The following is a 142,881-nucleotide window of genomic DNA, read 5'->3' as shown; positions in this document are numbered from 1 at the left end:
GAAATATGCTAACAAAGAGGCAGAGGGTGGTAAAGCTGAAATGCTGTGAGATAGCAAAGGAAACAGTCACCAGGATGGAGAGGCCACCTGCAAGACGAGAGAATATAGTTACAAATCACAGGCTAAACAAGGACCAAGATCTAAAACAAATACAAACCTCCAAAACCTCAGTAGAAAATATTAATAATACTAATAATGATAATAATGCAATTTTACTTTAAAGTTTTGCTGTTTATTTATTTTTATGTGTATGTGTGTTTTGGATGCATGTGTGTGAGCACCATGTGCTTGCAGTGTTCACAGAGGGCAGACAAGGGTTCAGATCCCCTTGGAGGTAGAGTTACAGATGGTTGTTAGCAGTCATGTGGGTGCTGGGAATCAAACCAGGGTCTTTTGGAAGAGCAGCCAGTACTTTTGACTACTGAGTCATCTCTGCACCCCTGTAATGATGCAATTTTAAAAGGGCAATAAACCTACCTGAGATTTTGAAACTCAAGGAAGGTGTGATGACTATTCTTGTCAACTTGATTACATCTGGAATTAAATGAAATCTCAAAATGGATTTCTGTGAGGGAAGTAGCTTGATCCACTTCGTTCATGGGTGCATGCGTGTGTGTGTGTGGGGGGGGGTGTTTTTCAAGACAAGGTTTCTTTGTGTAACATCCTTGGTTGTCTTGGAACTAGATTTATAGACCAGGTTAGTCTTGAACTCACAGAGATCCTCCTACCTCTGCTTCTTCTGGGACTAACAGCAATACCTGGTTGGTTGCACTTTTAATATGGATCTTTGAGATAAGAAGGTGTGCACCTTTAATCCTCCTTGCTTTATCTTAGCATTCAGCTCTAGCAGGCCTTCCCTGGGAACCCACAGGCCACTCATGTCAGGAAATAGGTAGAGTGTCTGCAAGTCTTCACCTCTCCCTTCCTCCCTCCGTCCCTCTGAGTCCAACCCCCAGTCTCATCTCCAGTTCTGTAGTAGTCTGTCTGCCACAGCCTCCACTTGCCCTCTGTCCTACCTCCAGTGGATCAGATGAATCTTCCTCTGTAACCTATTCTCTCAGTCTGTGGCAGATTATCCGTTGTGGCCTCTCCTCATTCTCTGTCCCCATTCACAGGGGACTAAGCAGATCCTGGTGGAACACCCTGTTTTCCTCCTTCCTGTGTACTCCCTCAGACTGACCCCTCTTAAACCCATCCTCATTCCTAAGTATCAGCACCCAATGCCTAGAAACATATTGTACCTGGAATCCCCAGTGGCCACACCTAGCAGGATTCCAGAAGTATTTTCTACCAGGCAACACACAGCTGCCACACTAATCTAAGACCCAGGCAGGGCAGTAGAACCAAGGAACAAAGCACCCATCCCACAAAGACAAGTCCAGATGTTGGCACTTAGAATTACAATCTTCCCAAAGTCAATCCGGATACCCAGATGCCAACATAAGAACACAACAGCCAGGACAATGTCTCTGCTAGAGCCCAGCAACCCTACCTCCATAGGCTCTGAGAACTGCAGCATACCTGAAGCGCAAGACAAAACCATAAACCAACTATATGAAGATCATAGAGGTACTTAGAAAGAAAATGAAAACAATACCTGAAAGAAATCTATAAAAACTCGAACACACAGTGGAGTGAAAATGAATAAAACAGTTCAAGACCGGAAAATGAAAATAAAACCAATAAAGAAAACCCAAACTGAGGGAAATCTGGAAATGAAAAAGTTAGGAACTTGAGCAGGAACCTCACTGGTGAAGGGGCAAGCTTCACCAATAGAATACGAAAGATACGAGACAAGCCAGGCAGCTGTGGTACATACCTTTAATCCAAGCACTTGGGAGGCAGAGGCAAAGGCAGGTAGATTCTATGAGTTTTTGGGGTTCCACTTGAGGTTTAATAATAAAGACATGGAAACATCTGTGAAGTCTAAAGCTGTTGGCTTGGCCTGTTGTCTGGGACAGTCTCTCAGCCAGCCTCTGACTTCTCTGCCATTACATCTCTCCCATGGCTCTCACTGCCTATCTCCCTGCTCTGTCCTGTTTCCCTTCTGTCTTCTTTCTGTGTCCGTCTGCCGGGACATTCAGCTGGTTCTTCCTTTCCCAGCTCTGGCTGCCAGTTCTTGATTATGGAAAAAGCCACACTCCTTACTCAGCCAGTTTGCGCTGGGGGCTCTGTGACTTTACCAAATGTCAGATGAGGGAGCAACATTTATAATATCCTGCTATCTGGGCGCCACTGGCTCCAATGAACAATTCAGAGCACAGGGATACCCTTTTCTATAGCCAGGAAGACAGTATTTGCTGGTCATCCCAACATCTCTCTCTTTTAGTTTGAGTAATGGCTTTATCTCTAATAACAGTAAATTATATACAATAAGAACAAAAATGAGAACTATCAGTATAAGAATTATGTCCACAATGTTCTGTAGCCGCCCGCGGCCACATGCGAACCGGGGACCTGGAAGAGAATTCTGGGGATGAACGGGAAGGGGATGAAAGAGAAATGAGTCAAGACTGACTTTACTATTATTTAGCCAATATATATAGTCTTTAGAAAACCACCCTGCCCCCCAAATGGCCGTGAATTCCCTGGTTCTTCTTTTCTGCGGGTTGCCTGCTTCCAGTCACGTTTCTGCTGGTCTCCAGGTGAGACTGCCCTGAGGCAGCCTTGGTAGTTAAGGTGAAAGTGGCTGTATTGTTCCCAACGGAACAAGGGCCGGAGATAACACCAGCAGAAGGGTGGAGGCTGCAGGCCAGGAATGTGGCAGCTTGAATAACACCAGCAGAAGGGTGGAGGCTGCCGGCCATGAAGGTCACAGCTAAAAGCTGTGAGGGAAGGGACAATGTTCCAACCATTTGTATTTTGCAACTTCGGAGAAAATATCTCAGTCTCTATCTGAAATATTTCATTCCTTTAACATATCTGAAATCATTTTATTATTACCATTTAGGTTTTCACATCCTACAACCTTCACAGTTCACATTTACCAACCTGAAACATCCTCTTAGACCCTAAAACACTTTTTTAAAATCCTTTACAACCTAAGTGTTTGTGTCTTTCAACCTTCATAAACTTTACACATCTTTTGTGAGTTTCATAAAGAAGTAGACTGGAAGACAGACAGATAGGTCTAGAAGAGAGAGGTCTGCAGCCTGAATTTTATACATGAAGATAACAGAGAAGGCAGCTCAAGCCTTGGTTGCTACTGATAAAATTATAAAACTATAACTATCTAGTCTTCAGCCTCACCTGAGACCTGAGAAGGATAAATCTTACCTGAGTAGACAGAATGTGCGTAATAAACAGTTTCCAAATCTGTAAAAATGTCAGAGACTTACTGGCTACTAGGACAGTCACCCAAGATTCCTGTGATGGTGGAGATGACCTCCAGGACCAGAAGATCTGACAGGCTTTTTTGTGAAGTGGACTGTTCAACCTTTTCTAGGCAAAGTTGGGCAAGCAACCTCTCAGTGTCCGGCTTAGCTGCAGTTTGGACAGCATGCTGTCAGCAGTTGAGATGAAGGTTAGCGGCCAGCTTTGCCACGTTTGAAGCGAGTTCCAGGTGGAAGCTCTTCTGTGCTCATCATCTTCTTCAGAGGAGACTGGGGATGCTGCCAGCAGCTGATGTGCCTGTTAGAGAGTCCTTTGTTATAATATCTTTAATGCCATGTTCTGCAGATCTCTAAAGCGTCTGAGAGCCATCTATCTAAAGTATAGCTAATTAGACAAACCTGGACCTGGCCTAACTACTGTATAGTTCTAAATGTGTTAAAGAATATGATTATTTATAGTTCTAAAAGTCCAGGCATCAGACTTGTATAAGACTGAATATAAGTTATAGATAATGGGTGTTCTCTGTTTCTTTTTTCTTTCTTTTTTCTTTTTTTCTTTTTCTTTCTTTCTTTTTTTTCTTTTTCTTTCTTTCTTTTTTTTTTCTTTTTCTTTCTTTCTTTCTTTTTTTTTTTTTGGATTTTTGGTTTTTTGGTTTTTTTGGATTTGGTTTTTTCGAGACAGGGTTTCTCTGTATAGCCCTGGCTGTCCTAGAATTCACAATATAGACCAAGCTGGCCTTAAATTCAGAAATCTGCCTGCCTCTGCTTCCCATAGTGCTGGGATTACAGCGGTATGCCACCACCACCTGGCTATGTTCTCTGTTTCAAATTACCTATTGTTGTATAAACAAAATTAATTCAGATTCATCTGGGATAAATTCATCAGTTTCTGTATGTAAACCAACTCTTTCTGCACACTGAGAGTCTGCACATATTAAGAGATTCTGGAACATCTAATAGAACCATGAAAATAGTTGAAGCATATGGCTTTGAATTACTTTAATTATTTTTCCGACATTTAACCGGCCATTCCTAATTTATTGGCATCTGTATAAAAGATAGGAGCTTTAGAAATTGGTGTTCCTCTTACTATATGAGGAAAAATCCAACTAGTTCTTTTTATAAACTGAAGTCACGTGCTTTGGGGCTATTTGTTGTTAATTTCTCTCCCCCCCAACAAAAAAAAAATCATTGCAAGCTCTTTGATTACCCATAATGAGGTAATTTTCTGATATGTATTTTTTTAAAAACAAATCTTTTTTTAGATTTATTTATTTTTATATGTAAGTACACTGTAGCTGTCTTCAGATACTCCAGAAGAGAGCATCAGATCTCTTTACAGATGGTTGTGAGCTACCATGTGGTTGCTGGGATTTGAACTCATGACCTTTGGAAGAGCAGTCAATGCTCTTAACTGCTAAGCCATCTCTCCAGCACCGATATGTAATTTTTGTGTCTGGATTTTCTGTAGACCTATCTTATATCCTAAATAGTTGATAGAATAAGTCAATCACTATACTAGGCCTTAGGTAAGAACAAATTTAAAGGACTCCAGGTTATAAGAAACCCATAGCTGAATTACCCTATTCATACTTTTTAAATTATTTTCCAGATTTCTTTTCAATGACAAATATAGGAGAATTCCAAGGGCTGGTGATTCTTCTATATGTTAAGCCTTCAGCTGCTCTTGGACCAGCTGTTCTAGGACCTATAACTTTTCATTATTTAAGAACCACTGATTTTCCCAAAAAGACCTATTAGTTAACCATTTTAATGGAAGGGCAGTTGGTACTTTATCAATAGTGGCCCACCTGCTACTGAACACTTACTGTTTAGGAAGTGTTTAGGAGGTGTTGGAGAGCCAACACCTGCTGTATCCAAGGCTATTTTATGGCTTATTCCTGAAGTTGAAGTCCTTGAATGTCAATCTATAACATATGGCTTGAATCTTCCTGTCTGACCCTCTGATCCTATATATTTAATCCATTTTAGACTTTCTTTGACCTGAGACAATGTCCCAATCCCTAGGAGCTGTGGCCATGTTGGATTCCATGAATCTTGTGAAATTGTTACATCTCCTTGGGTATCCACTAGACACATTGCAGACCGACTGTTGGCCACCTACAGACAAGGGCAGTCCTTGCCACCTCATTCCCTAAAGACCAATCAGTTTAAAAGTCATACTGTTCTGGCAATCACACTGTGCCCAGAGGCTGCTGCTCTGAAAACTGTATAAAAACTCATGGAATGGGCTGTGCAAGGTCGTTCTCTCCCTCCTTCATGTGCAGGGTGACCCCAATCCCTGGCTCTGCGCTGTTCACTTAGGGAGTCTCCGGTAAGTCCAGGCTCGCCAGAGTCTATGGCTGTCTATGCACATTTATAAAGCATTTCTACTTATTTCTCTTTTTTATTTTTAAAGAGTTTTTTTTTTTAATTTAATGTATATGAGTATACCTGAGTACACCTTCATATGGTTACAGATGGTTGTGAGCCACCATGTGGTTGCTGGGATTTGAACTCAGACCTCTGGAAGAGCAGTCAGTGTTCTTAACCACTGAGCCATCTCTCCAGCCCTACTTATTTCTCTTTTACTGATTTAAACTTACTACTTATTTCAGTACTTAAGCCTCTGTCCTCTGTCCTCTGTCCTCTGGAACTGCACATTCCAAGCATACATTGCCAACTCAGAGGTCTGAGACTTCAGCTTCTCCAACACCAGCTGTGGTCTCTGCTCCATGCCCCTGTGCCTGGATTCTCTCTTCTGGGTGTTGTGTTCATAAAAAGAGAAAGAGGTTTAGAGAATGGTATACTTGGCGGTGTGTGGGAAGGGGGTGCCTAGGCAGGGTCCAGGCATCCCTTTCCCTGAGGGACCAGACACACACAGACATGGTATAGAATAGAGTTTATTCAGGGCAGAGGATGGGAGTTAATGGGGTAGTGGAGGGGGAGAGAGAAAGCGAGAGAGAGAGAGAGAGAGAGAGAGAGAGAGAGAGAGAGAGAGAGAGAGAGAGAGAGAGAGAGAGAGAGAGAGAGAGAGAGAGAGAGAGAGAGAGAGAGAGAGAGAGAAGTGGAGGTTGGCCATGATCACACGGAGAGAAAGGGGAGGAGAGGAGAGCCCAAGAGGGCAGAGAGTAGAGAGGTGAGAGTGCCAAGAGGTAAGAGAGAGGAGGGGGCCCAGCACCCTCTTTTATAGGCCAGGCCTACCTGGCTGTTGCTAGGCAACTGTGAGGCGGGCCATACCTGGCTATTGCCAGGTAATTGTGGGGTGGAGCTCAGACAGAATCCTAATGCTGGGTCTAGCCTGGATCTCATGCTCCTTGTTTGTATGCCAGGGTTTCTGGGTCCCTCTTGAGGTTTAATAATAAAGACGAGGAGACATGGTATAGTTTAAAGCTGTTGTGCTGTTTTCTTTTTGTTTTTGTTTTTGGGTTTTTTTTTTTTTTTTTGGATTTGGTTTTTTTCGAGACAGGGTTTCTCTGTGTAGCCCTGGCTGGCCTGGAACTCACTCTGTAGACCAGGCTGGCCTCGAACTCAGAAATCCGCCTGCCTCTGCCTCCCAGAGTGCTGGGATTACAGCTGTGCGCCATCACCGCCCAGCTTGTTGTGCTGTTTTCTGGGCTGTCTCTCCATAGCTTCTAACCTACCCTGACCTCTCTCACACCCATTGCCTTGTGACCTTGTGGCTCTCACTGTCTACCTCCCTGCTCTGTCCTGTCTCCCTTCTGTTTTCCTTCTGTGTCTGTCTGCCCTTTAGGCCAGCTGGTTCTTCCTGCCCCAATTCAGGCTGCCAGTTATGCAAAAAGCCACATGGACTTAACCAGTTGGCTTTGGGGGCTATGTGTCCTTCCTCAAGGCTGCATGCCTTTTTTGTTTTTTGTTTGTTTGTTTGTTTGTTTTTTTGAACAGGTGAGGAAGTGAGCACCAACTAACAATTTACAACACTGAGACACACACACTTTAAAAAAAATAGCTAGCAATACAGTATTTGTGGGTCATCTCAACAGCAGATAATATGATAGTATGCATAAGTGACCCTAAAAATTCCACTGGGAAACTCCTACAGCTGATAAATACTTTCATCAAAGTATCTGGATACAAAATTAACTCACAAAAATCAGTAGCCTTCCTGTAAACAAATGACAAAGCAATTGAGACAGAAATCAGAGAAACAATCTTTTGCAATAGCCTCTAAGATCTCTTGGGCTAACTATAATCAAGCAAGTGAAAGACTTATATGATTGAAAACTTTAAGACTGTTCTGTTCCAAGAAATTCTTTTCCCCAAAGTTTGGCATTTAGATAAAAGCCAGGAATTCCCTCAGGGGATTCAGAAGATAGTTCCAACTTGCTAAAAGGCGTTTTATTCTCCGGGGGACTTCCCTTAATCTTTGCCTGAGGTGCCTATTAGCATATCAAGGTCTTTGTTAGCCTCTGGGCTCCCTCAGTCCCTACTCACAAGTGCCTGTAACAGAGTCATCCAGCCAGACAGACCCCATCTCTATCCGAATCTCACCAGTCCCTGAGTTTTGTTTCCTGTGCCACACCTTCTCTTCCCTATATAGCCCAGCCCTTTGGCAACGGGATCGATAGGTTCCCAAGTGCTCTTCAGTCTCTCCTCCCCTCTCTCTCCTCCCACAGCCTTTCTTTCTTTCTTTCTTTCTTTCTTTCTTTCTTTCTTTCTTTCTTTCTTTCTTTCTTTCTTTCTTTCTTTCTTTCTTTCTTTCATGTATGTGAGTACTCTGTTGCTCTCTTCAGACACACCAGAAGAAGGCATTGGATCCCATTACTGAGGGTTGTGAGCCACCATATGGTTTCTGGGAATTGAACTCAGGACCTCTGGAAGAGCAGTCAGTGCTCTTAACTGCTGAGCCATCTCTCCAGCCTGAGCATTTTCTTAATGACCCAACACTTCAGTGACCTACTGTTATCTTCTATGATTTTTGGAGTTTGCATGTTTTAATAATAATAATACAGCTTTGGGAGATCTTTGTTGGTTTGTTTGAAATGGTCAAAGGTGAGATGTGGCCCAGTGTTTTGGCCTTGAATTCATAGGCTGGGGAGGTTCTCCTGTGTTAGTTTTCTAAAAAGAGGACTACTGACTACCATGCTACAGAGAAATTCTGTTTCATGTGTATTTTTGTATCAGTTCCTTATTTAATACTACTGTAAGCTCCCAATAGTACTCAGTAGTTTCTATCATTGGTTAGATCCTTAACTTCAAAACCATCATTATCAACCTTAAGAAGTAAGGCACTCTTTAAAAACTGATTTCATGGGGTTGGAGAGATGGCTTAGTGGTTAAGAGCACTGACTGTTTTTCCAGAGGTTCTGAGTTCAATTCTCAGCAACCACATGGTGGCTCACAACCATCTGTAATGCGATCTGATGCCCTCTTCTGGTGTGTCTGAAGACAGTGACAGTGTGCTTACATATAATAATAAATAAATCTTTTTAAAAAATTGAAAAAAAACTGATTTCATTTCTAATTTAGTAAGGAAGCTATTAATATATGAGACCTGGGGCTGGAGAGATGGTTCACAGGTAAGCACTGCTACCTGGACATAGTGGTACGTTCATACCTTCAATCCCTGCACTAGGAAGCAGAGATAGGCAGTTCTCTGTGAGTTACAGGCAGCTTGATCTACAGAAAGTTCAGGATAACTAAGGAAAATCCTGTCTTAAAAAAAATGCCAGGGGATGGGAGCACATGTTGCTAATCCTAGCACTAGGGAGGCAGAGGCAGGTGGATCTCTAAATTCAAGGCCAGCCTGATCTACAGAGTGAATTTCAGGACAGCCAGGGCTACAGAGAAAAAAACAACAACAACACACTTGTTGCTCTTCCCAGGGACCCAGGTTGGATCCCCAATCCCCACATTAGAGCACAATCATCTGTAACTCTGCTTCCCCTCTCCTGGCACATGGTACATACCCTTATGTGCACACAGAACACACACATACAGCAAATAAATAAAAAATTTAAAATATCTCTATCAGCCGGGCACTGGTGGCACACGCCTGTAATCCCAGCACTTGGGAGGCAGAGGCAGGTGGATTTCTGAGTTTGAGGCCAGCCTTGTCTACAGAGTGAGTTCCAGGACAGCCAGGGCTACACAGAGAAACCCTGTCTCGAAAAAAAAAAACCAAAAAAACAAAACAAAACAAAACAAAACCTCTAACAAATCTAACTGTAGAGTAACATATACATTTGTACACCCTATATAAGTCTTCTAGTATGAACAGAGTTGTGTGGTTGTATGTTGCTCTATAATGGCATGGTCTGTTTTCAGAGGCAAATGTCATAGTGCACATCAGGACATCTGTGTTCACACCATCGGTTCTTTGAAACTATATCTGGATGTTCAAGCTATTAAAAGCTTCATGGACTGGGTGACCTTCCGGGCAGTATTTAGACGGGACGCTCCCATCGCTGCTGCCTGTTGCCGAGTGGGAAACAGCAGAAAATTTGGGATCTCAGCCTCCGCAGAGTATTCATCGTGCTGTGTTTTGTTTCCTTTCCTTTTCCTAAAGAAGATGAACCATGAAACCACAACCCTGATATCCTTGAAGGAAGCAATGAAAAGGTGGCGCAGGGCTCCAGGGAGGGAACAAGTCAGGTCTGCTGTTCTCAGAAGATGGGCACTGAATCATGAAGAACAGAACTAAGCAGAGAACAGCAGACACACTAATTAGAACCGTGTTTGCTAAAGTGCTTTGAGACTTGCAGGTTAAAAAATATATATATAGACTGGTAATTAAAAAAAAAAAAAAGCTGGGGGTTGGGATTTAGCTCAGTAGAATGCTTGTGTAGTTCAAAGGCCCTGGTTTTTAAATCCCCTATACCTGCATGTGCACGCGCGCACGCGCGCACACACACACACACACACACACACACACACACAAAGAATCAAGAAAAAAATCTGCTTTGAGATGCTATAACTCTGTTCAATTCATGATAGATTTACAAAAATAAGTAGAATGTGGCGTTTTCTCCCCGCAAGGAGTTCATAGCCTTTAAGAATGGTAGAAAAAAATTTTAATACAGTTTAAAGCTTAAAGTGACCTTATACTGATGATGTTCCAAAAAGACTAAAGGAACATGGCTATTTATAGAGGGATACTTTAGCTGGACCATAGTATCTGAGTGAGTTGATGAGGAAATAAATATGGGGAGGAATTTTAAAGTGAAGAAACTACATTTTAGCGTCATATAAGACTGAAGTTACAGATTAGCACCTAGAATGTGTGAGGAGGCTCACAACAGCATTATGCTTCTTGCTGAGGAGATCTGATTTGGCTCTAAAGTCTGGTTGCCAAAAAGATGCGTTTTTAGCTGAGTGAAATGATCACAGTAGTACTTTAGAGAAGTGTATGGAGGATGAGTTGGAGACAGAGGCAAGGGTCCAATGAGAGAGACTACTGTTGTCCTAGGACCAGCTGAAAGACGGTGGACTGGCTCGGTACAGGCGGAAGGCAGGAGATGGGCTAGGTCGAGATCAGCTGGAGGGGTGCTAAAATTATTCTTAGATTCTCAGTTCAAACAACTGAATAAACTGTGAAGCTTTTAAATGGACTAGGGTAGGAAACATTACACTCAGATTTATATTTTAAATTTAAAAGTTCTTTTTAGGATGGACAGAAGTGGCCATTAATCTCCTAGAATTTACACTTTATGGAAAGCAAAGTAAAATGAAAGAAGCCTGGGTGATCGAGGCAGGCCTGTGGAGGGCAAGGACTTCCCAGAGACTGGATCTAGGAAGACAGTGGGGAACTGGACATAGTTCAGATCTTTTGCCTAGAAGGTATGAGGCCTTAGGTTCAATCTCCAGTATCACCATTAACACACCCAGACACACACACACACACACACACACACACACACACACACACACGCAGAGAGAGAGAGAGAGAGAGAGAGAGAGAGAGAGTTTTCAAATGAAAAGAACCCTGTCAGCAATGTAACTACAGTGCCTGGGTAAACTTGGTAGGGGTTATAAATACCCCATTAGAGTTCTAGGTTTCCCTTGCCCTGAACTTCCTTTGATTCTTTAACCCTGTAGAGTAGACCTCAAGCTCCAAGCTCTAGACACACAGTTCAAAGAACTAGACATCACCAAGGATAATCTGACACGTCGATTTGAACACCATAGCAAGACTTTGTCAAGCCAAGCAGCCCAAGACGAGATGTGGGCAGCAGCTCTGGCCCTTGGGTGAGCAACGGTTAAGAAATCCCGGCTTTTGTGGCTTTGTGAAAACTTTCAGTGGCCATTTCGAAACTGAGCTTGACATGACCCCCAAGGCTTGGCTTATGCTTGGTTCCTCTGTTCAGAAGGCACTAATCTGAGCACCTGTGTATGTGCCAGGCACCGCAGTACACACCGAGTGAGTCTCTTACCAGCTGGTCTTACTGATGGGAAATGAGTATTGGGTTCCCTCTCCATGCAAAGCTTATCCTACGGGTGGCCTGAGATCTTGGCTATGCAGTTTGATGCAGGTCATACTTCTGAAATACACAGCTGTTTTTTTCTAGAGGGTTTACATTGAGCCAACCTAATCAAAAGCTTTTGTTTATACATAAAATGTTCCATTTAAGGAGCTTTGCACATTTTTCATAGGTTTACCTCAATGGAACTGAATATTTTATACAGCTATGTCATCGAGGTCCTTATTTGCTTGCACACTCGAGTGCTTCAGAAGCTTCCAGACCTGGTGAGAAGTCTCCCGACCTTAGCCTCAGTCCTTAGAAGAAAAGCCAAGAACAAGCACATTGGAATTGTGTGGGAGTCTGTCCTGGAAGAGTATGGGCTGCAAGAGAGAGATGTCACAGCGCTCTGCACTTTCTTTGTTGTCCATGGCAACAAAGGAGAGCACTATGCCTCGAGCGTAAGGCGGATGTACATCAAAGATGTTTCCTTCATGATCACCAACATGGTAAAGAACCAGGCTCTACAGGATGGTTTGCTTAGAGCAGTTCAGATCATCGAGAAGGGGAAAGCAGCACAGACCCCTGAAAACTCAAGGGCACCCCTCAAAGAGTTGATGCCCCCAGTTAAAGACTAACCTGTTACCTTCCACCCAGCAATTCCACTTTCAGTCATTTGCACTGTAAAAGCCCAAAATGGATAATTCAATTTCTACAGGCTTATTTTATAGAAAAAGTGGAGGGAATGTTAAAGAAATTATGACAAGTGGATACAATGAACATTGTGTATATAGCCACATTTTAAAAATAAGCAAACTCTTTTTTATAATGAAATAAAGTTTGGGGTGTAGCCCAGAATACATTTCTTTTGTATGTATGAGGCCCTGGGTTCAATCCCTGATTCCACCAAATACATAATAAAGAAATTTATAGGGAACCATTACTCAGATTTGGTGTTTTGTTTAAATACACACACACACACACACACACACACACACACACACTTTTTTGTTCATGACATAGTTTCTGTGTGTCCTGGAACTCATTATGTAGACTCAGCTGGCTTCAGACTTGAATGTCACCTGCCTCTGCTTTCTGAGTGCTGGGATCAAAGGTGTTTGCCATGACTGCCCCTCATAGCTATAATATTTTAAAAGGATACTGTGTATAAGTTTAGATTTATCTACTTCTGCTGTGATACTTAAGTGATATGGTTTTATGGGGGAAAAAAAACTAAGAATCTAAGAGTCAAAGGAAGAGAAATTATTTTCACTGGCTAGTGGAACTTCTCAAGACAGGATATGACACACTGTCCTGGAGCTGACATTTTGAACATTTTGAATTTTAAATACCTTTTAAAGGCCAATTAATCAATTGAAAGCATAACATATAGGGGTGGAGAGATGACTTGATGACTGAGAGCATGGAGAGTTCTTCCAGAGCACCAGAGTTCCATTCTGACACTATGTTAGTGTCTCAGCCATAGCTCCAGGACAGTCTTGCTACTTTCTACCAAGCTTGTGGGCCTTAAGTCTTTAGAGAGGAAGGCCAAAGACCTCAGAGGACTGCGTCACAGAAAGAAGTGTAAATGTCAAGTTGTCCTTCTTACAGATTTACAAGGGAATAGAACAAGAGTCTGTTAGACTGGGAGCTCACAATGTTGCCCAAATTGGACTCTGTCTTAGCTAGGGTTTTACTGCTGTGGACAGATACCATGACCAAGGCAACTCTTATAAGGATATTTAATCAGAGCTGGCTTACAGGTTCAGAGGTTCAGTCCATTATCAAGGCAGGAGCATGGCAGCATCCAGGCAGGCATGGTGCCGGAGGAGCTGAGAGTTCTACATCTTCATCTGAAGGCTGCTAGGAGAATGCTGGCTTCGAAGCAGCTATGATGAGGGTCTCAAAGCCCATACCCATAGTGACACACCTACTCCAACAAGGCCACAGCTACTCTAACCAGGCCGCACCTTCTAATAGTGCCACTCCCTGGGCTTAGCATATACAAACCTTAACAGACTCCAATTCCAGATCCTCCTGCTTCTGCCTCTGCCTTTGCTACCTAAATACTGGAATTACAAGACACATGACCATGCCTAGTTCAGAGATTTTTCTCTTTTTTTCTTTTTCTTTATATTTTTTGTTTTTTGTTTTTTGTTTTTCTCTGTGTAGCCCTGGCTGTCCTGGAATTCACTCTGTAGACCAGGCTGGCCTCCAACTCAGAAATCTACCTGCTACTGCCTCCCAGAGTGCTGGGATTACAGGCATGTGCCACCACCGCTCGGCTGTCTTTTCTTTTTCTTTCTTTTCTTCTTTTCCTTTCTTTTCTTTTCGAAACAGAGTCTCTTTAAGTAGTACTAAACTTACTGTATATATAGACCAGGCTGACCTCTAACTCACAGAGATCCTTCTGCTGAAGAGACCCCCACCCACTTTCGGAAAAGAAAGACTAGGTGACATTCCGCAGGCCTCCTGGGTGTGGGGGAGGTCTGGAGCAGGTAAACACATTTCGCAAGACAAACTGTACAAAGACTGACCAAACGGACTAGGTGGGGTCACCATTTCTCCTTCAGGTGCAGGACGACCCCAATAATAAATTCCTCTTGCTTTTTGCATGGATCCCGGCTCCATCTTGTTTACTCGGGGCGGGGGGGGGGGGGAATGGTCCCCAGAAAGCTAGGGCTCTCCGGAGTCTTACACTGCCTCTGCCCCAACACAACTGTAATGTGTTGGGATTAGAGGTGCACACCAGGCCATAGGTACTTTTCTAATGTTAAAGTTAGGCTATTGATGAGGATCCAGCTGTTGACTGACCTCGGCTGACCGATTGAGGAAGGGTCCCAGATAGCCCAGGCTGGCCTCGAACCAGTTATATAGCAAAGGCTAGTTTATAATTATCCTTTTGCGGCTACTTCCCAAGTGCTGGGATTACAGAAATGGGACTCTCTGTGGAGCTCTTCCAACTCAGCATACCAAACCCAATAGGCATTTACTCACGCTAAAGTTTGGGGTATAGGGCCCAAACCAAACGCCCCCAAATCCAGGAGGGAAAGCAGTAACAGCCAAATCTCTAAATCACCGAGTTTTAGCCAGTACCATAAGGATATCTCCACCACTTTATTTAACCTTTACAAGGATTCTTTGAAACCACCAGTGTAACTTTTTGTGGCTGTTTTCCTTGACCTTCACTTGTCTATAAAGCCAATATCTGCTGGTCATAAACCACATCCTATAAAATGCTAGTGTTGCAAATAAATGCTATCAAAAATCTTTAAGGACAATTTGTTGCAATTTCTTCCTTTAGCACTAAGAACTTTAGAAAGCTTGGTTAGGAGAAACCGAAGGGTAGCCTGAAGAATACTGAAAGAATAATTACAAAAATTACTGTTTGGATCTGGGTTTAGAGAGTTACTTTTTAGCCAGTGATTAACCAAGTTTCTGCAGCCTACAGCAGCTGAGTCACCAAAAGCAGGAGGAGTTGCTATTGGCGGGCCAGGCGCGACCTCACCCACAGCTCCCGGAAGTCCCGCCCAACTGGGCGGTCCCTCAGGGGGAAGACGCGCCGTTTTGGCGGGGAATTGTGGCGTCCGTAGAGCCTGGGTACCTGCTCCGGCCGCAGCTAATGGACCGACTGGCAGGATAGCGGGCGGCCGGGTCTCGGGACCCGAGGGAACCGCGAGGCGGCCACAAGCTGGAGCGTGGGCACTGGAGGGCTGCCTCCACCGCAACGGCGAGACGGAAGTCCAGCGGCGGCCCGAGCCCGGCTTCCGGGCGGTACCGGGTGCTCTGCGAGCCGTGGTCTCCGGGTTTCCGGCGCTGGCAGGTCCGGCAGCCTCGCACGTAGAGGCGGGTCCTCACCGGGTAAGAAGGGGAGCTGGATGAGGCCTTCTGTGGCGCGGGGAGACGGAACCACTGTCCGCCCCGAGGCCGCCGCGCTCCCGGAGGAGCGTTCTGTCATTCCTTTGCTGGACGCAGGGCATAACTGTTTACCTGACATCACAGCTCCTGTTTGCCTCGGGCCTGTTGAAACTCAGGCCGACTGGATTTCAGTACGCTGCTGTATGTGGGAATAAAACCACCGAACGGCTCGCTGATTTTCTCCCTACTGTGTGTGATTAGCGGAAAGACGACTTTTGCTCCTTTCAGGTGTTGAGGTTGGGTAGGTCTCATTAGCATATGAAGATGGCTGCACCTAAAAACTCCATCCCTTCCTTAGCCGAATGTCAGTGCGGGATCTGTATGGAAATCCTCCTAGAGCCTGTAACTCTGCCTTGCAACCACACGCTCTGTAATCCATGCTTTCAATCGACCGTTGAAAAGGCCAATCTATGCTGTCCCTTCTGTCGCCGCCGAGTCTCTTCGTGGACTCGGTACCATACCCGAAGAAATTCTCTGATCAATGCAGACCTCTGGGAAATTATTCAGAAACACTACGCAAAGGAATGCAAGCTTAGAATCTCTGGACAAGAATCAAAGGAAATCAGTAAGTAAAATTAAGCATGTTTATTGGGTAAAAAGACCCAAAATCGTTTAGAAAGAGAACTATTTTTGTTTTTGTTTCTCGAGACAGGTTTCCTCTGTGTAGCCCTGGCTGTCCATGAACTCACTATGTAGACCAGGCTGGCCTCGAACTCAGAGATTCACCTACCTGTGCCTCCTGAGTGCTGGAATTAAAGGGACCCGCCACTACACGGCTGGAACTATCTTCTAATTTAAAGAAAAGAAAAAGAATGCTAAATAATCCAGAATCGTGAGGATTTGTGGGGTTTTTTGTTTTTTTGTTTTGTTATGTTTTTTTGGATTTGGTTTTTTCGAGACAGGGTTTCTCTGTATAGCCTTGGAACTCACTCTGTAGACCAGGCTGGCTGGCCTCGAACTCAGAAATCCTCCTGCCTCTGCCTCCCAGAGTGCTGGGATTACAGGCATGCCCCACCACCAGCGTTTTGTTGTTTTATAAGCCCTGTCCACACATCAGTTAAAGTCAAGGACAGAGTTTTATCACGAGTAATAATGGTCAAATTGTGTTCATCTGCTGTGAAGTAAGTTTTTTTTTTTTTAGACATGTTTTGAGACAAGGTTGTATTACTGTGTAGCATGGGGTAGCCTTAGCCTCACAAATACTGGAGTTGCAGGTGTGTAAAAACACACCTGTCTTTTGTTATGTATTATTAGTGAAGGTTTCCGTAAAGGGCAGAATAGTATTTTGTGGACTATATAGTAGTGAGGTCTGCCACTCTTATAACAAAAGCTACCGGAGACAATACATTAATTTACATTGCCCTTTGTAAATGAAGATAGTGCCCATGTTTCCATAAAATTTTATCCTGCTTAAGAACAGTTCTTTATCTGTGGAGGTAGCAGAATGAAGTAATTGCAGATACTTAGGGAGGGAAGTATGTGGGTGCATGTGCATGCGGTGCAGCAGGTGCATGCGGTCCCTAGAACAGAGTGGCCCAGTTGTAGGCTGCCATGTGAGTACTTGGAACCAACCAAACCCAGGTCCTCTGGAACAACAGTAAGCATTCTTAACCCCTGAGCCATCTCTTCAACTCTCAGAAATTTCTTAACTTTAAAAGAAGTTCAGTTGATAAATAAAAATAGCCAAGATATCAAGAGTTCAAAAGAGTCTACAAAAATGGAAGAAAATATTCGCAAATCATAGATGGTAAGAAAACAATGCCTAAATATAAGCAAGAGGATCACTGTAAATTCTAGGCCAGGCAGGGCTATGTTGTGAGACCCTCTTAAAAAATAACTCACCAGGAAAATAACCCACTTTAGAAAAAAAATCTTAGAAGGGCATCTACATTAAGAGTTAGCCAAGAGCCAGGCACTTCAGTGTCTATCTGTATAAAGGAAAATAATTTAGTGCAAATGAAAGGGTTTTTTTGAGTGTATAGTTCTGTTTTCAGATGACTCAAATATGAAAAGGAAGGCCCTTCCTCTTAATTGTCTTGGTAATAATGAGAACATTAGTACAAACTTGTAAAACATACAAAAATAGCAGGACAAAAAGGTAGACGCGCTGAAGTGTCATCAACGGATGGATAAACTAAATGTACATATCTGTAGCAGAATATATTATTCTTTCATTAAATGGAATTGTTAAAGTTGTAATGTGGGGTGAAGGCTTTGTTTGAGCTGTCGTTACTCAGGTGATTATATATGGAGAGCATTAACTTCATCATTGGGTCAGTCCACTGATAAGTTCATCCCAACTGGGCTGTTAGGTGAGGCCTGTCTGGAGAAAATATATTGGTCATTGGAAATGCCTTTGACCAGTATACATTGTTCCTGGTTCCTCCCTGTGTTTCTTTGCTTCTTGACTGAAGTTGAAGTGGACACCTCTCCTCTGCCACGCCTTGTCACAGTCATGTTTCTGTCTTGTACAGGCATAAAACCATAAATGTAAACCTCTGAATGAACCAAACTAAATCTTTCCTCTCTTAAGTTATTTAGGTGAGGCACTTTGTCATAACAATCTTGGCTAACAGGAACAAAACTGACAGGTTCTAGATGGTGGATAAAGAGGTACAGCCCAGGCTAGACTGAACTCAACAATCTGCCTGCTGCTTTCTTCAAGCTAGGACTGGAGGTCTGTGCTGCATGCCTTCTCCACCTCATGACTCTTTGAACTATTTTCTTGGTACTATTGAACTTTAAAATCTTCATTAAATTTCTAGATTGTAGGACTGGGATATGGGTCAGTGGCAGAGTGCTTTGGATTGGGTCATACATATACACACATTAGTTTTTAAAAATTAGAGCCAGCCATGGCAGTGGCAGTGCACACTTTTAATCACAGCACTCAGGAGTATCAGTTTCCTAAAACCAGAATACAGAGTACTACAAACTATATGAAAAAAAATTAAAATTTCCTACTAATTGTGGAGGTCAGAAGTCAAACTGAAACCAGGGCCTTTGACATTCCACACTACTTTGTAGCGTTTGATCTCTTCTGTGTGTTGGTGCTATGCCTGATGTATGGTTGTGTGCTGTGTACATGCCTGGTGCCTGCCAAGGCCAGAAGAGGATGTTGGATCTCTTGGAGCTGGAGTTAGAGATGTTCGTGAGCCACCATGTGGGTGCTGAGAATCAAACTCTGTCCTTTGCAAGAGCAGCCAGTGCTCTTAACCATGAGCCTTCTCTCTGGTCCCGTCCCCGTCTCTGAATGTCTTGATACCATCTCCCATTTGTGCATGTTTGTCTTTGTGTCCAAATTTGTTCCATATTTACAAGATACTAATCATGATTAAGATTCACCCCCAATGACCATAGTTAATTTGATTACCTCTAAAGGATTCCATCTCCAAATAAAACCCTATTCTGAAGCACTGGAGGTTAGAATCGGAATACAGCTCAACAGGATAATCTAAGGCTTCCTCTTAGAAAAACTACAAAACATTAGATAAATGGAAAATTCAAAGACCTAGCTGGGCATGATGGTTTGTGGCTTGTACTTCAAATTACAACAGAGGAATCTGAGGCAGGAGGATCACAGGTTGGAGGCTAGACTTTGTCTCAGTCTTTAAAAATTAATTTGCTCACACCTCCTTTTCCTCCCCCTTCACTCCTCTTCCTTAATCTCTTAGTATATTTGTTTTGTTGTTGTTTTTTTTGTTGTTGTTGTTGTCGTCATTTTTTTAAAATTACTCCCTTGGTAGGTTTCTATAGCCCAGGGCCTGGCGCATGCTAGATATAAACTCTGCTATTGATTTTCATCCCTAGTTCTGCCTTTTACAGTTATTTTAATAGAAATTGTGTGTGTGTGTGTGTGTGTGTGTGTGTGTGTACTAAGTTTTAATGGAAGGCCAAAGTTAGTTATAAAGTTCTGTGTTGCCCTAATCCTATTTTTTTCATGAAAACAGTTGATGAGTACCAGCCAGTTCGTCTGCTCAGTAAACCTGGGGAGCTGAGGCGTGAATATGAAGAGGAGATAAGCAAGGTGGGTGTGAAGGAGCTCAGTTTCCGTTCCTTTGTTTTGTTGAAAATGCCTTTGCTGTGCTTTCAATCTCATAAATCCTAGATTTACATATAGTACATGTTTATATAACATGTACTAAAAGTTTAGTAATTTTAATATACCTTATACCTGCACTATCCTTTCCTCCTCCCTATTAAAAAGTGTTTCGTTGTGTTATGACATAATATCACAGAAATCCTGCCTCTGCCTCTCAAGTTCTGGGATTAAAAGAGTATGCCAACTAAACTAACTAGAGGTCCCATTTTTATTTATTTTTTATTTTTATCTTATTTTATGTGTATGGGTTTTGCCAGCATGTATGTCTATGTATGTCTATGTATGTACGAGGGCATAAAGAGGGCATAGGATTCCTAGAAACTGTAGCCACTATGTAGGTCCTGGGAATCAAACCTAGATCCTCTGGAAGAGCAAGCAACTGGTGCTCTGAACTAATCTAATGAGCCATCTTTCTGGCCCAAGGGTCGTTAAATATTCAACCACAACAACAATAAACTAGTGTTTATTACTTTTATATAATTAGTGATGGGTGCTTTTTCTTTTCAGAGAGAGGCTCGCTCTGTGGCAGTGGCTGCTTTAGTACTTACTGTATGTAGTTAGTGGTCCTAAGCATTTTAAGTATAAGTACTTCTTTGATTTCCCTAGGATTTTTACCTTAAAAAGGGTGATAAAGAAGTGGTGGGTGTGGTAAGGAAAAGTATCCAGGGCGACTGAAGAGCAGAGTGGGAAAAGGTTTCACTTACAGCGAAGCAGTTGAGCTTCACTAGGTCCTATGACCTAGTGAGATGGGATCTTGATCTATATCGCAGGCTATCCTAGAACCCACTGTGTGACCTAGCTGGGTTGCCCTCACCTTGGTGATCCTCTGCCTGAGCCTCCTCGTGCTGGTATTATAGGTGACTGGCTACAAGTGAATTAGTAATTTTGGTTTGAGGAGGAAGCAGGAAAGCGGAGTAGAAAGAGGAGCTTGTCCAGGGCAGAAGCCCGCCATGGTCCTGTGTAAGGGAACGGGTGCTGGGGAGCAGCCATAGTTGACATTTCCTCCACCAATAAAATAATTGATTCCTGTGTCGTGGAAGTTCCTTTAGAAGTTTGAAGCTAGGGACTTTATGACTAGTTGGGAAACAATGAGACCCAACAGGCAAAGTGCTAGGAAGAAAATAAACCAGATCAGTATTTCTGGGGCAGCATGCTCTCCTCAAAGCAGGCCTAGTGCTTCTTTTTGTTAAAGGCCAGTTTTCTGAATTTATTTATTTATTTATTTATTTATTCCTTCCTTCCTTTCTTTGTTTTCGAGACAGGGTTTCTCTATGTAGCCCTGGCTGTCCTGGAACTCACTCTTTGGACCAGGCTGGCCTTGAACTTAGAAATCCGCCTGCCTCTGCCTCCCAAGTGCTAGGATTAAAGGCGTGTGCCACCACCGCCCAGCTCTCCTGAATTTATTTCAAGGGAGTATCAGTAGGGGCTTCTTTTCTAACTGGAAGTCTGTTGTGATGATGTATACTACAGCGGAACGCCGGCAGCTGTCCTTGACTTCACACTAGAGACTGTTTTTTGTTTTTTAAATTTTTTTGCCAGCTGCAGAAGGGTGGGAACGGCAAGAGAGGTTAAGACTGGTCTAGCAGATAAAAGAGCTCTTGACTTCCTGGAAGCACGGTTGTATGTTATTCATGGAGACATTATCAAACACACAAATGAATGAAACGCTGTGCTCTTAGGTCAAATCTGCCACAGAATGAAGCAAAGTTCTCAAGTAAATTGTAGAGGAGTAGAAACAGGCCTTACTCTTCCACACAACCAACTGGGAATCTGTTATAGTCTTCTGGCTTGAACTAGCTGTAGCAGTTCAACACTTTCCTAAGTGTCAATAGAATCAAAACATTTTACTCACCGAATATGACTTCCCTAAAGAAGACTTGTAGGGAAAGGGGTAGGGGTTGGAGATAAGATCTTAAGACCTAACCCAGGTTAGCCTTGCCCAGTGCGTTAGCAGCCCTGTACCCGACTCTGTCTCTTAAGTGCTGAGATTACAGGTGTGTAGTACCACACCCAGCTGAAGTCAAATGTTTGGTTCTTTCTTATTATGTGTGTACCTTTGCGTCCATGAATTAAGTCCAGAAATTGGTATTGGGAGTCTTCCCTGAACTTTCTCCAGGGAAGAAGCCCTGTTCTTTGAACCTCAGTCTCGTGGAACTTTAGCTCATCAATTCAACGGGATGGGCTAGCCTGTGGACACCTACAGGTACTGGGGATCCACATGCGGTTCCCAGTTCCTTATGCTTGGGTAGATGCCCTTCCCACATGGAGCCAGCTCCCCACCACCTTAGCTTCTGTTGTTGGCTATAAAGACAGTGTGTGTGCACAGGGAGTTCCTGTCCCGGACAGTTCTCCATCCATTCCTTTTAGGCAAAAGGTCTCCTGAACCTGGGACTTGCTGCTGCTGCTGCTTTTTTTTCTCAGCTAGTCTGGAAGCCAGTAAGCCTCAGTGATTCTCCTGTTTTTACAAATAAACACACACAAGTAATATTTAAAAATAAACAAGCTAGGCATGGTGGTGCATGTCTTTATTCCCAACACATTGGAGGTGGAGGCAGGTAGATCTCTTTGAGTTCCAGGACACCCAGGATTTCATAAAGAAAAGACTCCATCTTTAAAAAAAAAAACAAAGTAGCAGCAGCTGGGTATAGGATGTGCCTGCCCTGCTCCACCCTTGGAGACCATTGGTCTTAGGCGGCTTTCCGTGAACTGAGGAAAACCCTTGCATGTCTGTGCCACTGTGGTGGGAACTGGTAAGGATTGAGGGCAAGAGGTTTGAGTCTTTGACTGGCATGGACTTCCTGAGGGTATGGCTTTGATCTGGCTGTATAGGAGTTTGCCTGTGGAAAATTGAATTCATTGGAGATACATTCTTACTAGTTTTCACTTTAATTCTGTTATAATTATTGTGAAGTATGAGTATTTTAAAATTTCAGAAAGGGGTGTCCTTCATTATTTTTAAGGTGGAGGCTGAGCGACAAGCCAGCAAGGAAGAAGAAAACAAAGCCAGTGAGGAATACATCCAGCGGTTGTTGGCTGAGGAGGAGGAGGAGGAGAAGAGACAGACAGAGAAAAGAAGAAGTGAGCTGGAGGAGCAACTGAGAGGCGACGAGGAGCTGGCCAGGAGGCTGAGCAACAGCTTTGTAAGTTTGGGCGGACATGTGTCCGCCATCGGCACACATGCATCCGCCATCGGCACACATGCGTCCGCCATCGGCACACATGCGTCCGGCGGCGGCGGCAGCAGAGGAAGGCACCACAACAATTGCAAGTTTGATAGGATATCTTTGTTCTACTAAAGGAAAAAAAAATTTTTTTTTAAATTTGTGAGTATATACCACATGTGTTTGGGTGTCCCCAGGGCCAGAAGGGCATCAGATCTACCTGAATTGTAGGCACTTGTGAGCCACCTGACAAAGTTGCTAGGAAGTGACTTGGGTCCTCTCAAGAGAAGTAGGTGATTTAAACCTCTGAGCCATCTCTCCAACTCCAAGATAAATAATAGTAATAATAACAACAGACTATTCTTTTGTTTTTTGTTGTCTGTCTGTCTGTAGTCCTGTGCAATCTAGGAACTTCTTGTGTAGATCTCACAGAGGTCACCTGCCTCTAACCTCTCTTTTGAGTGCTAGTATTAAAGGTCTGTACACCACTCCCAGCCCAACAAACTTTTATGACTGCAACATTTTTGTGTATTGTTGCATATTTACTGTAGTTGGGTACATACAGAGTCAGGGTTATGGATTAAATCCCAGCATAGGCAAATAAGTTATACCCTCAGCCCAGTCCTATTTTAACATTTACTTAGTGTGTGGGCACCACATGAGTGGCAGTCAGAGGGCAGATTGCAGGAGTTGGTTCTCTCCTCCTCCTGTGTGGGTTCTGGGCATCAAGCTTGGGTCTCCAGGTGTGCAGCAAGTGTATTTACCCCTTAGCTGGTTCACTGATATATTGAGCCTGGATTTTGTTATTTTACTATTAAATGATTGCTTATAAAGAAAAATGAGCCGGGCGGTGGTGGCTCAAGCCTATAATCCCAGCACTCTGGGAGGCAGAGGCAGGCGGATCTTGAGGCCAGCCTGATCTACAGAGTGAGTTCCAGGACAACCAGGGCTACACAGAGAAACCCTGTCTCGAAAAAAACCAAATCCAAAAAACCAAAAAAAAAAAAAAAAGAAAGGACAATGAAAGGCAAGGTGGTTGTCTTTGTCAGGGTTTCTATTCTTGCACTAACATCTTGACCAAGAAGCAAGTTGGGGAGGAAAGGATTTATTCAGCTTATACTTCCACGCTGCTGTTCATCACTAAAGGAAGTCAGGACTGGAACTCAAGCAGGTCAGGAAGCAGGAGCTGATGCAGAGGCCATGGAGGGATGTTTCTTACTGGCCTGCTTCCCCTGGCTTGCTCAGCCTGCTCTCTTATAGAACCCAAGAGCACCAGCCCAGGGATGGCACCACCCACAAGGGGCTCTCCCCACTTGATCACTAATTGAGAAAATGTCCCACAGCTGAGTCTCAGGGAGGCACTTCCCTAACTGAAGCTCCTTTCTCTTTGATAACTCCAGCCTGTGTCAAGTTGACACACAAAACCAGCCAGTACAATGGTAAAGCATATGTTAAACCCTAAGGATTTTAGGAGTTAGTGCCTTAAAAGAGCCTGGGAGATAGAATACAGAGCTGTTGCACATGCTGTAGTGGTGAGCTGTATACTTAGGTTTCTTTTTAAATACAATTCCTGGGGGGGAAGGGAATATAGTGATGTTTAACTCCACTACTTTTGAAAAACACACATGAGAATATATTTTATCAAAATGAAGTATACCTAGAATTGTCTTTCATGACTCTTACCATTTATAATGTCCTTAAGCTTTCTGATCTTGTCTCTTTTGCTGTATTGCCTTTCCTCAGTTCGGAGTTAAAATGTAGATAGATACACTATCAGGAAATTAAATTACCCAGCTATGGGTTAATCCTAGCACTTTGGGAGGCTGAGGTAAAAAGATCATTTCTATTTCAAGGCCATTGTGAGCTACGTAGCTGAAACCCTGTCTACAAACAAACATACACACCAGAAGGTGCTGGGGGAAGGGAGGAAAGGAAGAAAAGAGTGATCGTCAGGTATGATAGATAGTAAGTGGATGATGAGTGGAATCAAGGTGGAGACATGGAAAAAGGAATTTGGAGTCACTTGGACTTGCTAAGTCTAGTTTTCACATGAGATCAGAGTAGATTTATTGAAATTTTAGTATAATTGTTGATTTATTGTAAACTTTTAGAGATGGATGAACAATTATGACTTCTTTCTATGTATAACTTTTGCTCCAGATATATTCTTGGCTCTGTAAATAATATTGTCCACAGTAGAGTAAGGTAGCTACACTAAACAAGGCTGTTGGACTGGCTCAGTGGCAGAGTGCTGCTTACACTCACAAAGAACCTAGGTTTGATTCTTAGCACCTATACGTCAGCCTACAGCCATCTCTTACTCTGGGTCCAGGTGTCCAGCACCCTCTTCTACCTCCCCAGCTGTCAGACATGCATGTGCTGCACAGACATGTGCTGGTGAAATAGTCATACATATAAAAGAAGGAAGTCTGTTTTAAAAAACAAAAAGCGAAACCATGAAATTATTGGCTAGGAGCTTAATTAGTATCTTCATTTATTAGAGAGTGTATTTGTGTGTGTTGTTTCATTTTATGTATACACATATATTTATATATAAGATGACAGTATTTATACTAACAATTGTAATTTAGACAAACTTGAATAGGCTTAATTTTGTTTATATAGGTATACCTTGATATCAATTAATTTTGGGATCTCATGCGCGCGCGTGTGTGTATGTGTGATGTGTGTGTGCGCGCGCATGCACGAGAGAGAGAGAGAGAGAGAGAGAGAGAGAGAGAGATATCAGTAGACAACTTGTGAGAGTTGGTTCTCTGTTTCTATCTTATTCGCCTTGAGATGGGACTCAGGTTTTCAGACTTAGTGGTCAGCACCTTTAACTACTGAACCATCTTCCTTCCATGAATTTTAAGTCATTACTTACGATCTGTAATACAATGTAAATGCTATATGGATGCCTTTGGCAAGGTCGTCTTGGGAATGAAAATGAAGCATATACATAGTAGTCTTTAAAGAACTTACAGAATTTAATTTTCGAGAAATGGTAAGAATTTTGAGTTAGGGGCTAGAGTGATGTCTGCTCTTCCAGAAGACCCAAGGTTCAATTCCCAGCACCCACATGGCAGCTTACAATTGTCTCTAACTCTAGTTCCAGGAAATCCGACACCTACACACACACACACACACAAGCAAGCAAGCAAGCAGAACACCAATGTACATAAAATAAAAATAAATTATTTGTCTTAGTTGGTGTTTTACTGTGAAGAGACACCATGGCCAAGGCAACTCTTAGACGGACAACATGCAATTGGGGCTGGCTCAGAGGTTCTGTCCATTGTCATCAAGGCGGCAGCATGGCAGTGTCCAGGCAGGCATGGTGCAGGAGGAGCTGAGAGTTCTACATCTTGTTCCAAAGGAAACAGGAAAAGACTGGTTTCCAGGCAGCTAGGATGAGGGTCTTAAAGCCAGTGACACACTTCCTCCCACAAGGCCACACCTCCCAATAGTGCCACTCCCTGGGCCAAGCATGTTCAAACTACCACATTATTTTAAAAACTTTTTAGGCCAGGCAGTGGTGGTGCGCGCCTGTAATCCCAGCACTCTGGGAGGCAGAGGCAGGCAGATTTCTGAGTTCGAGGCCAGCCTGGTCTATAGAGTAAGTTCCAGGCCAGCCAGGGCTACACAGAGAAACCCTGTCTCAAAAAAACCAAACCCAAAACACAACAAAAAAAAAAACTTTTTAAATTAAAAAGAATTTTGAATTAACATAATTCAAAAGCATTTTATTTCATTGAGTTCTTAATAAAATATCTTTGTTTTTCTTATTACTGAAGAACAGTAACTACGAGAGAAATATCTTGGCTTCTCCTTTGAGTTCCAGAAAATCAGATCCAGTCACAAACAAGTCACAGAAGAAAAATATAAACAAACAAAAAAGCTTCGGAGATATTCAAAAGTAAGTGAACATGGCTGTCACTTGTCCTTTGATCTGTACTGTATGTATGCTTTGGGTTATGTTCATACTGACTACCAAGTCAAGGTTTGTCAGTGAGCTTTTGTATGTTAAAGGTTTACTTATTTACTTATTTTTTGTGTGTTTTAAGTGTTTTGCATGCATGTAAATGTATGGAATGTGTGCCTGGTGCCCTTAGATGCCAAGAGACGGCACTGGATTCCATAGTAGTGAGTTATGGATGTCTGTGATGCATAGAGTAGGCAGTGGGAGCTGACCCTGGCTCTGCATCAGACATGGCGGCAAGGACGTGTACCTGCTGGACCATCTACCACCAAGCTGTTTTCATTGAAATCTTGAGCCAGACGGTCAGTGGCAGCACATGCCTTTACTCCCAGTACTGCCGGGCGGTGGTGGCGCACGTCTGTAATCCCAGCACTCTGGGAGGCAGAGGCAGGTGGATTTCTGAGTTCGAGGACAGCCTGGTCTACGGAGTGAGTTCCAGGACAGCCAGGGCTATACAGAGAAACCCTGTCTTGAAAAAAACAAATCCAAACAAAACAAAGCAAAACAAAAAAATCCCAGTACTTAGGAGGCAGAGGCAGGCAGACCTCTGAGCATTGAAGGCCAACCTGGACTACAGAGCTAGTTCTAGAGTTGTTCTAGTTCTGTGTAGCCAAGGCGACACAGGGAAACCCTGTCTCGAAAAAAAACAAAACAAAAAAATTAAGAGCTAGAGAGATGGTTTAGTAGTTAAGAACACTTGTTGCTTTTTCAAAGGATCCAAGTTCAATTCTCAGACTTAAATCAGGTGCAGTAGCTCATAACCCACTCAGGGAATACCATGCACTTTTCTGGCCTCTACAGAAAATGAAGCATACAATCATACAAACATACATACATACATAAATGAAAATAAAATGAATCTTTAAAACATGTGGGGGTTGGAGAGATGGCTCAGAGATTAAGAGCACTGACTGCTCTTCCGAAGGTTCTGAGTTCAAATCCCAGCAACCACATGGTGGCTCACAACCATCTGTAACAAGATCTGATGCCCTCTTCTGGTGTGTCTGAAGACAATTACAGTGTACTTACTTACAATAAATAAATCTTTGAAAAACAAATGTGGGCTGAAACTGGGCATAGTACATATACATGTATGTTCCTTTAATCCCAGCATTTGGGAGGCAGAGGCAGGTGGATCTCTGGGCTCTAGGACAGCCAGGCTACACAGAGAAGACATGTCTTGAAAAAACAAACAAAATCTCCTATTTTGTTTTTTTGTTGGTTTGGTTGGTTTGGTTTTAGCTTTTTTTTTTTTTTTTCTTTTTTTCTTTTTTTTTTTTTTTTGTTTCTTTTTTTTGTTTGTTTTTGTTTTTGTTTTTTTGTTTTTTCGAGACAGGGTTTCTTTGTATAGCCCTGGCTGTCCTGGAATGGTTTTGGCTTTTCAAGATAGGGTTTCTTTGTGTAGGCTTGGCTGTCCTGGAATTGGCTCTGTAGACCAGGCTAACCTTGAACTTATAGAGATCCGCCTGCATCAGCCTCTTAAGTGCACCACCACTGCTGGGACAAGCCCCCACCCCTTTTATTTATTTATTTATTTATTTATTTATTTTAATTTATTTTTTATCTATCTATCTATATCTATCTATCTACCCCATCTATCTATCTATCTATCTATCTATCTATCTATCTATCTATCTATTTATTTATTTATTTATTTATTTATTTATTTTGAGGCTAGCCTGGTCTACAAAGTTAGTTTCAGGACAGTCAGAACTGTTACAAAGAGAAACTATGAAGAGAAAAAAACAAAAATAAAAGGAACTCTTTTTAAAGTAAGAAATGAGGACTGGCTAGCTAATGTACGTGTAGTCATGTGCCAAAAATCATCAAACCCATTATACATACACAATAATAGTAAGAGATGAGAAACTGAAGTCTGTATAAAGAGAGAGATGAAGAAGAGGCCCTATAGGGAGGGAACTTTATAACCAAACCTCCCCCCAACATACGCATTAAACCAAGTAGCATGTATGTGAAAGTGCATCAGTCTGAACCTATTTCGTAAGGGATTTCTGCATGTCAAAATAACCCTTTGGAGTAAGGACTAGACTGTGTGCACAAGTGCCAAATGGTGTGGCACATGAATCCCCACACTTATAAGACAGGCTCTGTAAATTTGAGGCCACCCGAGTCTACATGTGGATCTTCAGCACAGCCAAGGCCCTGTTTTGGAGACCTTTTATAGAACACTATCTCAATTAAAAAAAAAAAAGAGGAGGAAGAAAACCTCTTTCCAAACAGTCCCATATACCTTCTTGCTCTCTTTCAAATTCATGGCCTCTTTTTCATTAATTGTTATTACATGCATGTGTGTATGCTCACATACATATATATATATATTCCTGAGTATTATCTGATCAGTCGCTATACCGTTACTTGTAGGGTGTTTTCAGGGTTGACCAGTTGGCACTGGTGACTAATTGTTGGGCTCTCCCTGGGGCAGAGTGTGCTCTCCCCCTCTCAGGCTTGTTTGCCAGGGCAACACAGAGGGATGCTTCAGATTGCCAGGAGGGCCTTCTAGGGCTGCTTCATACAGAGTTCCAGAGGGGAAGCTAAGTTCCCAGAGGAGGATAATAAAATCCTCTCATAAATGTCAGGCTGTCAGAGGCCTCCGTGGTCTCATGCAGTTCAGAGAAGAGCGTATGAAATGTGTCAGCTCTGGGTTTGTACTAACTGTCACCAATAAACCTTTTTACCGTGGGAGAGAATTGGTTTAAAGTAATAACAAGTAGCTGTTAACATGCATGAGAACCTGGGTCCCTGCTGGAAGAAACAATAAAAGCCATTTCTCTCGCTCTTAATTAAAAAAAAAAAACGCCAAAATTTCTGGCAAGACATAATTGCCCTCTCTTAAAATAATGACTTGTTATTTTTGTTGTTGTTGTTATTTGGTTATTTTTTTGAGATAGAGTTTCTCTGTGTAGCCCTGGCTGTCTTGACCTCAGGAGTGCTCTGCCTCCTAAGGACTGGGATTAAAGATGTGCACCACCACTGCCTAGCCTAAAATGATGTTTGTGAATTTTGAGAAACTTTATGATCTTCCATTGTTTGATCATATTGACCTTTAAACCTTTTTCAAAATTTAGGAGATATTTAATACGACCTTTTCTTCCTTTTCTGTTTTTACACTAAAATACAGAACTGAATCACCCCTACCTCTGCCCCGTGCTGTGTTACATGGCAGGAAGCTTGGGCCTCCTGTGTGCTAGCCAGGAAGTCTTGCTGTCCTGGAATACTCGGGGTTTCAAATTTTATCTTAAAGTTGACCTGAGACCTGGAGAAGCTCCAGTAAGATAGCAAACATAACCTTTAGGCATAAGTGGTTCATCAACCTCTTACCATATTGAATGTTCAAAACATCAAAGTTTTAGTAAATATTAACCATGATTTTGTTTAAAGGTATTTGTCACCTAAGTCGAAGCCTGGGACGGCTTGGGCCTGTGATGCTGTGCTTGGAGGAGACAGCCGAGAGGCTAAGGTATGCTGGTGCTCCAATGGGGAGGGCCGTTGAGCTTGGCTCAGTTTTCTCTAATGGACCCAGGGTAGACACTTTGTCTCTGTTGTCTGAGGAGCTCTGCCTTGGCTCCCAGTGGATGCCTCCTTAAGAAATACACCAACAAGTGAGCTTCGCTGTGTCCAAGTAAAACTTTCTCTTTTAAGATTTTATTGATTTAATTTCAGAGATTTTGAATTTTTTTTCTTTCAAAAGAGAAAAAATTCTCTGTGTTGCCCTGGCTGTCCTGGATCTGGCCTTGTAAAACTGGCCTTTGTCTCCTAAGGGCTGGAGTTAAAGGCTCCAACTTGGTTTTATATGTGTTGGTACTCTGCCTGTGTGTGTATGTATGTATTCGGGTGTGGGTCCCTAGAACTGGAGTTAGAGACAGTTGTGAGCTGCCATGTGGTTGCTGAGAATGAAACCCAGGCCCTCTGGAAGAATGGCCAGTGCTTTTAACTGCTAAGCTATCTCCGTTCTTCCTACATGTGTAATTTGTACAACACATGTGGATGCCTGGGGCCCAAGAAGGTCAGAGAGAGCATTACCTTAGTACTGGAGTAAGGTTTTGAGCTGCCATGTGGGTGCTAGGAATCAAACCTGAATCCTCTGCAAGCGCAGCAACAAGTACTCTTAAGCATTGAGCCAGTCCCCCTGCCCAAAACTTTGTGTTCAGACATAGGCATAGGCCAGATTTGGCTTATGGGCCATGGTTTCTTTCTTGTTTGTTTGGTCTTGTTTTTTTCTGGACAGGGTTTGTCTGGGTGTTCCTTTGGCTATCCTGTAACTTACTCTGTAGACCAGGAAGGCCTCAAATTGACAAAAGATCTGACTGCCTCTGCATCCTGAGTGCTGGGATCAGAGGTGTGTACCACAACTGCTTGGCTGGGATGGGCCATAATTTTTAATCTCTGACTAACATAAAATTTACACAATTGAACTGGTTACCTGTGGCTCCTGTTTACCTAGAAGACTTTCAGATGCAAAGTAGTGCATTTTAGGAGGGCAATATTAGGCATATATGTTAAGGAGGAGTCCTCACAACTGAGACTCTAAGCACTGCCTAAAACATGATACCAAGCAAGAGTGTGATGTTCTCAAACCCCATGTCAGTGTCTTCTGGACAGGGTGGTGTGGACCTATAATCCTTTCACACAGGAGACTGTGGCCAGAAGATTATGAATTGAACTGTATAACAAGTTCCATGCTAGTCTAAACTACATAGTAAGACTGTTTTTTTAAAAAAGTCAATATTTCTGGTAAAATCCCAAGTGTACAGCTCCCAAGGGTCCTGGAAAGGAATAAACTTAGAGTTTTTTGGTTTTTTTTTTTAAAGTCACTTCAAGCTTTGACTTGAAAAAAATGTATTTTGCCTGTATGTCTGTGTGCTGGTACTTGTGGAGACCAGAAGAGGGCAACAGTTCCCTTGGAACTGGAATTAAAGATAGCTGTGAACTATCCTATGGGTGTTGGAAATTCAGTCTAGGTCCTCTGGTGTACAGCCAGTTTCTTAGCCACTGACTCATCTCTCCAGACCGGCAAATTAAGTTTTTTACCCTAAGAACTAGGTAAAAGAAAGTGTGTATTTTTGCTAACCTCTCATTTAGTATTTTAATGTTGAATGTAGGCAACAAACCACAGTACTAGTAATAGTACTTGACTCTGTCACTGAGAGAAAACACAGGTATTGTCTAGGAATGGTAGCACAGCCAGGACTTGGGAGAGCCTGGGAAGCAGAGTGGTGCTGGAAATGTAGGTCAGTAATCGTCTGCACAGAGTGAGCTCCATATTTGATCCCCGGCACCAAGGGAAGGAGAAGGGAGAGAGGAGGAGACATATTTGCTATGAATTTCTTGAGTGATTCTCTCTTCCTTAATATACGAATAATTCAACTTGCTACTATATCTTATTTATCAATAAAAACCTTTTGTGGTTTAAGAAATTAAACAAAAAACAACAACAATAAAAAGCTAGTATTGCCAGGCGGTGGTGGCGCACACTACCATTGCTACCATCAAGAAAGAGAGGAGAAGGTGAGGAAACAGTGATTGTGTCCAGTGACCATTCATCTAATATACCCGTGTAGCTGGCTTATGTTTTCCCTTTATTTACTCGGGAATTTTGTTTTCTACAGGAAACTGACAGTAGTGACATGAAGAGCCCTGTGTTGCAAGATGCGGAAATTGAAAACAGTATGCCAACACTTCCTCCTCGGATCTGCCTAGAAACTCAAGAACAAGGTTCAGAGTCTTCTGCAGAGTTACCTGTAGGAGACACTGAACAGTGCCTTGAGGGAAAAGTTGAAACAGTATCAACCAATCCTGATGATTTATTTATTGTAAATGATGATGGACCTAGAGCCACAGTTCCTTACTCTAATGAAGCTGCGGTTAACCTTTCTAGAAAAATAGAGAATGAAGAGTACTCTGTGTCAGGTGTCACCCAGTTAACTGGGGGCAGCAGAGCTCCAACGGAGAGTAGAGTGTATCACTTACCAGTAGAAAAAGAGATTTCCGAAAGCGAAAGCCAGGAGTCTGTGTTTGAAGAAGTATTGGATCCATGCTTTTCTGCAAAAAGAAGGAAAATACTCTTCAAATCTTCCTCAGGTGAAGAAGAAACAGAAGTGAATTTCACACAGAAACTGATAGATTTGGAGCACATGCTTTTTGAGAGACATAAGCAAGAAGAGCAGGACCGATTGTTAGCATTACAGCTGCAGAAAGAGGCAGACAGAGAGCAGATGATGCCTAACCGGCAGAAAGGCTCCCCAGATCAGTACCAGCTGCGCACATCTTCACCCCCAGACAGGCTGCTGGGTAGACAGAAGAAGAACGCCACAGATAGGAACTCCCTAAAGCAAACTAATGCAGAGCATTCAAAATCTAAGAAGAGCACAAAAGGTGAATATTGGGAACCCTTTAAAAATGCATGGAAGGATTCAGTTAATGGAACAAAGGTGCCAACTTGTACTAAAGATAATTGTAATGTATCTAAAAGTGCCTGTCCCCTACAGCGTAGAAATTCACAGAAAAGCATTCTTCAGATGTTTCAGAGCTAGCCAAGCAAAGCATGGGGAAAGAGATGTATATACAGTAAAGCCGTGCTGCAAAGCCAGCTCTTCTGTTGTAGCACCCTGAGCTGTGCCACTAGGTTCTGCTCAGCAAGCACACTCACTGTCTTTGAGGTGTGGTTACAACAAAGGAATGGACAAATGTGTTTCTGCAAAAGTCAGGGAGAAGGAAACATCCTTGAGAACTATTTCCATTGTCAATAACTGCTGTGTTCCAAGTGTGACATCTTTACAGGTATAAAAACACCGTGGTCAGGATCTTCAGTTGCCATTTCCCTTTCCAAAGCTTGTATGGCCTTTTTCTTTTTTAATGAATGGGTAAGGAATCCGCACAGGTATCTTCCATAACACTAATCAGTTCCCATCCTAGTTTTAATTCTAAGCATGTTATCATTTCCTTTGATTTAAAATGGCTTAGTATCAACATCAGTTACAGAAAAGCTGCTAGATTGTTAATGCAAGGGTTTAAGAGTGGGTGGGCTGAGTGGTGGATTGGTAGGTAGGGGAATCCCTGGACTGAACGGGCAATCAGAGACTGACTCCAGCTTGGGCACCAGGCTTCTTGTGGCCAAACATTCTCCTTAATCCCTTTAATTGGCAGAAAATATTTAGAGTTTACAGCTTTCACGCCATGGCATCTTGGTATGAAAGGGCAAATTGGTATATTTTTACTGATCTCTTCTAGAAAAAAAATAAATTATTGTAAGAAAATTATACTGTGCTCTGCTGTTGAACACCTGACATTACCAGCCTTATTGCTTACTGGTTTGTCTGTGCACAGAGGGAAAGTGGTGTGTGGGATTTGTCTTGGATTACTCTGGAATCCAGGCGCAACTGACATCATCTTGTGCAGTTGAGTTTCTGCTATCATCTTTTGTTAAGACAATTTAGCAAGCTGTAGTTTCAGTAGACTTTCCTATGGTGTCCTGGCTCCATTTATGTCCATGAACCTAAATAAACTGTCCTAATGCAGTGTTTGGCTTTATCCACATTTTTGTCATTTGAATTTTTTCTTCCGAGTTTTGAAACTTTTATGTTTATCCTGGCAAATTTTTTCTCTAAAAGCAGTTTAACTTAATGCTTTAAGAAGATAGTGTTGTGACTTCAAATTAGAAATTATCACATTGAATCTTTGTGCAAAAGTTCATGACCAAAAAAGGAATAAGAAGAACATTCTGCTATGATACAGTGAGAATTTATCTATTCATCATCAATTTGTCCATGGGGAAACTGTCCTGATTGAACTTGTTTTCAGGCTTTAGGTTCTCTGTTAGCCTTTTTGTTGTTCTTACTGTTGGTGCCTTAGGGTTAGAAAGCATTAGATTTTTTAAATTGGTCATTAGTGAACTTTTTCCTCATTTTTTCTGGAAAATATTTAATATCTCAGTATTATAGCTGTGCATTAAAATAAAAAAGGATGCCTGGCATAGTGGCACAGCCTAATTAATCCCAGTACTTCAGAGGCAGGGGGAATCTCTGAGTTCTTTTTAAAAAAAAATTAATTAAAAGAATGATTAATAAAAATTGACTCTCATGTTTATTTTACTACATGTTAATAAAAAATGGCTACAAACCAGGCATGGTTGTACGTGCCAACCCTATCAAGGCTAAGCTGGATTTTGGTGGCCAAGCAGGGCTGCGTTCTATCTGAGCCACATTCCCAGTCCAAGTGAGTGAAACTCAAAACCTAAAACAAAAATTGGTTACATAAAAATTAGACATGTATTATAACAAAATTCCATGAAACTTAACATAGTTGCTATGCATAGTGCCACACTCCCTTTATCCCCCACTCTTGTAAGGCGGGCGGGCGGGCAGGCAGACTGCTGAGGTAGAAGGAAGGCAGCCCTGGTGTACGCAGACCCTGTCTGCCTGCATTCATTTATTGTGAGGGTCAGCAGCTGTGTGTGGCAGCGCGTTTGAAGAGCTGGTCCTTCCAACATGAAGGTTGTGGGATTGTACTAGGGAGCCATCTTGCTGCTCCTAAGAGGCATTTCTAATGAAGTTTAAGGATTAAGAGAAGGAAAGGCACTTAAGAAAAACAGAGTCATCTCTTTAATACTTTGGAATTCTGAATCATGCTAAAAATATCTAGTAAAAGTAGCCTTAAATGTTCTTAAGATATTTCATGGTGTCCATAAAGCTCCGCATGTGATTTTGGTCTTGTTTGGCTTTTTAGTTTTTTTATGTTATATTATATTTTAATGGGTATTAAATTATGTCATTTTCATTCATACATGTATGTAGTGTGTTTTGATCCTACTCATACATCCCAGCTCCCCTCTTAACAGTATAGTATAACCTGGCCTTGAACTTCTGCTTTTCCAGCATCAGCCACCACAACCAGGTAATTTTTAGAATTTTAAATTAGAATTTTTCAGCATGGAAAAAAATAGAGCATTGAAATATTTTTTTTTGGATTATTTTGTTTTGATTATTTTTTTTCATTTGAAACAAAATTTGGTCTTTCAGGGTAGGATTGTGGCAGATCTACACAGTCCTGTTGTAAACAGGGAGAAAAACTGCATTGAAAACAATGCAAGGGGGCTGGAGAGATGGCTCAGTGGTTAAGAGCACCGGCTGCTCTTCCAGAGGTCGAGTTCAAATCCCAGCAGTTAATGACGCCCTCTTCTGGTGTCTGAAGAGAGCTATGGTGTACTTATATACATAAAAAAGGAAAGCAGGAATGGGGGGGAGGGGGGAAACAATGCAAGGGACACCGGTTTCACAACTTCGAATGGGCAGGAAGGTCAGGAGTTCTAGGCTACATGGAGTAAGCCAGCCTGAGATTTATAGCTTCTCTGCCCTGGAGTTTTTTCCCCAGCATCTCAAAAATACAAACTGAACAACCTCCCCACAGTTATATTGACAGTAACAACTGCTGAAGAGAGAAGAGCCTTTGGTGGAGCGACCTGCAGGTTGGACAGGAAGTTCACTGCATGCAGCTTTAGTAAGCTCATTCTGGAGTGAGCTTTTCAGTGTGGGAGTCAGCAGCTGCCTTGAGTCACCACGTGCCTATAAGCAACCTCTCCTCACCATGCTTCTGTAGGTAGCCTCAAAAACTACTGGTTAACAACAACAAAAAAAAAATGAAGGAAGCACAACCTACAACTGGGTCTATTACAAAAAAGAAAAAAAAAAAAAAAAGCCAGGCTGTGGTGGTACACACCTTTAATCCCAGCACTTGGGAGGCAGAGGCAGCGGGATTTCTGAGTTCGAGGCCAGCTTGGTCTACAGAGTGAGTTCCAGGACAGCCAGGGCTACACAGAGAAATTGTGACTTGAAAAAACAAACAAACAAACAAAAACCCCATGCATTTAATTCTAGTGTTCCTGAAGAACTCTCACAGAGTTCTAGGCCATCCTTATCTCCATAGAGGTTCCAAGCCCTCCAGGGCTGGAGATAGTGCTATATGAGATCTTGGTTTTTTGTTTTTCGTTTCTTTAAAGCAGGGACTGGACATAAAGGTCATCAATTATAAGAGCTGCTCTTCCAGAAGACCTGGATTCAGTTTTCAGCACTCAAATGGCAGCTCACAACTGTAACTCTTCTGGCCTTCCTGGGCACAGAAACACGTGCAGGCAAAACACAATTGGAAAAGAAGTAAAAATGAAACCACAACGAGTATTCAATCTCCTGGCTATCCAGGTGATGATGTTGGAGCCAAGGAGATTGTTCCGGCTTGGAGGGGAGGAGCTACCCAATGCATATTGAAGACCTGAGGGGAAAGTATCCTGGCTGTTGGAGGCAAGGAATACCACAAGTCACACCTCACAACAAACCTCAGACATGTTGGGAGAGACACTAGGGCGACTGCCTCTGCCTGAGCAAAACACAGCAGGGAACTAAGAAAACAGACTTATGTAGAGTTTCTGTGTGTGTGTGTGCACACGTGCACACATGCGCGTGCATGCACACAAGTGCATGAACACACATTTTTCCTGGGTTGGATATTGGTGGAATTTCAACTCTAGCTTTTTGGTATGCCCAACCAGGGGTTTATGTTTTTGTTGTTGTTAGCTCCATAATTGGTAGGTTTTAAAAAACCAGGACGTGAGCTTGGATTTTGTACCCCATAGGAGAACACTGAAACTAATAGAGGAGGTAATTTTTTGCGTCCTAAGTTATCAGCTCAGGTTGTGGGAGAGGATAGATCCTGCAGGCCTCTGAGGAGGAAGTGCTTCCACTCTTGTATCTCTGAGATGGCCCCATTAGTCTACTGGCTGAGCTCGAGGGCTCCAGCTGGAGGCTGGAGTCAGACTGGCACTACTGTGACAATGATAAGAAAACCAGACAAGCTGGTGGTGGCTCTGCTCTAGAAGAACACATGGCAGCTCACAATGTAACTCCAATGCCCAGTTCCAGGGAATCCACCACCCTCTTCTGATCTCTACAGACCCTGCACACACATAGTGCACATACATACATGCAGGCAAAACACACATACACATAAAATGTAAATAGCATAAAGCCTTTTTCTTTGGGTGGGAGGCAAAACAGCATCTCGTGTAGCCCAGGCTGGCCTGGGACTTGCTATGTAGCTGAAGATGACCTCAAACTACTGATTCTACTAAGTTTCGGGGTTTTAACTGTGTGCGACCACACCTGGGTTTTTTGTTATTTTTTATTTTTTGAATTTTAATCCAGCAGCCATTTACTCTTATCCCCAGTCTATTTTTAAACTTATATTTCATTTTTCAAGACAGGGTCTCTTTGTGCAGCCTTGGCTGTCCTGATACTCTGTAGACTAGGTTGGCCTGGAACTTGGAGTGTCACCTGCTCCTACCTCTCGTGTTGGGATTAAAGGCATGTACCACCATACCCAGCTCAAAATCCTTTTCTTTATAGGAAGCCAAAGCAAAGGAGTCTGGGAATTTTAAGTCATAGCATGCCATCTTTGAGCTGAAAAACAAACCACACATTTTCCTTTAATAGATGTGGCTAAGATGACCGGAGACCTCTTTCTACTCATCAACAGTCTCCGTTATCCCAGGATGTCTATGTTCTTGAATTCTCTAGGTAGTTTAGGATGATCTTCAACTTCTGGTCCCCCTGCAAAGCCTAAACAAATCTGGGGTTTTGTTGTTTTGTGGGTTTTTTGTTTGTTTGTTTGTTTTTGTAGAAACTCCATTTTGTACAAGACCAGGAGGCTAAACTCCAATTCCAGTAAAAACATCCTAAGAGTCCTCCTAAGCAAGCATCCAATGACAACCCACAGCCCCCCTTAGCAACAGCCGGTCAGGCTACAGTAGCAGGGTCAAGGTGCACTTAGATAACTTCAGACTTCCTGCAGAGAATAGAGAACCTGGCCATCCTGTTTGTCGGGTGGTTTTGTCCCTGTGTCCGGTTCCTGCAGATCACACCAGAGATGCAGTCTTAAAAATACTAACTTGCTACTGGACGGTGGTGGTGCAGGCCTGTAATCCCAGCACTCTGGGAGGCAGAGGCAGGTGGATTTCTGAGTTTGAGGCCAGCCTGGTCTACAGAATGAACTCCAGGACAGCCAGGGCTATTCAGAGAAACCCTGTCTTGAAAAAACCAAATCCAAAAAACCAAACCAACCAACCAACCAACCAAACAAACAAACAAAAAAAAAAACCAAAACTTTTTTGCTGACCCGTGTAGAAATTCCCCAAGCTTACTGTAACCACAATAAATACCCTGTACCCCTAGACTCTGCTCTCACTCTGACCCACTGTGGCAGTAACAGAGACCTTACTCGGGAGCTTGTAATAAAGATCTTTATGTGTTTACACTGGAATTGGCTTTGGAGTACACTGCATCTTGGACATAACACTCCCATTCTATGGACTGAACACAGGGCTTCAGTCACATGTAAGTACACTATCAATGAGCAGCATTCTCAACTCAGATGCCTAGAAATATCTAAACCCTTGGGAGGCAGAGGCAGGCAGATCTCTGAGTTTGAAACTATCTTGGTCTATATAGTGTCAGATCCCTTGAGAAATTCCTTTTCCCAAAGTCTGGCATTTAGACAAAAGCCAGCATTCACTAAGGGACTTGAAGATAGTTTCTACTTGCTAAAATGAATCATGCTCTCTGACAAAAGGGACCTGTGGCTCTTCCAAGAACTGTGGTGGCATTAGCATGTCAGCCTCTAGGCTCCCTTGGTCCCAAGCCACAAGCCCCCGCCCAATTCACAGGCTCCCTTTCCCCCAGGTACCCATTCCCATATAGCCCCTACCTCCAACCCCATTGCTCCTCCCTGTCTTCCCAAGAGACAGCTTTAGCAGATTGAAATAAGCTTCTCCACCCGTGGGGCAACTATTTTGGTTTTGTTTCTTTACTGCATTTCATTCAGTTTGCTTTTTGAGGCATGGTCTCTGTGTCCCTGGCAGTCCTGGAACTTGCTCTGTGAGTGACAATGAGGGCGTGAGAGCACTCCGAGGTATGATTGTGAAGAAGAGTTTATATATATAAACTCTTATATATATAAGAGGGAGAAAACAGCCAGAGGCATACTGAAGAGTCTAGACTGAACATGGCCAACAGAATAGATCTGCCATGAGAGAGGAAAGTGGGGGTGAGCTACAGAGGAAGAGGAGAGGAGATCAGGGGCCAAGAGGACCAAGAGGGCCCATGGGAACCAAGAGAATGTGGAGCCAAAACAGCTAAATGTAAGAAGCAGAGGCTGGAGAGACGTGAAGCCCGGCTTCTGGGCAGGAGAGGTTTAGGTGGGGGGTGGGTAGGGAAGAAGACTGCCTCCATCTTAGGTTTGAAAGCCATTTTATAATAAAGACAAACTGGGTTCATTCCTGTTTATGATTAAATCTCTCTCTCAAGGATTGAGCTATGCTCTATCTACCTGTAACCTTAACTGCAAATGGTTCTGGACTGCCTGTTGTAGGAAATGGCAACCATGTTCTTGTTTGAAAAGTTATGACCATCTTGAAACCCTACCTTTGTTCAGAAGGTTATAAGAACTTGTTATGATGAGTGCCTTGTATAACCACCTTGTTATACTGCTTCTATAACCCCACCTATTTGCCTTCCAGATCTCCCATTTGAAACCCCCCTCCCCCGAGCTTTGAAAATATTGCGCTCTCTCTCTCTCTCTCTCTCTCTCTCTCTCTCTTATTTTATTTTATTTTTTTTGTTTTTTGTTTTTTGTTTTTCAAGACAGGGTTTCTCTGTGTAGCCCTGGCTGTCCTGGAACTCACTCTGTAGACCAGGCTGGCCTCAAACTCAGAAATCCGCCTGCCTCTGCCTCCCAGAGTGCTGGGATTACAGGCGTGTGCCACCACCGCCCGGCCAGTGCTGATCTCTTGAACCCTGCTTTTAGGTGAAAACATCCTATGTGTACAAATTTTAAAAAAGCTTGCTTTTTTTTGTATTGTTTTGTTTTTCTGGATTTGGTTGTTTCGAGACAGGGTTTCTCTGTATAGCTGTCCTGTCCTGGAGCTTACTTTGTAGACCAGGCTGTCCTCAAACTCAGAAATCTGCCTGCCTCTGCCTCCCAGAGTGTTGGGATTACAGGCATGCACCACCACTGCCCAGCAAAAACTTGCTTTAATTAATTGCTCTTGGAATCTTTGGGATTAACGCGGGATGAGAAGTAGTGGGAGGAACCTCAGGTTCAGAGTGAGACTTGTCCTGGGTGTTCTTGGGACCCGATGACACAAATAAGCAAACAAAAACCTGTGTTTTCCTATCCTGACAAGACGGGGTGATAATGTGTGGGGAAATGAGGCTCGTCCTCACACTTCCAGGAGAGAGAAAACTTCAGTAAGGATCAGTTAAGGACAGGTACGGTAGTGCACACCTTTAACCCCAACTAGGGAGGCAGAGGTAGGCATATTTCTATGAGTTTTGGGCCAGCCTGGGCTTCTGCATAGTGAGACCCAGTCTCAGAAGGAAATAGAGCTAGAGAGATCAGATAGCTCAACTGTTAAGAGTACTTGTTCTTGCAGAAGCCCCAGATTTGGTTCACAGCCCCCAGATGGAGGCTCATAGCCATCCGTAAGTCCTCCATGGACATCACACACACACACACACACACACACACACACACACACACACACACACACACACACACGACGTATACACACAGGAAGACAAGGTAATCATACATAACATTTTGTTTTCAAATCTTTAAAAAAAAAAAACCAAAACAACACACACACACACACACACACACACACACACACATACACACAAAGTATCTCCTGGAGGGGAGAACCTTGAAGGATGCACAAAGGCCTGAGTGTCCACGTGACTAGAGCTGCTGCTTCAAAAGAATGAGGGGCGGACGTGCCTGCTCCTCGTGGGCCTGGCTGTTACCTACAGCTGTCATTTCACTGGGTCCTTACAAGTCCCTCAAACCTGTGCAGTTCCTCACCCATGAGGTTGCCACAAATTCCCCTTTGAAATTGCCCCCTTATAAAATTAAGCCCTCAGACATAATCATTAAATTCCCAGTGTTGCCAGGCAGTGATGGCACATGCCTTTAATCCCAGCACTTGGGAAGCAGAGGCAGGCAGATTTCTGAGTTCGAGGCCAGCCTGGTCTACAGAGTAAGTTTCAGGACAGCCAGGGCTACACAGAGAAACCCTGTCTCGAAAAAACAAACAAACAAACAAACAAAAAACCAAAAAACCAAAACCAAAACCAAACCAAACCAAAAAAATCCCAATGCTCCTAGAATACACCCTAGAAATAACACAGACGGAGCTCTCAGATAAGATTAGATTTCTCTCTTGAAAGAACGGCACATGAGCAGTTGGAAACTGACCAAAATGAAGTAACTCTCCAGAGTAAACCTGGATTTCAAAACTAAGGCCAGACAAGGAGTAACAGCAAGAGGTGCTGGCATCTGGTTTGCCGGGCACCTCAGGACTCCCCATCATCAGTGAGCACTTTGTTTTTATAAATCTAAAGATTACAGGAGCTCCAGCCAGGCTTGGTAATGATGCCTACAGCCTCAGCTACTCAGGAGACAGAGGATGATCTCCTGAGTTACAGGGCAGCCCATTTCAAAAAGAGAAAGGAAAAAAAAACATTAATTTAATTTTTCTTTTTAGACAAATTTAACTTTTAAACCTGTTTGGAAACAGGGATGTTAATACAGAGTCTTGCTGGCCAGGGTAGGAAATATCACATATGAGTCTTATCAAATGTTATAAAACTTGTGTTTAGGACAAGAATTTCAAGTCTTTTTTGTTCTTTCTCACTTTGTAAGACTTTTGTGCAAATGTACCAAAAACACACACACACACACACACACACACACACTCTTAGTAAAACTTTTGTTTAAACCAAGGCTCCTAGCCGGGCAGTGGTGGTACATGCCTGTAATCCCAGCACTCTGGGAGGCAGAGGCAGAGGCAGAGGCAGGTGGATTTCTGAGTTCGAGGCCAGCCTGGTCTACAGAGTGAGTTCTAGGACAGCCAGGGCTATACAGAGAAACCAAATCCAAAAAAAAAAAAAGGAAATTCTTTTGGTGCCTGAGCTGGCCAGTGGCATTGGCACATGCCTTTAATCTCAGTACTTGGGAGGCAGAAACAGGCTGAGTTTTGTAGTTTGAGGCTAGTCTGGTCTACAAAGGGAGTTTCAGGGCAGCCAAGGTTATACAGAAAAAAAAAACTCTCAAACAAACAAACAAACAAACAAACAAACCAACCAACAAACCGACACACCAAAATAAAACAAAACAATTGTGGTGGCTTGTGCATTAACTGTTCTTTGATACTGTGCCTTAATTTTGTGGCTGAGGCTTGTGCTTTTCTGTAGGACCTTGTACATGGTAATTAAATAAGGGATTTATTACAAAATCTTTGGACTCTTCAGAGACTGAGAGTTTCTGAGATGACTCAGTGGGTAAAGGCACTTGCTGTTAAATCTGACAACCTGAATTTGATCTCTGGGGCTCATGAGAGGGAAGGAGAGCGAGCTCCTCAGAGCTGTCCTCTGACCTCCACACCTATGCACAATCACACAAGACACTCGCACAAAGCCAGTTAATTAATTTTAAAACAACAAAGGGGTCGAGATGCTTCTGTGTCGGTGGGGCATGAAGCCAAGCCGGTTACCCACCACTGAGCCCTCACCCTCCAGCATGAAACTGGTTTTCCTTCCAACATTCTGGACTATTTATATTTATTTTTCTCTTTGAGTCCTTTCTGTTGGGATGTTCATCTCTTTTCTTTTCAATTTCCAGAGAAGTCTTTATATACTGGGAAAATTGACTTTTTCTCTGTAGTGAGTTACAAAAAAATTTCTCCAGGAGAGTAAGACTCCCCACGTTCTAAGGAAAAGATTGATTTTTCAGTCTATATCCATGGTAACAAGTAACACCAGAAGAGGCTATAAACCTAGCTAATCAATCAATGACATCTGGGTTTATAGAATACACCTCTAAAAGCTGAATGAGAATGAGGACATGGCCGCTCCAAAGTGGGCAGAGGAGGATTTTATTGTAGGTTTGACGGAAAGTACAGCCACAGGCATCTGGAGGAGTCCAGACCGAACCGGGCCATGAAAGGAGAGAGAGGAAGAGAAGAGAGATCAGGACCGAGAAGAGAGAGCTCATGGCTTCTCATCTTGGGGGAGATGCTCTGGGAGGAGCCAGGTCCTGAGTGAGCCTAGAGTTCCCAGCATGCACTTTGGTGTGCTAACAGATACACACCACAGTCCTAGGACTGATTCTTAGGGACCTGACAGAAAGCCAATCCCTAACAGTTTCTTGCTTTGGCCAGGAAAACCCTTCTGAGGCTGACTGTTTCATAGTCAGACAATGCCATATTATCTAGCCACCCTAGTTCGTATCAAGTTGCCTATCACCAGTTTGCTTTGAGCCAAGTGATTATGTCTAATCATAATTATGCCTATCTTTTCGTATAAGTGGTAAATTTCAGATTTAGGGTCTTTATTTTGGTTTTTGGAGACAGGGTTTTTCTGTGTAGCCCTGGCTGTCCTGGAACTCACTCTGTAGACCAGGCTAACCTCCAACTCAGAGATCTGCCTACCTCTGCCTCCCAAGTGCTGGGATTAAAGGCATGCACCACCACTGCCTGGGTGGTCTCTCATTTTTACACCAGTTTTTCATTTCACCTTGCAAAGTGTATGTTTATAAGACTGATTTTTTTAAATCCATGTAATTGATTCTTTTAATGTAGTGTCTGCCTTTAATCCCATCACCCAGATGACAAAGGCAGATCTCTGGAGTTCTAGGCCAGCCTGGATTACAAAGGGAGTTCAAATCCACTAAGGGTTATCTACTGAGACCCTGTCTCAAAAAAAAAAAAAAAAACCAAAAAACAAAAAAACAACAACAAAAAAACCCCCAAAAAACAAAAACAACAACAACAAAAAAAAACAAAAAAAAGCCTTTGAATTTGAATTATTTATTTTCTATTTATGAGTGTTTTGATTGCATATACATATGCCTGGTGCCTAAAGAGCCAGGATAGGTCATCAGATTCCCTGGAACTGGATTTACACATAATTGTGAACTGCCAAGTTGGTACTGGTAATAGAACCTGGAACTCTGGAAGAGACAGTGATCTTAACTGCAGAACCATCTTTCTTGCCCCCTAGCCTTTGGGGTTCTGTTGTTTCAGTTTTGTTGGGAACTGGGAGAAACTGAGGGCTGTCTGGTAGTGCAGAGTTTTGGGTGGGATTACTACATAGTTCAAATTGGTATAGCCTCACAAATTGCTATCAAAAAATGGTGGTCTGGTGTCCTGGTTGTTTGTCTTTTGTCTACTTGGCACAAGTGAGAGTTACCTAAGGAGAGAGAACTATCGCAATTGAGAAAATGTCACACAGGATTGGCTTGTGGGGCATTTACTTAGTGACTGATGTGGGAGGGCCCAGCCTTTTGTGCCAATGCTACCCTTGGGAAGGAGGTCCTAGATGGTATAAGAAAGCAGGCTTAGAGGGACTGGAGAGATGGCTTAGTAGATTGGCTGCTCTTCCCAGAAGTCCTGAGTTCAAGTCCCAGCAACCACATGGTGGCTCACAACCATCTGTAATGGGATCAGATGCCCTCTTCTGGTGTGTCTGAAGACACACAGTGTATGAATATACAATCAATCAATCAATCACAAAAAATAAATAAATAAATGAAGGTAGTCTGAGCGAGCCATGAGGACAAGCCAGTAAGCAGGGTTCCTCTGTGGCTTTTGCTTCAGTTCCTGCCTCCAGGATCCTCCTGGACTCTCCTAGATAGTGGGCTACAAGCTGTGAGATTAAATGGAACCTTTTCCAGCCAGGTGGTGGTGGCGCATGCCTTTAATCCCAGCACTTGGGAGGCAGAGGCAGAGGCAGAGGCAGGCGGATTTCTGAGTTTGAAGCCAACCTGGTCTACAGACTGAGTTCCAGGACAGCCAGGGCTACACAGAGAAACACTGTCTCGAAAAACAAAACAAAAAACAAAAAAAAAAAAAAATTTTTTTTTTCCTCCACAAGTTGCTTTTGCTTATGGTGTTTTATGGTAGCAATAGAAACCCTAGCTAATCAAGCCATCTGGATGGGCTCTGGAGAATAAAACTTTGTAGTTTTCCTCAGCCCCCAGGTGCTTAGGAGAGGAATTAGCACCTTTAGATCTGGTAGGATGGCTATGCATCCTGTAATGAACACTTGGGAGGCCAAGAAAAGAGACTCACAGGGCTGGGGAAATGGCTCAGCAGTTAAGAGCACTGACTGCTCTTCCAGAGGTCCTCAGTTCAAATCTCAGCAAACCACATAGTGGCTCACAACCCTCTGTAATGAGAATCTGATGCCCTCTTCTGGTGTGTCTGAAGACAGCTACAGTGTGTGTGTGTGTGTATAAGTATATATATATAATACATGATAAAATTCATATATAAAATAAAATCTTAAAAAAAAAAAAAAGGAATCACGAGCTTGAGGCCAGACAAGCTAAAAACAAAAAGCCAGCAACTGCTCAGTCTGTGTGTGGCCACTCTTTGGAAAGCTACTTGGGAGGCTGAGGCAGAAGGAGCAGAGTCCAAGGCCTGCCTAGATGACTGAATTCAAGGCCAGCCTGGTCAACTTAGTGAGGCCCAGTTTCAAAAGTAAAAGAAGGGCTGAGAATACTTGCTTAGTATGTGTGGAGCACCGCATTCCAAGTCCAGCTATACATAAATATGTAATTTTTGCTTGGCCATCAAGGTGGCTCGGTGGGGAAGGTAGCTTGACAACCTGAGCTTCAGCTAATTCCCAGGTGTCATATGGGAGGAGAGAAATGACTTGTCTCTAACCTCCAAATGTATGCTGTGGCACACACATACCTGCCCCTACACATAAAACAAACATAAAGACATTTCAGGTAACCTTAATTAAAGGTAGAGGATGGGTGCGTGGATCTTTATGAGTTCTAGGCTAGCTTGGTCTACATAGAAAGTTCCAGGTCATCCAGTGCTACGTAGTGAGGTCCTAATCCCCTCATTAAAAAAAAAAATACCTTTAGGATAAAGCAGACATGTCTCTTATCAACATAGCAGTTTCCTTAATCACAGGAAATATATTACAAGTCACCAGTAGCTGTTTAAAGCTACAGATGCCTACTATTCGACCCTATACAGACTATATATTTTTCTAATACACACATACTCAATTATAAAACTTAATTCGGCTGACTTCCTGACAAGAGGTAAGGAGCATTGTCTACTATGACTGTAACTAGATCATTGAGATGTCATGGTGTTGTCAATAGGTGGATGTGAAACTACAACTGAATGTGGTTTGAATATGCTTGGCCCAGAGAGTGGCACTGCAAGGAGGTGTGACCTTGTTGGAGGAAGTGTGTCACACTGTTGGGGTGGATTTTGAGAGCACATCTTCCTAGCTGCCTGAGGATGCTAGTCTCCTCCTGACTGCCTTCAGTTCAATATGTAGAACTCTTGGCTCCTTCTCCAGCAGTATGTGTTCCTGGATGCTGCCATGCTTCCTGCCATGATGATAATGAATTGAACCTCTGAACCTATAGGCTAGCTCCAATTAAATGTGTCCCTTGGCCGGGGGTGGGTGGTGGGGGGGGGTGGGGGGGGTGGGGTGGGTGGTGGCACATGCCTTTAATCCCAGCACTTGGGAGGCAGAGGCAGGTGGATTTTTTCTGAGTTCGAGGCCAGCCTAGTTCCAGGACAGCCAGGGCTACACAGAAAAACACTGTCTCGAAAAACTAAAAAAAAAAAAAGTTGTTCCTTGTAAGAGAAAGTTGTTCCTTGTAAGAGTTGCCTTGGTCATGGTATCTCTTCCCAGCAATGGAAACCCTAACTAAGACAGCGGAAACTACAGGTAAACTGAGGCTGCTGTGGGTTCTAGCAAAAATGAACCATTCCTAAGTCAACAAAGAAGACCCACGGTTTTGTTGGTTTTTTGTTTTTTTCTCCTGAGACATGTTGACCAGGCTAGTCTCAAATGCCTGAGTTTCTGAGCAGTTCTATTGCCTTAGCTTCCCAAGTAGTTGGGACTGTGGGCATGTACCTCTGATCCAGGAATCCAGAGAGTCCCAAAAGAACTTATTTGGTTGGTACCAGTTTCATCTCTGTGGTAGGCAACTACAGCCCTGACATGTGCCTATTTTAAGAAGGAAGATGGCAGATGACATGACTTCGGTTTTTTTTTGTTGTTTGTTTTTGTCTTTTTTGTAATATATAAAGCTGTCAAAGGACTCCGAAAGGAATGTTTTAGTTACCCATTGCTGTGTAGCCAGTTACACCAAGACATTGTGATGTACCTGGGCCTGGTACGAGAGTCATAAGCTGCACTGGAGGCCCCAAGTGGTATCAAGAGTGTGAAACATCTAGCTAGGTAAGCCACCGGCAGTGAGTGGAGACAGTGACAGTGGCTGACTAGGCCACAGGAACAGTGCTGACAAAGACCATTAGCCTTCGGGTGACTCAGTAGCACCCATGACTCTTGAGCTAAAGGGTTGTTGTGCCGCCTACTGGGGTCAGTCTCGCTGTGCTCCATTCTGACTCCCTGCTCTTCCACTTTCCATTTTGGAATGGCAATGTTTGTACACTGCATCGTTGTATGTTGTGGTTGTGTGGACTGCTTCCTTTTTCCTTCCTTCCTCTTTCTTTTCTCCTCTCCCTCCCCATTACCTCCCCCCCCCACCATACCCCCCTTTCTTTCGGGTGGCCTATGCAGACAAGGCTGGCCTTGAACCCAAGGAACTCTCTCTACACCTCCCCTCCCACTATTGGATTATAGGTGTGTCACCTGAAACTTTCATCTTGGTATTTCAGGGGTTCAGAGTTAAGACTTTGCCCTGAGACTCAGAAGAGTCTTTGAAGATAGACTTTTGAACGGTGCTGGGGCTTCAGAAACTCACGACTGAATGCATTTTGCATTATGAGATGGCGTGGTAGTTGGAATAAGTATAGCACCCATGGTCTTACATGCTTTAATGCTTGCTCCCCAGTTAGTGGAATTATTTGGAAGGATTAAGAGGTGTGGCCTTAGCCGGGCGGTGGTGGCGCATGCCTGTAATCCCAGCACTTGGGAGGCAGAGGCAGGCAGATTTCTGAGTTCGAGGCCAGCCTGGTCTACCGAGTGAGTTCCAGAATAGCCAGGGCTACACAGAGAAACCCTGTCTCGAAAAAGCCAAATCCAAAAAACCAAAAAAAAAAAAAAAAAAACCAAGAGGTGTAGAGGTGTGGCCTTGCTGGAGGAGGTGTGTCACTGGGGGGAGACTTTGAGGTTTCAAAATCCCACGCCATGCCCAGTGTCTCTTTCTTTGCCTGCTACCTTAAGATCAGGATGTAAAGCTCTCACTTCTGCTCCATGCTTGTTTGCCTCGTGCCGTGATCATGGACCAAAAAATTCAGCAGGACCTCAGTTAAATACTTCGTAAGAGTTGTCTGGGCCATGGTGTTTCTTCACGGTAACAGAACAGTAACTCAGCCATGAACCTTTGAGACCAGGGAAGCAAAGACTTCCTTTGAGACTGTGAGACAAACAATTCCTCATTTTAAGCTCTCAGGTGTTTAGGTCACAGCATTATAGAAGTGACTAAATACACTCACCTTTATCCAGGTCTCACCATTATGAGGGTGAGGGACTTTTCAAAAAAAGGAGTCATTTGCATTGTAATTATGTCCTCTAACATAATCCTTGTCAATGACATCAGGAAGGTAGGTCCTTACTCCGTAGCCTTGGCTGGTGATAAGATTGGCTTTGAGGGGCTGGAGAGATGACTCAGTGGTTAAGAGCACTGACTGTTCTTCTGAAGGTCTTGAGTTCAATTCCCAGCAACCATGTGGTGTCTCACAACCATCCATGATGAGATCTGATGCCTTCTTTTGGAGTGTCTGAGGACAGCTATAGTGTAGCTCACATGTAATAAATAAATCTTAAAAAAAAAAAAAAGACTGGCTTTGAAATCATAGTTCTATATACCTCTGCTTCTGAATGTTTTTTTTTTTTTTCCGAGACAGGGTTTCTCTGTGTAGCCCTGGCTGTCCTGGAACTCACTCTGTAGACCAGGCTGGCCTCGAACTCAGAAATCTGCCTGCCTCTGTCTCCCAAGTGCTGGGATTACAGGCGTGCGCAACCACTGCCCAACAACTGCTTCTGAATGCTAAGAGTTGAATATCAGGTGTGAGCTACCAAGTTAGGCAAGAATTTTTGTTTTGTGCTGAAGACAAGGTGCCACTAGATACCCTTTGCTGGCCTGGAACCGCTATTAGGTCATACTGCCCTGGTGCACTCCCTTGATGTCATCTACATGCCAAGTGTCACCATCCTTCCTGACTTCCAGCTCTTCTCTAGAAGTGTGTAGGAAACCAGATCCTACTAGGTTATAAGTCCTGTGATGGGGACAGAAGATAGTGTCAGAGCCGATGCTTATCAACACATCTCCAGGGCATTTGGAGGAAGCCAGTGGTTACTCAGAGACTGTTGTTAGACTACTCCTGTGTGCAGGTGTGCAGGTGTGCACATGTTTAAGTCTTGGGGGGGGGGAAATAAATTACAAGAATCTCCCTTAGGGGTTCTCTTTCCTGACGAGATCCAAGTATGGAAACAGCTATCTAATCAAGTGGCCTACAGCAAGCCTGCTCCCCACTGGAGTCTATGTGTGCTAAGCTGTGCAGGTTCCATGGCCAAGGCTCAAGAAACTTTTCCTGTTGTGACCCTCAAACACAAGTTAGTCCTTTACTTCCTTTTTTTTTTTTTTCCAAGACAGGGTTTCTCTGCATAGCCCTGGCTATCTTGGAACTCACTCGGTAGTCCAGACTGGCCTTGAACTCAGAAATCTGCCTGCCTCTGCTAGTCCTTTCCTTCAGTCAAAATTCAGATACTACCCAGAAGAGATATTGGTGTCATCAGTATCCCTACCTCTAAAAGTTGAGTATCCACTCCTACCCCACTAAAAGGAAACTTGCTAGAGCAAGAAACCACCATCGCTGCATTAGTGCTTGGGGTCTCATCTGTCCTCAGAGTCCCACAAAGCAATTCTATGTCCTTCTCAGTTCATCTGCTCTATCCTTGGCCTTCTGGGGGTGCCAGCTGGCTTAGGAAAAGGGAACATTTAACTCTGTTTATTAAGGGCTTTATAATAAATATACTATTGCTATCTATTGAGAATTAATATGTTGAGAAATATTACATTTTATACTGGTTTGAATGGGAATGGTTCCCCCCAGGCTCATATTTTTTAATGCTTTGGTCCCCACTTGGTGTAACTGGGACGTATTAGGTGTGATCTTGAGGATGGGTGTCACTGGGGGTAGGCTTTGAGGTTTCAAATGCCCAAACCATTGCCAGTTGGCTCTCTCTGCCGGGTGGTTCTCTCTCCAGATGTAAGTTCTCAGCTACTGCTCCAGCACTATGCCTGCCTGCCATGCTCCCCATGGTGATGGTCATGGACTCGCCCTCTGAAACTGTAAGCCTCTGACAATCTCTTTTATAAGTTGCTTTGGTCATGGTGTCTCATCATGGCAACAGAAAAGTAACACAGACACATTATTTATATTTGTGTGTGTGTATGCTCACGAATACCACAGCAGGTATATGGAGGTCAGGGAACTTATGGGAATTGGTTCACTCCTCCTCCATTGTCTTAGAGTTTTACTGCTATGAACAGATACCTTGACCAAGGCAACTCTTATAAATACAATATTTAATTGGGGCTCGCCTATAGATTCAGAGATTCAGTCCATTATCATTAGGGAGCGAGCATGGCAGTGTAGTGAGCCACCTTTTGTTCTTCTCTGTTACAAGATGGCGCTGGCCACATGTTGTTCCCTGGTAGTAAATCACTGGTACACATGTGCAGTGTGTTACATTTTTTATCTCACTTACATGTTAATGAAGAACTCACTGAGTTCACCTATGAGAATACGGCTGGTTATCTCTCTGGACAAATGAGGCTAACAAGGGTACTTAAGGTGAGACTGGAGAGAGCACGGGCCGCCAATAGAAGAATAAACTTAAGTCAAGGTTTCCCAAATAAACCATTACAGAAAAAAACTCCTTGTGTCACGTAATCTTTGCTGGCGAAGGTAGACGTGACATGGCAGCATCCAAGCAGGCATGGTGCAGGAGGAGCTGAGAGTGCTACATCTTCATCTGAAGGCTGCTAGAAGACTGGCTTCCAGACAGCTAGAATGAGAGTCTTAGGCCCATGTCCACAGGGACATACCTACTCCAACAAGGCTACACCTCCTGATAGTGCCATTCCCTGGATCAAGCATATACAAACCATCACATCCCATATGGGTCCTGGGGACCAAATTCTGCTGTCAGGTTTGACAGCAAGTACCTTTACTAATTGAGTCATCTTGCCAGCCTGAGAATAAAATATTTTAGGTTATTTTACCTATTATTATTAGGTAAAACTAATAATAATAGATGATTATTCACCGGCTTACTACATCTACAGTTTCCTAACAACATCCTGGTCTGGAAGTAGTAAGTTTAAACTGAATTATAGAAAGGTAGAAAAGTAAAGTTATTAGTATATGACTTCGTAGTATAAGAGTTATACTTAATATTATAATTTGAGCTCACCTATCTTAGGTTTCTACTGCTGCAATGAAAAAACATCATAAACAAAAAGTGGGGAAGGAAAGGGTTTCTTTGGTTTACACTTCCACATTGCTGTTCATCACTGAAGGAAGTCTGGACAGGAACTCAAACAGGACAAGAATCTGGAAGGAGGAGCTGATGCAGAGGCCCTGGAGAGGTGCTGCTGACTGGTTTGCTTCTCAAGGCTTGCTTAGTCTTCTTTCTTATAGAACTCAGGACCACCAGCCCGGGGATGGAACCACCCACATTGTGCTGGGCCCTTCCCCATCAATAACTTATTAAAGTTGGACGCTGCTGGTATGCGCCTTTAATCCCAGCACTTGGGAGGCAGAGGCAAGCATATCTCTGTGAGTTCGAAGCCAGCCAGATCTACAGATATAGGACAGCCAAAGCTACCCAGAGAAACCCTGTCTTGAAAAACAACAACAAAACAAGGGAAGAAAATACCTCACAGCAGATCTTATAGAGGCATTTTCCCAATTGAAGTTCCCTTCGTTGAGGTAATTCTAGTTTGTCTGTCAAGTTGGCAAGCCAGGACACCACCGTCCCCGCTCTGCTGCTGTGACGCCCTTAGGTTGCTCTTGCTCTTACCTCTTCTTCAGCTTCTATGTCCCTGTGCTGTCTTTTCCTGATTTTCGTCCTTCTCCGGAACCATTCCTTCCCTCTGGTCCTGGAGGGCCTCCACGATTAGAGCTGATGGTGTCTTGAATGCAGCACCACCTCAGCATCCTGATACTGCAGCTGTTCTGTTGGGGGCCTCATTTGGACAACGACCAAAGCCACTGGTGATCCTCCTGCACTGGCCTCCATGTGCTTGGGCTGCAGAGTTGTCACCATGCTCAACTCTGAGGCTTTAGGTGAGCAAGGCAGCTGTCTTGTGACTGCCAATCTTCTGGAGTGTGTTGAGTATCTCCTCAGTGTCCTTTAATTTGTCCCCTATCCTCCTGTATCTTCTTCTAGTTTGAAAAGTAGAACTCAGGAGAGATGGCTCAGTGGTTAAGAGTAGTTGCTGTTCTTCCAGAGGTCCTGAGTTCAATCCCCAGCAACTACATGGTGGCTCACAAACATCTGTAATGGGATCAGATGCCCTCTTCTGGTGTGTCTAAAGACAGTGACAGTGTACTCACATACATAAATAAATATATCTTTAAAAAAAAGAAAAGAAGCCGGGCAGTGGTGGTGCACGCCTGTAATCCCAGCACTTTGGGAGGCAGAAGCAGGTGGATTTCTGAGTTCGAGGCCAGCCTGGTCTACAGAGTGAGTTCCAGGACAGCCAGGGCTATACAGAGAAACCCTGTTTGGGGCAGGGGGAACCAAACAAAAAACAAAAAACAAACAAACAAAAAAACCCAAAACCATCAAACATAAACACAACATAAACCAGTAACTCTTCATCTCAGTATTATTTTTCAGAGAAATAAGACTTGTATTCACACAGACACTGTTTTGTTTGTTTGTTTGTGGTTTTTCAAGACGGGGGTTTCTCTGTATAGTTCTGGCTGTCCTGGAATGTACTCTGTAGACCAGGCTAGCCTTGAACTCAGAAATCTGCCTACCTCTGCCTCCCAAGTGCTGGGATTACAGGCGTGCGCCTCCATTGCCAGGAGAGTGTGTTAATTAGCCTGGAACATTTATGTCCCTATTTTGTATCAGATAAAACGTTGTATCAGATAATGGGATCTTTGAAAGTATGACTTTTTTTTTCTCCTTACTGATGGTTGTGAGCCACCATGTGGCTCCTGGGATTTGAACTCAGGACTTTCAGAAGAGCAGTTGGTGCTCTTATCTGCTGAGCTATCTCTCCAGCCCTCTGTTTTTGTTTGTTTGTTTGTTTGTATTTGTTTCTTGTTTTTGAGACAGGGTTTCTCTGTGTAGCCCTGGCTGTCCTGGAACTCACTCTGTAGACCAGGCTGGCCTCAAACTCAGAAATCCCCCTGCCTCTGCCTCCCAAGTGCTGGGATTCAAGGTGTGTGCCACCATTGCCAGGCTTACACAGACACTTGTATGTGACAGTATAGTAGCTTTAATTGTAATTCTTGAAATAATAATGATATTTATTTTGGGCTATAAGGACATTATAATGTACAAATGATACAGTAAACTACAGGTGTATTCAAAAAGGGAGAGGCAAAGAGAATTTTGGTTTTAAATAAGGGTCTTGTTATATAATTCCAGGCTGACTGGAACTAGAAAGCCTCTTGCCTTAGCTTCCTGGAATTTCACTTTTTGGCACCATGTTTCTAACAAAGGGAACATATAAAGGATTCTGTAAAATATCCTGAGACTGTAATCGCTGGCCACAAGTGTCTATTGTATTACGGCTTCAGTCAGGGATTAGACAGTGCAGAGTGACCATCCTCACTGGAGTATCAGCAGGAAGGGATGATGGCTTTGTGCCACGCTGTGCTCCCAGATGTCTTCTGTGAACAGCCTTGCTAGCCAGCCTGTGTGAGAGGGTTTCCTCCCTCATAGTCTCTCACCTTTGTTTATTCTTTAGGAGGGATTGGCAAAAGTGACTCTATTTTGACAATTTAGCCATTGAGCTGTCTCCCCATCTCCCCAGCCCCTTGTTTTTGTTTTTATTTTTATTTTTCATGTGTCTAAGTGTTTTGCCTCTATCCATTTCTGTACACAGCCTGTAGGCAGTGCCTAACAATGCCGATGCCCGGTACTGGGTCCCCTGGTATTGGTGTCACAGCCATGAGCTGGCTGCTACATGGATGCTGGGAACTGAACCTGGGTCCTCTAGAAGTGCAACTAGTACTCTTAATCATGCAGTATCAAGTTTTAAATTTCATATGGAGAGGTAGAAGTTTCCAGTGATGGCTTTCCTGGTATGAAGGATCGGGGGAGAGGGGGAACTGTTGCTCAGAGGGGTTCTAGGGAAAAGAAGAAGCAGAATAAAGGGAAGTAGAAGAGCACTTCCTCATGCCCAGGGGAGGACAGGCTGCTTGTTGCCCAATTAACATCAATCCCTCCTCCTCCTTCTCGAGTACCACATTATGTGCTTTAAAGCACCTTCCTCCACAAAGCCATATGTGATACTAACCAGTTATGCTTCCCTCCACCCCCGGCAAAGGGCCCGGTTTAAGAAGGGAACCGTAACTCCATTCAAACCAATGAATTTAGAAGGAAAGCCTCCGAAGAGACTTCTAGGAAATAGGAAATGGTCCCTTTTAGTCGCAGGAGAGATGGTGATTCTTCCTCTGCCTGATGTACCTCGGGGTGGTGTTTGAAAGTGCTGCAGCTCTCTAGCCGTTAGCCTGGGACAATGCTCACACAGCCTATTGGGTGTCCGCAGTGCCAGAGAGAAGTGGAGCCAAAGCCCTGCAGCCCCGTTCAGAAACCCTACCCTCACCGTCCTGTGGTTTCTGCCAGTGGAGCTGGGTTTTCCTGATACAACACGTTAGCATTTTGTCTAAGTTGTGCCCCTCAATTACCTGACCACAGCCAGGTATGCTCCGCTCCAGTTACCTGGCAACACCCAGGTATGCCTGACTCACTATAAACAAGGCTGCTGCCCCCTCTTGCTCCCTCTCTGTCCTCTCACCCCTCACCCCCTCTCTTCCCTTTCCCCATCTCTCTTCATGTGTTCATGGCTGGCCTCTACTTTTCTTTTCTCCTCTCCCCTCCCCCCCTTTCTCCTTTCCTCTCTTTCTGCCTCTATAACCCTCTTAACTCCCCTCTCCATGCCCTGAATACACTAGTCTATACTATTCCAACATGTAGCTGGTCCTGGGAAGGGATGCCTCAACATGGGCCTGCAGAGGCACCCCATCTCCCATTTCTGACTACACATCCACCAAAACATATTCCTCCTCCCTTTATCTTTTTATAAACACAACAACACACAATGCCCTAAACCGATGAATACCTTAACTGAACGTTACCTTTAGTTTTGTTTTGAGACAGGGTTTCTCTGTGTAGCTTTTATTTTTTTCTTCTGATAATGCTGGGATCAAATTCACAAGAGCCTTGTGACTGCTTCTCTACTGAGTCCTAACATTTGTTTCTGATGGTGGTAACATTGGGGTCTCAGAAAAGACTAGCAAAGGACTGAACCCAAAGGTTGGCAGGCTTGGCCACATGTCTATATACTAAGTCATCCCCCACCTCCGCCCCCAGCCCAGATAACAGAAACCTTTCTCATTCCCAGATAACAGAAATCTTTCTTATTTCTGGACTTTTTTGCTGTATTCTATCCCCCAATCTTGTTAGCTTTTTTGGTCTGTGTTCAAAGCCCACTTTTTTCTTTTTTTCCTTCTCTTCTTGCTTTATATTTTAAGAGTCTTACTATATAACCTAGGCAGACCTCATAGTCATAGAGACCTGCCTGCCTCTGCCAGATTTTAGACTTCCTTCCTTCCATCCTTCCTTTCTCCTCCTTTTGCCTCTTCTTCCTTCTTCTCCCCCACTCCTTTTTTTTTTTTTTTTTTTGACACAGGGTTCTTTTTGTAGCCCTGACTGTCCTGGAACTTGTTCTGTGTTCTGTAGACCAGGATGTCCTCAAACTCTCCTGCCTCTGCCTCCCCAGGGCTAGAGGCAGAGGTGTGAACCACCAATGCCCAGCTTTGATTTGGAATTTTTGTTTATTTGTTTTTTTTGTTTTTGTTTTTTTTTGAGACAGGGTTTCTCTGTGTAGACCAGGCTGGCCTCAAACTTAGAAATCTGCCTGCCTCTGCCTCCCAAGCGCTGGGATTAAAGGCATGCACCACCACCGCCCTGCTGTTTGTTGAGACAAGGTTTCTTTGTGTAGCCCTGATGGTCCTGGAACTCACTCTGCAGGCCAGGCAGGCCTCTGCCTCCCAAGTGCTGGGATTAAAGGCTTGCCCCACCAGTGGCCACAGTGCTCTCTTTAAATATTTTATTTACTGTAACTACATATATCTTTGTTTAAAAAAACAAACAAACAACAAACTCCTGATTTAATATCTGAAGAAAGTAAGAGTCACCCTGGGGGAAGAAATATTGAGACATCTGTTGAAGAAAAACAGAGTGAACAACCACTTACTAAAGTCTACTATGGACTGGTTCATTTCTTACTAAGCTATTAATTTACACTTTAGAATTTAAGAACCACACTGTCATATAAAACCTAACAAAATACTTACTTTATGTGAAACCCTGAGCGTTTCATGAAAGGCTTGGTATTTCAGCTTTGAAGATTCTTTCGGATACTGGGATTCAATGCGGTATTTAGGAGGCTATCTTCGGAATTCAGAGAAGGTACCAAAGGTTTCAAAGAATAGCTACCAAGTAGCTGCAGCACTGGCTTCAAACCACAGGCTCGCGCGCGGCAGCTCGCGGGGAGTACGCCTGCGCAAAGCGCGCACAGCAAGGGAGGGGCGGAGCTTCGGGTCTGCCAGTGCGCCTGCGCACTGCACGCAACGGCGTGGGGGAGGGAGCCCCGTGTGTATCTGTGTTGTTGTTCCGCGGCGGCGGCGGCGGTAAGATGGCTGCCCACGGGGGCTCGGCCGCGGCTTCGGCGCTGAAGGGGTTAATTCAGCAGTTCACCGCCATCACCGGTAAGAGACGCGGTTACGGGAAGGAGAAGAGTGGGGTACGGGGAGGCTGTCGGGGCTGCCCCAGGCTTCGCCTCACCTTCGTGCATTCCTCACTCGGGCTCTCCCCTCAGCTCCTGCCCTCGCCGGAGGAACAGACGACGACGGCGTCCGGGGTCTGCGGTTCAGGCGGGAGGCAGGCTTCCCCCACCCCCACCCCGCGCGTGCCTCCTAGCCCCTCGATTCGGGCTCCCCTCATTTCCAGACAGGCCCCCCACGCCCCCAGCCTGTCCAGTGCAGGGGATGGGCCGAGCCCGCGGTGCCCGGGGCCGGGGACCTGCGGGCCGGAGGAGTAGGGGGCCGCACCCGAGCCACCGCCCTCTTCCTCCTTCACCACCTTTTCTCGGTATCGTGCTGCCCGCGGACAAGGCGGTGCAGTGCGTCGCCCATGCCACCCTCTCTTCCCGGCCAGGTCATCGTCCCTCCGCCCCTGGCCTACCCTTCCCTTTCCTTCCCCTCGCTGGGCCCCCCCGGAGCCTTGGCGGTGGCCCTGGCGTGTGAGGGCCGTCTCGCTTTAACGGTGAGGCCGGTGGGTTCTGCTGCGCCTTTACACATCCCTGGGGGACTTGCCGCCGGGAACAAGGGGTGCGGAGGGTACCTTAGGGACGGAGGGTTTCAGACAGGAATGAGGGGGAACCCCTGAGCTTAATGGGGGGAAGGCCTACAGTAATCCTGGGTGGCCTTTCCCACCTCCTCATAATAAAATCAAACATCGAGACGATGGCGCCCGAGCCTTTGCTGATAAAATAGGGATGGCGGCAGAAACTTCTTGCAGAGAAATCTGTTTCTAGGTGTCAGTATCCGCGAAACCTTAGGCCTAGGTTTTTCTTTCCCTTCGGACTCCGGCGAAGGGTTGATGCAGGTTCTCTTAGCGCCAAGAGGAAAGGCTCTAAGCCATTCTGTGAATGCGCTATGTCTTGTTTCTCTCTGATGGTGCTGAACTTTTTTTGCATGAGTTATTAGAGGGCGGAGCAAATGATGAAGTTCTCTGTGGAGTGATTTGAGAGAACAGTACTCCATGTGCCTGAGTGTGATTTTGCTGTTCTAGTTTGTCATTTTAAAAAGAGGTCAGAAAGTTAGTTCCCCGTCTCAACAGACTATCCTTTTTTTTTTTTTTTGATAATAATTTATTAGATGTGGAGAGTATTTCCAGTTTGTGTTCTTGAGTGTGATAGTGTAAGATCTTTAAGACATGGTATTTTAACCAATACATGCTATTTGCAGTTTTATAATTGAAGCTAGTTTTCTTCTTTTTGTTCTGCAATGATAATTAATGGCTGATAAATTGTTTTCGGTCTTGTCACATGAAATATGTCAAAACTGGTAAAACAAGATTTGTAATAAAATTGAGGTGAAAAGTAAGATAACTGAAATGTTGTTTGTGGTGGGGTTATTGTATTTATTATAACACGTGGGTTTCCCAATGCTTTACCAAACCAACATTATGGAAAGAAATTAGATTTCTGTGTATACAAGTTAATACTGCTACATTGCTTGCATACAAAAAAAAAATCTGGTGAGACACACAGAAATATTAGCCTTTCTTTGGATTTTATAAATATAGTTTAAGGTCTCACTATTTAATCTTAGGATTTTTGGACAAGTTACTTATCACTTTTTTTTTAATTTGTGAATTGGTATCATTTAGAAACTCAATTGTTTTAACCTCACATTATTTCTTTGCTGTTTTTTTTTGTTTTTTTGTTTTTTGGATTTGGTTTTTTCCGAGACAGGGTTTCTCTGTGTAGCCCTGGCTGTCCTGGAACTCACTCTGTAAACCAGGCTGGCCTCGAACTCAGAAATCTGCCTGCCTCTGCCTCCCAGAGTGCTGGGATTACAGGCATGCGCCACCACCAGCCGGCTCCTCACATTATTTCTTATGCAACATTTTCAAAATATATACACGGAACCCAAAATTTCTTGAAGTAAATTTAATACCAGTTTGTTTGTCAATTTAGTCTATACAGCTTGTTTCTGGCCTAGGCCTCTATGTTGCTGAATCAGATTGAAGTCCCCTGTAGTTAGTGGTTTCTGCAAATATACAGAAGAAAAAATCCTTCAGAGTGATGTTTTGTGGGGCAGGGTTTGCCTTTGTAGTTCAGATTGACTTCAGACTCTGAATTCTCTTGTCTTAGCTTCTGTCTGCTGTGTATAGGTATCAGCCACCATAGACAATTGTTTCTTTCCTTTTTCATTTATTTATTTAGTGCTGGGGAATAAAATCAAGGCCTTGGATATGTTAAGTACCCACTCTGCCACTGAGTTGTACTCAAAGCCCCCCAAAAGTTGCAAGTATTTTTTGGGGAATCATTGGTGAGTGAATGCTGAGTGTCATTCTGCTTCTGTCAGGGCTATATATTAATATCTCCCTCTCTGCCTCCCTCTACCTCCCTTCCTCCCTCCCTCCCTTCCATCCCATCCCCCTCAACTCCCTGGCCTGCAGGGTTTCTCTGTATAGCCCTGGCTGTCCTGGAACTCACTCAGTAGACCAGACTGGCCTTGAATTCAGAAATCCGCCTGCCTCTGCTTCCCAGAGTGCTGGGATTACAGGCGTGCGCCACCACCGCCCGACTCTTCCTTTCTTTTTTTGAGATGTGGTCTCACTATGACCTAGAACTCATTTTGTAGATTAGGCTGGCCTTGAACAGAGAGAGCTGCATGCTTTTGTCTCTGTTTCCCCAGTGCTGGAGTTAAAGGTGTATACTGCCTTGCCTGGCCAAGTTTTGAGTTTCTATTGGTAAATAATGGTACTCTTAAGAAGAGTATGACACACTATTTGAAACGTGATTAAACCGGATGTGGTGGTATGTAATTAGTCCTTCTTAGGCTGAGTTGGGAAATCTTTGGTTTTTGTTTTGTTTTTGAGACAGAGTTTCTCTGAGAAGTCCTGGCTGTCCTGGAACTCACTATGTAGACCAGGATGGCGTCAAACTCGGCAGAGATCCTCTTGTCTGTCTCTCTTTCCTAATTGCTGGGATCAAAGATGTGTGCCATCATGTCCAGCTTCAGGAAGATACTGTGATCCCCATATGACATAGTAATACTCTTAAGAAAAAAGAAGGCAGGCAGGCAGGCCCACATGATGGCTCACAACCATCAGTGACTCCAGTCCAAGGAGATCCAGTATCCTTTTTTGGTTTTGGTGGTACCAGGAACATACGTATTGTATGAATAGAAGATTGGGGGGGGGTGGGCAAAACATTCATACACATAAATAAATTAAAAAAGAAATAAATCTAAAAAAAATTAGCTATCCAGGCCATGCTGGCTCATGCCTTTAATCCCAGTACTTGGGAGGCAAGGGAAGTTTTACTTCCCAGGTGCTGGGATTATGGTTGTCTTATTCCCACATACAATTTATAAAATGATGGTACTTGAACCCTGGGCTTTGTGCCTGCAAGGCAAGCACTACCAATTACCCCTATAAAGATATCTGCTGACTTTTTCATTCCCCTAACCCAGGTGGTCTCTGAGTTCCAAGACAGCCTGGTCTATAGAGTGGGGAAGGCTGGGGCTGCACAAAGAAATCATTTCTCTAAAAACAAAAACAAAATACAAGTTAAAAGATGTATGATACTATGAAGTATTGGGGGAGAATGACAGAAACTAATTCTAAAGTATTACCACAGCAGTATTATCTGTTTTATATATTCTTCCTCATTTTTATATCTAGGCTGGCCCTCCTGCCTCTTCTGCCCAAGTCTGGGACAATTACTTAATTTATTACTTGTCTCTGTAAACATGGTATACATAATACAGAATTAAGACGACACTTACCATTACATCTTAAATATTTGGTGGTCTTCGATGTGAACTTATAAAGAGCTTACCTTTGTTATCTCAGGCTAAGTAAGAAAACTAGGGTGGGTGCCATTGGCTTAGCAGATAAAGATATCTGCTGACTTTTTCATTCCCCTAACCCAGGTGGTGGGAGAGGAGTTGTCCTCTGTGTATACCTCAGCATGTCTATACACACACACACACACACACACACACACACACACACACACATATTAACAAAAGAGAGAAGTAAGAAAATGAATCCTTCTAAATACTGTTTTTGTTCTGAGAAATGGTCTTGTACAGAGTAGGCTAGCTACAGGTATGTAGCTGGAGGTGGGGTGGGGTGGGGTGGGGTTAGCTTAAACTCCTGGTCTCCCTAGTTTTACTTCCCAGGTGCTGGGATTATGGTTGTCTTATTTCCACATACAATTTATAAAATGATGGTACTTGAACCCTGGGCTTTGTGCCTGCAAGGCAAGCACTACCAATTGAGTTACGTTCTTTATTCTTCATATTTTATAATTATACCACATTTAAAGACATTTGTGGTCAGGGCTGGAGAAATGGCTCAGTGGTTAAGAACACTGGCTTCTTTTCCAGAGGACAGGATTCAATCTCTGTATACACATGGCAGCTCACAACTGTCCGCCATGAGGGGATCTGACTCCTTCATACATGCAGGCAAAACTCCAGTGTACATAAAATAAAAGTAATTTTAAAATATCTTTTTACAAAGTAGTATATTGGTTTTCCAACTATCTAGGCCCAACCCTAGCCTCAGAGATCAGACATAATTATCAAATCATAAAATGATGTTGTATTGGATCAATTCTGACAGAGCAAGTTGGGTTTTTTGTTTTTGTTTTTGTTGTTGTTGTTATTGGCTTTTTTTTTAAAATTTTTTTTAATTTTTTTTTTAATTTTTTTTTTATATTTTTGGATTTGGTTTTTTCGAGACAGGGTTTCTCTGAATAGCCCTGGCTGTCCTGGAACTCACTCTGTAGACCAGGCTGACCTGAACTCAGAAATCCGCCTGCCTCTGCCTCCCAGAGTGCTGGGATTACAGGTGTGTGCCACCACCGCTGGGCGCAAATTGTTTTTTTAAAAATGTTTTACCTTGACATTATTCCATTAACAACAAGCTGGGGCTGGTGTCTGGTATACAAAATTTCCACATATAATCAGAATTATTCAAGAGGTAAAAAGATTATAGAGCAGGTAAAAAAAATAATCAAGCATTGGGTCTCTAAAAGGATAACAGAGAGAAGGAATGTTTGGAGATGTAGTCAGATTTGGGGAAAGGGGGTGCTTCCTCAGACCCATGCTGAAGCATCCCTTCACCCTGGGGTACCAGCTACATGACCATAGAATAGGGTTTATTCAGGGCTTGGGGAGGGGAGTTGAGAGGGTAGTAGAGACAGAGAAAGGCAGAGAGAGGGGAGGAGAGAGGGAGAAGGAGGAAAGGAGGGGAGAGGAGGAGAAGTAGAGAACCTGCCATGAGCACATGGAGAGAGGGGGTAGGGGAATGGGAAGAGAGGTGGATGAGAGAGAGGACTGAGGGGAAGCAAGAAGGCAAGAGAGGGGAGGGGGTGAGCATCCCCGTTTATATAGAAGTCAGGCATTCCTGTCCGTTGCCAGGTAATTGTGGGGTGGGGCTTAAGACAAAATGCTAACAGGCATAGTGGCATATACTTGTAATTTCAGTACTTGTTCATGGCTGCCCTCCTTTGTGTAGTGAGTTCAAGGTCAGACTGGGCTGCATAAGACCCTTAAGAAAACCAACCAACCAAAAACCAAAAAATAGGTAAAAATAAACTAGCAGCCAAAAATGAGGATTAATGTAGACTAGAAAGTGGGGGGCTTTGCAGGGTGTGATGGCACAGACCTTTAAGAAAGTTTAAGTCAGTTGGTGATGGTGCATGCTTCTAACCCAGCAATCAGGAAGTAGAGGCAAGCAGATCTCTGAGTTTGAGGCCACCCTGGTCTACAAAGAGAGTTTAGAACAAGGGCTGCATAGTGACAAGGAGAGGAGGGCTGGACAATGGCTTGGTGCTCAAGTGCATTGGCTGCTGCTCCAGAGGACCTGGCTTTATTTCCAGCAACCACCTGGTCACTTATATATCTGTAACTCCAGTTCCAGGGGACCTGACACCTTTTTCTGACTCCTGAGGATGGTAATCATGCACATGGTACATGACATACATGTATGTAAAACCGAAACACCCATAAATACAACTTTTGGGGGAATGGGTTTGGGAGAAAGGTTCTGTATATAGCTTTGCTGTCCTGAAACAGGACAATATATAGACCAGGCTGTTTTTGAATATTACAAAGATCTACCTGCCTCTACCTCTATAGTGCTAGGATTAAAGCCATACCCAGTCCTGAAGTAAACTTAATAAAACAAAACCCAAAAGCCTGGAGGTTGCGAAGTGTTAAGACCTAGGTTAGCTGCTGCCTTTCTGATCTTATTGTAGCCATTTGTTGATTTATTCCCAGATACATGCAGGTGTGAGGTTGTCTAGCCAAGGTTTTGCCTATTGCTCTTGGTAGAATCTTTCATTCATTCCATGCTGCCATCCATCCTTGGTATAGGTTTTGGGCAAGAGTTAACATGCCTGATTGTCCTCTTTGGAGTATGTCGGTAGGGGTCATTAGCGAGTGTGAGAGAGGTCTGTTTGACTCCTTTGGAGTCTGTCCCTTTTGATGTCCAGGACAATGGATGATGGCCAATTCATTGGTAGCCAAAGGACAGCCAGGAGGTATAAGATTTCTTGTTTATTTTTAATTGTTTTTCTTTCAGCAGTTAACAGTCCTCTTTCATGGTATATTGCTCCATGAACATGTATACTGGTGAATGCATAATGAATGCCAGTGTAGATATTAACCTCTTTGCCATTGCCCAATTTAAGTGCTTCAAATGAGTTCTGCCTTTTGGGCTGAGATCCCACTCAGGAGGAGAGACACCCGTAATGTCAGGTCCAGGTCCATCACTGCTGCCCCTGCATACTTGAAGCCATCCTTCATGTAGGTGTTCTTGTGTTGGTGTCCATGGTGAGATTTGCCTTGGGCCAGGGTTGATCAGTCAGATCTGTCCAGCGTTGCAAGATTTCCAAAGAGTCATGTATTTGTGGGTTTTCCAGGTCCAGATGAGGCAGCAGATGTCAGGTTCAGAGAGGTGCTAGGAGCAGAGGACATTCAGGGGTGGTTTAACATAGTGAGTCAGCCTAGCACTTGAAATATATCGATCAAGGGGCCTTTTAAGGATTCCCTTTGCCGGGCGGTGGTGGCGCATGCCTTTAATCTCAGCACTTGGGAGGCAGAGGCAGGCGGATTTCTGAGTTCGAGGCCAGCCTAGTCTACAGAGTGAGTTCCAGGACAGCCAGGGCTATTCAGAGAAATCCTGTCTAGAAAAAACCAAACCAAACAAAACAAGAAAACAAACAGACAAAAGGAGTCCCTTTATAGCATGAGGGGTAGTTGTGGTCAGAGGCTGCCTTAGGGTTAGTTTATCTGCATCCTTGGTCAACAAGGCAGTGACTGCAATGAGTCTCAAGCAGTTAAGCCATCCTGTTGTCACTGAATCCAGCTATTTGGACAGGCCACTGGTCATTACCAGGGGCCCAGGTTTTAGGTCAGCATGCCCTTGGCAATACCTTGACTCTTTCCACAAATAGGTGGAAAGGCTTGGTCAGATCAGGCAAGGCCAGGACAGGGACAGACACTAGTGCTGACTTAAGGTCATTGAAAGCTCCCTTACTTTCATCTATCCACACGAATGTACCTCTGTTGAGCTCAGAGAGCAGCCTGGCCATATCAGCAAAGCCGGATATCTAGAGTCTGCAGAAGCCAGTTGACCCTAAGATCTCTCACTCCTACTTGGTACCAGGTGTTAAGTGGCAGGGTACTTAAAATGGTTTCTTAGTGGACCCAAGAAAGACTTTAGCTGACCCCCACTTCAAGTTGGAAGCCCAAGTGGCTCACTTCAAGGGCACAAATTTGAGCCTTCTTGGCTGGGACTGTGCGTTCTAATTCCTGTGAGGTACATAGGAGAGCCTTAGTTGCTTCCATACAACAGTTCATATCAGTGGCAGCCAGGTAGGTCATCCATAGTTTGAAGTAATGACATATGAAACATAGTCAGCTGGTCTTGTGGCCAATTTCTATTTCTATTTTCTGTATATTTCTTTTAGATTCATATTAAATTGATGGGGAAACTACAAAATAAGTGTAGAGAAGACTCTAAACCTGAGACATAGTGTCTCAGATATCAGAGAAGCAATGCAGGAAGTCAGAACTCATAGAGTTGTGCTTGAAATGGGATGCATACCTGTTATCCCAGCACTGGGGAAGACTGAAATAGGAAAATTGCTGCTAGTTCGTAGCCACTTAGGTCTCCCAGCCAGGATTAGGTAGTGAAACTGACAAAACTGACTAAGACAGAACAGAGGAGGTAGCTCATTTGTGAAAGCACTTGCTGCAAAAGCATGAGTTCCATCCTCAGAACCTAGAACTTAGGTAAAAATGTCGGCATGCTTGTTATCCTAGGTCTGGGGAGACAGACAGGCAGAAAGATCCCTGGGGCGCACTGGCCAACCATCTGCACCCCATTCCACCTCCACGCTGAGGAGCAGTGAGAGCCCCAGTCTCAGAAACAAAAAACAAGCAGATACCCAATGAAGAGTAAACCCTAAAGTTGACCTCTGGCCTCTACACACACAAATGAGTACACACATTCATGTCCCTCTTTTTTTCTCTCACTAGAAAAGAAGGAAAATCTTAGGTGGTGGTGGTGGCAGTTAGAGTCTGGTAGATCTTAGAAAATCTTGACCTGTTTTCTAGGTTACATAACCAAGAAACTGATTCAGAGAAGTAAATTGACTTGGGTTATATATGTCTAGATCAGTTTTAAGTCTATTTCATTACTTTGTACAGGCTGACCTTGAACTTTTTTATGTAATTGAGGCTGGCTTCAAACTTAGAATCTTCCTGCCTTAGCCTCTTAGCCTGAGGGATGGTGTGGTGGTGGGAGTCTACATTAGAGATGAATCCTGGGTACTTTTGCTTTTAAAATTTAGTCTAGGATCCCACCCCATGGCATGGTACTAGGGCTTGTCTTTTGTTCTTAGATCAGCCTCTCTGGAAATGCTATTAAAGATACTTAGAGATGTATCTCCTAGGTGATTCTGAATCTAGCCAAATTAGCAATAAGACCAACCATCACAACCTTATACAAATTCCTACAGGTTTACTTCCTGGATCATATACATGAATAAATATAAGATGCTGCCAAATTGTTTCCTAAAACCTGCTGTGCCATTTTGCATTCCCTGAGTAGTTCAAGAGAGTTCCAGTTCTCTGCATTTTTATGAGTGCCATGCGAGTGCTTGGAATTGAGCATGGGTGTTCTGGAAGAACAGTCAGGGCTCTTAACCGCTGAGCTATCTCTCCAGCCCCTTCTCTTCATTCTTGTGAGCACTTGGTATTTTAGACTGTCTTTAAAACCCTTTCTTAAGTGTATAATAAAGTGTAATATAGTTGTGGATTTAATTTATATTTTTCTAGTGGTCATTGTTACAGGCATTTTTATATACAATAATATTTACCATTCATAAAACTCTCAAGCCTCAACTTTTGTTTTTTTTTAAGGTTAATTACCCATATATTTTTTAAAGGTTTATTTGTTTTATATGAGTACACTGTAGCTGTTATCAGACACAACACAAGAGGGCATTGGATCCCATTAAGGATGGTTATGAGCCACCATGGGGTTGCTGGGAATTGAACTCAGGACCTCTGGAAGAACAGTCTATGCTCTTAACTGCTGAGCCATCTCTCTAGCCCCTCATCTTTTGTTAATTCAAATGACAGTGTTACTTTGTGAGGCAGCAAGGCTCTCTCAGCAAGTTTGTACTTTGGGTAGCTATGGTCAAGGTAACGGCAGAACATTTCCCTATTTAAGTTTCTGTGATATTTAAACCATTTAGTCACTGGAATGTTGTTCCTTAGTGCAGTGAAGGATTGGCTTTTTCTAGTTTGATTTAATTGTTCCCTTTCCTATACCTACTAAGTGTAGTTTTGATGGATATTTAAAAAAAAAAAACCTAGCACAAATCTACTTTTATTCATTTACTTTTTATTAGTTTAAATCTGTGAGGGCTATAGTATCACACAAATTCTTTGCCCAGTGGCCTTTGCAAGAAGATTACTTCAGAATTTGGCAGGAACCTGCCACTGTTTCATGGGCCTGAGTTACCTTTCCCCCAGATTACTCTGGTTTTGTTTGGTTTGTCTCCAGAATTCACTGCTGTTTTTGCTTTATACATATGAGCATATCTCTTGTCCAAGTAGAACTCAGTTTCATCTCGGAGACAAACACCTTCAGTTTAAGAATTCTGTGTTCTCTTTGGTTCCCAAGACTTCTTATAGCTAGTTAGCCTTCTAGACAAATTTTCCATGTAGAAATCCTCTTCCTAGCAATATCTACAGGCACCAGGATGGAGGAAAGAGTTGGTATATACATTTTAAAAAATGTTTTAGCTGGTATGGTGATGTTATCTATGATTGGAACTCAGGAGTCTGAGTTAAAAGCTAGCCTAGAAACTGGGCAGTGGTGGCGCAAGCCTGTAATCCCAGTACTCTGGGAGTCAGAGGCAGGCGGATTTCTGAGTTCGAGGCCAGCATAGTCTACAGAGTAAGTTCAAGGATAGCCAGGGCTACACAGAGAAACCCTGTCTTCAAAAAAAAAAAAAAAAACCAAATCCAAAAATAAATAAATAAATAAAAAAGCTAGCCTGGACTATGTCTATATAATGGGACCTTGCCTTAAAATAAAACAACAAAAAAGTAAACAAAAGCTTTGTACTGAAGTTGAAAGGCTCCAGAACTGAAGACTGGTGAGGTTAAGGTTTTAATTGTTAAGATTTCAAATTTTCACAGCCATTACCCACTCATATTTGCACTGGTAAATAGTCTGGCTTATCTTTTTTTTTTTTTTTTTTAAACCTTTGCTGGGGTAAACTTGAAACCCAAATAACCTCTGTAGCTAAATGGTGGTGTACACCTTTAATCCCATCAGGGAGGCAGAAGCAGGGGGATCTCTTGAGTTCAAAGCCATCCTGGTCTACAGAGTATTCCAAGACAGTCAGGAAGGACTACATAGAGAAACTCTGTCTCAAACAAAACAAAAAAGTAACCTTTTCTGTATGCTTTTCGGTTTTGTTTTTAAAAAAAAATTTTTTTTTGTTTATTTATTAAGACAGGTCTCATTGCATATCCCAGGCTCGCCTCAAATTCTGTCTTTTTCCCTTACTTCTTGAGAGATGTGAACCACTATGTCCCACAGTTTTCTTCTTTAATACTGATTGTTACACTTTGATTTCTCAATAATAGTTAAGTCCTTTTATTGATACCAAAAGTAGTACAGCAAATTGGCATAAGAACTATATATACATTTGGAGTAGTCCTTGATTCTGCCAGTTGTGGTGGAGAGATGAACTGTACGGGTGTGGAGTTGCTTCCACACTGATGGAGAAGAGGAGAAACTAAGAGATAGCAAGTATCAAGGAAATCACTTCTCATAAATTGTGTGTCCCAGGCTAGGTTAAGCAATACCCTGTTTCACTATTAGCAACCCTAAAATACTGGAAGGAGGAAGTGTCACATGTGGCAACAAGCTGTAGGATATAACTTGTACCCTAGATTATAGATCCCTAGGTGAGATTAAGCTATTCCGCTCCTGTTTTTAATACCAGGATCTCAGACAAATGTGAACAAGTTTATAAATGTTTTAAAATTCTCAAGTTTATTTTATTAGCCGCATCAAAATCCAAAAGTGTGATTTTTTTGTTGTAACAATAAGAGTCTTCATTTTTAGCTGGGCAGTGGTGGGATTAAAGGTGGTGCCCTTGGGAGGCAGAGGCAGGTGAATTCTGAGTTCCAGGACATCCAGGGCTACACAGAGAAATCCTGTCTTGGGGGGAAAAAGTCTTAATTTTTACAGCTGCTCTACCAAAACTTGTTATTGGGACTTGAAACTGAAAAATTCACAAAGTTTGTTAACCTTATATCACATAGCCTCCAACTCCCTTTCCTGTCCCTTTTCAATTAACCCTTACTCCCTCCCATATTTGGGAAGACTTCTGTTACGAATTTCTAGTGGTGTAGAACTGTTGAATCTATTACAAAAGACTTACTCTTGTATTACTAGTTTCCTTTGAGTACCAACCTAACTGCAGATTTCAGTAGTATAAAATGCTTTAACACACCTTTATTTTTATAGTTCTTGAGAATTAAAGCCTAAAATGAAGGTGGACATGGTGATTTGAAGAGCATTTTTTTCGTCTGTCATAGCAGCTCACCTTCTTTCCACTAAAAGACAGTCTACTACCTCTTACTTACCAAAAATGGCCTTCCATATATGTGTTTGTTAGATATGGTTGGTGGCTCATACCTGTGATCCCGTGGTGTTCAGAGTGAGTTCCCATTCAGTCAGGACTACATGGAAAAATCCTGTCTGAAGGAAACAAACAAAAAGCCAAGTGTGGTGGAGTATACTCAGCATGTCAGTGCTAGTGCTGGGATGGCAGGGGCAGGAGAAATCTTTGGTTTTGCTGGGCCCTCCTGTCCCTTTCTGTTCGGAGATCAAATGTAGGAATTCATACATACTAGACTAGTGCTCTGACACTGACCTATACTCCACGCCCTCATGTACAATCTCAATTTCTCTTTTTAAAAACTAGATGAATTCATTTTAATTTTATGTGTATGCGTGTTTTAAAAACAAAAATCCCAACTGTTTGAGTTTACCAGAAGATTCAGGAGTCAGATGACTGAGGCTCAGAGAGGCTTCCTACTCCGCAGATGTCCCAGAAGGAAAGAGTTCTTTCTCCTTCTCCATGCTGTTTTAGATACCTTTAACTCAAAGGCCCTCCTTCCTGTTTACTTGTTCATTCCCTATCAACTGGTTGCTTGCTCTTGACTTATGGTTGACTTTATTTAGCACTTGGATTAAAGCTTTGTGCTAAGGCTGAGCCACACCACAATTCCTTGTTTATAGTAAACAGGATCAAAGGCTGAGTCACAATTAGAAACAGATTCTTACGGTTCACAAACTCAGGGTTCATACTGTGAGCAACATATGAGTTTTGGCTTGAATATATTACTGTGTATTACATGCAAGCTTGGTGCCTGTGGAGGTCAGAAGAGAACATTAAAACCCTGGAACTAGTGTTAAGGATAGTCATAAGCCACATTGTGGGAGCAGAGAACTGAACCCAGGTCTTCTACAAGAGCAACAAGTGCTCTTAACCATCGAGCCATCTCTCCAGCCCCTCATAATGCATTTTTAGAAATTCACAATAGCACTTCATGAAGTTGGTAGTATAACTTCATCTTATATCTAAGACAACTAAAGCTTAGAGAAATTAGTAATTTACCTAATCATACAACCAGTGAAGGACATGACTGATTTAGAACCAAGTTTATCTGAGGAGCTTCCAGGCTCTTTTTGTGAGTGATATATATATATTTATATATATTCCTTTGCCTATGTACAGAAAGGAATATGTAGAATGTTTTCCCATTATTATTGGATATAGAAGTTAGACATGCAGTTTTTAGACGTTATAATTTTCTTTTGTTTTACAATATGGGGTTTCTCTGTATAGCCCTGACTGTCTTAGAACTTGTTCTATAAACCAAGGTGGCTTTGAATTCACAGAGATTCTCTTGCCTCTGCCTCCTCAGTGTTGGGGTTAAAGGCATGTGCCATTACTACCCTGCTTGATTCTGACTTTTCTACCTCTTCCAGGTACTTCAGTTTTTATTTTGGTTTGCTGCTAGGGCTTAAACTTTCCCATGGATTAAACGTCCTCCTTTTTACAAACTTTTTGTGTTAGATTTATTTTATGTGCATAAGTGTTTTGCCTCCTTGCATGTATGTGTGTGTGCCGTCTGTATGTTTGCCTTGTGCTTTCAGAATTCAGAAGCCATTTGATCCCCTGGAACTGGAATTGAACAGATGGTTGGGAGCTGATTTACAGATGTTGGGAACTGAACTCAGGCCCTCTGTTCTTAATTGCTGGCCTCTTTTTTAGCCCTGGTGACTTCTTTTAGTTTGACAATTTTTGTTGTTGTTGTTGTTGTTGTTGGGTTTTTGGTTTTGGGTTTTTTGTTTGTTTGTTTGTTTTTTTGTTTGTTTGTATTTTGAGATAGGGTTTCTGTATGTAAGAGCTCCGGCTGACCTGGACTTGCTTTGTAGACCAGACTGGCCTTGAATTCACAGAAATTTATCTGCCTCTGCCTCCCACGTTCTGGGATTAAAGGCATGCACCACCATGCCCAGTTTGACAAGTTTTTTACAAGACCCTAGGTTGATAGGTACATAAAGTCAAATACAATGAAATATTTAGCTAGTAAATAAGATTTAATTATTGAGACAAATATATATATTAAATTAAAATAATTAAATTTTGTTTACTATATATAGTAATTATACGATATATATATAGTAAAATACTATATATAATATATAATTTTTTTCTTATATAAATCCAGGCTGACCTTTAATCTGGTATATAAGATTTGACCTTGAACTTCTGATCCTCCTGCCTCTACCTTCCAGTGCTGGGATCCAGGTTTGTATCACTGTCTTAGTTATTCTTCTATTGCTATAATGAGATACCACTACCTGCTAGGACCAGCCTCAGCTTGGAGAAGGGTTCTGAGGAAGGGGTGTCTGGGAGCATCAAATGACTTGAAGTCAAGCCATGGTTCCAAGCTAACAGCCTATGTTCTACTTGAGACAGCGGTCTCTTGCTATTCTAAAAACTGGCTAGATAGCTCATCTCTTGCTAATCAAAAGCTCAGTCTTTTATTTATATATCAATTCAGTCATTACCCCAGGTTCCCTCTTAATCATTCCATCATTCAGTATCCTATGACCCTAGCCCCTTTATTCTTAGAAAGAGACACCAAGCTCATGCACAGACAATAAGATAGCTGGGTGGAACTCAGCTCCTTGAAATAACCATTCCTATGATGCCTATGCCTGGACCTAAACTCCCTCTGTCCCAGGCTGACCTTAAACTCAGGAATCTGTCTGTCTTCCTAAGCATAAACAAAAAACCTTAGCTGGATGAGACCTTGCCTTTCAATCACTACTCCCTAAATCCCTTTATGTTCTTCCTTAGTGTCTTTCTGACAAGTACAGCTGCCTGTGTTCCTTTTCATCTGTGAAGCTCCTTATCCAAATCATATTGAGGCCTTATATTTTGCATAGTTGAGAAAGTATATATTTTTGAACTCACATTTTCAGCATTCTTTTCCACAGCCTTAAGGGCTGTCCTGAAGGTCACAGCATTCTACCATTTTGCTGAGATATTAGACATACCCTCACCTCACAGACTCGTGCTGCCTCTGATTATCATGGATAATCAAAGGGCTTTTGAAACTTAAAAGTTCAATTCTAGTTGCATGCCTCCTAATCCTTCCCAAAAAGTTCTACCAACTAGAGACCAGGCATTGAAATATATGATCCAGTGATGAGTGTTCTCATTTAAACCATCACAAGCACCATGCCCAGTTTTATGTGGTACCAGGTATCAAACTCAGGGCTTAGTGACCACTGGGAAAGCACCCCTAGGTCCTCACCCCAAGAATTTTAATTTAATTACTATTATATGTTATTTATTATATTATTGTTGAGACTGCACAGCCTTGGCTATCCTAGAACTCACTCACTATATAGACTTGGTTCGTCTCTACCTCATTGCAGCACCTGCCTGATGTTTGTGTGTCTGTGTTGAAGTAGATTGGAGGCTGGGGAAATTGGTGATACATGCAGTGTGTTTGTAGCGGTCAGGTCATAAGTTTCACAAATTGGTTTTATCCTTCCACTGTGGGTTCTAGGAATCTAACTCAGGTTATCAGGCTGGCTTGATAAGTACTTTTACCTACTGAGACATCTTGCTGAGCCAAGATATTTATTTTAAAGCAATTCTTTGGCATGCATATATTTTTTCCATTCATTAAATACAAAAGCAGATTTGCATAATGATATGCTTACTTTTTACATAATGATATGCTTACTTTTTATTTTGGATGGATACTTTATATTATAGGATGTAAGCCATCTTCAATGCTTTTAGAAGTTGGTTAGTATTTTGATTCAGTAATCAGCGCTGACAGCGCTGCCTCACAATATATTATGATGGCAGAAGTATGTATAGTGCCACTTTAGAAGTAGTTTTATCCTAAATTCAGGCCAGGTTTTTTGGGAGATAGGCAGTCCACAGTGTTGACAGCATGCTTTAGGGTTGGCTCATTTTGTTTTTATTTGTTTATTATTTGAGACAAGGTATCACTTCTAGCTCAGGTGTTTTCTAAATTTATAATCCCTAATCTGCCTTCTAGATGTTGCTTTCTCACGCTGTCTTATTTTTATCCAGAATTCACAATTAAAGTGTTATTGGTGTTATGGTAGGAGGAGATTGTAGGAAGGCAGCAGCAAAAATTTGTATGCAGTGGTCAGTCATTTGTCACTTGTTCCCCATCTCCATCTATTTGACTGGAGTTGGATTCTGTGTTTTAGGTTAGCGTTGATCCTGCCTTAGCCTCCTGTCTTAGTCAGGGTTTCTATTCCTGCACAAACATCATAACCAAGAAGCAAGTTGGGGAGGAAAGGGTTTATTGAGCTTACATTTCCACGTTGCAGTTCATCACTAAAGGAAGTCAGGACTGGAACTCAAGCAGGTCAGGAAGCAGGAACTGATGCAGAGGCCATGGAGGGATGTTTCTTACTGGCTTGCTTCCCCTGGCTTGCTTAGCCTGCTCTCTTATAGAACCCAAGAGCACCAGCCCAAAAGTGGTACCACCCATAAGAGACCCTCCCCACTTGATCACTAATTGAGAAAATGCCCCACAGCTGGATCTTATGGAGGCACTTCCCCAACTGAAGCTCTTTTCTCTGTGATAACTCCAGCCTGTGTCAAGTTGACACACAAAACTAGCCAGTACACCTCCTGACTAAGATTGATCTCATATATCTTATATACAGATCAAGAGAGATTATGATTTTTTGGAAAGGAAATAAAAAAGAATAACATTTTGCTGTATTAAAGTATATCAAGGGTACTGGTGATAGTTTTGTTGTGTCTATTTTGTGAACCCGAAAAGACCATCAAGTCGCCGATACTGGTGCAATCACACTAGGTCTTTATCCAAGCTCATGCTTAGGCTACAACATTGTCATTGATACAGTAGCACAGGAGGGTGAAGCCTGGACCCTAGGTTCAAGAAAGCATTTATAGAGGTAAACAAACAAGCAAAGGGGTTTCCAGCTTGCCACACATATGATGGGGGGTTGGCTATTATGGAATTTGTTGCCCATTAAAATGATTGGTTGGCTGGGTGTTGGTGGCGCACGCCTGTAATCCCAGCACTCTGGGAGGCAGAGGCAGGTGGATTTCTGAGTTTGAGGCCAGGCTGGTCTACAGAGTGAGTTCCAGGACAGCCAGGGCTACACAGAGAAACCCTGTCTCCAGAAAACCAAATCCAAAAAACCAAAAAAAAAAAAAAAAAAAAAAAAAAGATTGGCTGGTGCTGAGATCCAAACCATAAACTTTCATAAGTAAGTATCCTTAGGTACAACTGTAACTTCTGTAACTTCTGCTTTCCTTCTGATTGGTGGTTGTTTGGGAGTGACCGGGAGACTAGTGTTGGTGCAGGCTTGTTAGTTAACTCAATTCAGCTTTAGGTCAGGTTCACTAAGATGGAGCCTGAACCCAAAATGAAGCTGGTCTGCTCTCTTGCCCCTAAGCAGGATGGTTTCGTTCAGTCCTTGTGACTCACTTAGTAGAAGAGAACTGACTCCTTTAATTTGTCCTTGGATCATACTGTGATATGCACACACTTCATACACACAAAATAACTTTTAAGATGTGAAAAAAAATAAAGCTAGGTATTAATACAATATAAACATTATGTGACTTTAAAAAAAAGATATTATCAATCCTATCAGCTGCTATTTCTCACTTTTCTTTATTAAAGCTAAATTCACTCTGGTTTAAAATGTTTTTCAGAAAGGAGCATGACCAAGAGCAGAGTTCTTGAAGCAAGTTTGTAGTAGGACTTTAGCAGTGGGCCTGGAAAGAAAGAGTTGGTAGGACCTGGTTGCTTGATGGTGTGTTTGTAGTTGTGGAGGGTGAAGAGTCTCAGAGAGCTTCATAAATTTATCAACCTGCTGTTTTTTCTTAGCTTGATTGATTTCCTGAGTAATTCTTGTTCTTGGAGAAATACTTGTTTCCCACCTTATTATGAAGGCTATTACAAAGGGTACAAGTAAATGTATAGGGTGAATTATGGGAGGACATTGTACTTCTGTACTCTCTGTGAATATGTCACCCTCCAAGATCTTCACATCTGGTTTTTGAGTTCTCTGAGGCCTGTCATTTCTGTTTTTTTATGGAAATTTCATTGCTTATGTATAATTGGTTAACCTTTAATATTACTACCCTTCTCTAATATGCTGTGGTCTTTCAGGTGATGAGATTCCATCCTGAAAGCTGCTATGGGCTTCTAGCTATTAGTCAATCTCAATTGTATGACTTATGACACCATTTTGAGGATTCCAAGGATTTTTAGAATTCTATGCTAGGAATTAGACTGAAGACCCATCTGTTTCATGCTTCACACGAGAAACAATTCCTCCATTTTTCTCCTCTGTCACAAAAGATGTTTATTTTTCAACTAAAAAGTAATTGGATTTTTTGTTTTTGTTTTGACATAGGGTTTCTTTGTGTAGTCCTGGCTGCCCTGGAACTCACTCTGTAGACCAGGATAGCCTTCAACTCTGTTTGCCTCTTACTCTATCGTGCTGGGATTAAAGAGGCATGCACCACCACCTGGCAAAATTATTTTTTTTTTTTACTTTGAGGGAGTGGTGTGCATACATGCTTTATAGGACAACTTGAGGGAGTAATTTTCTCTTTCTACCGTCTGGGTCCCAGGCATCAATATCAGGCCATCAGATTTGGCACAGATATCTACCCACTGAGCAAATAATTTTATCCACTCTCACTTTTTTATTTATATCCTTTTTTGTTTTTGTTTTTGTTTTTGTTTTTCGAGACAAGCTTTCTCTGTGTAGCCCTGTCTGTCCTGGAACTCATTGTGGAGACCAGGCTGGCCTTGAACTCAGAAATCCACCTGCCTCTGACTCCCAAGTGCTGGAATTAAAGGCGTGTGCCACCACACCCTGGCTTTTTTATTTATATCTTTTTGCTTTGTTTTGGTTTTGGATTTGGTTTTTTTGAGACGGGGTTTCTCTGTATAGCCCTGGCTGTCTTGGGACTCACTCTGTAGACCAGGCTGGCCTCGAACTCAGAAATCCTCTGCCTCCCAGAGTACTGGGATTAAAGGCGAACGCCACCACCGCCCGGGTTTTGTTTATATCTTAATATATATCTTTATAAGCTAGCACAACTATTGATACTTTTAAATTCTCTTCATATTGTTTGAGGTACAACTCTTTAAAATTTGTGTGATTTTCTTTATTGGAAATTTTCTGTCAAACATTAAAAAAAAGGGTTTTAGTGGTTTTGGTTCCTTTTCCTTTGGTATATTATCTATTGAGCTAAAGTGCAATGAAATAGTTCACTCTCCTTTTTTGTTGTTTGCTTTAAGAGAGGATCTCTATGTAGTGCTGACTGTCCTGGAACTTTTCTCTGTAGGTCTTGAACTCAGGGAGAGTCACTTGTGCTACCACACCTGGCCTGTTTTTGTTGTTGTTGGCTTGTTGTTTGTTAAGATTTTGTTTTTATTTATGTGTCAGCTACACATTTGGGTTCCCTTGGGGGCCAGGAAAGGGCATCAGGTTCTCCAAAGCTGGGGCAACAGGCTGCTCTGAGCTTCAGAACTTAGGTCTTCTACTAGAGTAGTCGCAAGCGATCTTGATGGTCGTAAACAGTTGTGAGTGAGCTAATTGGCAGCATGCAAGCACAACCGTGAAGCTACAGTTGTTTCAGGAGAGTGTTTAATCCTAGCACTGGAGGCAGAGGGAGGCAGATCTGAGTTCAGCCTGGTCTACAGAGTGAGCTCCAGACAGCCAGGGCTGTGCACGGAGCACATATGTATGTGCATACATGGAAGTTGCATGTTCCTCCTCCTACACAAGACAAACACATGATGCACAGACATACATGCAAGCAAAAACATTCATACACATAAAAATAAATACAAAGTATAGTATTTTAAGAACCTTTTTTATAATCTATCATTGTGCTGGCAAAAAGGCTAAAAAAATGAAATTAAGTTGGGAATGCCTGTCTCAAGAAACAAACAAACAAACAAACAAAAGGTTTTATTGTGTTTGAACTAGAAAGTAAACCAACATTTACTCCTTAGTGATAAGTTTGTGAATGTGATAGAAAAGTATCACTGGTTGTGATCTAAAAGGTTAGGTAGATCAGTGGTCTAGCTGACAAATTAATACTTTTGGTAATTCTCAGCATTTCTAAACTAGATAGGAGAGGTGGATGTAATGGCATCCCAAGGATTTAATTTGTTTTGAGTTGGTAAGTTTTATAGATCAGAGAAGAGGATTGCAAAGCAAGAGAAGTAAGCTAAGATCTCGTTATGAATGACTTTGCAGCCCTGGGACTTATCTTTAGGTTGTTTGTTTGTTTGTTTGTTTGTTGGATTTGGTTTTTTCGAGACAGGGTTTCTCTGTATAGCTCTGGCTGTCCTGGAACTCACTCTGTATACCAGGGTGGCCTCGAATTCAGAAATCCGCCTGCCTCTGCCTCCCAGAGTGCTTGGATTACAGGTGTATGCCACCACTGCCTGGCTAGGACTTATCTTTAACTGTCAAAAGAGAACCATTAAGGAAGTTTGGGTGGGTGGTACAGTTAGCTGTGCTTTAGAGCAGCACACTCTAGTAGCAAAAGGGAATGATGATCTTTTAGAGGCTTGTGATTGAGTAAAAGGTATGAAGGACTTGAACTAAAACCTTTGAGTTAGTAGTAGGTGAAGTTATATAGGAAGGCCAGGAGTATGTTGTACATACCTTAGGAGGCAGAGGCAGGGGTTCTCTGTGAAGTAGAGGTACCTAGCCTGTTTTACATACTGGGTTCCAGGCCCACCAGAGCTACAAAGTTGAGGCCTTGTCTTTAAAATATACTATCTTAAACATATATTCATATTCTGTCTCCCTTTCTCTCCTTCCCTCTCCCTCCCTCTCCCTCCCTTTCCCTCCCTCCCTCTCCCTCCTTCTCTGTCTCTGTCTCTGTCTCTCTGTCTCTCTGTCTCTCTCTCTCTCTCTCTCTCCACACACATACACATAAAAGCCAAGTGTGGTAGTATGCACCTTTAATACTAGAGGCTAAGGCAGACAGATCTCTGTGAATTTGGTGTCAGCTTGGTCTACCCAGTGTCTTCTTAGCTTTCCAAGGCTACATAATGAGAGACTGTTGGAAAAATGTATGTGTGGGTATGTGTCCAGTAGTAGTACTGGAAAATGAGAAATGTTAGGAGTAGAGCTAGTACTTCCATTTTTTCATAGTTTGGCTAAAGTAGGATTTCATAAGTAATTACTCATCATATAAAAATTGCTGGATAGACTGTGTGGTATTGAGGACTGGAGCAATGGCATATTGATTAAGAACATTTAACTGCACTTGCAGAGTACTGAGCTAGGTTTCCAGTATCTAGTTCCAGAGGATGGTGGAGCCCTCTCCTGGCCTTTTTGTGTACCAGACACACACATGATACATATACATATATGCAATCAAAACATTCACACACAGAAAATAAATAGTGTAGTATCTTAAAAATCTTTTCTAATTCATTGTTGTGCTGGCAAAAGGCTAAAAATGAAATGAAATTTGGAATGCAGATATTAGCTAGCTTTACTATATAACCTTTCATCCTGTAGAATCTGCCCAAATTGGTTTTGTTTGGTTTTTTTTTGAAATGGGGTTTCTGTGTGTAAGGCTTTTTTTTGTTTGTTTGTTTGTTTTTATTGTTTGCATATGGAGCCCAAGAAAAAAAGCCCAAGGCTTGAAGGACTCCTTTTCCATTCAGGAAGCTGACAGTTTGGTATTAGTCTTAGCAGGATGTCCCATGTATGGAGAAGGATGTCTAACAAGGCTTGTTGCAGAGTTATATTTCCCACGTGGATGTGATCTTGGAAAACATTCCAGCCCACTATCAACTCATATGTTTTATCATACCTGTAATTACCTTGCAAAATCCATCAAGCTTTTAAGAGGATGCCAGACTTAAAACAATCTTCAGGTAAAAGTTCCAGGGCACACTACACTAGATCTTAGTAAACAAATAAATCTTAGATGAGCCCTAAACAAGGTGGTACATACTGTAATTCCAGTACTTGATGGCAAATATGTGTTTCCACTGAGCCAGCTTTCTGGTCCCTGATCTCAGTTCTTGATACCAAGCAGAAGGACTGCAGTTTGAGTCCAGCCTGGGCTACAATAAGACCATGTCTCAAAAAAAGGAACAGTGGAGGGGAAGAAGTTTGGGAAAAGATGGCTTAGTGGTTTTTAAGCTCTTGCTGTGCAATCGTAAGACCTCAATTTTGTTTTGTTTTTTTTGTTGTTGTTGTTGCTGTTGTTTTTTTTAAAATTCTTTTTATAACTTTAAATTGTTTAATATTATGCACATTGGTGTTTTGCCTGTATGTATGCCTGTGTGAGGTGTTGGATCCTCTGAAACTGGAGTTACAGACAGTTGCAAGCTGCCATATGTCTGCTGGGAATTGAACCTGGACCTCTGGAAGAACACCCAATGCTCTAACTGATGAGCCATCTTTCAGCATCCATCTTTTAGGTTTTTTGAGACAGAGTTTCTCTATGTAATTCTGGATGTCCTGGAACTTGCTCTGTAGACCAGGCTGGCCTCAAACTCAGACACCTGCCTGCCTCTGCTTCCCTAGCTGAATTTAAAGGCATCTGCCACCCCTGCCTGACTAGGACCAGAGTTTTAATTCCACCACCATGTGACAGGCTGGGCTTCCTGAAAGTGTCTAGGACTCTAGATCCAAGAAGTCTGATTATACTGTATAATGGCCTCTGTGCTTTAGATGTGTACAGCTGCACACACACGCACTTACATTCATGCAGATACACACATACAAATAAATGATGGAAAAATTACAAGGGTGGAGAGATGGCTCAGCAGTTAGAGCACAAACTGCTTTTGTCGAGGACCCAAGCACATGCACTGACTCAAAATCACCAGGTTGAGGGAACTTAGTACCCTCTCTGGGTTCATGTACACATTCCCACCTCCCTCCCCCCCCCCCTCTCACACACACACACACACACACACACACACACACACACACACACACACACATTGAAAATATTAAAAACACAAAACCCATTGTATAATGAGTGACATCACAAGAGATAGTGATCTATAGAGATTATAGAAAGTTTGTATCTTATAATAGTATATGTTTGCCTATTATATAGGTAACTGAAATAAAATATTGAAGTAGAAATGTAAATTAAGACTCATAAAGCATGACCAGATGAAGATCTAAGCAAAAATAGAACCTTAGAAAGGATTAAATAATGTTAAATGAGGTGGCACACTAAAGGAGAAATATGTAAACTAGAAGTCAAGTGAGCTGCCACATGCCTGTAATTCCAGGACTGGGAAGCTGAGGCAGGAGGAGGCCAGTCTATACTACAGAGCTAAACCCTGTCTCAGAATTAACAAAGGGACAAGATACTGCTGAGAAAGCAGCATGGAGATAGAGAAAATATTTAAAAGAGTGAGATAAAAGTTATTCTGAAAGGTGGGCATGGTGGCGCACGCCTTTGATCCCAGCACTCAGGAGGCAGAGGCATGTGGATCTTTGTGAATTGGAGACTAGCCAGGTCTACAGATCAAGTTCTAGGACAGTCAGAGCTGTTACACAGAGAAACCATGTCTTGGGAAAATAAAATGTCTTTGTGAAGAATTGTAGTATAATATCTAATTGGATTCCTGAAAAAGAAATAATTATGAAAGGAAAAATTATATGGCTAAGATTTTTTTTTTCCAGAATTGAGAACAGAAAACATCAAGTGTTACAAATCACTTCTACTTCCCAGGAAGGTGGGCATCTCACTTGGGAGGCAGAGGCAGGTAGATCTCTATGAGTTTGAGGCCAGCCTGGTCTTCGAAGTGAGTTCCGGGACAACCAGGGCTGTTACACCAAGAAACTCTGTCTTGAAAGACAAAAGAACAAACAAAAACAAAACCAGTGAAACAGCTGTCAGCCTTGAAGTGGCATACTCAAAATACTTTCACAATAGACATACTGAGATAAAATTCTTAGAAGAGCATTTGCTACCAACAGAACAAAGTTCCAAGGTATATAGTTCAGATAAAGAAAACTCATCCAAAATAGAAATAGGTATATAGTTCAGATAAAGAAAACTCATCCAAAATAGAAATAGTGCCTTGCAGTAGCCCTGTAATATTTAAATCAAATATATACTGTGGTTCACATTGTACTATTACAGGATGCTTTATGTTTCAAATTTTGCTTCATTAGCTGAATCTACTCTAGACATATATCTGGGCATGTTTGTGCGTGATAATGATTCTAGACGTCTGTACTACTGAGTCAAAAGGAATTTCTTTTTTTTTAATTTTTTTTTTTACCAATTCTTTGTGAAATTCCTATCATGTATTTCAATCCTACTCATCTCTCTGTCCCTTTGTATCCATCCTCCACCCTTGCAACCTCCCGCTAAAAAATAAATAGCAAGAAAAAAAATAAAAAAACCCAACTCATCCTGGAAGCTGTAGCATGTCACAGTGTGCCATGCAGTATACTTGCAAATATTCATTCCAAGTCTGTTTGGAGGCCTCTGGCTTCTGCTACACTATCAACACTGGATCCTCTTGGGGACTTCTCTTGGATCCTATTGTTGCCCTATGTCATGGAGCTCCTGCAGTTTTGGCCCTTCATGCACTCCAGCAGTTCTTATATGAGGTAGCCAGCTGTTGGGCGGGCCTTTTCAAAGCCCAGTTTAGGTGAGTTGGTCAGTCTACCAGCTTTCCAGTGTCCTTTGGCTCCTGCTGATACACTAAGACTCTAGTACTCTAGTGTACTCTCTAGCACTGCCCTGCTAGGTCACACAATGCAGCAGCTGACAAAGGACACGGTCATCTCTCCTGCTCTTACTATTGGGACAGCTTACCTGTTGCCTTTCTTGCATGGTTAGCTCGCACAGTGCCTTAGGCAGCAGTCTAAACCAGGGACATCTGCCTGGCTTTGGTGGTACCATGGGCCTGGGACAACAACACAGACCCCTGCTGCCACAGGGCAGCACATTGCCCAAGACGTGGCTCAAAATGTTTTAAAGAAGGAGCTAGGTCAGGGCTCAAACTCAGAACACTTTTTTAATATCAAACCAAGAGAAGTAAACCAAAACAGTTTTGTCTGAAATATAAGTATCTGTAAGAAATGGCAATCTTTGTTATCTAAAACTGGTCCAAACTATCTTTTGTAAATAAAGCCAGCACAATCTGTTGAATGAAATGTAAATTGGTAGTCCTGAGGCCGGCAGGACGAAAGGCAACAAGCCCCTGCCACCGGTCCGCGCCACTAATGGGGAAATGTGTGGTGGAGAGATGGGAGAGATGAAAGAGGACAAAGCAGAGGGTTCAAACACTGGAGGAAGGCAGAACTGGAGGCTCATTGGATGTGAGGAGGTCATGCTGAGGCTAGGGACATCAGGGCCCATGTTACTGTCTGCGCCATGTCTGGGGCAATGTATGCTACATTGAGACGAGAGGCTAGAGAATCCCCTGAAAGTTTGCTAGGTAGCTAGCCCGGCATACATAGCTAAGAGACTGTCTCTGACAAGGTAGAAGGAAGAACAGTAGCAGATGTAGTCCTTTGACCTCAGTACTTGTATCACGGCACACTCACTGTATACACACGCACATCCATATACATATGAAAAGAAATGGCTAATAGTTAGGTGTGGTGCCATTGGCCCATTCTTGTAGGCCTAGTATTTGAGGTGGAGACTGGAGGATTTCTGTGTTGAACAGTGGACTGAAACAATGTGAGACTTGTTTCAAAAACAAACAACAAAAAATCTGCATATATACTAAAAAGAAAAAAATGCCGAATATTTGATTTTATTGTGATTGTGGAAGGGTGTACTTTTACCATGCTATGTTTTCTTTCTAGTTCTATATATTACCAGGCAGCCAGCAGGACAGAAGGAAATGAAGTTAAACAAATGAGTCATTGGGGGAGGGAGACTGTTAATTTGTTTGGGAATTCTATGTTTTAATGTGAGCTTGAATTTTTTTGTTTTTTGTTTTTGGGATTTGGTTTTTTTTCGAGATAGGGTTTTTCTGTGTAGCCCTGGCTGTCCTGGGACTCACTCTTTAGACCAGGCTGGCCTGGAACTCAGAAATCGCCTGCCTCTGCCTCCCAGAGTGCTGGGATTACAGGCGTGCGCCACCACCACCGGGCTTCGTGAGCATGAATTTAAGATGTCATTTTAAACTTTTCTGTTCCTTTGCTGTTCCAGGTGCAAGTGAAAGTGTGGGAAAGCACATGCTGGAAGCTTGTAACAACAACCTGGAGATGGCCGTCACCATGTTTCTGGATGGAGGAGGAATTGCGGAGGAGCCTAGTACCAGTTCAGCAAGTGTCTCTACTGTCAGACCACACACAGAGTATGGATTGATTCTTTAGTGTAGCAGTTACTCATTTGCCTAAATTAACTAGCCGCCTCTTTATCCCGGTTAGGTCTATTTTCTAGTTTTAAAAATTTTAAAGGTTGAAAGCTTCTGAAAATATCACGTGGCAGTTTTTGTATTTAGTGTACCTTAAGTTCTCTAGAGCACTGACCTTGTCTACTTGATCTTCTTTTCTGTTCAGTCCTCAAAAGAACTGTGTGGGTTAGAGGCAGGCGGCAGGCTTTTTTGTTTTTGTTTTTTTATTACATTAGATATACTTTAAGAACCAGGTCACAAACATGCATAATTGTTGAATTAGTTTCAGATTAGTAGAATATTATTTCTGTAAGAGTTAAGAATTTTGGAGATCATATTAATTCCTTACAAAGGTTTTGCTTGGTTTTTGTTTTCTATTAACCATTTATCTCAAGTGTAATCCCATTTCCCATCAAGGCTCAAAGTTTTAATAAAAATCAATATTGAGCCAGATGAGATGTTAAACACCTTTAATTACAGTACTCTGGAGGCAGACAAGAGGATCTCTGAATTCCTGGGTCATTCATTTTATTTATTTATTTATTTATTTATTTATTTAGATTGTTGTTGGTTTTTTTGGGGGGAAGGGGTTGGTTTTTTGAAACAGGGTTTCTCTGTGTAGCCCTGGCTGTCCTGGAACTCACTCTGTAGACCAGGCTGACCTCGAACTCAGAAATCCACCTGCCTCTGCTTCTCAAGTGGTGGGATTACAGGTATGCCCCACTACTTCCGGCTTTTGTTTTGGTTTTGTTTGTTTGTTTTTTGTTTGGGGTTTTTTTTTGTTTTGTTTTGTTTTTTTGGGTTGTTTTTTTTTTTTTTTTTTTGGTTTGTTTGAGACAGGGTTTCTCTGTGTAGCCTTGGCTGTCCTGGAACTCACTCTATAGACCAGGCTGGCTTTGGACGTATGGTGATCTGCCTGCCCCCGCCTCCCAGGTACTGGGATTAAAGGCTTTGTGCTACCACCACCCTGTGGTGTCCTGGATCCTTCTTGTCTGCATAGCACATTCCAGGCTAGCCTGTCCCAATAAAACAGTAATGTTGAGGAATTATATAGTTGATAGAAACTTCAATAATAGATATTTACATTCAATTTAGGGGACCATATATATATATTTTTTCAAAACATACACACACATATACATACAAACATACATACATACATACAAACAATTATACTTAAAACAGTAGTTGTTTTTTAATTGTTTTTGTTTTGAGACTGGGTCTTACTGGCTGACTTAGAACTCTGTGTAGACCAGGTTGACCTCTAACTCAGATCTGCCCGTGTCTGCCTCCCAGCCCTAAAATTAAAGGTGTGGGCCACCATGACTATCAATTCAACTGGTTTTTTTCTTAATGACTTACAGCTCTGCATGTACGTGGTGTGTGTGTGTGTATGTGTGTGTGTGATAAAACTCAGGGCATCACCATTGCTGGTGACTCTATCATTGAGTTAAATCCTAGCCTCACAGCATTTAGTTTTTTAGCTTATTTTTACATATTTGTTGTCTAAACTAGTTTCAAACTCATAAGCACCAGACATTGTTTTGACTCAGCTTATAAGTAGCAAATTGTTCCCACAAATGAGTATCTCCCCCAACTAGTTACATCGTGATTTGGTTAGATTGTTTATCTGTTAACTGTTAAACATTTAATAGTAGCTCCTAATTCCTTAACTAGAATTTCCCTTCCAATTCACCTTCTTATATTGTCTTTATACTCATTGTAGTTAACATTGCCAAATATCTTCAGATATACAGTAATTAAGTCTTACCTTATAGGGACTTTTTTTAAGATTGTGTTGGGTGTGTGCTTGTCCTCCACTCATGAGTGTGAGTATTCACGGAAGCCAGGAGAGTGTCAGATCCCTTGGAGCTAAAGTTGCAGGTGTTTGTGAGCCCTCTGATATTTATGTTTATAATTATTTTTTGTTTCACTATTATGTATTTGGGTTTATGGGTGCCATCAGTTATGAGAAGGTCAGATAACAACTTGAGGGAGTCAGTTCTCTCCTTCCAAAAGTTGGTCTAGGGATCCCGGAAGTCAGGCCTTTAGTGGCAAGTGTCTTTTCCACAGCGCCATCTTGCTGGCCTATATGATTAGAGGTCTTACAAGCTACTGTTTTTCTGACAGTTAAGCCCAAGAATATTAAGCACTTTTAATATTTGATTACAACTTCAAATAAACTGATTTTAAAGATAACATACCATTTAGTTTTTGGTTTTTCAAGGACATGGTCTCATTGAATAATCTCCACTGTCCTGGAACTCATCGGGCAGACTAAGCCGGCCTCAAACTACACTGTCTCTGCCTTAACAGCTGGTACTGAAGGCCTGTGCCACCGTGCCCAGACCCCATTTGTTTGCGTTTTTAATTTTTTTTATGTGTGTAGATGTTTCCCCCTTGCATATATGTCTGTGTACCATGTGTATACCTGGTGCCGTGGAGGCCAGAATAGGCTGTTGGATCCCCTAGGAATGGAGGTAGAGATGGCTCTGAGCCACCATATCAGTCCTGGAAATCTAACCTGCGGTCCGGGAAGAACAGTCAACGAATGCTCTAACCACTGAGTCAGCTGCTCTAATACAAGCGACTTTCAAGTTGATCATAATGCTTTAGGATTCTCCTTCCTAGGTAAAAAAAGAAAAGAAAAAATTTATAAAATAAAATTTTTACTGAATTATTGGTGAGAAATTATATTGTTTCTATGTTGAAAACTTTGAAAAGAAATTTTTTTAAAATGTATTTCCAGTGCTGGGGATCACATGCAGGATTAGGCATATAGACTACTGCTGAACTCTATTCCTTACTGAGAATAGGGTTTAATCTATATGTTTAAAATTGTTACTGCGTAAGCCAGGCAGCGGTGGCGCACGCCTGTAATCCCAGCACTTGGGAGGCAGAGGCAGGTGAATTTCTGAGTTTGAGGCCAGCCTGGTCTACAGAGTGAGTTCCAGGACAGCCAGGGCTATACAGAGAAACCCTGTCTCGAAAAAACAAAACAAAAACAAAAACTGTTACTGCGTTTATCACTGTGTATGTATGGATGTGCTCATGTCTTGGCACATTGTTGGAGGTTAGAGGACAGATTTTGGAAGTCAGTTTTCTCCTTTCACTGTGTGTGTACTGGGAATCAAATTGAGGTCATCCGACTTGGCAGCAGGCATCTTTACCCACTGAGCCATCTTCTTAGGCCCAGAATTTCTCTGACTAGGGAGATGGCTCAATTTTCAGAGTACTGGCTGCTTTTCTGGAGGACTACATTTTTACCAACCCCAGGGCGTCCTAGGGACTGCATGTACATGGTCTGAAGAACCACATTGAGGCAAACATTCACACACATAGAAAATAACATGTCAAGATTAGAGTTTATATTTTAGTATATATTATATATTTTATATAGGAAATTCCTTTTCTGTATACTACGATCTATTGAGTAAATACGTCCAAGATTACACCTATGGTAGCTTCTTCCTTCATAGAATACAGTTTATTACCTATTTGTTGATGCTTCTTTACTATATCCTCGTGCTTTAATGTGTGATATAGCAATAATTATATCGATTCTACCAAGCCTATATTTTCCATGTTGTTTTATGGGTTTTTTGTTGTTGTTGTTGTTGTTGTTGTTGTTGTTGTTGTTTTTTGAGACAGGGTTTCTCTGTGTAGTCCTGGCTGTTGTGGAACTTCTTCTGTAGACCAGGCTGGCCTTAAACTCAAGAGACCTACCTGTCTCTGCTTTCTGAGTGCTAGGATTATAAGTGCAACCATGCCAGTCTTTAAGAATTCAGGGAGGCTGGGCATTGGAGAGATGGCTCCACAGTTAAGAGCCTATAACCCCAGCTCTAGAGGTGTGTGTCACTTATAGCCTCTGAGTGTCCTGCACTCATACCACATACTCCCACACACATAATTAGACTAAAATAAAATTTAGGGAGGGTTAGGGATTTAGCTCAATGGTAGATAAATTGCCATACAAATGAAAGGCCCGGGGTTCAATTCTTACTAGGGGCCAGGGAAGGAGGAGCAAAAATTGCATTTAAAAAAGGCCAACATAACTACTGTGGTTTGGCTGTAGTGTGGAACAAGCTTTAATCCTAGCACATGAAGGCAGAGAGATGCAGGCAGATCTCTGTGATTCTGAGTCAGACAGGGCTACATAGGTACATGGTGGGACTTTGTCTCAGAAAAAGAGGTGGGGGAGGGGGAAGGAGCGAGAGAAGGAGGAGAGAAAGAAGGGGGAGGGAGGAGAGAAGGGGAGAGAGAGACAGAGACAGAGACAGACAGCTTAGTTTCAGATTGGGCAGATGGTTCACTGGTTATGAGCACATACTGCTCCTGCAGAGGGCTCAAGTTCCATTTCCAGCAACTGTGCAAGGCAGTTCACAACAACCTATAATTCCAACCTAAGGAGAATCTGAGGTTTCAACTATGCATATATCTCTCCTATACCCCATAATTTAAAAAAATTAAAGGTGTGAGGGACCAGAGATAGAAAGAGATCATTTTTTAAACTTTTCTTTTTATTCTTTGTAAACCATTTTAGCTTTCTGTGTAGAAATCATTTACTACTTTTATCTTGATTACTGTAGTTCCTAAAAACTATGTGTTTCACTTAATCATGTGAATATATTCCTAATTAAGGAAAATGGGTGTCATAAATAGTTTTTCATTTTGATATTTTTTCACTTTTTTTTTTTAATAGAGAAGAAGTTCGTGCTCCAATTCCTCAAAAGCAAGAAATATTGGTGGAGCCAGAGCCTTTGTTTGGTGGTAAGTTCTCTTTGCTTGCTTACCCTTATCTGACTGTTGCGACTTGCTCAGAGATTTTGTCTTCATTTGTAGAATCAGTTTTTATCTTACATTTCTGTATTCCCTCTTGGGAAGCTGTATTCCTTTACAGAGAATAATATTGTTCATTAACAATTGTCAATATGTTGCAGAAGGCTGGTTTATTTTTGTTGTTGTTTTTCTTTTAAGGAAGGGTGTCACTATGCTGGCCTAGCTGGCCTAGAACTCAGAGACTGCCTGCTCTACATTCTAAATCTAGGATTGAAGACACGCACTACTGAACCTAGCTCCCCGCCTCCCCCACTCCCTGCCTCTTATGGAAACCTCTTTTATTATATTAAAATTAACTCTTAATTTTATGTTATATATTTTTCTGAATATACACTTAATTAATAACTCCTTATTGTTTTGTATACTTTATAGTCTCTTGTTTTAATTTCTCCAAGTTCTATTCCTACTTTGGATAGAGGGAAAAAATAGTCCTTATTGCATACAAAAAACTTTTTATTAGTCTTGGCATATTCAGAGTATGCTGAAGTATGGGATATTTAATCAACTTTAAAGAACAGTGGTAGTTTAATAAGTACCTGCTTACCTGTATGAGGAAAACGTTTTTAGGTATTGCTTAAAAAATAGAGGATTGAATCTTACTGTGGTTGGGCAAATATATATTGTATTGAAACACTGTTATAGGAAAAAAGTTTGAAACACGAAAATAAGAGACCCATTTTAAGTTTTGTAGAAACGTTAGTGTAGGAAAGGAAATTAAAAAATTTTTATTTATTTACCTATAGACCAGGCTGCTCTTAAACTTGGAGATCTGCCTGCCTGTCTCCTTAGTTCTGCGATTAAAGGTGTGTACCAGGCAAGAAGGAGAAATAATTCTTTTAAAAGCTAAAATCCATTAGATGTTAATATTTCCTCCCTAAGTATAGCACTTTACTTGCATGTATCAGGCACTAGATTTAATCCATCTATATTGAACATATATGGATTCTTTTCTTATCAATATTACAAAACAGCAGAGTAATCATTTAGAAAGCATTTACATTGAATTAGGTATTGTAAATAATCTAGAGATAGTGTAAATCATACAGTTCACTGAAGGATATGCTCATGTGTGCATGTGCATTCATGTGAAGGCCAGAGGGTGAGCTCCATCCTTACTTACCTTATTCATTGAGGCAGAGTTTCTGAGTCAAACCCAGAACTCTCTGGTATAGTTGGTTTCCCTGGCCACCTTGCTCTGGGGAACCCCCTGTTTTTGCAGTGTTGTGTGACAAAACTTTTTCTGGGGAGGCACAACATAAGTCTACACACCTCAGATACAGGGTTTACTACAGGTACAGATACCATCAAAGTTCATCTTGATGAACTAATGAGTTTTACTGGGCTTACTTACAGGAATATGGGTGAGGGATCACTTAAAGGAACAGAATAACTCAAAGGCAACTGCATCATCAAAACCCATCTAGCATGGATGACAGTTTACAAAGCTGGAAACCTGGAATACACTGCACGGCCTTCAGGCAGCTCAATAGGTTAAACAATGTCCTTTTCAAGTGCCTTAGTTTTAAGCCTCTTCCAGGCAGCCCAACTGGATTTTGTTTCTTCCAAGCAGCTGGTCTGCTCTGAGAGTCTTCTTTATAGTCCAGCTTTTATTGCTAACTTTGGCAGGAAAGGGCCTAATTAATCTGGTCAGTTTCAGGAATTTCCTGAAATTCTTTTGAGTCACTTTCCTGCTTAAAGCTCTTGCTGCAGAGAGGAGCGTTTTAATCTCTGAGGAAATCTTATGTACCACCTTCCAAGGCTGGGATTACAGATGGGTTGCCATGCCAATTAGGTATTTTACCTTGGTTCTGGGAATTCATATATAACTCCTCAGGACTGCACAGCAAGTCCTTTTACTGCTATGCCCCATGCTCCACTGTAAATTCACCTACATGTTATAGATAATGAAAGATGGGGAAGTATTTGACAGCTTCATGTTACAATTATAAGGTAGTCAATTAGTCCTCCTAAAAAGAGGACACTATTTTAGTTACTTCTTGGAGGTTTTAGTTGGTCCTTTTGCTTGTGGCAAGGCAGCACATGTCATAGTGAGAGCATATGATGTAAGAAGCTGCTTAGTTCTTGGCAGCCAAGAAACAGAAAAGACAATAAAAGAGACCAGGGTCTCGAATTCCCTCCAGGGGTGTGAACCCAGATGACCAAAGCTTCTTTGCTAGGTCCCAGCTCTCAAAGGCTCCAGTAGTACTATGTTGGGAACCAAGCCATTAACTTAACAAGGGCCTTTGGGATGATGCCCAAAATCATAGGAAGAAGCATTTTTTTTCAAAGCTGTTGGATAGAGATGCTGTATCCTCAATACAAAGCAAGCAGAAGATCCAAAGTCTATGGGACTGCCTATGACTTAGAACAATGAATTTTAATCAGACAGAGTTTAAAAAGCTAACTGATTATAGATTTTGACTTGTACAAACCATTTTTAAAAGATTTTTCTTAGCCAGCGGTGATAGCACACGCCTTTAATCCCAGCACTCTGGGAGTCAGAGGGAGGCAGATTTCTGAGTTCAAGGCCAGCCTGGTCTACAGAGTGAGTTTCAGGATAGCCAGGGCTATACGGAGAAACCCTGTCTACCCAAAAAAAAAAAAAAAAAAAAAAAAGATTTTTCTTTTATTGTTTGTTTGTTTGTTTGTTTAGTTGAACTTTTTTCTAGACAAGGTTTCTCTGTAGCCCTGGCTGTTCCAGAACTCAGAGATCTGCCTGCCTCTGCCTCCCAAATACTTTGATTAAAGGTGTGCACCCACCACTCATTTTTTAAAAATATTAGTTGTGTGTGTGTTTATGTACATGTGAGTGCAGGAGTACAAGGAACTAGCATTACAAGTAAGGTGTGTATGTGTGCATGGGTGTGGGTGGGTTATTCTGGAACTGACATTATAGCTTAAGATTTATTTTTTAATATTTCTGTGTGCATGAGTGTGTGTATGTGGGGGTTGATTATGTACATGTGAGTTACCCAAGGTGGTTAGAATAGAAAATGGGATATCCTGGAGTTGTTATTACAGGTAGAGAGGTGTGTTTGTGTGTGTGTGTGTGTGTGTGTGTGTGTGTGTGTGTGTGTGTGTGTGAAAGGGGGGGGGAAGATCCTGGAGCTGGCATTATAGGTAATGTGTGTGCACAGCATATGTGCATGCAAAAAGCAGTGGATTCTTAACTGTTGAACCAACTCTTCAACCCAAATTTAGCACGAATCATAACACAACCACGACTAGTTGAATTTTGGTATAGTATCAAAGGATATTCACTTTTATCTAAAATGATATTGTTTCTCTGTTTACAACAATTATTTCTGTGTGGGGATTTAATATTCTTTCTATAAATAAAGCAATAGATTTAAAATTATTCTGATGATATAAAAATCCCAGCTGTTTTTCTCTTAAGCTAGGTGTTAACAGAAATTTATAAAAATATGAAACTGTATTGGTCCTCTCATTAGATTGGTTTTCTCTGCTAGTCTTTGCATTCTACTATGATATCTAATGCCTTCCTTATGCATCTGGATTCTTTTAGCTTTTTATATAACTTATTCTTTTTTGGCCTTAATGAATATCATACCTATTGAGTGGGCCGAAGGAAGATTCCAGAGAAATGATGTTTGCTTATGGTAAATGGTTTGCAAGAGCCAGGGGCACTTGGAGTGAAAGACTTGGCTTAAAAGTGTTGTAGTGCTGGGCGGTGGTGGCACACGCCTGTAATCCCAGCACTCTGGGAGGCAGAGGCAGGCGGATTTCTGAGTTCGAGGCCAGCCTGGTCTACAAAGTAAGTTCCAGGACAGCCAGGGCTATACAGAGAAACCCTGTCTTGAAAAAACCAAATCCAAAAAAAAAAAAAAAAACCAAATCCAAAAAAAAAAAAAAAAACCAAAAAAAAAAAAAAAGTCTTGTAGCTTGAGCTGAAAAGATGACTCAGTGGTTAAGAGCTAGAGGTCCTGAGTTCAATTCCTGGCAACCACATGGTGGCTCACAACCATCTGTGATGGGATCCAATGCCCTCTTCTAGTGTGTCTGAAGACAGCTACAGTGTACTCACACATAAAATAAAGTGTTGTAGCTTGAAGAGAGGCTCTTAGTAGAGGTGTGTGTTTATGTACATGTGAGTGCAGGAGTACACTCATTTTAAAATAGCTTATTTTACTTGTAAGCTGGCTAGAAAGCTGGCAATATGAAGTGACAGTAAGAGCACAAGGGTGGCTGCGTGTCTCCCAAAGGGACAAATGAGGGGTGATAGGAAGTGCAGGGGACTATTTACTAGCCTGCTTTGGGCAGTTTAGAAGTAGAATATTTCCCTATTACACAGCTATTCTGTGTCTAGTCATGTAACAGACTTGCTTTAACAGTTGGTAGGGTTAAAATCTGTCAGTGGTGAGTGGTTCAACATAAAAAGTTGCTGCCCGATGACTTGAATTTGATCCTTTGGGCCCATGATTGAAGGAGGATCAATACTGATAGTTGTCCTTTGGCCCACACACATGGACTATGGCAAGCACACAATAAAATAAAGTAACCTTGTCATATCACTAGTTCTCAAAGGCTAGATACACGCTTGTACGTGGAGCACTTAGAAGGCTGAGGTACTAGATTTTGACCTGTCTTTAAAAAAACAAAGGAACTACAAAGGCACTGAGACTAAAATATTCCTGCTCCAAGCATACATTTTAAATAGGATATCCTGATTAAAAATAGTTCAAAGAGTAAAAAGAATATTCTCCAACTTTTTTTTTTTTTTTATAAATAACTTACTTTTATTTTATGTGCATTGGTGGTTTGCCCTGAATGTATGTCTATGTGAAGGTGTTAGATCTTAGAGTTAGTTTTGAGCTGGGAATTGAACCCAGGTCTTCTGGAAGAATACCACATATTCCTAACTGTTGAGCCATCTCCTCAGCCCCTCTACCGGTTTTTTTTTGTTGTTGTTGTTTTGTTTGTTTGTTTGTTTTTAAACAGGAAAGATAAGCAGAACAAAAAGGATTAGTTTTATTTTTATTTCATTTAGTTGAGACAGGATCTTTCTATGTAGCTACGGCTGTCCTAGAGCTGGCTATGTAGACCAGGCTAACCTTGAACTCTGAGTACTAAGATTAAAGTAATGTGCCACCACTGCCTGACAAAGTTCTGTTTATTTGTGTGTGTGTGTGTGTTTGTGTAAAAGAGAGAATCAGACTCTGTTACATAGCTCATGGTTATGAGCTACCATGTGGTTGCTGGGAATTGAGGTCCTGAGTTCAAATCCCATTAACAACATGGTGGCTCACAATCATATGTAATGGGGTTTGATGCCCTTTTCTGGTGTGTCTGAAGACAGCAACAGTATACTCATGCATAAAATAAATCTCTAAAAAAATGCTTTGCTTTTAACTTAGTGATTCTAAGAAAGAGGTAATTATTCTAAGTAATGAAATGCTTAGTTTGTAGAAAAAGATGCTTTAACATGGGGTAAGAGACTTTTGGACTTTTTTTGTCTTCTAATCATTATTAATGCAAGGCATTGTTTTGGTTCCATGCTGGCCAGATTTACCATATATAAGTCAACTTAAACTGTTACAGTGAGAGAATTATTTAAAGTCTCCATTTTCAGTTGGCCATGGTGGTGCAGGCCTTTAAATCCCAACACTCAGACAGATTGGTGACCAGCCTAGTCTACATAGTGACTTACAGGGCAGTCAGCTATGTAGAGAAGGGACCTTCTCAAAAAGTAAAACAACAGCAGCAAAATCTCCATTTTTCTATGTTGTACATGAGTAATTTGTTACTTTTTTTTTTAAGTTTGAGAACATTTTTCTATGGAAGATAACATATTAATGAAGTCATTTTAAATCTTATGTTAAAAAATGTATGATTAGCCCCTAGAACTATACTGAATTAAATGTTTATATTTTTAATTTTTGTCTGGTTTCTTTATGCCTAGTTCTAATTTTCTTAATTAGTGTGATAAGATGATTGAATCACGTGTCCATAGCTTGACTTTTGTTTGAGAACAGAGCGTGTGCTTTCCCACTTAGCTTTGCTTTTTTGTTGTTTTGTTTTGTTTTTTTGAAACAGGAATTCTCTGTAGTGCTGGCTGTCCTAGAAATTCTTTTTTTGTCTGTTTGTTTTGAGGGCGTAGTATTAAGGATATAGAGGTTTTAAAATACATTGAGGACTGGAGAGATGGCTCAGTAGTTAAGAGTACTGACTACTTTTTGAAAGGACACAGGTTCAATTCGAAGGACCCCTGTGGTGGCTTATAACTAACTGTCTGTAACTCCAGTTTTAGGGCATCTGACATCCTCTTCTGGTCACATAGTTCACAAGCTTACATGTAGGGAAAATACTCATACACATAAAATAAAGCAATAAATAGAAATGCTTATATGAGGGATATCTTTAGAATTTTCAAAATTAATGTTTTAATTTTTAATCAGTTCTGTTTTTTTCTACAGCTCCTAAAAGGCGAAGGCCAGCACGTTCAATATTTGATGGTTTCCGAGATTTTCAAACTGAAACTAGTAGGTATTTATGAACCAGTCTCTCAGCTCCCTCTTCCCCTTCCTTTGTGTTAAAAAGAAAAAAAGATGATTAGTATTATTCCTAAATACTTTAAACACTTAACAGTGTTTAAAAAGTGAAATTAGAGACATCAAGATTTTGGGTAAAGATTACTGAGTACCTAGCCTGAGTTTGACCCCAGAATCCACATGGTGAAATGAGAGAACTGACTCTTGTAAATTTTTCTTGACTCCACATGAATACCTTGACACCCATGTATTTACACACACTGCCCTAGTTATGAGTATTATTGCTATGGTGAGACATCATGACCAACAGCAAGTTGAGGAGGAAAGGGTTTATTTTATTTGTGTTATACTTCCATGTCATAGTCCATGATTGAAGGAAGTCAGTAAAGGAGCTCAAACAGGGCAGGAACCTGGAGGCAGGAGCTGATGCAGGCCATAGTGGGAGGGAGGGATACTGCTTAACTGCCTTCTTAATAGAACTCAGGACTGTCAGCACAGGATGGCGCCACCCACGATGGGCTGGGCCCTCCTGTCAACACTAACTAAGAAAGTACCCTACAGCTGTGGGTTACAACCTCCTTTCAGGGAGTCTCATATCAGGTATCCTGCATATCAGATATTTGCATTATTATTCATGACAGAAGCAAAATTATATTTATGAAATAGCAATGAAAACAGTTTATGGTTCAGGGTCACTGTGGTATGAGGATCTGTATTAAAGGTTTGTAGCATTAGGAAGGTTGAGGTTACTGATCTATATTTTGTCAATTGAGACTCCTCCTCTGACAAGTCGAAATAAAACTAATTATAATTAGCACAGCTCATACCTTTTTGTGCAATAGATCAGAAGTATCTTGACTCGTACTTGTAAAAGAATTCTAAAGAATGGTCAATGTATATTTATTTATTTGTTTAGGATGGTGTATAGGCCATGATATGCACATGTCCTCTAATTGGAGGACAGCTTATTGGAGTTGGTCTTTTCCTACCATATGGGCCCTGGGGATCAAATTGGGGCAATCAGTTTTGGTAGCAAGTGCCTGGACTTACTGAGCCATCATCTAGTAGCCAAGGATAGTTATTTTATATGAGAAATGTTTGGACTGTGTCTGGTTTTATAACTTATAGTGAGCTGGTCAAGGCATAGATAGGTCCTGTAACTTTAGGAATGGTTGAAAGGGGCTTAAGTTACCAAAGGAATCTGTGCTCTTTTAGTAGATGGTGCCAGCAGTGTCCATAACCTCTACTGAGAGTCTTTAAAACTAGGAGCTAGACACAGTGGATGAGTTAGGATTACTCTGAGAACTAGAGAAATGGTTCTGAAATCTTTCTTCTGTTGCTTATGAATATGTGAAAACATTTTGAGTTGGTAAGGTTATTGTGTGTATGTGCTATTAGGGACCAAATCTAGGAAAGCACTCTGCCACTCAGATGAGTCCTCATCTTACCGTGAATTTGTTTTTGTTTTTAATGGTGTTGGGGACTAAACACAGGGAGGGTCCTGTGTATACTAGAAAAGAGTAGGTTCTATAAGCTAGATCCCCAGCTTAACTTTTCTTCTTAGTGTGAGATAGTCTCTCAATAAGTTGGCAGAGGTTGGTCTTAAACCTTTGATTTTTCTTGTGTTAGCCTCCCAGGTAGTTTTGATTATAAGTCTGCACCATTAGGCCTGGCCAATATGACTATTTGTAACTAATTTAATTTTTTTCCTTTTAACGGTTGGCCTAGAGAACAACCTTTAAATCCTAAATTGTTTTTTAGTCATCATTAGCTTTTTGTATTTGAGGCTAAGCATGCTGTGCAGTATTCTTCAGTCAATACAACAAGGTCTTTTGTTTATTATGTAATTTCATACTTTCATTTTATGGCTAATTAAAAACTTTTCTATATTTCTGTGTTGCAGTTAGGCAGGAACAGGAATTAAGAAATGGAGGAGCAATAGACAAGAAACTAACTACCCTTGCAGATCTATTCCGGCCCCCAATTGACTTGATGCACAAGGGCAGCTTTGAAACAGTAAGTTGTTGGAGATTCTGTGCTATATCTATGAGTCGTTTTTACCATTTCAGTGTCTTATTTGTGTGTTTATTTTTTGAGACAGTGTCATATGGGACCTGGACATACTGTGTAGATTAAGCTGGTCAAAATATCAGATATTGATTGGCCTGTCTCTGCATCCTCTGTGTGCCATGTGCCTTTTATTTTCTAAGAGAAAAAAAATCATTTATATAAAGAATAATATATATTATATATAAATAATATCTTAAAAATAAATTATATATAAATATTATATACAAATGATATAAATAATCATTTATATAAAGAATAATTGGTATCTTAACTATTTCTGCATAATATTCTTAGAGGTTACACTGACTTCTGTTTTTATTGGGAATAAATGAAGTATATTTTTAACATAGTGTACAAGATTGGTGTTTTTGTTTGTTTTGAGACAGGGTTTCTCTGTGTAGCCTTGGCTGTCCTAGAACTCACTCTGTAGACCAGGTTGGCCTTGAATTCACAGAGATCCATCTGCCTCCCCAGTGCTAAGATTAAAGCCATGTGCTGCCAGGCAGTAGTGGCACATGCCTGTAATCCCAGCACTTGGGAGGCAGAGACAGGCGGATTTCTGAGTTTGAGGCCAGCCTGAGAAACCAGCCTAAAAAACCAAAAAAAGAAAAAAAAAGCCATGTGCTACCGCTGCCTGGTTCAAATTGTAATATCTTTTTTTTTCGTTAGATAACTTATAATATCAGTGCTTCTGTTTAAGTAGCTGATTTTTCTTAATTGTGTCCCAAAGCTTAACTAGTGATATTGATAATTTGGTATGTCAAAGGCAAACTATAAAGTGTTTCTTTTAAGTAAAAAGGTGAAAGTTCTTGGTCTATAGTAAGAATGGATTATGTATGAAATTAAGAAGACGGTAAAAGAGTTTGTGCTAGTTTTGCTGTCATGCCTGACATAAAAGTTTGGTCTCAGTGTGGTAAAAGTTGGTAGTTTAACAATAGCTATCGCTATACTTGAGAAACAACACAGCAGCTGCTCCATCCAAGAAGCTGTGTCTCAGATTGAGATTCCAGTCTGGTGCTGAAGGCTTACTAGGGAGCTGGAGTCTATGATCCAGTGATCACATATGTACATGGAGAAAGAAATGGGCTTATAGACGTGCACTCTTCTTCCTCCGATTCCCATCCAGCTAGTGCTGGTGCCAGCTAACTTGAGACTGTGCCCCTTTTCCCAGCCACGTGCCACGGGTCTGTGCTTTCTGAGGTATACTAGAGAGACAGGAACATTTTACCAGCCCTGTATTTCTTCTAATCCAGTCAAGTTGACCGCTATCACAAGGATTATGTGCAAAGTTATACTGTACAATACTAAAAATTCTAGATATCATTTTAAAAGATTTATTATGTATGTATATATGTGTGTATAAACATGCTATAGAAGTTGCGGGGGTGGGAGGATGGGGGTAGCAGGGGGCATCAGATTCTCTGGAGCTGTGAGCCAGTGGACATGGGTTCTAGGAACCAAACTCCATTTCTCTACTTTGAGACTACAACCCAGCCTCTAGATACCATTTTTAAAGCCATACTTATTACTAATCATTGATAATTTCTTTTGGGGGAGACAGCAGGATGTCGCTCTATGTAGTCCTGGCTGTCCTGGAAGACAGTGTGTATTCTAGGCTGGCCTTGAACTCAGTTCTACGTGTCTCTGCCTACCCAGTACTGGGGTTGAAGGTGTGCACCACCTACACCCTATTAGAATTTGTTACAATGTATTTTAATCATATTTATCCCCGATTTCTCTAACTCCCAGATTCACACCCAATCTGGGCATTCCTCTCAACTTTGTAGCCCTGTTTCCGCTTTTTCTACAACCATCAAGTCCAGTGTGTGCAATTCTTACCCCGATGGTCCAGGGAACATCCACTCTACCAGACATGGTCACTCTACCAGGGATGATACTCTTAAAGAGAATCGGTTCTCCCTGCCCCAGAAGCCATCATCTGTCAGTAGCTCCTCAGTTGAAGGAAAAGTTCATATCTTTCCCTTTATACCCCATGCTAGAATGTTGAGTCCTGTCATGGTCCAGAAGATAACTAACTGTTGCAGTCTGGTCCTCTCCAATTTCTGGCTCTTAAAATTTCGACCCTCTCTTTCATGATGTCATGATGGTCCCTGAGCCTAGGGCTAGGAGAGACAATGATATAGATGTCCCGTGTGTGGCTGAGCCCTCCACTGATACTTCTCTCTGGACCAATTGTGAATATGTGTATTAACCACTGTCCTCTACACAATGTCATTTTTAAAAGAATGCTGAGTGTCTATATGGAAATGTTACTCTTATAGGCCAAAGAGTGTGGCCAGATGCAGAATAAGTGGCTGATGATAAACATTCAAAATGTACAAGACTTTGCATGCCAGTGCCTCAACCGCGATGTTTGGAGCAATGAAGCCGTGAAGAATATTATCCGGGAGCATTTCATTTTCTGGCAGGTGAGAACAACAGTTGATTAAAAATGTCTTAGTATTTGTTTTTATAGCATAGGATGTTGTAGAGGCAGAATGGGCTATAAACTGGGAAAAGTGAGTTCAGTCATACTTTAGGGGCATCTTGACAAGTCTATCTACAGCACCACAGCTCAGTAGAGACATAGTAGAAGCCACACAGCTTATGTTTCTCTAGAAGAACCATCTGAAAAAGACTCAAGGGAAAAGAGAAATTAACTTTGGGTTAATTTCCCTTTAAGTTAAAACTTATGGGGGTTTTTTTTGGTTTGGTTTTTTTTTTTTTTTTGGATTTGGGCTTTTCGAGACAGGGTTTCTCTGTATAGCTCTGGCCGTCCTGGAACTCACTCTGTAGACCAGGCTGGCCTCGAATTCAGAAATCCGCCTGCCTCTGCCTCCCAGAGTGCTGGGATTACAGGCGTGCACCACCACCGCTCAGCTTAATCATATGTTTTAAGTCAACATATGATAGAATATTAACATTTAATGTCATTATGTGTCTGTTTGAGTGTGTGTGTTAAATTCTCAAGATAAGGTATATATTGCATATTTATAGCATGTCATCTTAAATTAGTCTATTTTATCTATTTAATAGCTATGCAATACTAATAGATCGAGTGTAAAAAGATCTTAAGAGTGTTGGAGAAATATTAAGACATGTGTTCTAGCTTGTGTTTGTTATTCTTTTACTGTTTGTTCTTAGCTTAGTATTCCTTAGTATTCCAGCTGTAAGCCGGGCGGTGGTGGCGCATGTCTTTGAGCCCGGCACTTGGAAGGCAGAGGCAGTTCCAGGACAGCCAGGGTTACACAGAGAAACCCTGTCTCGGGAAAAAAAAAAAACCAAAAAATAAATAAATAAATAAATCTAGTTAAAACAGGTAGCCTACCTGTTTGGGTTTCACGGCTGTGAAGAGCAATGCCTAACCAAGGCAACTCTTATAAAGGCAAACATTTAATTGGAACTGGCTTACAGGTTCAGAGGCTCAGTCCATTATCATCATGGTGGGAAGCATGGCAGCATGTAAGCAGATGTGGTCCTGGAGAAGAACTAAGAGTTCTACATCTTGATCTGCAGCCAGAGGGAAGCATGCCCCCTCCCCCCAGCCCTCACCCCACCCCTGCACTGGGTGGAGCCTAAGCACTAGGAAACCTCAAAACCTGCCTATACAATGGACACCTAACAGTGCCACTTCCCATGGGTCCAGCATATTCAAACCACCACTACGGCTAATTTCCCTTTTGTTTCATTCTGTTTAGTTGGTTGGTTTTTGGAGAGGCTTCCTACTTTGGATTCAGCCTGGGGCCACCTACAAGCAAGTCTTCATCCTCCTTAGTTTATTCATTATTTATTTATTTTTAGGTTTTTGAGACAGTATTCCTCTGTATCCCTGCCTGCAACCCACTATGTAATCCAAGATGGCCTCTAACTCACATAGATCCCCCTGGCCCAGCCCAAACACTTTTAGTGTTTGAAACCACCACAAGTAATGCTTTGGACTCGTAGTCCTCTGACCTTACCATCTAAGTAGCTAGGGATTATATCCTAGGCAGGTCTAGTTTTTAAAAAGTTACCAAAAACAACTAAGTAAACTTATCTAAGATGTACTACATTTTGTTTTTATTATAAATTTGTGTGTTTTATATAGTGTGTGGTATGGAGGTTGGAGGACAACTTTTGGAATTGGTTTTTTTCTTTCACTGTAGGTTGTTGGGCTTGTGTTGCAAGCACGGCTATCTGATGAGTCAGTCCTTTGCTAGCTTCAATGGCAGAGTTCCTTTTATTTTAGTCAAATATTGACTGAAGATTTCTGCCTAATAAAATGTTGGGTTTTCAAGCTTATACTCTTAGTATATGTGACTTATTAGGATACAAATGCAATGCTAGACATTGTGGCACACTTGGGAGGCAGAGGCAGACAGATCTCTGAGTTCAAGGATAGTCTGGTTATATAGTGAGCTCCAGGACAGCTAGAGCTATATGGGAGACCCTGTCTCAGAAAAAACAAAAACAAACAAAGTAAACCATTCACAGATGGGCTAACACTTGAAAAGGAAATACCTCTTTTGAACTGAGAAAGGAGGAGGTATGGGTTGGTGTTTTATGATGTTTTCAAAAGGGGCCAAGAGTAGGATGTTAAATCTGTACCTTATTACTTCTGCTTTAATATGGGGGTAAGAACTTAAAAATGTTTGTCAAGGCTTATTTGGAGAGCCCATTACCCTTAATAGATAAGAGATTGTGATCAAACTTTTTTTAAGAGGTTTTTTTTTTTTTTTAACATTTTATTGGCTTAACAGGTTTATCACGACAGCGAGGAAGGTCAGCGATACATCCAGTTTTATAAACTGGGGGATTTCCCCTATGTTTCCATCTTAGATCCACGGACAGGTAAGTTATATCAAATATAGCCTTTAGTTTTCACAACTGATTAATTTTTGACTGGATCTAGTTTCAGCAATGTGATAGTTAAGGGAAGTTTTCTTGTTTGTGTAAACAACTTTGGGTGTGTTTATTTAGGGAATCTATTTCTGGAAACTTGAGAGGTAACAACATTTTGTATTTGTACAGTTTGTTCTTTCAAAGAAAAACTGATACAATCAATTATCTTTATAGGGTCTCCTTAGGTTTTCTGTTATTAAATTGATGAGATAGTTTTAGTTACTTGTTGTATTCCTCTAGAGAACTAGAGGGTGAGCTCTTTTTATTATTATATTTTATCTAGTTTCTGCTATTTATATTTTTGCTTTGTTTGAATATCTTCTTTCTACCTGGCTATGCAAACATAATTTTCCTCTCATGAAGGATGAGAATCTTACCTGAATTTTAATTGATGTAGTTAGTAGGTTATGAAGATACTGTGTGACTTCAGTGAGAGATGGGGATATGAATTTGTAGCAAACTTTTATGTATATGTCAATTATTTAATGACTGTGGTTAGAAAATTATTTTATGTTTAAATGTCTTTATTTATTTATTTATTTATTTATCTTTTAATCTTTAGGTCAGAAGCTAGTAGAGTGGCACCAATTGGATGTATCTTCTTTCTTGGACCAAGTAACAGGGTTTCTGGGTGAACATGGGCAACTGGACGGACTTTCCAGCAGCCCTCCCAAAAAATGCACCCGATCAGTAAGTATAGGTGATAGGCAACTAAGTGTGCCTGTATGGTGGCATTTTCTGTAAAATGTTTAATGTTCAAATGGTATTTATGATAAGGAGTGGAACTGGCCTCTGGTAGCACACATCTTGAATCGCAGCACTCAGGAGACAGAGGCAAGCACAGGTGGATCTCTGTGAGTGTTGTGAGGCCAGCTTGGTCTACAAATTGAGTCCCAGGACAGAGTAAGCCTATTGTGGGGTGGGGGGAGGGGGGGAATATATATAAATGTGTGTGTGTGTGTGTGTGTGTGTGTGTGTGTGTGTGTGTGTGTGTAATGAACAGTTATGCTTTCTGGATGTACTGCATCTTAGCTATCTTATCTTTTAGTGTTTTTTAGTGTTTACCTATCTTATTGTGATAGTGTTTTACAGAAAAATTTCATCTTCTTAATGAAAGCATAATGTGTGTGTGTGTGTGTGTGTGTATCCACATAATTGTGTGCATGTGTATATATGTATGGTACAGTTTTATGTTTTTATTCATTTTATGACCTAAGCTTACATACAGAAGCACAGATAAAAAATTATAGGAGCATTGGTACCTTTCCAGCAGTGGTTATACCACTAAAGAAAATGTCATTCCTATTCCCAGCAACCATTAATTGCTTAATTTCAGGGATGGTTTGAGCCTTGTGAGTCCCTTCTATGGCAGGAGGTCGATGGGTCCAATCATGTGTGTGCTCACTTAGGCAGGTGAGCATAGCCACTATATGTTTAAGAGCTCCATAATTTGTCATGCCCAGAAGACACTGTTCCACATCCCTCCATTCCACCCTGTCCCTCACATCTTACGTTCTTTCTGCCCTCTCTTCCACCATGTTCCCTGAACCCTGGAAAGGATGCTGTGGATGCTGTAGTCCTATTTATGGCTGAACATTCAACATGTATTTTCTGCATTTTAACACTTATGAGGCTTTGCAGAAGAAACTCCTGCAAAGAAACTGCTGCCTCTGTCCACTACAGAAGGAAGCTTCTGTAACTGCAGCTGACAGCAGCACTAATCTGACTGCTGGAGGCTCTCAGTTTTCTACCCCAACTCCTAGAGACTTATCCCACTACTAGGAGTTTCTAGGTCTGGTTATATGTTTCCTTTTTTAAACTCATGTCTGTGCAGTATGTGTGTGTGTGTGTGTGTGTGTGTGTGTGTGTGTGTGTGTGTGTGTGTTGACATCAGAATTCTTACTCATTTGCTTTCCTTGCCCTACTTAATCCTTGAGGCAGGGTCTCAGCTGAACCCAAGCTCATCAATATGGTAGTCTGGTTAGACACTGTGTTATAGGGTCCCCTGTCTCTGCTTACTGAATGCTAGAATTATAGGCTGCTACATCCACTGAGCATTTGTAGGGGTTCTGGGGAGCTGTGCAGGGGTCCTTCAAGGGCTTTTGGAGGAAGTGCTTTAACTACTGATTATCTCTCTTGTCCATGTTTCTTTTAGATGTACTTTATTAGGCTAATGGGTTTTTTTTTCCTTTTTTGAAGATAGGGAGCCAAGGTGGCCTTTGAGGCCAATGATACTCTCGAATTCCTGAAACTGCTGCCTGTCTCCTACCACCATTCCTGTATTCCTTTTCTTCTTAGTTTGCAGAGTGTCACATGCATGTGATCCCAGCACTTGGGTGACTGAGTCAGGAGAATTACTGCAAGTTTGAAGACAAAGCTATATAATAAATTCTGTGTTAGTTCAGGCTACAGAATGAAAGCTATCTCAAAAGTCATAAACAAAATAAGTAAATAAGAACTATAGAGCAAGTAATACATGGACTTTTTAAATTATACGTATTTTTATTTAAGTCATTTCTTTAGTTTTGTTTTATTTTATTTTAGGTATATGAGTGTTTTGCCTGTATGTGTACTACATACATGTGTGCACTACCCTCAGATACTACAAGAAAGTTTTGGATCCTCTGCAACTGGAGTTATGGATGGTCATGAACCACTATATGAGTCTTAGGAACTGAGTTCAGCTCTAAATTCCCACATCAGGGGGCTTATAGCCAGAATCTTGACATCTCTGGTGTCTGTGGGCACTTGCACTCATGTGTGCATACCCACAAACAGACAGAAATACATACACAACATTAAAATGATAAAAGTAAAATTTTTTAAAAAAGCTAACAGGTTCTATTAATTTGAACCAACTCTCTAGCCCTAGATGGACTAGAAAGGGGCTGGAAAGATGGCTCAGTGGTTAAGAGCACTGTCCGCTATCTCAGAGGTCCTGAGTTCAATTCCCAGTAACCACATGGTGGCTCACAACCATCTATAGTGGGATCTGGGGCCCTCTTCTGTTGTGTCTGGGGAAAAAAAAAAAAACAGAAAAGAGTGAGTATTGGATAGTAACCTGTTGCTGTAGACAATTAACTACTCATCAACCTGGTGGCGTTTGTGCATTTCTCACTTGCCCTAACGGTCTAGGTTCCCAAGTGAAAGGCACACATGCACACAACCTTATATTTTAATATGCCTTAAACAGCTCAGTGACTGGGCCACTTCATAACCTCCATGTGGCTAGCACATGCTCCCTTCCAATATTCCTGACTCATCATATATTCCATCTTGGCTGCCCCGACCCAGACCTGCAGCTCTCCTGGGCCACCAACCCTGACTCTTCTCTGCTGGCTGTGCTCTCTCTTCTGCGCCTCTCAGGCCTGGTCTTTACTCCTTTCTCAGCGTGGCAGTTCTCTCCTGTCCTGCTGCTTCCTCAGTCTTTCGTCCAGGAATCCTAAAGTCCTGCCTCTGTCTCCCTGCCCATCCACTGGCCACTGACAATTTTATTTACCAATCAAAACCAAATGGGAACAGGGCCCTCCAGCATCTTATGTGCAGACATACCAATCGATACCTGTGTAATTTGGGGGACCAAATTAACATAATAAGTAGCATTAGACCAAATCCACATTAACCTGGTGCTGTTTGCTGTACAATGTTACTGCAAATCTAGTCACGTAAGCCATTGCACATCCTATAAATAAGTACCTGCTTTATGTGTGTGGTAAATTAGGCTTATGTTTGTTTGTTTGTCTGTTTGTTTTTTAAAACAGGTCTCTGTTACATAGCTTTGGCTGTCCTGTAATTCACTTTATAGACCAGGCTGGCCTTAAACTGGCAGTTATCCACCTACCTCTGCCTCTCTAGTGCTGGAATTAAAAGTGTGTGCCACTACACCCAGATCCTTTTTTAAAAAAATTATTATGGGGCAGTAGGAAGATTGACCCTTCTCCCCCCAGAATAAGTGTAGCCATGTTCCATGTCTGGCAGCTCTTTTATATTGTTGCTATTACATGCCTGCCAGTCATTGACACAGAAATGATTCTGCTCAAGGATGCTGACCACATACCCTGTTTTGTTCTGAATGGTCTGAATATTTTCTATAAGGTTTGCTAATCTCAAGACAGTCCACAGAGCTTTACATAGGACCCATCAAATCAAAGGCCAACACGAGCTGTTATGTCTAAAATATTTTGAGTCAGAGCTGACTACCGGGCAGCCCTTCCATTTGAGCTCACTATGTTTTTTGTGGCTGACTCTGAAGTACTAATAAGCCAAAAGTTATGATTATAATACTCACTCTCTGTTATGTTCTGAAATACCCCTGTTCAAGCCCCGTCCACCAGCCTCCTTATCTTACTGAGGGCCTTAGGGCTTAAAGGTTAGCTGGTGATACTTTACCTAGTAAGCCGTCTGCTCCCCTCCTTGCCCTTTAAACTTTGGACCTTGGTTTTTCCTATAAAAAGCCTACCCTGAGAACAGACTAGTGCCACAATTAGGTTTTTCCTTCTTCTGTATAGTCAAGGCTATTCAGAGAAACCCTGTCTTGAAAATCAGAAGGAGGGGGGGCGGGGGGGGGGGGGAGAGAGAGAGAGAGAGAGAGAGAGAGAGAGAGAGAGAGAGAGAGAGAGAGAGAGAGAGAGAGAGAGAGAGAGAGAGAGAGAATTCAAAACTTTAACAAGAAAATATTAGACATTTGCCTTTCTCTGGCTGTTAAGATGGCTCAGTGGGTAAAGGCACTTCCTAGCAAGCCTGATGGCCTGAGTCGAATCTCTACAACCCCTATGGTAGGAGAGAATGGACTCCTGACACTGTCCTTTGACTTACCTGTATGTGTGCACACTTACTACACCAACTTAAACATAAACACAGTTTAAATACATTTCAAAGAATTTGCATTTCTAGTTATTATAATGAAGTTTTTCATTATAATTATTAAGCTTTTGAGAATTTAATTCGTCTAACCCCAAACATCCAAATGTATTTCCTTTGGGTTTTTCCTTTTTTTACTCTGAGACAAGATCTCCCTGTATAGTGCATCCTAGGAGTCAAACTTACAAGCTTCCTCCCTCAGCCTCTCCAAAAGTGTTAAATCCTGGGATATAGCATGCACCATCATGTCATATTTTGGTAATGTTATTTTCTTGTTTTGAATATTAAGAATCATTGCATTTAATGAAAAGCAAGGGAGATATGTTTTCCTGATGTTTAATCATTTTAAAGAATTGTAGTTTGGCTTTAAACATTTTTTTTTTAAACAAAAAGTAATAAGCTCTTTTCTTAGCTTTGCTCATTTTGAGCTTAAAATATCCTGTACTAGGTTCTGTGAGAGCTTTGTGTGTTTATTTGTGGTTTAGACAGGGTCTTGCGGTATAATACAGGCAAGCCTAGGACTTCAAGCAGTCCCGCACCTCTGCTTCCTAAATGCTGGCCATGTGCTGCCGCCGCCACATCCAACTTATGATGGTCTTTTATCTTTGCCTTTAGAACATTCATTCCAATGAGTCTTTCTGTACTAAGTTCTTGCCCTTGCGCCGTAGAAGAGACAGATTCCACTTTGGCAAAAGTCATAATGGCAAGTTGGCTGGGCAGTGGTGGCACACGCCTGTAATCCTAGCACTTGGGAGGCAGAGGCAGGTGGATTACTGAGTTTGAGGCCAGCCTGGTCTACAGAATGAGTTCCAGGACAAAGGCAGGTTAACTAGTTTGTTTTTTATACCCTGTTTGAATGTCTTTTTGGTTTAACTATTTAAATTTTTGTTTTGGCTGCACCTCACAGGAGAGCCTCATAGACGCCAGTGAAGACAGCCAACTGGAAGCTGCCATCAGAGCCTCCTTGCAAGAGACTCATTTCGACTCAGCACAGGCAAAACAGGATAGCCGCTCAGATGAAGAATCTGAATCGGAACTTTTTTCTGGCAGTGAGGAATTCATATCGGTTTGTGGCTCTGATGAAGAAGAGGAGGTAGAGAATCTTGCTAAGTCCAGAAAGTCTCCTCATAAAGATTTGGGGCATAGAAAAGAGGAGAACAGAAGGCCACTGACAGAGCCCCCAGCCAGAACTGAGCCTGGCACAGCCACAAACCATCAAGGATTGCCAGCCATGGATTCTGAGGTCTTGGAGATGTCACCTGAAAAGTCAGATGGAATAGTGGAGGGGATAGATGTAAATGGTGGGTTATGGTATAGACCTGCTTTACCTACTAAACTCGAACGTACTGAATGACTCGCTTTAGTTACTCTCCCATATTAAACACCTATGTATGTATATAACTCTTCTTTAGGACCAAAAGCACAGCTGATGCTGCGTTACCCAGATGGGAAAAGGGAGCAGATCACTCTTCCAGAGCAAGCCAAATTACTGGTGAGTTTATCCCACTTACACATTTGTTTAAAGCAGAGACACTAATTGTGCTGCTAGGGGTCAAACCCAGAAGCTATGCATTTTAGGCAAATCCGTACTATACTATATCCTTACCCCAGAAAGAGGAGGAAACTGAAGTCAGACCCTTGACTTCTGAGAGAGTTTATCTGATACCAACTGGAAACTCATCTTACAAGAGTCTTAGGTTTTTTGGGTTTTGTTGTTGTGGTTTGTTACTTGATTTTCTGTTAGGTTTTGAAGCAGGGCCTTACTGTGTAGCACTGGCTAGCCTGTAATTCACAAGTCTCACTTCATAGCCCGGGTAGCCTGAAACTAAAGCAGTCTTTCCGCTTAGCCTAACCAAGTGCAGCAATTATAATCACAAGCTACCAGGCCCATCTCATTTAATTATTTTATTTCCTTTTAATTTAGGCAAGTCACAGGCCTGCCAGAGCTTTTCAGTTGTGTGTTTGTGTGCAATATACTTACTTCTGGAAGTCCAGGATCGTTTTTTTGGTTTGTTTTCTAACGTTTTTCTTTGTGTGTGTGTGTGTGTGTGTGTGTGTGTGTGTGTGTGTCTGTCTGTGTCTGTCTGTCTGTGTCTGTTTTGTTTTCAGGATAGGGTTTCCTTTTGTAGCCCTGGCTGTCCTGCAACTCAGTTTGTAAACCAGGCTGTCCTCAAACTCAAGAGATCCACTTGCCTCTGTCTCCTGTGTGCTGGAACTCAAGCTGTGTGCACACCCAGTGGATCTAGGATTTCTTAGTTGCTGTTACTAAAACAGGTTGTTCTGTGTCTCTTCTGTAGTCTGTTAGCCTTTTTTTTTTTTTTTTTTTTAGTGCTTATGACTTTATTCCATTCCCCTCTTTGTTTGCCTGTGAGTTTTATTTATTCCTTGATTTCTACATGACATCACCTATCATAGTGATTCTAAAGGTGTATTTATTTAAAAATTACTGAGCAGTGATTCTTTTTGACTGCTAGAAAAGAGAATTGGTCTGAGTAGCATAGTTTAACCTCTGGGTGGGCCTCACTCCTAACCCCACTTTGGTCAGTACCTGTACCTGGCCTGATACTATGCCTGGGATTAGTCACTCTCCTTATTTCAGTAAACAAAATATCTGATAGCAACAACTTAAGGGAAGAAAGGTTTCTTTTGGCTCATGGTTTCAGAGAGATTTCAGCCCTCCAGAGCAGGATAGACATGGCAGTGTGAGAGCCTCGCAGAGGCTCCTTGTCTTGTCATGGGTACTAGAGACTTGTTTGTGTGGCTGTGAGCCAGGAACAGAGAACAAGACCTTCAGAGTCCTGCCTGTGGTGACCTACTTAGGCCAGCTGGACCTTACCCCCAAAAAGCTCAGAAAACAAGCCTTAGGAGAGGCCGTTTAAATGGAAACCATACAGCTGAAGATACTTAGGCTGATTGTGGAAGACTGACAAGTAGTAGTTTCTGGCTAGTGCCAAACACCAAACTACCACTGTTTAAATGGGACAAAGGCAAGAGAAAGAGCAAATATAATAGGTACCTCTCTTTCTTTGTTTCTTTCTTTCTTTCTTTCTTTCTTTCTTTCTTTCTTTCTTTCTTTCTTTCTTTCTTTCTTTCTTTCTTTCTTTCTTTCAACAGTGCAAAGAAAAAGTTATATTTAGAATTAGCCATGCGGACTCAGTTTAGAGGATCCCAATTTTGTAGGCAACATCTAGAGCGTCATAATCAGGAGCCAAGCGAGCATGCGCCTTATTGTTCTCGGTGGCCCTATCAGGGTATTGACTTCTTCATGGCCCTGACATGCACAGTGAACATAAGGGTGGTGTTGTCCTCTCTCTTCTTCATGGTCGGGGGAATTTGATGATAATACAGGGGTCAAGCTTGTTTCTCCTGGGCACGTTCTTTCCAGGATATTTTGGCTGCCTCCAGAGTTGCAGGGTCTTGGGCCACTGGAAAGTGGGTGACATTTGGATCTTCTTTATGTGGCTGTGGACGCCTTTCAACACTGCCTTCTTAGCTTTCAAAGCCTTCACTTTGGCTTTGGGAGAGGGCAGGAGCTTTCTTCTTCGCTTTCAGCGCCATCTTGGCCAGGTACCTGTCTTAGTTAGGGCTTTGATGCTGTCAACAGACACCATGACCAAGGAAACTTTTTTTTTTGGTTTGTTTGTTTGTTTGTTTGTTTGTTTGTTTGTTTGTTTTTTGAGACAGGGTTTCTCTTTGTAGCCCTGGCTGTCCTGGAACTCACTCTGTAGACCAGGCTGGTCTTGAACTCAGAAATCCACCTACCTCTGCCTCCCAGGTGCTGGGATTAAAGGCACGTGCCCACCACCTGGCTGCCAAGGCAACTCTTATAAGGACAACGTTTATTTGGGGCTGGCTTACAGATTCAGAGGTTCCATCTATTATCATTCAAGGCAAGAGCATGGCAGCATGCAGGCAGGCATGGTGCAGGAGGAGCTGAGGGTTCTACATCTTCATCTGAAGGTTGTTAGAAGACTGGCTTCCAAGCAGCTAGGACAAGGGGCTTAAAGCCCATGCCCATAGTGACATACTTTATTCAACAAGGACACACCTTCAAATAGTGCTATTCCCTGGGGCAAGCATATTCAAACCACCACAGTGCCTTTCTCCACCTTCTGGTTCTGTTAGCAAACTTCGGTATAGAATTGTTAAGTGGAATATTACAAAATCAATTCAAAAGTTTTAAATTACATAGTATTCTGAATAGTACAATGAAACCTCCTACCATTCCATTCCATCACCTGGGATGTGAACCATTCCCTTTATCTAGGGTAACCAGGCTGTGTATACCTGAGAGTCAATAGCCATCTTAGTTTATCAAATGAATGTTATAGTTACTGCTGGGTTTCTGGTCAACTAACTTCAAGAAACGTGTTTTTTTGTTTTTTGTTTTTTTAATTTATTTATTCATTATATGTAAGTACACTGTAGAAGACACACCAAATAGGGCATCAAATTTCACTTTGGGTGGTTGTAAACTACCCTGTGGTTGCTGGGATTTGAACTCAGGACCTTTGGAAGAGTAGTCAGTGCTCTTAACCACTGAGCCATCTCTTCAGCCCCTTCAAGAAACTTCTAAAATGTATATAATTAAGAAAACGTATATAATTAAGAGCGCTGGCTGCTCTTCCAGTGGTCCTGAGTTTACTTCCTGACAACCATATGGTGGCTTACAACCATCTGTAATGGGATCCACTGCCCTCTTCTGGTTCTGTCTGGAGAGAACAATAGTATTTTACATATATAGAATAAGTCAATCTGAGTTTATGTTCTTGCAAGCTGTTTAGTAGCTTTTATTTTAGTGATGGTCCTGAAGCTTAAGAGAATTAATGCTGACATTTTATTACAATATATTATATTGTATTTTATTTTATTATTCGTTGTTGTCATATATAGAGATCTATACTATTATTAGATATCTCTCAGTGATTATGGTGCATATCTCCTAGGGTTACTACTGAGTAGACCATTCTTTTGAGAAGTTTAGTTGTAAAACTGAGTAGAAGACTAGACAATAGGTAGAGGGGAAAAGATGACTGATTGTTTATCTGATGAGAAAGCATTTATAGAGAAACAAGTGCTGAAGAAATTGTAATAAGACAGTTGTGAGGTCATGGTTGATAGTAGACAGAATGAAAGGATATACTCTGAAGGAAAAAACTGGTTGTTATATTTTATAAATATTGCCTGGATTTGTTATTGGGGAGATAGCAATGAGTTTTTCAGTGTCAATCACATTGTAACCTTAAGTTACTGGATATAGATTTATCTTACTATCCAAAGGGTCGATTATTTGAATTAAGTTACTTTATCTAATGTGATAAAAATAGAGTACTCACAATCATGGTGTTTATTTTCAGCTGACAGTTTTGTCTTACCCCTGTTCTTTGTAGGCTTTGGTGAAGCATGTGCAGTCTAAAGGATATCCGAATGAACGTTTTGAACTTCTCACCAACTTCCCCCGGAGGAAACTCTCTCATCTGGACTATGACATTACCTTACAAGAGGCTGGCCTCTGTCCTCAAGAGACTGTCTTTGTACAGGAAAGAAATTAACACCATGGCCTGGCCTCTCTCAGCTTACCCCTTTTCTCTATTCCTGTGAGGTACCATGCCACTAAGTATGCATTTTGGTTCATAGGACTATAGAGCCAAGCTGGGCAAGCAAGTCACCTGCCTTTTCTTTATCTTTCTGTCACTTGTAAATCAGTCTCCTTCCCCTCATCTCTGTCTTCTTTCTCTTCCTTTTTCTCACTTTGTTCTTTCTTACCAAACGTGGTGACCAAATGGAAGAATAGCGTCTCTCCTAGTGCTGGCAGCACGAAATGTGTGTTCTAATAAGTGGTCTCTTGTATGACAGCTTTTGGGGACCTAGTGATGTTACTACTTCTAGACTCTGTTGACAAAGAATGGCTAGAATCAGAATTAAAAACAGCCCCCATTTTTGGTAGGAAAAAGAAATTCTTTTAACACGCGTTTTGTTCATCATGTAGGAAGATGTCATAATGAAATATCCAGGCTTTTGTTCATGTGGGAAAAGCATCCTTTATACTGTTGGTCATCATATTTAAAATTTCCCTCAAGGATTCCCATCTTCTAACTACAAGCTATTTCCATGGTGTGTGTTATTGGCAGAATCAGTGCTCAGTGTATTGTATGTAGCACAGGGTGGCTTTCAGTGTCCTAGCCTGAGACAGTTTTCCTTTTATTACTCTATCAATTCCTCTTTCCAGTCCTAGGATGAAACTTTAGTAAGCATCTTGTGTCTTGGCTAGGAAGGTGCTTGCTGTTTTTGCCTGCACAGCAAATTAGTTCCTTTGGGTCCATTGTCTGAGTCTAATGTATTCTGTAGGAAGGCAGGTGTTCAATAATCATGTAGTGCAATGGCTTTGTAATTGTAACCACTGTGGTTATTGATTGTCCTATGTGCTTAAGGCATACTTAAGTATGTCCCAGCGATGGGGGGGTTGGGGGGGACAACAGCCTACAGTTGAGAGTTGCTAACGATGTTCTTTTGGTTAGAAATATGGATCGTTTTTTTACCTCCAATTGGAATACTATCTAAAATGCTTTGGTAACTAATACCTTAATTCCTCATGCTGTTTTATTTTAGAAAATATCAAAACTGAAAGTCTCTGAGAGGAAGACCTTCAAACTCAGTTCATATGACAACAGTTAGTAAGAAAGATTACTAGTAATGGTCAGATGTGAGTTTTTTCCTGCCAACAAAAGTCACATTCAAATTGTATTTGGTGAAAGCTTTTTTCAGTATTATTTAGAAGAGGCCACCTGAATCTATATAGTACTATTCATCAGCTTCACTGTATGTTCAGTTCTCCCTTGAGCTTTAAGGAGAGTTCTCTAGCAGGGCAGGTAGTGATTTGGTGGGAAAACCAAAACTTTAAACTGCTTATAAAACCATTTCTATAGAATGACTGAAGATTTTGAGTGATTCTTGAACCTGTATACAATCTAAATTGTGATTACTCAGAAACCTTTGGATTCCTGTGTCCTTGCAGATCTCTCTCTTGGCAACTAGGGGATTAAAAAGATAAGTTAAAGAGATATGGTGTGTTGTTAGTATGCAATTACAGAATATGGTTGTTAATGGTTGGATTTTGAGGGACCTCCGTAAAGAATGGGTTATGTTTCTCCACAAGGAAATCATGGAAAATTTTGTTATTTTTCAGTGAGTCCTTTTGAATTAATGTTCTTACATTTTTTTCTAAGTCTGTGTAAGTGCTTATGTATAAGTATATAATTGTATAAATATTTATAAATATATTTATATAATTACAGTTTCATTTATACCTTGAGTCAAAGTTCTCTCTTTTGATTGGTGACTGAATAATATCACTTTGGTGTTTTTCATAGTGCTTGAGGCTTAACCAACAGTTCGGATTTATTTAGTAAACATGTTAATTCTTCAGTTGTATCTCTGAACTTGAATAAAAACTGGCTGTCTAAGGAATAGACTCTCAGAGGCTTAAGAAAAACCAGTAGTCAAGGTCAGCAGTCCAACACTTTGGGAGCTGCAGGGTAGAAAGTGAGAAAGTACCAACTATGCTGGCACCAGCTCCTCTGCTGGCACAGGCCCAGCTAAAGCCCACGTCAGTCAGAAATATGACGTCAGGCATTTTCCCTTAGAGGGCTCTGCTGCACCCTCTTATCCTATCTTGAGACCCTGAGGCAGGATGTTCAGAAGTGAGAGGGTTTATATAGCTCTTTTTTATGTGCTTAGCACTGGAATATCCATTTATGAGAAACCAAAGTAAGATGACCAAGTATATGTGTGAGTTAAGAGAACATGGCATTACGTATCTATCAGGCTTAGTCAGGATGTTCATGTAGGGGACTTTATTTAATGTTGGCAAGGACTATGATTATCAGGGTTGGTCCATGGGAGGAAGGAGATTATATGGATTATACAGGAGAGAAATAAGTGGGGTTAATCTGCATAAGATATTTGCCTTAGTTCCTCTGCAAGTTATTTTCCTTTCAAGGGAGAGCTTCCGTTCAACAGTCAGATGAGGTCTGTGAGGTTAGTTAAACCTAGTGATCCCCTGTATGTAGTAGAAACAGCTCAAAGGTTGTTTTTAAGTAAGGAGGAAAGGGACAAAATAGACTTGAGTGACGTCTAGAGGATGTGGAAACTTGTAGGACTTGGGGGGAGAGCAGTGCTGGGGAAGGGAGCAGCTAGCATGTGTGGTGTGTGCTCTGTGTTCATTTCCTCCTTCAGTCTTCATGAAGTTCCTGCACAGTATATATGCTGTCTGCTCATTTATGAATGTGAGGAAAACTAGAATTCATACAACGCACTCAGTATGTCATTACTAGTAAGGGCCTAATTAAAACTAGAGCCCAGAGTCTGTCCTTTGCCTTGTGTGGTGTGTTGTCCTATGTCGGTTGGAGCCTAAGGTCACATTATTATTATTATTATTATTATTATTATTATTATTATTATTATTACTCTAAGGTCATCTTACTATTTGGATTTATAAATTAAGGGTCTTTGTTTATTTAAAGACAGAAATAGTAGTTGGGGTCAACATTATGGGATTTGCACTACCCTATAAAAATCTTAATTATGCCCTTTTTTTTTTTGAATTTGGTTTTTTTGAGACAGGGTTTTTCTGTGTAGCCCTGGCTGTTCTGGAAGTCACTCTGTAGACCAGGCTGGCCTCGAACTCAGAAATCCACCTACTTCTGCCTCCCAAGTGCTGGGATTACAGGCGTGCGCCACCACCGCCCGGCTAATTATGCCATCTTAAAGAAAAGATATAATTATTTTTTCTGCTAGATTATCTACAATAGATTATTAAACAACTCTTTGTTTTTATACCATTGTTTTATCTTGTATCCAAATGTACTGTATTAGTGCTCTATTGAGTCTGTAATCAAAAGTTGGAAATATTTTGAAAGCTAAGTTCTGGTTTGACTGTTTTATTTAGTTAGGGAGTCATCTATATACATGAATAACAACTAGAAGGTGAATTTTATCTCTTTCAGCATTAAACTGTTATTACAGTAGGAACTTAAAATTAAAGGGTAGTGTGAGTTTAGTTAGAGGTATCTTCGCAGAGAAGAAATATAAATATGACAAGCACTGTAGCTGATTCTTCCACCCTGCGTACTAAATACTAGATTTGAAGCATGAAGTAAATCAGGAAGACACGACCTTTGCCCAGGTACTAAAGGATTTTGAGCTCCAGTACTAAAAAACCCTTTAATTAGCAAGGATCTCACTTGAACACTTAAGAAAAACATCAGAGGGGCTCCTGAAAAGTGAAGGCAAGATTTCTCTCCCTGGGTGCAATGCATGGTGTTTGGTACTAAGATGAAGAACCTGCCTGGTGGGGTCAGTGCACCTCCTGTCGGGAACAGCTTTTCTTCCTCTGAATCTTGGATTTCTTTTTTGAAAAACAGAATTGGACTAGATTAATAGTTCTTTGTCTTTTCAAGTCAGAGGACTTTCGAAGTTTGAGGTTTTGTCCTGAGTGGGCAATGGTAGGGTCAACTACTAACAGAGTTAACCTCATGGGAGAAGTGTAAATGTGCACCTGGGGTCACAGCCCTGTGAAGAACTTATGTCTGCCCCACCGGTTTAAGCATCCAGTTATTTTATGACATCCTCAGACTAATTAAAAGTATAAAAACTGTGCTTGTCAATCAGTTCCTTTGGGGTTTTCCCCAGCATTCAAGTATCTTTTGCCCAATCTTTTACAGACCTGAAATCCCTCAGTACAATAGTTACAGATCTAGTGATCTTTAAATAGCTGAATATTTGTTTTTTAAAACGTAATACTGTAAGCCTATTGAATCTTAAAAATGGCTTCAATGTAGTGAATGCAGAACAAATAATGTCTCCAATACTGGAACTGTATTTGTGTGCTTTAAGCTAAGGGTGGCAGTTACAAAGCTGAATTGTGTGAGTTGTGAAGTTGAGACTTGGTTTGGGTAGATGTGACCTTTTTAAGATTTCCATCAAGTTGATATTTAAAACTAGTTCTTCTCCCATAGGATGGATATTTGTCTCACCTTTTAGAGATCTTTCATTTATTTGATAGTAAGTTTCAGAATACAAAATTATGAGTAATGCCTTGTGTAAAACTAAAACTTGAAAAGTAATGAGGGTAGGAAGAGCCAGCCCTGCTCGGACGCACACCTTTCCAGCGGCTTCAGCCTCAAGGAGTTGGCTGCTTCCAAGCAATCACTCCACCCTGAGGTGCTCCCCAGCCCCCGAGCGGATGGACGCCTACAGGCCCTGTGAGCAGGGAGCAAATCCCACATCACTGGTTTGCCTTATTTAACAGTTCGGTTCTTTACTGTGAAACTTAGAGTACCTAGTCCACAGTAGGGTGGGGCAAGAATGTTCTTCAGAACTCAAAATAACCAAAGAGTACCATTCCAATATATTGATTTCTCGTATAATACAGAGAATTAAATGTTTCAGAGATGATTATTTGGATTTCAGACTCACCTTTGTGTCAATTCTGATAATGAGACAGCATAGAATTAAAGGTATTTGACTTGTTTATTTAAGAACAGAGGTTATCATAGCTTTGGTCAGTTTCTTTGTTTTGTTTTGTTTTTTAAAGACAGGTTTTCTCTATCTAATAGCCCTGGCTGTCCTGGACTCTTTGTGGACCAGGCAGGCTGACCTCAAACTCATAGAGATCTGCCTGCCAAGTGTTGTGACTCAAGGTGTGTGCCACCACACCTGGCTGGTTAGTTTCTTTATTAAGGAACTCAGGTGGCCAGTTTATTGGATATGATGAAACCCTGAAGTTGAACATCAGTTTAATCCTTTAGTCCATTTGGGGGTGGGAGTATCTTTTATTTTGTTTTCAAATGTTTATCAGTTCAGGTTAACCTCTCCTCTCCTCCTCCTCCACTTTCTCTTCTTCCTCTTCTTTTTTTTCCTTTGAGACAAGTTTTCTTTATGTAATCCTGGTTGTCCTGGATCTGGCTGGCCTCTTAAGTGACGTAGTTAGCTGAACATGACCTTGAACCTCTGGGTCTTCCTTGGGTTAGAGTGAGCTACATGTCTGTCTCTTCTTCATTCTTTTTCCTCCAAAACTGGTTATGCTATTTAATACACTTAGCTATGTTTTTAAAATTATATTTCTAAGCCTTAATGTATAATATTTCTTTTTTTTATAAGTTAATATAAAAGAATATTTTGAGCAAACATCGTTTTTTACAACTCATTTCTTCCCTAAGGCGAATTCTTGCTCCATGTAAGAGGGTGGCTGGCTCTGTGACAAACCTCCAAGGTAGCTGGCTTGTTTGGTTGGTTACAGGTTTTCGGTTGCCCTAACTAAATCTCACCATTTTCATAAACATTTTGTTTTTTAAAAAAACAACTCCTGAACCAGCACACTCAGTAGCCCAGACCGGCCTGGAACTCACTAGCCCTAGGTTGGCCTTGAGCTCTTCTGGGATTAGAGGGGCCGAGCCACTACACCTGCTTAACCTGATTAATTTTGACTATGTTTTTAATATGGCCTGTATGCCTTATAACCACAAAAAAGCTTGGACAATTCATATAAATTACTATTAAGAATAATGAAGACGTTATTAAAATTTGCTTGTGGGGCTGAAGAGAGAGCTTTTAGCTTAGCAGTTAAGAGCACTTGTTCTTGCAGAAGTCCTAGGTTTGAGTCCCAGCAACCATATAGTCGCCCACAGCTCTATAACTCCAGTTCTCAGCAATGCAACTCTTCTGAGTCTGAGACCACCCAGCACACACATAGGACGGAAGCTGAGGCAGGAGGATTGCTAGTTCCATGTCAACCTGAAGTTAACATACTAAGACCTTAACTCAAATCCCACTTTGCCTCCCCTGTTTTGAATATGCCTGTGGTTTGCTGTGCCCCGCATTGGTACATTGCATTGCTCTTCTAATACCAACTAGAGATCATTATTCTTTCAAGAATTATAATTAAAGCTATTATAATGCCTCATAGAAGTGTCTACATGAACACAAGTCTCATTGGCCTGAAAGAAAATAGTGTGATATAGAAGTATTGGTTTATATTTTGTTTATGTTTGGTTTTATAAGAAGCTGGGAAACATGGGGCTGACGAGATGACTCAGCAGTTAAGAGTTAACCTGGGCGGGTTTAGTTCTCAGTCCCCACCCCAGTGGGCCACCACCATCCTAACTCCAACCCCAGGGGATCCAATGCTGTCTTTTGACCTCTGAAGACTTCTGACTTTTTATACCACTAGACATGCATGTGGTACACATACGTGCAGGCAAAACAATCAGATATACAAAATAAATAAAAATATGTTTTAAAGATTTGCTCACATATTAGAAATGTGAATGAATACCAATGGTAATATTTTACTTAAGAACAGTCACATTAGTCTATAAGTATGGGAAGTTACATTGCTGCACTTAATTCTTTGGCAGTAAGCAACAGACTGTTGCTGTATAATGGTACCTCTAGCAACTAAGATTTTTTTATGCCTTATAAGGTCACTTAGGTTTTCAAATGAGAAAGAGAAGAGTTGAGCTAACCTGGAATAATAGGTCCTACCTAATGAACTGTCTTCACCAGAGGAGAAGCGATGGGTGGTGTGGAGCTCGGGGCCCTTGTCTGGTTCCCCAGGGTTACTAAGAAGAAAAGACTTTAACTGGGATAGTAAGAGTCCTTTACTGGGCATCAAAAATTGGGAACTTTTAAATGAAATAAGTTCTGACCTGAAATTGAACTTTCCCTTTCTCAAAATCCTTTATATTTACTCTTATTCACGGACTCATCTGGGAATCTTAACTATTAGGGAACCATTCGCTACCTCCTTAGTTTCTTTCTTGCACCATGATAGCTGATGGTACAGTGTGTGTCACCAGGATGAATTTCAGGCTGATGACATTAGAATATTTATATTCAGCTGGAAATCTTATTTTCAAGAGAACAAGTTTATGGTATGCTTTTCTCAAAGATACTGTGTTCTCGGTGAAAAATATCAATAAATACTAAGTGATATGACTCAAAATACAAATAGGCTCATGAAGCTAGTCTTATGCTCTAAGCAGTGCTGACACTCTGCCTGCCTCTAGAATCCCATGTTACCAGCTAATTAGAGAGAATATCGTGGGATCTCAAGCCTCAGACGTCAGAAGTGAGTGCTATCTGATGCTGTAGACTTTGGAGGCTTCTGTCCAAGTTTTAACATGAATATTTTAGACACAAGTTTTTACTCCTGAGAATTCCTTTTTTCCAGGCTATTTTTCTGTTGATTATTAAGAAATTCTAAGCATCTAGATGTCTCTTTTTTTTCCCCTTATCTTTAGCTGTTAAGAAAGTTGTCTTTCTAGTAAGTGTTATTCTGTGTAAAATTTCAGGAGTATTTGTGGGTTTTGCATGTTTTGTATGAATTCAGTTTGAACAATGCATTTAAAATCATCTGGGATGTCCAGTTCTGGCATGTCTTCATTGTTTGTGTTTTAAACTTGTCTCATGTGTTTCCAAACCTCACTTTGTATCTTACCTGAGATAATTGAAGTTGATTTAGGGTGTTTGCTTTACAAGTGGTTTTTTTGTTGTTTGTTTGTTTGTTTGTTTGTTTGTTTGTTTTAAAGCAATTCTTAATGCAGTGTTTAGATATTTCCTGGGCTGTTTATATACTCAGTTTGCCCTCGACAAAGTGGTGGTCTTACTAAGATTTGAATTCTTAATACAAAATGGGTTCTACCTTTAATCTATAGTTCAGCTTGTGACTGAATCCAAAACAGTGGTAGACAGAGCTAATCCTTGTGGAGTGTCCCTGACCAGTGCCCTCTAGTATGCATGTGAGTTTCTAGGTTTCTGGCTATCAATCCCACAGTACTAGGAGATCATTAATGTTAGAACACTTCTCCAAATTAGAGTGAAGGCTATGAGAGAAGCAAGGTGGGGAGTCACACCATCCACTGCAGTTTTTGTTCAAGATGCATGAAAGACCCTCCCAAGTATCTAGTGATTGTAAAGGTGCTAGGGGAAGCCTGAATCCAAAGGAACACACAGAGGCGGGAGAGCTATGACTCCTGGCTAAGACTCCCTGGACTCGACTGCTCTGTACCTACCTAGGGTATGTTAGACGCCTCCCTATTATGTTTCCATGGACACACATAGGCTATTATAGGCACGTGCTTTCTGAAGTGGGGATCTCTCTGTTGGAGATTTATTTCCTGTTCTGGGCTGTACCAAATTGTGAATACTGTGTTGTACCCAGTTGCTTTATATTAATACTGCAACTTGAATTAGGGCGGGTGGGTGGGGCAGCAGGGTGGGGGAGGGAGGGGAGCGAAATGAAGTCTTTTGAAGACATCAGCTCACTGTGCTGAGAGAGGGACCAAACTCAAGGAAACCTCTGATCTATAAATTCAACTGCTGCATTTTTTATAAATACATGTAAATGTCCTGTTGTAATATTTGATCTTGGAAATAAAAACAAAAAGTTTTCAGTATTTGAGTCATTGTTTTTGTCACCAATGAGTATTTCCTTTCATGTAATTTCTATTCCAAAAGCTTGTCCTTATAGCCTCGTGTTTGAGACACTTAGAGGTTTTTTGTTTTGTTTTAAAACTTGGTTTCTGAGAACTTTTAAGACAAAAGGATCAGCTGTTGAAAGCCAGCCTTGACTACATAGCAAGTCCAGGGTTAGACAGGGTTACATGAAACTCAAAAAACAGCTAGGCATGGTTGGTAGTTTCAACACTGGGACAGCAGAGGCAAGCAGAACACTTGTGAGTTCAGAGCTGACCTGATCTGCAGATCAAGTTCCAGGACTACCAGAGCTACATAGACCCTGTCTCAAAAAGAAAAACCAAACAAAAAACCAAGACACTTGGTTTCTATTGACAAAGGTTAGTTTGTATTTGCCAGATGTTTGCTAATATATTTTCCTTAGGTAATAATTGAACATTTTGGCTGAAGTGTTATGAAAGTGTTAGTAAGTATATATTTAATAAATTTGGGCAATGAAGTGTTTAATCTTTTAGACCAATAATAATAATAGCACCAGAAGTCTACTAGATGAGCATAGCACGTCTGCTTGTCACCGTGGCACTTGGAGGTGGGGAGAGCAATAGTCCAATCGTAAGCTACGTGGCAAGTAGATCTGCCTGGGCTACATGAAATCACATTTCAAAAATCCAAACCAAAAACACCACTTAAACAAATAATTTCTAACTGGGCAAAAAATCCAGGAGATACGATCAAGCTGTATAACTAGGCATTGTGGGTGCTGCCTAACTCACCAAGTGTACTTCTCCTTTATTTGAACTGTCAGTGTCCCTAAATGCTAGGCTTGCCATGTTCCAAAACATCTTAATCCCTGCATTTGGAAGGCTGAAACAGAAGGATTGCTTTGAGTTGGCGGCCACCCTAGGCTATAGAATAAGATCTTGTCTCAGAAAGTGAGCAACAATATAGGTGTGAGAAGATGGTAAAGAATCACAGTCCCCGTCCCCGTCCCTGTCCCCTAGGAGTGGGTAGAACCACAGATGTGACTGCAATATGAAACTGTGAGCCAGTGAGGGTTTATTTTTAACTAGAATATTGATGGGATAGGAATGATAAGAACTGGTGAGGCGCTGTCTGCCTTTTTCAAGGTTCAGTCCCATGTTTTATAAAAAAGGGGCCAAAGATAAAATGTTTGTGGAGTGATGTATGGTGAGGTGGGAGGGGGTGCCTCTGGAGGCCCATGCTGAGGCATCCCTTCCCCCTGAGGTACCAGCCACAGGACGGATATAGTATAGAATATAGTTTATTCAGGCCATGCGAAGGGAGTTGAGAAGGGAGAAAGAGACACAGAAGAGGCTGGCCAGAAACAGAGGGGGGAGGGAGAGCTGAGTCAAAGAATAAGAAGAGTGAGATGGAGAAGGGGACATACAGCCTCCTATTCTAAGCCAGGCCTACCTGGCTGCTGCCAGGTAACTGCTGCGCACAGCCTAGAAGGAATGCTAGCTAACACCCAGTACAGGAAAGGCAGGGCGAGGAGGGCGGGGCATGAATAGGATGTTGGAGAATTCATTTTCTTACTGAGGCCTGATCTGAAGGCTGTCCAAGTAATCTAAGAGCAAGAGAATATATGCAAAGGTATTTATTGTGCAGAGAAAGGGGAGAGAAGGGGGGAGTTCTGAAGGGGCCGACTGTGTGGCATGTGGTGTGTAGGGGTGTGCAGTTTACAGGCACTGGAAGGGGGAAACTGCAGCTTTCAGTTTGGTCTGGGATGTTTCTGACATGTGGGCACCTTGTTGAGTGTATCAGACATGATCGCCAAAGTGACCTTACTGTCTTAACTTCTAATTACAAGCCTATCACAGGAAACTGACACCAGAAAGGTGCTACGAGGGGAGGAAATTTGGAGTCAGAGCTGAGAAATAGCAGCATAGTGGAGCTCAGTGCCAAGAGGGAATCCATCCTTGAGAGGGCCAAAGCCTAGGATCTCCTGTCACGGAGGGTCAGCTAGTGAGGGAGGAGACCTCAGAGATGCCAGGGAACCAGTGGAGGATGTTCAGGAATCAAGATCTAACCACATCTCATGCTGCAAGGGGCAAGTAAAAAGGGTCAGTTAAGTGTTTCCTAGAGTCGGTCACTAAAAACCAGAAGCAGTTTCAGTGCACTGGGATCAAAGCCTAGCCTGAGGAGGCCCGTTTGCCTACTCAGTATTTTTATACTAGGGAAGTAAAACAAACCATAAAAACCACCCAAACTTCCTCTCAGGTGACGGATCGTGTCTCTTTCAACCTCCTGAAACTGCCTTTTTCCTCCTATTAAGGGAATGTGCTCTGTTCTGTCAGCTATCAGTGGATTAGTCACTCTGGTCTGCTGGACCTGTCATTTCCCTTTTCCCTTCCTCCAAATTCTGTTATCTTAACTTCCTCTTCTCCTGGCTCAGAGCCCAGCTCTCAGTATCTGTAAGAATGGAACATCTGTCTTGTTTTTCCTAGGCCTTTACCGCGAAGAAGCCTTCTGTGGCATTGACATTACCCCACCCTGTTCATAACCTGACCTCCCACATCCCAACATTCCTCCTGACTGCAAATGCACTGTGACGTCCGGATCACATCTGTAAGAGCCAAATTCTGAGGCCAGCACGGAAGAGAAAGGAGACTTACCAGTGCTCTACTGCTCCCAAAAGCTGAGCAGGATGAGGAAACTGACCAGATACTGGCCTTTGTAAATCTGTTTATTGCATGTATGCATGGAGATTCTTTGTAAAAATTTAAAAGTTACATTAATTACTTGTGTGCACGAGCACAAGTGTACACACACACACACACACACACATGCAAGTGTCACAGCATTTGTGTGGAGGTCAGAAGACAGCTTGCAGGAGTGAATTCTCTTCCACCATGTGGGTCCCAGAGATCTTCACTGTGGGACCATCTGACCATCTTGACAGCCTGCAAGTAGATAGTTTGTTTATTGTGTTGTTTATAAGATTAATCATCACAAATTGACCCTAAGGAGCAGTGACCCGGCTGCCATTACCAGTTTCCCACTAAGCTCTGCTCTTTACGCTTTAAAGCCAATTAAAGCCCTTTCCCTTATTACACAGGTAATATTCTCATAATATTCATAAAAGCCAGGCAATAGCGGCACACTCCTTTAATCCCAGCAAGCTGGAGGCAGAGGCAACTGGATCTCTGGGTTTGAGGCCAGTCTGGTCTACAGAGCTAGTGTTCTAGGACAGCAAAGGCTACACAGAGAAACCCTGTCTCGTAAAACCAAAGATAATTAAATAATACCCGGGGTTGGAGAGATGGCTCATCATGTGCACTCTTCATGTGGTAATGACCCCAACCGTTAAAATTATTCTCATTGCTACTTCATAACTGTACTTTTGCAACTGTCATGAATCATTATTCAAATAGCCAGTTTCCCATGATCTTAGGCGACAACTCCTGTGAAACAGACATCCACCCCTCCACACCAATGGGTCTTGACTCACATGTTAACCACTGCTCTCGGACCAGCCATGTGAATTGCAGTTCCCAGAAAACATTCTGCGAGACCATTAGAATGCCAAATGTCTGTGGTTGGGGCTGGAAGGTGGTTCAGAGCAAAGGGCCTGAGTTGGATTCCTAGAGTGCACATGATACCTCACAACCCTCTGTAACTCCAGTTTCAGAAGATCCAATGCTTGGATCTTGGCCTCAGCTGGTACCAGACAAAATTCCTATACACATTACAAGAATAATTTTAAAAGCAATTTGTGTCTCACTCCACTTCCAGAATTTGTGAACTTAATTCTATCTTCTATAAATTCTTTCCCCCACCCCTCTTTTTGCACAGGATTTCTCTGTGCAGCTCTGGCTGTCCCAGATCTTGATCTGTAAACCAGGCTAGCTTCAAACTTAAGAGATCCACCTGTCTCTGCTTCCCAAGCGTTGGGATTAAAAACATGCGTCACCACTGGCCAGCTTATTTTCTATAAATTCTTAAACTGGCAGCAACAACCAAGAACCAAATATAGTGTATTCTGTCTCTATAATTGTCCCTGCTAAGTATGAGAAAGTAATTAAGGAGGAATGTTTGACCGGGCTTCTTGAAAAAAGACAGAGAAATTGTTGGGTATTAGTTGTCATCTTTGCTGTTAATGTGACACGGAAGGATTTTTAAGCTGTTAGGTTTTGCTTTTGTTTTATCTTGCTTTTGAGACAGGGTTTCTGCTTCCACTTCTGTCTTTTTAGGATTAGCAGGGAACTTCCACATCTGGTGGCTGGGGCCTTGAAGAGGAGCTTACCAAAGGCTGGTCTGGAGCCATCACAGTGCGGCATACACTGTTGTGATACAGTACAGGATTATGCCCTGGGCTTGAACACGAGAGGGAGAAGAAAGATGACGACGAGGCCGAGAAAGTGGGGTGAGAAGGAAGAAAGGGTAGGCTGTGCTCAGGCTTGCCCCCTCAGAGGAGCCCAGATGGCCCAGGGAAGGATGACACAGCCGGATGAAGCAGCTGGTGCGGGAAGGACGCTGGTGGCAGAGGAGGCTGAGGAGGGTCCTGGGTGCCTCAGTGACTCATTAAGACCATTGAGCTTGTGAGTCCATGCTTCCTTCCTTGGAATCACATGAAAGCGAGCAGAGAATGGGTCATGAGCACAGGGTTGGTCAGGGACAGAATGATTTGCAGCAGAGGCCCGTGGGCAGCTGTGGACACACACCCCCACTCAAGTACACATGGATGCCTGGGCACCACTACATATACAGAACCTTCCTGACCCTGCAAGGCTGGTCCTGTAGGAATCCTGGTTGGGGCTGCTGGAGCCAAGGCCCATTTTGAACAGAGCATTTCCTCCACTTTCTCATTCTCCTATCCTGATTCTTGTCATCAGAAACAGGTAAGCAGAGATGAAAGGGCCAGCTAAAATACATCCGAGACCAGCGGGGCTTAGCAGGTAAGAGTGCCCGTCTTGCAATACAGAGTCCCGGTTCTGCCACTTAACCGCTGGGACCAAGGCTGTCTCTCAGTGAACAGTGTCTTCGTGATCTTCAGGCCTCTGTACCTGCCTAGAATACCGTTCCCATATGGCACCTCCTTAATAGTCAAGTTTTGCCATGATAGCGCTCCTCCCAGGAGGCCTTGTCTTATAGGCAAGGGTCAAGCAATCCAGTAAGAGCTTCTATCCTTACTGTACTTTATTCTCCTTGAGTTTTGCCTGTTCCCCTAGCTTTATATCCTCAGGAAATGGACTGTATTTTCTCCCCCACCATTTTCTCCCTAGGCTCTAGCTCAGTTGTCCAGTGAAGACTGGGCATTTGCCTACTCTCTGCTGAGGGACGCAGGGAAAGATGGGAAAACAGACACAGCGTTTGTGCTCTTCCTTCCAGGCAAGGGCTCCTGTACCCAGACAGCGGCTGGTGATTGGTTCACACAGCCTGCACCCCAGGTTCAAATGAGGGCCTCCTCTACAGCCTGGTTTTAAGATTTGGCCTTAATCTTTGGGGGATAATGGTATATGTCTGAGGTCCTAGCACTTGGGAGGTGGAGGCAGAAAGTTCAGAAATTCAAGGCCAGCCCCTGCTATGAGAGACCCTGTCTCAAAACCAAACAAAACCAAATTTGACCTTCTGATCCTGCCTGCCTCTACCCACGAGAAAACAAGCCAAAATCTCTCTGCTCAGCTGACTCACACGTTTGGAAGGGTATCTCAGGGCATTGTGGTCTCACGGGGAAGAGTCATGGAGAGGAAGGGAAAGGTAAACCAAGTCACAGCATCCTTTTCCTTTAGAGGGACTAGAACCCCCATGTTCTTCTCAGGGCAGGCTGGCCAAGTGACTAGTAACTAGACAAGGCCAGAACCCTCAGGGACAGACTCTTATCTTAGTTTCCCATCAAGGTATCCTTTTCCTCCATTTTCAGTTAAAATTTCATGTTGCAAGCTGAGCATGCCCAGAGACATTTCTGTCCATTGCTTCTACATATATGTCCCACCCTCCTCGGAAAAATGTCTAGTTTTTCATTTTTAATAACAATTAACTTGAGCTTACTCAGGATGACTTAACTGCGCATGCGTATGTACATATATTTACATACAGTGGGACCACCCTGGTATAACTATGAATTAAACCCTCAAATAAAAACCCTCTCGCTCCGTTTGCTCTCCTGGACAGTACATGTAGACATCTTCCCTATTTCTATACGTCTTGGCCACGCTGGTTCTGGTTTGGCACTCACCAAGACATTGTGAGCCTGGGTATTCAGTTATGTGGTCTCTGAATTCCACTCACCCAAAAGTCTCACTCAGGTTTGCAGGTTTCCTCTATTTGTTTAAATTTCTTCAATTTTTTTTTGAAGAATTTTGTTTGTTTGCTTTTCATCTTATAGCCTAGGCTGACCTCAAATACACACTGTAGCCAAGGCTAGCCTCAAATACACATTGTAGCCAAGGCTGGCCTAAACTCTAAATCTCTTGCTTCCAACCCCATGTGTGTGCTAGAATAGAAAGTGTCTGACTTCAAGAATTAATCATTTGTTGATTATCTAAAGTTCAGTAGTAACTTTGAAGTCTTCTTGTTTGTTCGTTTGTTTGCTTATTGAGGCAGGCTCTCTTGTAGCCTTGGTGGCTTCAAACTCACTATGCAGAAAACAGCCCTGAACTCGTAATCTCCTTGACTCTACTTTCCAAATCTGGGATCATAGGTGTGTACCACCAGGCCTGGCACAGGCTCACTAATGTTCCAGCCCTTCCTTTGGCTTTCCTGAGAGGAAACAGCACAGGAGAGTTTGGTTTCAGTACTTGGTGGGGTTTCTAAAGAGTCGTGTATGAGCAGGTGCCGAAGGCATTCCTGGCCAAAAGTAGTTCCTGGGCCAGGTTCAAAACACATTCCTGGATGGCCAGTAACCTATCAGCCCTTCAGTCGGTCCTTCCTGGGCCTGACAGAATCAGTCTCCTGAGAGGCAGTGGGGTTAACGTCACAAGCGGAACACTGCCCTTAAATGGCAAAGTAATCTTAGGAGGGAAGACTGCCTAGATCACAAGATGATGAGGAACTCTGTAAGGGGGGGCACCCCACAACCTCCAGCATGGCAGGAAGGAATATCTTCTAGAGGGCCTATCCTCTCCACATGTGGACAAGGGTCAGATCCTCACAAGGGCTTTGAGGCTGAATTTGGAGCAAAGAGGCGGGTTTCATCTTTTCTGGGGCCTCGCCACTCCCTTCCCCCAGGTCTCTGGTGAAGGCTGTCCTTCACGCCCACCGCAGCTCCGCCAGCAAGGCCCAGCGTCCCTTCACTGGAACAAGCTGCTTTACTCTGTGTGAAAGGACTTGGTAAAGGCCACTCACCACACAGAACAGGACCATTGCAGCAGGGAGTAGGTGACTGGGGGGAGCAGGGAGACCGTGGACCAAGGGGAATCACAAGCCACCAAGGGCAATGGATACCAGTTGAGGAGAGAGCCTGCCTCTTTAGTGCTGTCTCTGGCAACCATCTTCTTACCATAAACTGTGGCTTACACAAGTAGAAACGAGGCTAACTAAAGGGATTTTGGTTTGGGGTCTTCTTTATTTGTGGGTTGTTTTTTTTTTTTTTTGGTTTTTTCGAGACAGGGTTTCTCTGTATAGCCCTGGCTGTCCTGGAACTCACTCTGTAGACCAAGCTGGCCTCGAACTCAGAAATCCGCCTGCCTCTGCCTCCCAGAGTGCTGGGATTACAGGCGTGTGCCACCACCGTCAGGCATTTGTGTTGTTTTTGAGTCAGGGTCTCTCTTGGTAGTCTTGGCTGTTCTTAAACTCACTGAGTAGCCCAGGCAGACCTCACTCTTACATTCTTTTTGCTTCATATGTCTAATTTTAGCTACTATGGATAAAGCCACTATGGATATCCAAATATCAGTGCTTGTGTGAGCAGGCATTTCCATAAAATAGTGGAATTACTGCTTGATTCAGCAAGTGAATATTTATTCACAAGACAAGGCCACACTATTTCCCAGAATGGTTTAACCATTCCATTCTTACTAACAACATAGATTCATTCCCATTGTTCCTCATACTCACTTACAAATTATTATTTTTCTAACTGCAATGGACATTCTATTTGGAAGTCAACACTACAGAGAATGAAGAATGCACGGTGCTACCTGTTCGTTCACCGCTCTACTTGCTGCTTTTCATTCTAAGATACCCTCCGTCATCGCGTACCTCTGTGATTAGAAGCTCAACTCTTATGCTAAGTAAAGAAAATCAGAGTTTTGTTAAAAATGCTTTAAACTCCTGTAATAAACTACAGAATCTGCCAAGAATAGAGGTAATCTGGTTAACAATCAAAAGGTTTAAATATGAATGCAATCCATAAGAACAGTTTCAACAACAAAAATAGAACTTTTCTTTTCTCAATAAAAATAGGCCAGTCGCTAGAAGGTATCGTTCTGTGAAGACATTATTTTAAAGCGCTAGCCTGTGGAATTTGCCACTGGGTTTTTACTTCATGCCTGGGAACCTTCCAGAAAGCAGTCCTGACACAACAGAATGACATTTGCAGACAATACTGGAGTGAGAGAACCGAGGTTGATGGTTACAATCACATTCCTGTGTGTTAAACTGTTACATCTTAATTATTCATACAGCTCATTGGTCCAACAGCATAAAAATAGAGAAGAGCATCGCGAAATTTCTCTCATTCCATGTTCAGAGACTTAGTCATTCTTCCCACTGTTTTCTGGAGGCAAGTCCTTGTTTACAGTCTGATGGCAATCACATACTGGTGGTTCCCAAAGCTACTGTCTGAAGAGGATGCTGAAGGCCATCACTATACAGCATACGGCGACATAAGGACGCTTGTGTTCACCAATTCGGGTGCACTTCCAAAATATTCCCAATAGTCCAGTTTTATTTCTGTCCAGGATGCTGGGTCCCAGGGATCGGATATAAGCACGCGTACTTATAAGCAGCAAGATTACAGTCACTAGACTCTGAAAATTGAAAATAGCAGACATAGTGAGACCAGTGCTGGTCTAGCCACATAACCCTTCCGGGCCAGAGCAGAAGAGGATCTCACTTACAAATTATTAAATGCTAACAAGGCTGATTATAGGTGGTAATGCAGTCCCAAAGGCAGAGGCAGACTGATCTCTGTGAGTGAGACTCTGTCTCAAATAGAACAAGCCTCTAACAATTGCAGGGGGTATATAGTCTCTCTCTCTCTCTCTCTCTCTCTCTCTCTCTCTCTCTCTCTCTCTCTCTCTCTCTCTCCCTCTCTCTCTCTCCTTCCCTCCTCCTCTCCCTCTCTCCTTCTCCAACTGCTCAAAAGAAAGAAATGAAAAGAAAAGAAGAAAGGAAGGAAGGAAGGAAGAGAGAAAGGAAGGAAGGAAGGAAGGAAGAGGGCTGGAGAGATGGCTCAGTGGTTAAGAGCACCAACTGCTTTTCCGAAGGTCCTGCGTTCAATTCCCAGCAACCACATGGTGGCTCACAACCATCTGTAATGGGATCTTTTGTTTTGTTTTGTTTTGTTTTTGTTTTTCAAGACAGGGTTTCTCTGTGTAGCCCTGGCTGTCCTGGACCTCACTCTGTAGACCAGGCTGGCCTTGAACTCAGAAATCCACCTGCCTCTGCCTCCCAAGTTCTGGGATTACAGCCACTATGCCCGGCTGTAATGGGATCTGACACCCTCTTCTGGAGTGTCTGAAGACAGCTACAGTGTACTCATATAAGTAAAATAAATAAATAAATAAATAAATAAATAAATAAATAAATAAACCTTTTAAATAAATAAATAATTTTTCCTTTGACCTCTAAATTTGTGATGTATGGCTATTCTCTCTCTCTCTCTCTCTCTCTCTCTCTCTCTCTCTCTCCTAAATGAATAACCTTACCGGTTATAATAGGGCACACACAAAACCAGATAGACTGTGGAAACGTGTGTGGTCAAAGCTTGAGAGAAAATGGAGGCTATAACTCCTATATATCGGGAAGGCTGAGAAGGGCGGCGCGTTTAAAAAGCTCTACCGCTGTCCTTGATATGACCTGTTGACAGAAGCCAGCTCCACTCGTCTTGTACCGCATCCTGTCGGGCATGCCTGCACTGCTCTGACCCTCTTTTTGTTTCAGGATGCTGTCCTTTCCCCGTGTGGTGGCCTGCTCGCGGACCTGTTCCCGCTTCCTGGGGCTGAGCCTGGGGACCTCAGCCCTGTGTGCTGCCGGTGCCAACATCGCGCTCCTCTTTCCTAACTGGGATGTGACCTACCTGATGCGGGGCCTCATTGGCAAGCATGCTGTGCTGGGCTCTGGGCTTTGGGGAGGAGGCCTCATGGTACGTGGTTTGGGTTCAGGGAGGAGGAATTCCTAAAAGCCGCTTTTAGGAATGGCGCTGAGAGGTGGTGTTGGGTCCATAAACAGTCCAAAGAGAGCGGGGACTTGTCGTGGGTTGCTGACTGTTTAGCTTGGATCCAAGTAGCCTAGAGGAATGTTAGCACCTATGGAGTCAAACCAGGCTAAACTTTTAACCCGGGCCCTAAGGCCGTTACAACAGTTGTGTATGGCACTAGAAATGCAAATCACCCAGTCTCTTTTAGATCTATTTATTTTTATGTGTGTGGGTGTTTTGACTGTATGTGTGTGTGTGTGCACCATGTGGGTGCAGGAAATTTCAGAGGCCAGAAGAGCGTGCTGGATTCCCTGGAACTGGAGAACCAGGTTGTAAGCCACTATGTGTGCTGGAAACCAAACCTGTGTCCTCTGAACGAGCATCAGCGCCCTGCACCCGAGGGGCATCCTCTGGCCCCACCTAGGCTCCTGGTGACACACTTCTCTGCTCTCCAGGTCCTCCTGGCAGCGACTCTCACCTCCATGACAGGCAGCTTCAGGAAGAGGGCCCCCTGCTTGCAGGTAAGCACAGTCTTTCTGCTCTAGAGGCTGAGGGCTCCAGGGGCAGTTTTCGTTTTCAGGCTGGAAGTCAGTTCCTGCCTGTGCCGTTTAACAACTAAGAAGGAAATTGCTCAGGGCAAAGAAGGAAGTGGCTCATGAACCCCAGATGTCCACAGAAATGTAATAAACTCCTATTTTCTCTGATACACTGATGAGTATGAATAGGATTTAAGTATACTGTAATAATCTATCTTCTATAGAAAATTTCCTGGCTGTTTTTTATATATTTACTTAGGTTTTTTGTTTTTTGTATTTTTTTAAATTTTATCATCTGATTTCATGTGTCTGGTGTTTTGGTTGCTTGTATGTTTATGTGATGCTTGTGTGCCTTGTGTCACTGGGGGGCCAGGAGAGGCTATCAGATCCTGTGGAATTGGGTTTCCAGATGGTTGTGAGCGGTTCTGTGGGTGCTGGGAATAAAACTCAGACCCTCTGGGAGAGCAAGCACCTTCTCTTAGTGGCTGAGCCATTTTTCCAATCCCTATTTGCTTTTTTTTTTTTTTTTTTGTCTTGTTTTGTTTTTTGAGACAGATTTTTGCTATGTAGCCTGGAGCTAGCCTTGAACTTGTCATCCTCCTGCCTCATCTCCCCAGTCCTGGGACTATAGGTGTGAAGCACTTTGCTGGTGCTTGACTAGTTTAGTATTTTCTTAGAAAGCCGGGGTATAGCTCAGAGGTAGAGCATTTGCCTAACATGCATGAGGTACTGGGGTAGATTCTCAGCACTAAAACCAACACACAACCAAACCAAACAAACCACATACATGTCTCTCTCTCTCTCTCTCTCCCTCTCTCTCTCTCTTACACACACATACACACACACACACATACACAGAGAGAGAGAGAGATCTGTTTATATGTATGCCCACATACTGAGATTTTTTTCTTGCCATTAGAAATAATCCAACCACCGATTAATATCTAATTTATATTTAATTCTTCTACCCTATAGATATTGATACAAGGAGTAACTAGAATAAATTTGCACATTATTAATTACAGCTACATGGGTATAGATTTTCAGATATCTCAAGCTGGGTGTGGTGGCTCACCCCTCTTAACATCAACTTTTGGATGTTGATGGAGGTGGAGACAGGAGGTTCAAGGTCATCCTGAGCTATATCGTTGTGATCAACATGGATTCTATGTATGCATGTGTGGGTGTACAGATGTATGCATGTCATGTATGCATATATCTTGTTCTTGTGTGCCTTCTATTGCTGTGAACACCATGAACAAAGAAACTTAAAAAGAAAAAGGGTTATTTCATCTCACAACCTTAGCTCACAATCCACCTCTGAGGGAAATCAGGGCAGGAACTCAAGGCAAAAACCTAGAGGCAGGAACTGAAGAAGAGACCACGGGCGAATGCTGTTTATTGGCTTGCTTCCAGGCTAATGGCCAGCTGCCTTTTTAATACCTCTCAGGAGCACTCGTCCATGGACGGCACCGCGCACAGCAGGCCCAGCCCCTCCCACTTCAGTCAACGATTACAGTCCATGTGCACATGCCTATGATCTGACGGAGGTCATCCCTCAGGTGAAGCTCCCTCCTCCCAGGTGACTCTCCAGTCTGTGTCAAGTTGACAAATGTATAGATTGCTTGTTCAGTCCCAGACATGAAGCGATGCCTCAGTGCTGCCATTCACACGCTATCTGCTGACTCCCACAGCCCACGCACACACAGGGAAATCTCTCACTGAGTTCCATGCTAAAGCATTAAATATAAACACACATTTCATCCATTCTTCTCTGTTCTCTGCCTGAGTGAGTGACTTTTAATCTTGAATGACCATCCAATTTTCTGAAGGATTTGCTAAAACACAAATTGTTCAGTCTCATCCTGGGTTTCTGACCCAGAAAATTGAGGATGGATTAGATGGAGTCTGCATCTCAACATGTGTTCCCAAGTGATGTGTCCTTGCTGTCCTGGGAGATGCTGGGCTTCTGTCAGCTTACCCAAATTTGAGTCCTCTGACGTGAGAGCCAGCTCCTTGTTTGCCTCCTTCCTGCCTTTTGTTTACTTGATTTGAAAAGGAGAGACCAAAAGTGGGAATTTTTGAGCTTTAAAACTTATAGCTTGTCACTAGAAGAGAAAAGTAAACATGCAATAAAGAATTTGCTAGCTCAGACACTGCAGTAGAAGAGCAAGAGAGTGCCAACCTGCTTGAAGGTCCAAGGACCATGTGCAGTGAGGAGATGCAGATCCATGTGTCTGTCTGTCTGTCCTTTCTCGACAATCCCATCTTAACAATTGGTGTCCTAGCAACAGACACCATATCAGCCACTCGTGGACATGTTTTAAGGGTAGGAGAATGCCTGACCACCAGAGAAGTTAGATTTGGCCATGACACCCCACCTTCCCCTTGACCACAGCTCTGTATGGGCTGGATTTCTGCCTCCTCTGCAGGTGCTCACCGCTCTGTTGTCAAGTGGCCTGGCTCTGCTTGGGGCTGTGATTTCCTTTGTCACTTCTGGAGTAGCCTTGAAAGACGGTCCCTTTTGCATGTTCGATGTCTCATCCTTCAATCAGACTGAAGCTTGGAAATTTGGCTATCCCTTTAAAGATCTTCACAACAGGTAACAAAACAGCCCCTCATGAGCCCAGGCCTGTGATTTGAGCCAGGGGAGCCCGACCCCGGGTTTTCTATTGGAGTTCCTTGATTGTCTTTTCTTCTTTATCCCCAATCCCTGACCTCCTCCTTGGGTCTAGGAATTACTTGTATGACCATTCACTCTGGACCTCCGTCTGCCTGGAACCGTCTAAAGCTGTGGTTTGGCACGTGGCCTTCTTCTCCATCCTCCTGTGTATCAGCCTCCTCCAGCTTCTCCTGGTGGCCATCAATCTTGTCAATAGCATTCTTGGTTTGTTCTGCAGCTTCTGTGAGAAGCGCTAGGTATGGACGACCTCCCGTGAATTGGTGCTGAGCAAGCTTCCGGCAACCTTTTCTGCAAGAATAGGCTGTGAATCCCCCTCAGGCCTTCCTATAGGATGATAGCCCTTCCTTGCTCAAGAAACTGAAAGCCATTCTGTGTTCTTTAAGATGATATGGTAATGCAGCCACAAAGTCATTGCTGCTGTATAAAGGATCTCCGCTCGGCCTCTTAAAAAAACTTACAAAAGGGCTCAGAGGACGAGAACACTGACTGCTCTTCCAGAGGTCCTGAGTTCTATTCCCAGCAAACTCGTGGTGGCTCACAATAATCTGTAATGAGATCTGGTGCCCTCTTGTGACATGCATATATGCAGGCTGAACACTATGTACATAATAAATAAATAAATCTTTTTTAAAAAAACTCATAAAAGTTGGTCATATGTTAAGATAGAGAAGCTGGGACTGTTGTGATCATAAAAAGAGAAAGAGGTGTGAGAATCTGTTCTATGGCGGTGTGGGGGAAGGGGGTGTTTCAGCAGGCCCATGCCAAGGCATCCCTTCCCCCGAGGGACCAGACACACAACGGTATAGTATAGTATAGTATAGTATAGTATAGTATAGTATAGTATAGTATAGTATAGCATAGCATAGTATAGAATAGAGTTTATTCAGGGCATGGGAGGGGAGTTAAGGGGGAAGTAGAGGCAGAGAAAGGCAGAGAGAGGGAGAGAATAGAGAAGCAGAGGCCGGCCATGACCCTGTGGAGAGAAGGGGGAGGGGAGGAGAGCCCAAGAGGGGCAAGAGGGAAGCTGAGAGTGAGAGAATAAGAAATGAGAGAGAGAGAGAGAGAGAGAGAGAGAGAGGAGGGGATGAGCATCCCCCTTTATTGTAGGTCAGGCCTACCTGGCTGTTGCCAGGGAACTGTGGGGAGGAGCTTAGACAGAATCCTAACAGGGACTCCCAGATGACACGAGCTTTCAAATCCTAAACACACAGCTGGATGACCCTTTAACTTCTTTTTTCCATTGTTGTTTTTGTTTTTTTAAAGACAGGGTTTCTCTGTGTAGCCCTGATTGTCCTGGAACTAGTTCATAGACCAGGCTGGCCCCAAACTCAGAGGATGTGCCTGCCTCTGCCTCCTAAGTTCTGATATTAAAGGTATGTGCCACCACTGCCTGACCAACCTCCTAACTTCTAAATTCAAGTTTACTGTTATAACAGACCTGTGTCTCCTCAAAATCATAGGCTGAATGAAACCCCTCCCACCAGTGTGACTGTATTGGAGAGGCATCTGAAAGTATGGTATATAGCCATACTTCAGGGTAGACTTCAGGGGCAGGGGCAGGGGCAGGGGCAGGGGCAGGAACATAAGGAGGGGACAGAGATCCTCCTTGAGAGCAGAAGGGAGGAGCACGGCAGGGGCCAAGGCTGACCCTCCTATAGAGGAAGAAGAGTGGAAGTGGTGAGGCTGGTGACAAAAATGTTCTCATCAAATAGGGAGCTTCTCTACCAGGTATATGTGGCACTTGGTCCCAGCGGCCCCTAGCCTTCACCCTGTAAATAGTGGGGAGATGAAAAGTTCCCTTCTTGAGCCATCCTACTTTAAAGTGGGCCATTGGTTCCTGCAAAAGATGGCTAGTTTGCAGGAGGGGGAAGGGGAGAAATCTAGACCTGAATCTTCCTTGTGTAGCATGTAATTTTAGAAATGGCACACTTGCTCTGGCTAGGCTCTGGGACTAGCAGCTGTCTGCCTGCCTACCACCTATTCAGCCCCTGCTGCTAGCTAATACATTTTCCCACAACTGCCAGGAGCAGCTATCTACCCCAACCATCCACCTCTCCCCCCCCATTGCTGGCTCTGCCAACTGCCAACAATCACCCCACAGCTGTGTCCTCTCTCTTGCCCATCTGAATTGTTGCAAATGGAAAACACCACACAATCTTAATATTTTAAAATCAGCCAGATGACACAACTGCTGGGCTCAGAATCTATTGTCCCTAACTCATCAGCTATTCTATATTAGAATTCATCCGGTGGTAGAAGCCACTACAGGTTCTAATAGCCCACAGGCCTACAGGGTCTGTCTTCTCCACTCCACAGCCTAGCCAAAAAAGCTCTTTCTTTATGTCATCTCCTCCCCTTCTTCCTGAGACCCGGGAAATCTGCTTTTATATCTTTGCCCAGTGATTGGCTTCTGCCGGCTTTATTTATCCAGACAATTAGGGAACTGTCCCGCGCTTTTCGTCTCACCAGCAAGAACGCACGCAGGACACTAGGATCCTTCTGCAGCCAAGCCTTTATTGATGCTTTTCGTGGAGGAAGACCCCACGCCCAAGGTGGATGCTGTTTATATACCCCTTGGCGTGGCATGTACACACCTGATTGGCTGTTTACTCATGACCTCATTTGAATGCCCCTGGACGGGCAGAGATCTCGCGCGAAGATACTCTTGCACTTGTGCAGATAGCTTGTCCACTAAGAAAGCGGAGCTGGCACAGTGGAAGCCGGTGCCATCTCGTAATGGCGAATACAGCCGTGGCTTTCCACAGGGAACCTCCACCTATATCTGTGACTCGGTAAAAGTCCTTAATATGGCTCAGGAACAAGCCCAGTGAAGTGCTCTGTGCCTGTCCTATCCTAGGAATCAAAGAAAAATTGTACAAAGGACAATAAAACAAAAACAAAAATAAAAACAAAAACAAAAATGGATTATACACAGACAAACACAAAAGTACACTCCCAGGAAAATGAAAACAAAACAAAAAGGCTCTCTCAGATGGTCTTCCTCCCTGTGCACAGGAGGCCTACAGACCCTTAGCCAGTTCAGAAATCAGATGAAAACTAGCAAGTTTTCCAGCTTCTAGAAGGGGGTTGGAATCATTCTCCATTGTGCCTGGGCAGATGACAAAATATGCTTTGTCCTTCTCAGCCTCCAGATTAAACACAAAACACAAACACAAACACAGAGATGGACAAGACAAAAGACAACTGGTTGCCCAGACTTAACAATCAGAAAAACAGCCGGGCAGTAGTGGCACACACCTGTAATCCCAGCACTTGGGAGGCAGAGGCAGGCAGATTCCTGAGTTTGAGGCCAGCCTGGTCTACAGAGTGAGTCCAGGACGGCCAGGGCTACACAGAGAAACCCTGTCTCAAAAAAACCAAAAAAAAAAAAAAAAAAAAAAAAAAAAGGGAAAAAAGAAAAAAAGATCAATCAGAAAAACACCCCACTATTTGTATGTGGGGTGGGGGTGGGTAGGTGCTCCAGTCAATCCCATACGAGCCTCCAAATGTAAGAGTCCATGATTTGATGAAGAATGAGACCCTAGACTCAAATAGTATGCAAAACCAAAGAACATTTTATTCTGTAGAAGTCCAGCATGTTGAGGTCTACCGTTTACCAAGATGGAGACACCCAGGTGAGCTTGCAGCCCAATTTGAAGCACATTATCCAGGGAAATCCAGGGAAGGGTAGGTGGCCTTTATCTAGATTTGTTGGCTTGGTCTCTAGGGGTGTGGGGGTCTGTGGGATTGGCTAGGGTTCTGGGTATATTCCAGAACCCTTGCTTGGGAGGTGTGGGGTGCTGGGAATTGTTACTGACTCCTTGCTCTTGCCTCAGGCCAGGTGGCAGGCAGCTTCTGATTGGCTGCCTGCAGCCTGTGGTTTTTCCAGTAACTGAGTTGCCTGAACTTGTCTAGTTCTGGGAAACAGACCTAGGCCTAGTCTCCTGGACTTCCAGTTTGAAGCCTGTCATGGAGTCAGCCTCAGTCCTCTCAAGGCTTCTTCTTGTAGTAGATAAAAAACTAAAACAGAGACTCACAAATGGACACTGTGCAGAGTGTGACTTTTAAAGACTAGTCCTAGATGGGATATCTTCATCAAACTTCTCCCTTCAGAGCTCAGGGATGTATTACAAAGAGGTGGTTGAAAGACTCGGAGTCAGAAGTGATGGATGGTTCCAACGAAACCTGCTGCATCTTCCAAATACAACATGTGTGAGACACATAAGGACTCCCAGAGACTATGGAAGTATGCACAAGACCTGTGGGTTCAAGCCAGACGGTCTCAGCACTTAAGGGTAAAAATGGACACAGGCTGCTACCCCTGACCAAGAGGATGTCTGCAATTGATACTCTCTGTAAAGGAAAAATTACTTTCCTCCAGTGATTTTCACTGGGTATATAGCCATACTTCAGGGTAGACTTCATGCTTAGGAGCAGTTGGTCAACACAAAATGAACTCGTCAGGTCTAAAGGAAACTCTAATTCCCCAATTCCAAAAGTCAGTCAAGATATCTAGTAATGAGCTTAACCTGAACTATAGGAGGATTTCTGGCGATTTGATAAAAGTCAGCATTCCTCGGGTACTTGTGAAACCGGGTTTTATCTGCCTAAAGGAGCCTGCCAAAGGGTTTTATTGTAGATTTGAGGAAGAGAACAGTCATTGCCTTTGACAGAAGGGACATAATGGCTACCCATGACACCTTCTGTCTCCCAGGGGTCCCTCCGCATCACAAGTACCTGTTACACAGTCAGTGCAGCATTGTAGCCCTTCTCACCTCCCTTACCCTAACAGACTTTCTCTGTGTATTCCCGGCTGATTTGCAGCTTGAATGAAAAAGCAGACATAACCACTGCTAGGTATGGTTGAGGAGAAAGATTTTTATTATAGATATGAAGGAGAGAACAGCCAAAGGCATCTGAAAGAGTCCAGACTGACCATGGGCAGCAGAATAGACTGGGCTATGAGAGGAAGGGGAGCAGGGAGAGGAAGAGAGGAGCAGAAAAGAGAGGAGAGAGGGGCAGAGGGCTAAGAGACTGCATGGGAACACAGAGGGATGCAGCCAAAATGGCGGCTCTATGGGTATCGAGCAGGAGGTGGGGTGGGGTGTTGGTCAGGGAATAGTAACGAAGCCCAGCCCCTGGGTTGGAGAGCTTTAGGGTAGGGAGTCGGGTGAGAGTGATAGAAGGAGCCACAGAGCCCGGCTGTGGTGGCCACGCCTGTAATCCCAGCACAATGGGCGGCAGAGGCAGGCGGATTTCTGAGTTCGAGGCCAGCCTGGTCTACATTCCAGGACAGCCTGGTTTCCGAGACCCTGTCTCAGAAAAAAAAAAAAAAAAAAAAAAAAAAAAACCAAATCCCCCCCCCCCCAAAAAAAAAGGAGCCACAGATACTGAGGGAAACTTGTCTTGGTTTTCTTCGGGACCTAACAGAACTCCTTCAATAGAATAGGCAGACCTCTGGTCTATAGGCGAAGTTCCAGCGCAGCCAGGGCTACACAGAGAGACCCTGTCTTGGAAAAAAACAAACAAGAAGAACTGACTGGTCTCGGACTTCGAAATCTGCCTGCCCCTACCTACAGAGTGCTGGAGTTAAAGGCATGTGCTACCATGCCCGGCTTCCCCCCAGCCCCCACCCCACCCCACCCCCGCTGAGGGAAAGGGTCTTGAATAGTCAAGGGGGCACGGTAAAGAGACTGCCCACGTGATATGATTCCAGTTTTTATTGTAGATATGAGAAAACAGCCAGAGGCATCTGAAATAGTCCAGAGTAGACAAGGAAAGAAGTAGACTTAGGACACAGACAGGACGTGGCCAGGGCCATCTTCCAGGAGCCTGGGTAGACTTACGTCCCTTCTACCAGAGGTAAGGGAACTGGTCTCACAATCTCCTGAGTAATGCGGGCTTTTATCTCACAGCTAGAAATACTATAACCCACTTTGAGCTTATATCTGGATATTTGGGCTGTCTTTTGGAGTTTAGAGACTTTCCTTTGAACCTCACGAGGAGGTGGGGATGGAAAGCGTGATAAGAATATATTGTATGACAAAAATGTAAACTAAAACCAAGAAAACAAAAATGAGTGCTGGGCTTGGTGGCCAACACCTTTAATCCCAGCGGGGGGTTTGAAACCGATTTGGTCTACGCAGTTAATTCCAAGACAGCCAAGACGATGTAGAGAAACCCTGTCTATAAAATTACGTATAAGTTCTACTTGTCTCCTACTTTTAACTCACAAATTGTCCAAACCCAGAAGGGAAGATGTGCAGATGTGACCTAGTAGGGTTCCAGCACCCATAAAATTTGGCACGGATAACTCTGCTAACTCAAACCCAGGGAGACGGAGGCAGGAATTACAGGCCAGTCTGAGTTAACTGCATCCTGTCTCAAAAAATAGAGAAACAAAAGCAAGTTAGGCTGGGTTTGGTCCTGCCTCTCACTGGCGGGTGTTCGGTTGCCTAACTTTTCTTAAAAAGTCCTGGTCTCTGTTTGGTACTCATTCCCCAGCGGGCTCCCGGCCTCCAGCCAGTGCGCAGGCGCAGCGGTGCCCTCCACGTGTCACGTGAGCGACCCGTTACCCTAGCGACGCGCTCCTGGGTCTTCAGCAGCCGCGACCGCCCGGCCGTCCTCCCTCCTAGAGATCTGCTGGATCCAGACGCCGGGATATGGCAGTGTCCTTCCGCAGCCAGTCCCTATCGGCCGGCCCCTCCGAGGGCATGTGCGAGGTCGACAAGAACTCAGGGGAGCCTGAGAACACCTATATTCTGAGGCCCATTTTCCAGCAAAGGCGCGTAGCAGGCCGGGCACGGAGGGCGATGTGGGGAGTGGGGCCGGGGCGTTTGGGAGTGCGAGCGTCCCTAAGGGGACCCGGAGAGGGGCAGGGCTGGGGAAGGGATTCAGCTGGTTTTGGCATTCCGACGTGGCAATTTCTCCACCACCGAACTCTGCAGCTTGACCAGCAGGTCTTACCGGAAGCCTAAACTGGCGCTGTGGAAGTGGTTGATTTCTCGGAGGCCTTAGGGGGTGCGCGCGCGGGACAGGAAAACTAGAAGCTCCTAGGGTTACTGTGTGCATACCTGTGTCAGGATACGCTTATTTCTGGCACCTGATTTGGATCTTTTACAAAGCCCTTTT

At 42.5% G+C, this 142,881-nt stretch overlaps 6 protein-coding genes across 7 annotated transcripts in view; 5 read left to right on the top strand and 1 right to left on the bottom strand.

Moving 5' to 3' along the window:
* The first annotated feature begins 9,864 nt into the window (after positions 1-9,864).
* On the top strand, positions 9,865-12,390 carry Smco1 (single-pass membrane protein with coiled-coil domains 1). Its single transcript, XM_052157964.1, has 3 exons — positions 9,865-9,914; positions 11,391-11,540; positions 11,946-12,390. Exons 1-3 carry the CDS (start codon positions 9,865-9,867, stop codon positions 12,388-12,390), a joined length of 645 nt encoding a protein of 214 aa, XP_052013924.1.
* A 3,538-nt stretch (positions 12,391-15,928) lies between these two features.
* Rnf168 (ring finger protein 168) lies at positions 15,929-35,709 on the top strand. The gene is made up of 6 exons (XM_052158397.1): positions 15,929-16,235; positions 19,621-19,697; positions 22,733-22,912; positions 26,728-26,849; positions 30,312-30,390; positions 32,540-35,709. The coding sequence occupies exons 1-6, from the start codon at positions 15,929-15,931 to the stop codon at positions 33,461-33,463; spliced, it is 1,689 nt and encodes a 562-aa protein (XP_052014357.1). The 3' UTR covers positions 33,464-35,709.
* A 22,148-nt stretch (positions 35,710-57,857) lies between these two features.
* Positions 57,858-120,012, top strand: Ubxn7 (UBX domain protein 7). Its single transcript, XM_052157794.1, has 11 exons — positions 57,858-57,999; positions 84,387-84,534; positions 89,276-89,343; positions 95,847-95,912; positions 97,825-97,937; positions 100,274-100,420; positions 102,731-102,821; positions 103,435-103,562; positions 108,640-109,033; positions 109,145-109,224; positions 113,123-120,012. Exons 1-11 carry the CDS (start codon positions 57,927-57,929, stop codon positions 113,282-113,284), a joined length of 1,470 nt encoding a protein of 489 aa, XP_052013754.1. The 5' UTR covers positions 57,858-57,926; the 3' UTR covers positions 113,285-120,012.
* Positions 120,013-124,546: 4,534 nt separating this feature from the next.
* Positions 124,547-136,349, top strand: Tm4sf19 (transmembrane 4 L six family member 19). 2 transcript variants are annotated; one of them, XM_052158898.1, is made up of 6 exons: positions 124,547-124,796; positions 126,422-126,769; positions 132,276-132,477; positions 132,987-133,052; positions 135,500-135,669; positions 135,803-136,349. In XM_052158898.1, the coding sequence occupies exons 2-6, from the start codon at positions 126,570-126,572 to the stop codon at positions 135,984-135,986; spliced, it is 822 nt and encodes a 273-aa protein (XP_052014858.1). In that variant the 5' UTR covers positions 124,547-124,796; positions 126,422-126,569; the 3' UTR covers positions 135,987-136,349. The 2 variants fall into 2 exon arrangements, with proteins under 2 accessions (XP_052014858.1, XP_052014859.1); XM_052158899.1 differs by lacking the exon at positions 124,547-124,796 and having other exon boundaries at positions 126,706-127,069.
* LOC127666150 (protein kish-A-like) lies at positions 130,774-131,164 on the bottom strand. Its single transcript, XM_052158900.1, has one exon. The coding sequence runs from the start codon at positions 131,162-131,164 to the stop codon at positions 130,946-130,948; it is 219 nt and encodes a 72-aa protein (XP_052014860.1). The 3' UTR covers positions 130,774-130,945.
* A 5,959-nt stretch (positions 136,350-142,308) lies between the features above and the next one.
* Positions 142,309-142,881, top strand: part of Dynlt2b (dynein light chain Tctex-type 2B) — an 11,896-nt gene continuing 11,323 nt past the window's right edge. Inside the window, 1 exon segment of the mRNA XM_052158784.1 lies at positions 142,309-142,534. Within this exon segment, the coding sequence (XP_052014744.1) occupies positions 142,413-142,534 (122 nt within the window). The 5' untranslated portion in view covers positions 142,309-142,412.

This window comes from Apodemus sylvaticus, chromosome 15 (genome assembly GCF_947179515.1).
Source record: "Apodemus sylvaticus chromosome 15, mApoSyl1.1, whole genome shotgun sequence".
Taxonomy (NCBI): domain Eukaryota; kingdom Metazoa; phylum Chordata; class Mammalia; order Rodentia; family Muridae; genus Apodemus; species Apodemus sylvaticus.
This window is presented reverse-complemented; position numbering and strand designations above follow the sequence as displayed.

Bases quoted from the DNA above. Each gene is read 5' to 3' on its own strand.
- Smco1 (XM_052157964.1), top strand. From the start codon at position 9,865: ATGAACCATGAAACCACAACCCTGATATCCTTGAAGGAAGCAATGAAA. The intron at 9,915-11,390 runs GTGGCGCAGGGC...TTAACCCTGTAG, and splicing joins TTGAAGGAAGCAATGAAAAG to AGTAGACCTCAAGCTCCAAG. The intron at 11,541-11,945 runs GTGAGCAACGGT...CATTTTTCATAG, and splicing joins GCAGCAGCTCTGGCCCTTGG to GTTTACCTCAATGGAACTGA.
- Rnf168 (XM_052158397.1), top strand. From the start codon at position 15,929: ATGAAGATGGCTGCACCTAAAAACTCCATCCCTTCCTTAGCCGAATGT. The intron at 19,698-22,732 runs GTGGGTGTGAAG...ATTATTTTTAAG, and splicing joins ATGAAGAGGAGATAAGCAAG to GTGGAGGCTGAGCGACAAGC. The intron at 30,391-32,539 runs GTATGCTGGTGC...TGTTTTCTACAG, and splicing joins GAGACAGCCGAGAGGCTAAG to GAAACTGACAGTAGTGACAT.
- Ubxn7 (XM_052157794.1), top strand. From the start codon at position 57,927: ATGGCTGCCCACGGGGGCTCGGCCGCGGCTTCGGCGCTGAAGGGGTTA. The intron at 84,535-89,275 runs GTATGGATTGAT...TTTTTTTAATAG, and splicing joins ACTGTCAGACCACACACAGA to AGAAGAAGTTCGTGCTCCAA. The intron at 103,563-108,639 runs GTAAGTATAGGT...TGCACCTCACAG, and splicing joins CCAAAAAATGCACCCGATCA to GAGAGCCTCATAGACGCCAG.
- Tm4sf19 (XM_052158898.1), top strand. From the start codon at position 126,570: ATGACGACGAGGCCGAGAAAGTGGGGTGAGAAGGAAGAAAGGGTAGGC. The intron at 133,053-135,499 runs GTAAGCACAGTC...CCTCCTCTGCAG, and splicing joins AGAGGGCCCCCTGCTTGCAG to GTGCTCACCGCTCTGTTGTC. The intron at 135,670-135,802 runs GTAACAAAACAG...CCTTGGGTCTAG, and splicing joins TTTAAAGATCTTCACAACAG to GAATTACTTGTATGACCATT.
- LOC127666150 (XM_052158900.1), bottom strand. From the start codon at position 131,164: ATGTCTGCTATTTTCAATTTTCAGAGTCTAGTGACTGTAATCTTGCTG.